Here is a 117,703-nt window from a genome sequence, read left to right on the forward strand (position 1 = left end):
GCCTATCTCTGTGCTCTGTTCTCCCTCAGATGCGCCTGCTCCCACTGAGAGGCACCTCTCAGCATCCAAACCCAAACCCACACAATTCGTGATGAAGTAACTACCTGGATTTTAATGGATCCCTTTGGGGTGTAACACTAGAATTTGCCAACGCAGCGCATTCCTTGAAAAAAACAGCTGAAGTCTCAGGTTTCAGGTAGAAGTTAGAAACCAGAAGGGGAAGTCGACGCGGCAGCTGAGCCTACCAGCCGTCCCTCGTCTCCATCAGTCCATGGCTGGGCCAGCGTGAGGCAGAGACGGTCTCTTCTGCGTCCTTAGCTGCTGCCAGCCTACCAGTTCTCTTAGTGAGTAGTGGGAGGGGAAGCACATTTCAATAATTTCACATGGTAGGGGGCTGCCGGGAGGTTTTACAGTCCTGCGGCCGTATGGTCCAGATCTACTGAGGGCAATAGGTTTTGCACCAGTTGAAAACAGTGTAAGGTCACAGGCAGCCCCAGGTAGTGCCTAAATGTGACAGATGTGGATTTTAAATGAGCTTTGGCACATGCAGCGGACGTGGCTTCAGAGGAACAGGAAAACCTGCCACTGTACCAACGGCGATGTATTGACCACGGAGTGGGTATGTCAGGATTTTCTGGCTTAGGCCAACCAGATGTTTGTGCTGTTAACAAATAAAACCTCCCCGAGGAATTCTGAAAACAAGGAATGTCACATACGCACCGTAGGCTGAGGACATCGACTTGCTGCTTCTTACATCCAGGTGACGGGGTGCTGCTCACGGGGCAACCGACACGTCCCCGCACGTGAGGCGCGGGGAGCTCCAGGCAGCGTCTCCAGGCAGCGTCAGCGCCCTGAAGAAAAACTGGCCGAGGCGATTTCATGACTAGGAGGCAGTATTCAGCCTTTATACCCTTCGTTAAAGGGATGAGGGTTTAGATGTACCAGGACAGAGCGTGACAAACACAGGCAGAAGCTGAAAATAGCTTGAAAAAACCCTACAGCTGTGAGAAAATACATTGCTTTATGCTGTAGACCTTGTGGAGCACTCAAACACGTGGTTGTTTTTATGATGTTGCATTTGCTTACACGTTCATTACCTGTTATTTCTGACGCTGGAAGAAACTCCGAGCCACATTTGCGGCATTAAAGGAGGGTGAAGCTGCAGGGGAGGCAGGCGAGGGTGACGGGGGGTGAAGCAGTCCTCTCCCCAGCCCGGTGTAGCTCAGGGGCATGTTCACAGCACCTTTATGGAGCTGCTCAGGGGTGTCAGCGGTCCAGCGGAGAGAGGCATTCGGCTCTGTTCAGCCTTCGTTACGTTTTAGAAACAAATTCCACCTGTGGTGAAGAAACGAGCAGCCCAGTTTCTGTGCCTTGGCCACCACGCTTGCCCATGGGTGTAACCTGTAGCAACAGCCGACCGCATTTTCCCACCAGACTGGCAACTCCTTTCTCAAGCAGCGCGGTGAAGTTGCCCAGGTATTCCTGCCTCGCAGCGATTCACGCCGGCTGAACTCGCGGTGGCATTTCCCTCCCTCCATCGGGCAGTCCGGCGATGCGTGGGCGCCTTGTCCCATGGACGTGCTTATCCTCAGGGTGACGCGGGGGAACACCGCGTTTGTTCGCTGTCGGTGGATGGAGTACTTGAAGCAGGAACCACACTGGAGGTGTGAAGCACCAGGAACAAATGAAGTGCTCGCTGCTCTGGCGTGCGGACTTGGGGACTGACGCCGGTACTTCTCATGTCAACCTTTCGCTCTTTCCATGCTGGTGTGGCCCTCCGTTCTGGAGTGCTGCATCCAGTGCTGGGGTCCCCAGTTCAAGAAAGATGAGGAGCTACTGGAGAGAGTCCAGCGGAGGGCTACAACGATGATGAGGGGACTGGAGCATCTCCTACGAGGAGAGGCTGAGGGAGCTGGGCTTGTTCAGCCTGGAGAAGAGAAGGCTGAGAGGGGACCTTAGAAATGCCTCTAAATATCTGCAGGGTGGGTGTCAGCAGGATGGGGCCAGACTCTGTTCAGTGGTGCCCAGCGACAGGACAAGGGGCAACGGGCACAGACTGAAGCAGAGGAAGCTTCAGCTGAACCCGAGGAAGAACTTCTTCCCTCTGAGGGTGATGGAGCCCTGGCCCAGGCTGCCCAGGGATGTTGCGGAGTCTCCTTCTCTGGAGATATTCCAGACCCGCCTGGGCAACGTCCTGTGCAGCCTGCTCTGGGTGACCCTGCTTCGGCAGCAGTTGGGCTGGGTGACCCACAGAGGGCCCTGCCACCCCTGCCATTCTGTGATGGTTCCCGTGTGATTCTGCCCCGCGACGCCCCCCCCCCCCGCAGCGGGCCCGTTCCCGCCCCGCAGGCACTGCCGCCGCCGCCCGGCAGGGGCCGCTCTCCTCCCCCTCCGCCGCCGGCGCCACCGCCCCTCGCGGTGCATGCCGGGAGCTGTAGTCCGGCGGGCGGCGCGCCCCGCGGGGCGGCGGCGGGCGCGAACTGCCGATCCCAGCGTGCCGCGGGGCGCCGGGCCGGCCGTGCCTTTTGAATGATTTCACTGCGCTCGGCGCTTGGGGCGAGCTGCGCGGCGGCGGCGCGGCGGGAGGGGATCGGCGGCGCGGCGGGGCCGTCGGTGGGCGCCCGGGCGGGCTCTGCCATGGCCGCCCGCGGGCCGCGGGGCTGCTAGGAGCGGCAGGCGGGCCGCGCGTTCGCCCCCTTCGCTGGCCGGCGGCTGCCCCGCCGACATGTCGCTGGCCATGGAGGAGGAGGAGTACGCCAGGCTGGTGATGGAGTCGGAGCCCGAGTGGCTGCGGAGCGAGATCAAGCGGCTCTTCCAGGAGCTGGGCGAGACCACCCGGGAGAAGATCCAGGCGGCGGAGTACGGGCTGGCCGTGCTGGAGGAGAAGCAGCAGCTGAAGCAGCAGTACGAGGAGCTGGAGCTGGAGTACGAGACCGTCCGCGCCGAGATGGAGCAGCTGAAGGAGGTGAGGGGCGGGCGGCAGGTGCCTGCCCGGCGGGGCGGCCCCGCGAAGGGGCTTTGGGGCAGGCGGGAGCGGGGCGGGCGGCGGGGTGGTCGCAGGGCCCCCCCCAGCCGAATGTGGGGGAGGGCGGCCGGGCCGCAGTCGCGGTGCGGTTAAACCCGTCCGTCCCCAGCGCGGCAGCTCTCGGAGACGGCTGCCTTTGGGGGGGGGGGGGGAAGAAAAAACGTTTTTCTGCCCCGGAGGGGTGTGGGGGGGAAGCGGGTGGGCGCTCTCCTTTGTCTCCCCGTCCCGTTGGCCTCGGGCCGCGGCAGCCGGGCGGGAGAGGGGCCGGGGGGGGGGGGCACGGCCGTGCTGCGGCTCCTGAAAGCAACCCTCGGCCCGCAGCTAATCTGTGCGGCGGGGCCGCGTCTGCCAGAGGAAACGCTGCGTCCTCAGGTCAGCGGGCACCCGGTCTCCGGGCCCGGCCGGCAGGAGAGGGCTGGGCAGGCTCGGCAGACGCCGGGGAGCGGAGCCGGGCCCCCGCTCCTCTGCCGCACACCGCGGGACCCCGTCTGCCTGCCTGGGCCCGTGGGTTTCCTGGGGCTGCCGTGCCGGCGAGCGCCGTGCTGCTCTTCAGCTGGGGCAGGCCCTGCCTGGAGTGCAGAAGATGGGATGCAGCCTGGGGGGTGAGCACACGCGGGTTGGTTTCACCGGTGCAAGCTGTGTCTGTCTGGTGGGTCTTTGGTTCACCTCGTTGAACTGGGAATGGAGTCGAAGTAACATCAAAATACGCTTTTCAAAGGGAAAGTAAATACTTGTCAGTGGCCTAGTACAAATTCGGCTGAATCTGTGAACGCCCTCACTTCCTGCATCCGGTGTCTTGTGGTCTGGTAAATAAAGCTTTATTCTGCTTTTATGATGTTAAACAACCGTAAGCAAAAGAGGTTAATTACTTTGAATTACATGGCTATAAACCTGTTAACTAAACATGCAAGCTGAACTGATGTGCTGCTGTAACTAAATCCACTTGAGCCCAGCGTAGCGGAGATGCTGCGTGGAAGTCAAGGGTAGAGGCAGCCTTGAAAAGAAGGTGAGGGTGATGGAATTGTGCTAAAGGGAAAGAAAAGTCAGTAAACCCGTTTGGTAGGTGGGGTGGGAAACACGGCATCGGGAGGTGAAGGGCCTGGCCCAGCCTCACTCAGCACGCCAGCGCCTGGCCCAGGAATGGAAGCCAGGCTCCTCAGTCACAGGCAGGGCTCCCTTCACTGGGCTGCGCGGTGTACGCTTGGGCAATACACCTTTTGGCTTTCAGATGGGAAAAGGCTTACGACAGCTGCTTCTCATTCTTTTAGGGCTGCAACATTTCAGAAGCTTGTAAAAGAGACTTAAAAAAAAAAAATGAAAGCGGCAAGATCAGCAATGACTCACTCCTGTTTTGCTTTTAACTTGCTGAAGGATTTGCTTTGTGTGTGCATGTCCCGTTGTAATTAAGTCGAAACCTGGGAGGCAAGCAATTCTGGGAACAGCTCGAGGACTCTGCTAGTTAGCCTACCCGGGGAAAAAGCACTGCTGCTCTGGCTTGCTTGTGATGCTGCGGAGGAATCTGCTCTGCGTTAGATCTTGTAAACCTCTAGCAGATGCGTGCAGCGTGCTCTTCATGTTTATCTTTGCTGTTTATGCAACTTCTGCTTTTCCCAGGCACAGCTAGAGCAGCCTTGCATACAAGAGTTGCCACACTGCAGCGTGAAGGGACTCCACCCTGGGTTACCTGGGGTTGTTCTTGGGGAAGGCAGGGGCTTGGCGGTGGCATGTCTGCCTAGAACAGGAGACCTTTCCATCTCTTACTGCTTAACTGTGACTTCATGCAGCCTTTTAAAATACAGCATTTCTGGTCTCTATAAGTCTCGGTCTGTTGTTCCCTGCTACATCTGGAGACCTCAGCAGCACAAGGCCATGTTATGCCGAGTGCTGTGCAGGCACGCAGCAAAGTTTCCTGTCCTGCTGGGTGTTGTAGGTTTGGATATGCTTTAATTTGTTTAATGTTATGAAGCACCCCATATCATGGCCCCGCTCATACTGTAGGTAAATGGGCTCCGACCGTGGGAATTTTGTGATATAGTTTGTTCAAAGTACAGGCCTTTCTGCTACACTCATCAGGTCTGCCATAGCTTTCTGCCCAGGTTCTCCTACCTGCCCCCCAGCCACGATTGTGGCAGAATTTCATAGCCTTAATCTCCACAGGTTTACCCCTTTGGTAAGTGCAGATGGCATCCTCAGAGCTGTACCCCATTTTGTAAAGATGTCTGTGTGCAGTCTGTGGCCAGTATTTGCAGTTCAGGTCCTCCTGGTCAAGCTGGGAAGCTGTCCTGTCCTTGTGCTGGGGCTCCCCACCAACCTCTCTTACGTTGGCGTCCTTGATGAGTTGTGGACTCTTCCCTGAGTCTGTGCTTTTACCTGCTCGCATGCTGACTTGACCTCGTATCTTTTATGGTAATTTGTGCTGCATTTCTTCTATAATTTTCCTTTGAGAGCGCTAAATTTAAATACAGACTGTCTGCCCCGGGTGAACTTATTGGTTGTCTTTGTTCCCACCTTTGCTTTTGTAAAAGGGAACTGATTTCAATTTCTCTTAAATATTATAGATAAATAACACAGTTTTCCCTAGTTCAGGAGAAAAAGGTGGCTTTCCTGTAGTGAAATATTGTATACATGTGATTTTTATTGTTGTTTTTTTCCCTGCTAGGAGATAAAGAGTTGTTTCTGTAGGCTGTGTTCCACTTGTAAGTCATCCTGTGAGCCTTTGTCTGCGCTGGCGCTAATTGAATGAATTACAGGGCTGCCTACCTGCCTGAGCTGGGATTTCTGTAGGTACGGGAAGATGTGTAGGGTCAGCTCTTTGTGCGCTCCATCTCACAAAAATGATTTGGGATTCAGTTATTGCAGTTCCTGATGATTTGTAGGGGAATGTGACATGGAAGGTGGGCTTGGAAAAGGCGTTATCTGCTTTGCTTAGTACTTTTGAGTTGCTTTTGAGATGTCAGTTAGATTTATAACTAACTATTAGTCCAGTTATGAAACTGGCTGCTGTCCAAAGCTCCTTTCCGATCAGGTGGTTAGGTTGTATTGGTGGGGGTAGACTTGTGTTTAAATCCCTCAGAAAACATGGGTATTATATTATGAATTATTGATTTCTGTAATAATGTAAAAGTATGCAAGTAGACTGTGGCTGTCCTTAAAGTCTAAAAGCATGTGTCGGTACGTCAGAGTTAATGTGATGTGTGTGGCTGTATATGGTTTATAAGGGGAGGGGGGCAGGTTACAAGGAAGAGGGCAATGATTTGTACTTGACTCTTCATTTCTTGGTATGGTGACAGTGGCTCTTGTTTCTGGTTTTTGCCTGAAGGATCGTGTATTGGCTTCATGCCGTGACATGAAGCCTCTGTAGAGGATTCCTGGGGAGACTTGGAAGCTGTCTTTGAAAGAAGCATTCAGATAACACCTTGAGGTGCTTGATTTCCCATGAAGCTGAAGTGGGGTGTACTGTGCAACTGAGGCGATGCGTCCCGGGCTGTGATATTTGTGCTGTTCACTTGAATGTCTTGCTCCGGTGGAGTGTGCAGTATCTGTGATCGCTGATGGAAGTTCTGCTTTGCTTAATTCACTTATGTGTATAACAGTTAATTAGATAGGTGATACTTCATCCAGACTGGCTTAGTATTTTAACTGTGCGCCTTCAAAAGCGAAGGAGAAATCGTTCCCTTTCTTGTAGACCTTATATAATGCTGTATACGTTATAGACAGACATATAAGCTACTTAGTGAAGTAGCAGTGATTTTCCTCACTGGATTTATCTACTTTCAAAGCATTTTACCAATTGTGCTGCTGTGTTACTGTGCTCATTTTGTGTGTAGGAACGTAGGAGGGAAGAAATGGCTGGGCTAAAGTCACCTGACAAGCCAGTGGCAGACTGGGATTAAATCCTCTGGGCTCGTAGTTCATTGCTGGATTGACCAGGTCTTTCCATTTAATCATGGCAAATAGTGATGTTCAGCAGTAATACCTCTAAGGCCTCAGGTACAGCTCTGCGGCCTCCTCCTAACAAATATTCAGCTGTAATAGTGATTCTTGCTGAAAGCACCTTAATGGCATTTCAGATTACCTCTAACTTCCAGCACTGTTAAAACCAAAGGGTTTTATGCATAAAATAAGGGAAATGTTTTTTTAAATAGACCAGCTTAGGTGAAAGTTAGTTCTGCTTATACGTATGTAAATCTAGAATAAGAAAAGTGCAACGACAAGTTGATGTTGGAGAACTGACAGTTTTGCACATACTAGTGGAAAATAGTTATAATTCTGTAAGCCTGTCTAATGGGTTTAATGGTGATTGTTACTTGGACTCCAACACCTCCCACACTTGACATGTAAGAAGAGAACAGAATTGCTGTTTCTAGTGTAAAATCAGACTGAAAACTGTGGTTGGGGTAAGCAAAATATTCCTGTGCAAACTAAGCTTCTTATTTTGATAAATCATAGTTGGTTTATGTTAAGAATAGAGCCACCTGTAACTTTAATCTCACATCTGCAGCAGTATAGACACTTAGTACTGTGTTTTGGAAAAGCTACTTTTCTTACATATCCTTATTTTGGAGAAAACAAAGCCTGAAAAGATAAACCTCCCAGTTTTTCCTGCTGTACTAGAAATAGTAACCTGTAAGGCCTTATGTTGCTAGCTTCATTTTCTTTGCCAGTGTTGCTTGAACTGCCTTTCTTAAAAATCAGAAATAAGAATATTGGTAAAATGATGATTTCGGATTATTTTCTTGTGAAATCGCTGGATTTTCTTCTTGGGCTTTTTATGATAAAATTCACTGCACCTTATGTAATAGAACATCTATAAATATTTGGGTGAGTAGTGAGGACCTTTGGATGTAACGGTATTATTAAAAAAACCCCATTTTCCAGAGTAGTGGTTTGCCTAAGATGCTGTAGTCTCAGCCGAGAGCTGGGTGTTGGTGAAATGTGATGTTTTATTTTTCTTTTCTGATGCTTGTCTGTGCTGTGGCCCAGAAGGAGGACTGTCCTTGACCCTCCAGCAAACATTGGATAATTTGTTTCTAATTTTAGACATTAGATTAAATCCCAGGTTTCTTGAAACAGAAGTCTGGCAGCAGTAGTGCCATTTGCTATGGATTTTTCCCCTGGAAGCATGGCAGTGCTGGGTATTTGCTGTCCTGGTGGAGGGGATGCAGTGAACTGCAGTGTGGAGCTGAGCCTGCTTCGAAGCGATATTGCCGAGGGCTGGAGTGAACCTGGAGGGCTTCTGACGGGTGCCGCGACGCAGGTGATGGCTGCCTGTTCCCGCATCCCTGGAGCGGGTGTTTGGGCAGCCCCTGGCGTGGCAGACGTCCTGCCTGTGAACTGGAAGCCTCAAACCTACCGGCAGCAATGTTTTGTCGCGTGGGGGTTTTCCTGCAGCTCCGCTGCGGAGATACCCGCAGTTTACTCATTTCAAATCACAATTCTCACTTGCCATTTCAACATCTGCTGGAACAAACGTGCTAGTTTCAGGGGTGCTAATACCCAGTTTATCCCTTTGAATTTAGGACCATTTTTCTGCTAATCTGAAAGAAAATTCTAATGATTTGGAAAATTGCCTGGTTTCCCTAGGAGGGGGCGAGCGGGTGGGAATAGCGGTTCTCAGGTCTGTGCGTTGCCCCGGAGTTAATGGATTCACCATTTCCTCTTTCGCTCTACTGTATGTGAGGTGGTGACTAATCTGTAGCAGCGTGGGGCCATAAGAGGACTTGCAGAGGGTGATGCATCCTCCAGGCATTCATTTGCTCTCTTTCTCTGCTTTTGGCAGACTGCTGAGATTTGTTTGTTCGGATCTGGTAACCCAGCAACAGAGGAATATAATGTGGGTTTGAAATATGATCCTCAAAACCTTAGCAGAGGGAAGTGACATAAATAAACTTTGCCATCCAAATTAATGCAGGAGCCTCCATTTCAGAGAACAGCCGAAGTTTTACATGCAATAGCTGCAGAACTGTGGCTTTTTCGTTGTTGTCCTCTTCCTCCAGCCCTTGCTTTCCTGCTTTCCACCTCCTGCTTTCCTTCCCCTCCTCTCTCCCCAGCTGGTTTCCCTCCTGTGGCTGAAATACACACCAGGCAGAGGAGTCTGCCTCCGCGTCCCACCACGTGTCAGGCTGGCCCCGCAGACAGGCGTCACGTCGGAGCGGGTAGATGGGACCTACCTGAAGAGTCTGCTGAAAGCTGTGGTCCGTCTTGCCCTTGAAGCAGATGGGTTTGCCAGCGGGGCTCTGGGGAAGCAGGGACCCATGTAGTGTCCAGAGGGACCTTTACACAGAAAACTGCTCGGCTCTGGGGTCCATGTGCCGGGACATGGGTCGACTTGGGAATGTTTGCCCCAAACAGAGTTGAAGAGCGGGTGGGAATGGAGATGGTTTCTCCACAGTCCCGGGGCCATGTTCGGTGCTTGGGTCGGGGAGCAGCCGTGCCGTATTAGGACCTGTACAGCTCTGGCTGAAATGAATGGCATGCCTGGTGGTGTGCTGCACTCGTGCTGTATGGCCTGGCCTCTGCTGTATGCCGCAGTCCTTTGTCTCCGTAAATCTTTTGTTTTCACTCCTTAATTGCTACCAACATGCAGTCTGGATCGTAGCAAGCTGAGAGCGTGGTGCCGAGCGCTGGGCGGTAGGCAGTGAGGCAGTAAATTCATTAGGAAGTCTCCGCGTGCCCCGTCTGTCAGTGCTGAGCGGATCCGGTGCTGTAGTTTCGCGCTGGCTCCAAGGCAGAGAAGTGTTATCGACCCAACAGATGAGTAAGCTTATTTCTTCCGTATTGCTACAAACTGGAAAGTCACTGGAACTGCCATCTAACCTGCCAAACCCAAACAGGTTTCATCGCTTCCTATGCCCAGGGAGTGTGTTACATCTGATTTTAGTCTCTTCCCAAGGTCAGAATCCTTTTCTTGTTTTCAGTGATGTTTGTTTGGAGCTTGTTCTGTTGCCTGAACAGATGCCTCGAAAGTAGAAGGGATTTTCTTGCACCCCCCGCACACAAGGCTGTGTGTGTTTTGAGGGAGAGATTTGGTTGTGACACCCAGCATCTCAGTGTCACGTAGCATTTGCCCTCAGCTTTGGGACATACTATCAAAAGAAGAAAGATTATTTTGCCAAAACATACTTCCCAAAATAAATTTTCATCTCTTGATTTAGCTGAAATCATTCAGCGGTGGTCCTGATTTAAGCTTTTCTCTGGCACAGTTTAGTCCAGTAGCTTTCTGAGACTCGTATCTATGTGAATAAAGGCTCCAGTCTGACTCATCTCTTAGTCACTGTGTGTTCAACAGCTGTGCAAGCAATTCCACTTGGCTCCCTTTTGGTGATGCTTTCAGAAAGTGTTTGGTTTTAACCAAGAAGTGGTTAAAATCAAATATTCTCGGCTGTTAAAATCAGGTAATCATTTTTCACATAAATAATTTCACTTGAAGTGAGGAACAGGGATTGATCTGTTCATTTCCAGCTCAAATTTTCTTTTGTCCCCTTCAAATGTACAGAAATGTATGTAATTTAATAGCTGCAAGGTCAGGAACAGTGAGGACTGACCTATAACAAGAGGTGTCGTTTTCCCCTTCGTCAGATACCTGTTCTTCCATGTGATTTCTTTTTTTCCCCTCAAACGTTTGTGGCTTCAATCCGTTACATTTCTCATTGCAGAAGTCCATTTTACGCATTTGGTAATGATTTTCATTCTGTCACTCGGCGGTGCTGGGATATTCTCCCACACCTTACAGCTGCGGTGGTAGGCAGAGGGTTTTAAAGAATTTGCATTTCGAATACAGCAACATATTTAGTGTGACGAAACGTATAAGAAAATGCAAACCTTTGTGCACCCTCTGAAGCGTTAGTAGCCTTAAGAAGGCTTTGTCCTGGCCTTGTTCTCTAGAGAAATATGGTGGTTTCTTTTTTCCCCCAGTTATAATGGAATGGTAAGCTTTGTGATCTTAAATAAATCCGACTGCTCTAGCTTTTGTCAGCCAGCTTTCTGTCTTTCATAACAATATGGATGGTTGTTTTTCAATTTGAATGGCTGGTTGGTTTTTGGGATGAATGAGATCCTGTCATGTAAAGATCTGTCTTATGTGTACATAACAAGTAAGCCTAATGTGAAAGTGAGATCTTTAGCATACTGCACAGCTACACGAATTCTGCATTTAAATCGTGTAAATGAGTTAATGTCAAGTCCATGAAAACCAGAACATTTTGTTAAGTCAGAAAATCCCCTTGCCTTGGCAGGTTTATGAAACATTGCTTCTGTTTGTGGAGGCCTTTCTTTCCGGATGAGAAGATAGGTGCAGTAGATTGCAATTTCAAGTATTACGTGGGGCTTATTTCTAGTCTTGTCTCACAATTTCTGTCCTTTTATATCTTTGATAAGAATTTTACTTTAAATCCAGACTTCTCTGGTTTTTGTGTCATTGATTTTGGCAAACACAACTGAATTTTTCAGTCTACTTGTGTTAGGATATAGTGGTCTTTTCATGCTGGCATTTTTGTGATCAAAACCATTTCAGGTGGGCAGGGAGGCACGCACTTACCTGTCCCCTCATGTCAACTGCAAAGGTTACACAGAACCAGCGTGGACAGAATTGTAATTTACTTTTCTTAGACAGTAAGATCCCTCTAACATCTGGTTATTCAGTTGTGATGAGATCCTCTGGAACTTCAGTGGGAACAGAGACCCGTCCAGTACGACTTGGTTTCATGGGTGAGTTATGACAGTCTTGCCAGAAAATCTAATTGACGCGAGGGGACTGAAGAAAACATTGAGGCCTCTTCTGCCACGTGCTGGGCTTGCGTGGGACGTGCCGAGATCTGTGCCCTTACTTGTGCAGCAAACCTGCTCAGGAGAGGCAAACGTGAGAAAGCTGTCCCTCTAGCCTCGAATACAGTTTGTCATAGACAAAATCTTGGTTTTGTGCACTGCCTATTTATGGGCAGCGTTGCCAGTCTTAAATGCCAAGACATCAGGAATTGTGCCTTTAAAAACAAAAAAATCATGCCTACCATGTTTTTGAAGGGAGGACAGAGGAAGGAGGAGTTGGGAGTTAGGTTGACTGCTTTCTTTTGTGCACCCACAGAGGCTAGAAAGTACCTGAACTGCCCCTGCGTCTTCCCCTTCTCCTCTCCCAAAGAGGATCATTTCCATTAGTCCAGTAGCTGCATTTTAAATGCCAAATAATTTAAGACCTCTGATACTCATGAGACGGTTTTGTATTTCCATGTCTGAAGTGCTAACTGAGCATCTAACCTTGCGCAGATGTGTGTGCTCCTAAGCCCCTAACGTAAGCAAACGCATGCACAAAATCATGCCCTTAACTCTGTGGCTGCTTGGAGTGTAACGTGAGTTAAGGCTTGTGTGTTCAAAGGGCCTTTCTTGCAGCTTTTCTAAAAACAGCAGAAACGTGTAGTCTATGTTGTGCTCTAATTACTTAGAAAATGGGGGATTTAATGGAAATGCAGACGGGCCCTGAAACCTAATGACCAGGACTGCAGTGACCTTTCTTCCCCAACGACAGGAAAATAGTGTGCTGGCAGTTCCTTGGAGCTGTGCCTCGGCGTTTGGTGGGAGAGCGGGCGCGCTGCAGCGTGGAAGCTCGGTGAGACACCCTCGCAAATACTTGGATTTTGTTCTGCAGTTGCGGCACCAGATTTTTGCCTTGTTTTTCTCCCTCCTTTATTTTAAATGGGTTGGGAATGTTTTATGGGCAGGAAATGGGGATGGCTGTTTTGTGAGCACAGCTGTTTTAAATAAACTTAAACCAGTGGAAGGGTGTTGATCTCTCTCGTTTTGGAAACAGCCAAAACCCTCATGGAACTGGAATAGCTCATTTGCTTATTGAAATAGCAAACTTAGTTTTTGAACTGTCCTCTTGCATCCTTAGTTTACAGCATCACAGGTTTCCTTACTGTGTCAATGAGGCTGTTAAGGGAGTTCCCCTCATTAAATTTGTGAGACAGTAAATTGAAGGAAAAGGGTTTTAGATTTTATGCTTTACTAATGGAGTTTAATCTTAAATTAATACTCATTCCTTCTTTAATTCTGCTTAGGATTGGAATTTGTAATTCTTATTACCCTTGTCGAGATAGGAAATACATCCTGAAATTCCAAAAATCTGTTTTCAAGTAAAACTTGATGTACTTAAGCAATTCTTGATAAAACTCCCTTAAATACAGTCCATGAGATTAGCACTTTCTCTCACATTTGCGCTACACTGCAGGCGATTAAATACTGAATGGATGGACTTGGCTAATTTAATGTGACCTTGGCGAACTGCACTGAGAAATCTCTTTGAACATATCAAACCCAATTCTAAACACAAATTTCCCCAAGACAAACAACTAACACAATGTAGATTTCTGTATTAGATTGGAAGTTAATAAAGCATAGATGTGTATTGAATATCTTGCATAGATGTGTATTGAACATCTTGCAACAGGAGGCAGCTACTTGTATTTTTATGCGTTACTTTGTGTGCACAAGTCTGGCAAATTGTAGCATTATGAGAAGACTGAAAAAGCTCAGGTCTTTCTTTTTTGCATACAATAGCTAAACACAAGAAGAAAAGACCTTCAATCTGCTGCTCTTTTTATGAATGTATTTTGAAAGATGTTTATGATGATTCACTTTATATATATATAAGAAAAGGATGTGTAAATCATTCTCTTATGTAGATCTTGGCAGCTGCCAGTTGAGTGGGGGGAAAGGGTAAGGAGAGCAGAAAGGAGCTAGGAGCTAGCAATGAGCCTGCAACTTTAAATCCTTGTTTGCGCTGAGCATTATGAAAGCATTTCCCATGACTGCCCACGCGCTGTGTTCAGCAGAAACCTCGCTCCTGGAGCTGTGGTGGTGGAGGATGTTGCAGCCTTGTCCGATACCTTTCACTTTCTCTCTCTCTTTTCTTTTTTTTTCTTTTTTTTTTTTTTTTTAACTTTCTCTCTCTTTCCACCCCCTGCCCCTCCCTTGCTTTTCTAAAGTTCTGAACTGGGTGTTGTGTCTGCTTTTCAAATAAACTTTCCTGGAGAGTTTCACTGGATCTGTGAAAGCAGTTTTGAAGGCATCTTTCCGAAAAGTGAGCTGGGTAGTTGCAGAGCTGCCTCTCTTGTTTTCTGGCTCCTAGTCATTCCATGCTTGCCATAGTGTGAAGGCTTGGTCCTCTTGTTTGGATCCCTTCTGATTACAGTTGCTGAACTCAGTCTCCTAATTTAATTTACATCTCTTTGGTAATTCAGTTTGGTCTTAAAATTTCTTTGTGTTCAGAAGATAAAAGGGAATACATGGAAAAGATAAGAAACATTTATTTTCCTCGAAGGATGCTGCTTCTCTCGCCCTCCTGCCCATCCCTGTACGTATGGGACACTCAGCAGCCACGGTCCTCCCGGGCTTGGAGGGGCTGTGGGGCTGGACCGCTGGCTGGGCGCAGGTAGGGCTGCCACGCTGCCCGCTCCCCGCCCGGACAAGGAGAGGCTGCCGTCGCTGCGCTCGACGGACGTCCGCCAGCTCCAGCCTCCTCCCGCCTTCGGGTCTGAGTTCCTCTGGAAACCCACAGGGCCCTCGTTTTGTTTGGTTACTGCTGCTGGTTGTGAAATCGCTGCAGCTGGAGAGCGGAGCGCTTTACGTAACCTGCAGAAGGTTTCTCCCTTTTCTGCTCATGAAGGCTTCTTACCGAAAGGTCTTCAAAAGTGAAGGCTTACAGTAAAATAAAAGATATTAGGAGTTTTATTTGAAATGTAACATTAGTAATCTGTTACAAGCCTGTCATATTTTTCTTAAAATGTTAGCAATTGCCATGTGTAACTGTTGCTTTCAGTTGTGCCTGTATGCCATGTTTTGTCTTGCATGGGTTTATTTCTATAACAAACATTACATAGTAATTTCTGTATTCACTGTACTAATATTACAGCGATGCCAGGTGTACAAGTACATGCACAACTGCCTTAAAAAGAAAATGATGAGCCTTGGCCCAGGCTGCTTTGTCTAAAGCATAGTTAGCAGGAAGGAACATCGTTCTGTCTGGGGACCAGTAAGGTGCAGACAGTAGCGCAGTCTCACGCTCCTGTGGCCATCTCTAAATACTAGCCAACTTCAAATGAAAGTTTATCTTTCCAAGACAGATCAGTTTGTCAGTGCTGGAGAGCTGATGGTTGGTCGCTTTACAGCGGGTTTGCCTGTTGATGGCTTGATGCTTGTGTGTCTGTTCTTGAGGGAGTGGTGGTTTGTCTGGGGTGAGCCAGCGGGGTGCTCCAACGGTGCGCAACAGGGGGATGTTCCGCTGGGAAACTGCTCCACGACAGCACGTAGCTGGCTTACAAACTGCAATGAGAGACTGTACTTTCTGTGTGAGAATAAGTGGGATTCACCTTGCAACAGTTTTGGGCTGGGATGGAGGGAAAGGGCTCAGGAGGACGTGCTGATCAGGAGCGTCTGCCGGTAGGAACGCACATGTGTGTGCACCAGGCTCTTCGGGCTCTCGGGTGCAGTCTGAGGGTTTGAATATCACATCTGCAAGCTCCCACCTGCGGCTTTGGCAGTGGCTTCATTTCGGCTGCATTTGACTCGGACACAATAGGCGAAATATAAGGCAGCTATTTTTGTAAGTTTCTGCTTTTAGGGGTACTTAGTACTTTTTTTTTGCATGAGTGCAGCCTATGTTGTCTACTGTGAGTCCAATTCAGGAAGCTATTTAAAGGTGGGCTGAAGCCAAGATATCCCAAGTAATCCCTGGGAAATGAGACTGCTTGCACTTAACTGCTAAATTAGAGCAGTGTTTGGGGAGTAGGGGTGTTTTAAAACATTTCCCCCCGCCCCACTGGTTACAATGAAGTCTTGTTCTAAGATCCTGCAGTAATCATAAAAATATGTTAAGAGCACATTTGAGTCACCTGGAACAAATCCAGCTGGGGAGTTGTTTAGCTCCAGCCTCTGGTGTATTTGTGTTGTCACAGAACAGTCCATAAAAACTAAAGACTAAATGTAAGTTAATATACAGAAGTAACCACAAACACAATGTGCCGTGTTTAACTTATTTTCTCATTTTCTATTCTTTGCCCATAGAATATGGAGCCTCCATCTTTGGAGGCATTCAGAACTCAACTGGACAATGTCCTGAGCAACTTGCTGTCGGTGGCCTGCTGGAAGTTGCACTAGGTGATCTCCAGAGGTCCCTTCCAGTGTCAACTATTCTGCAGTTCTGTTATCCTGCTGCTTATACCTATATACGTGTATATATGTATGTTTTGTACGTACCATGCTTTATAATATGCCTCATAGTTTGTGATAAAGTTCTAAAGTTTGAACTCATTTTTATGATCCCCGCACCTCCAGCTATTTTTAGGCAGTGAATACTTGCTGAAAGATGGAGTAGCTGAATCTGGATTTTAGCGAGCGGAGCATGTGAGATATGTTGGTTGTTTGACTGGATTTGGGGAGGGCTGAAGGAATGCTGACTGCTGTGACACTTGCAGCATTACCTCTTAGCAAAGGAATGCAGAGATGGGTCGTCTTCTGTCAGCGCCAGGCCTTTCACAGGCTTTGTAGTTTTATTCCTGCATGGAGTTTTTTGCAGTGATCCTACTAATCACTCTCATGTTCAGGAGTTTTGAAGCCCTGCTCTCACCCTGCATGTATTCTGTATCATTCTACCCTCTATCCTTGCAAACCTATATCCTTGGGGTTCTGGGATGGGAAAAATCCTGTATTCCAGGATTAATTTTGACTCAAGTGAGCCGTGGTTGATTATACTTTCCTGTCCTCCTGGGTCTCCAGTGGAGGTAAGCACAGTGGTGAATTGGAGGGATACTGTACCGAAGACTGTCCAGGACCAGCAGAATCAGGCTTGAAGTATGTGTCTTAGCTTGTGACCCCTCCTTTCTGAATTTTGGGAGTTTTTTTAGGAAGATGAGAGAGCTTCTGAGGGCTGGGATGTAGGCTCTGTATCAGGGCGGCTGGGACAGTGGACTTGAATGTCGGGCTGGCCTGGCAGTTTGGAAGAAAACTTTCCTGTCAAAATGTTCTGCATTTCAGAATGTGAATTCCATCTCTCATGGATATGTGCTAGGGTAGAGAGAGCATGGGTCTCCCAGCAGTTTCATGTTTGAGACAGCCCCCACCCAAGGACCTACTAATAAATCAGGATCAGGACAACTGATGTTATCTTCTCTGTGGAAGGAGACAGGGAAGAGAAACGTCTCTAAAGATTCCGTGTTGCCTACTCATTTGTCTTGGGGAAGCGGGCAGAAGCCAAACAACAGCAGTACAGTAAGAAAAGTGATGACAGAGAGCTGCTAATATCTGCACAGAACGAAAGTTGTGTGGGTTTACATTAGCTACTCTACTGGTTTGTAGCTGGTTGTTCTAATCTAGCCTGTGTGGCCAAGTGCCCTAAAATATAAATGAGTTATTGGGACTAAAGCAAATAGTCCCTTTTAACGTGACACAAAGCCTGTTAACATCAAAATTGGTCTGATGTTCCCTCTGACCTCCCCATTGTTGGGGTTTGCGGGGAGCATAGTAAGGCATTCATTCCTTTCGTGCTCCTGGGTGTGTGGGACTGCAGCTGGGGAATGTCTCTTGGAATTTGGCTCATCCGAGGAGGCTTTTGGGGCTGGCGAAGCCCCAAAAAGGTGTCTGTTCACTTTTAAGGTTCTTGGCTCGGAATTGTCAGAACTGGCCTCGACGAGCCGACACCATAGTGTACCGCGCCTCTTCTTGGTCGGTGTGGTTGTGTATGCCCTTATTTTCACAACAGGCCTGTCCTGTACTTGCTCACAATAGGCCTGAAATAGCCTGAAGGTTGACACTGTATTTCTGTGTGTGCTTCACAAGGAATGTATTTTCTCATCTTACTATCATTGTTCTCTGTGGCAAGGTCATCTCCATAGAAAGTGATTAATTTGATGGAAGTGTTTCTCTTGCCCTGAGCTCCTCTATTTGCTGCATAGTACCATGCTGTGTTAGTCACGTGTTAGCTTTGCCTTACTGCACATAATATTAGGCTTTGTATGAAGAATGTGGCCTTAATCTTCAGTGGGCACTGCTGTGCAAGGGAACAGAGCCTCCACGAGACACGGCGTTTATGCGGGTCGGAGCTTTGTTCCGTTGCCTCTTGGTTCAGTGAGGCTCTAAAGCTAGGCTTTACTCGTGAAAGATCGCCAGAGCTATCACGAACAGCCCAGCACTTGGTGTCACTGTGCACGTGAATGCTCTGCTGTGCGCAGGCTTGGGTTGTTTCACGCTTCCTCCGGTGTTTTTAGGATCGGTCTCACGCTGCCTTTGGAACTGGTGTTGCAGCAGAGGGTATAGTGTTTGCCCATTGGACTTACTGATCGTGTGTCTTGAAATTTCAGGACTGTACATAAGATGTATATTTCTATTTCTCTTTCTTCTTGGAATGCAGAAAACTGCTGTAATATCGGAAAAGTTATGTTTGAAGAATTTGAGTAACATCTGTGGCGACAACTAGAATTCCTCCTACTCCATGTCTTCAGTTTTTCTTTAACTTTGAGGCCTTCATGTGCCTAAAAGTGTTGTCAATTTATAATGCAACGCATCAGCTTGCTCAAATTCCAGCTCTAAGTGTGAAATGAGCTCTTGGAGAGACAGAGAATTCTCCCTTGTAGTCTTAAAAAATACAACTGATCTGCTTCAGTATGTCACCGAGCTCAAGACGGGGTGCTCTGCTTCTCTCAGTTCTGGCTGGGATCGTAGTTTGGGTTTCAATTAAGCACGCTTTAGACATTAGTCCTGTATAGACGTACCCACTGTTTCATTTGAGAACGAACAGCAAGGGCTGCAGTGGCAGTGAATGCAAAGAAGTGTGATAATGTCCAAGGAAATGGTGGGGTGGGTAGCGTGCTACTAAGTGTGCCCTTAAGAAGAGCCAGGTGTTTAATTCTGAAAGGCTGAAGAATGTAGCTTCAAAACTAACTTCAGTCCTGACTTTGCTATTTAGTACAGTCTCTTGCTTACTCTTCTAAACCTGGGAAAATATGCTTTTGATCATTTACCTCTTTGTGACCAGACCAGGGCAAACACGCAGGCAGATGTGTCACAGCAGCTCACGGAGCTGAACACCGAGGTGTAGCTCAGTGCACGCCATGGCCCTGTGAACATCTCGGTCTATCGGCTGCCTCCGGGCTGTGTGGCTGCACTACAGAGGTGTTGCATATTTGGGGTCTGGTTTCCGTCCCAGCCCACTCTCTGTCCACATGTAATGCGTGCCTCTTAGCACATCACTTCTTAAACGTAGTTTGCTGCTTTCAGGCGTCTGTTGGCAGTTACTGTAGCAGCCATGCAATTACACCAGAGCACGCGGAATTGCTTCACATTCGGTCCTGGGGAGACTGGCAGAGCAATGAACTTTCATCAGCGTGCCCAGAATGTGGTACTTTGCAGTGGTTTATTGAGTCAGATAATATTATACAAGCACTCGGAATATCTAACTGCAAAAATGTATCCCTCTAGTGAGAACCAAAAGTAAGCGAGTCAACATCCCACTACTGTTTGTTCCTCTAAAGTGTCTTCCAAGGCGTTTCTGAGTGCAGTGCCAGGCTACTTGGTGTTCAAGGGAACTTAAACGTTTAGGGAAGAATGCCCCGGGCAAGTGGCACAATTATTCGAGTCAGGTAGTGTTCTCAGGTAACCCACAGTATTTCACTCGTATGTGCTTACTCGCTGAAACTGAAGTTTGGTCATCCACTTTTTCTTCTGTGGCTTCTGCCGCAGCTGAAAGGAGGTCAGAAATGGTCTGCTTGCATGTGTGAAAACCAGACAAAAAGGTGGAGTTCTCCCATATTGATAAGTTTAGAACAGCACTGTTCCTTGTCCCGGCTAGGATAATTTCCCTGTCCTATTTAAAGACTTAGATGGAAATAATGTCTTGAATAGACTTGTGTCTCTGACAGTTGCTGGTTTGCTAGCTTTTGTTAACGTGTGGTATTTTTGAGGACTCTTACGCAGCTCTGTTGGAGGCCATGCGTTTTGATCTTTACCTTGGAGACCAGGATGGGAGACAAACTTCAGCCTTCGGCTCGGAAGCTGGAAGCAGTTACTGCATAAGGGGGATGAGGGCAGTTGGCTGCCCATTCATATCTGAAGGGCAGCCGGGTCGAGCAGCTGGAGGCTTGCCTCTCTTCTTCCCACTCCGACTTCCTCCTGCCCTCGGTTTTGTTCCTCTGCCGCTGTTTGCTCCTGAACTCCATCGCAGTCTCTGCCGTGCAGGTTCCCTTGATCTCTGCTGCCGCTGTTACTCTGTGCCACTGTCTTGACTGTCTTCCTTCATTTTTCCAGCGGACACATGCTCTTTGCCTCCTCGTAAGATTTGCTTTCTCCTTTGACAGTAGCAGTTCTTGTGGCTACTCATCAGTCCTTTCCTAACAGTTTTCTTCCCCGGCTCCCACCCCGGCTCCTTGCAGAAAGCCTCTTTCTCCCCTCCCTGGTTCCCAGTGTGTTCAGGTGGCTCAGCCAGCTGGGCAGTGGCATCATCTTGCAGGCCTGTGGCTGTCAGAGGTGCCAGGCACTGCCAAGCTCCAGTAAGGAGTGGAGGAGGAGGAGGTTTAACCTTGGCTTAAGGCCTTGTCTATGCATGGAAATTGCTACTTTTCATTGAACTAATAAAAATAAAGCTAGGTTGAGTTAAACTGTGCAGTAGGCTCTCGGATGTCCTATGCCAGCCTAAACTGGGGTTATTCCAGTTTGTTGTTCAAGCACAGATGTAAGACAGGCGTAAGTGCTGCAACAAAATCTGTTTGAACAAGATTTAAATTTTCCTGGACCTCGCTCTGGAAGAGCAAGAGGCTCGCTCCCAGTTCGGTGACATTTGTGATGGGCTCCTGAGTGGCTACGAGCTGCTGGATCTTGGCAGGGACGTGGCAACCCTACACCTGCGGCATGCCGTGCACCTGCTGCGGCACAGCTCTCGCTGCCCGAAAACACAGCCCGATGCCTCTCGGGCTGTCACCGGGCAGTGGCAGAGCAGTACGGTGAGCCAAGCTCTGCGGGGAGGTGCCGCTGCTGACCTGGCCAGACGGGTACCAACATGGAAAACACCGGCATCTCCCCCGATACGTGAGCCCTGCCTGAGGTGCCCTGCTGCCGGTCTGGGCCCTGTGTTCTGTTTACATCCGAGACCTTCAGAAGGCTGTGGCAGCTCCTCGGCACCGCGGGCTCTGCCTGATTCCCATGCCAATGAACGAGGGGTCTGTGTCTTCCCCGGGCACCACCAGCTGCCGAGGCCGTGGCAGCTCCAGCTTCTGGCCGTGGAGCTGCCGCGGGCCGGTCGGAAGCTTTGCAGGATAAAGGCTTTTCATTGCTGCCCGTGTCTGCCAGCTCCTATTGCAATTAAAGGGTAATCTTTTCTAAATGGTGCTAAATGAAGGCTAAATCCCTCCCTCATGCCACATAAGAGGATGAATCCCCAGTATTCTAAAAACAGCTTATTGTTTGGGCCGCTGTCCAGCCGACCCGTACAACAAAGGTCTGGATAATTTGTCTGCTGAGAGGGCTCCAGAGCGGTTGGTTGGTTGGTCTGTGTAGATCGTACTCAAAAATCCTCGATGGCGATATGGAGGAGAGGAGTTATTGACCGCTTCCCTGCGTTGCGTTTGGTTTGAAGCTTGGGAGCAGTTTTTGCTTGCAGAAGGCCTTGTCCCGGCTGCCGTGGCGGCGGGGAGGCGACTTTCCCTGTGACGGTGTGCGCCGGGGCCACGCTGGCGGCCGTCTGCTCCTCAGCCGCCGGCCGTGCGCAGGGCAGCGCGGTGTCGAAAAGAACAGCCCTGGCAGCGTGGGCTGGGCTGTTCTACCCAAGGCAACTGTGGGCATGCAACTGTAGCTTAAATTACTGTTGTTTGACACAAGGCTACTGCCACAACATAAATCAGTGAGGAGAGGGGTTAACTTTCGACCTCTTTTGGGATTGCTGATCTGGATTAATAAACATAGCATGCAACAAATTTCGCCCTCGGGGAAAGGAGGAGACTGCCTTTTGATCGCTTGTTAGCGCTAGGCTTTTGTGCCTCTCTTTAGGTGAACTACTGTGTCTGTAGGGCAAGCTGCAATCAAAAATGTATTTGCTTATAAATATGTGGGTTTGTTTTTAAAAATATTCTTCACTAAGGAAATGCAATTGAGTAGTAAGGAGGGCGGGAGCAAGAATGGGGGCTGAAATTGGTGCCCAGCTCATCAGTGAATGTGCTACTGTAAAAGGTATTCAGAAGCTTGATTTTACTCCATGTTTTAACACAAGTTCCTTGGGGAAAAAAAAATCATTTGGGGAATTTCAGTGGAATGATTCCAGTAATAGGATATGAAATCCTGCAGTATTATGAAGTACTATTATATAAAAACCTCTGTTGTTATCTAAGACTTTTTTTTTCCTTCCTGTTCACTTATGACCAGATATATCAATGTTTGTAATGTTCCTACAAAGACCAGACCTGGTTTTGGCTTTCTTAGTGTGTCTGCAGGCTCCAGGACTAGATGTCTCCTGAAATCGCCTGGTCTCACCGAAGTGTGAGAGTTGGTGGCTCTTGCTCGGATGCTAGCAGATGGGTTCAAACGCATCGCCTCCTCGGGCAGGTGACCTTAGGCAGCTGAACCTGCATAGAGGTGTTTGGATTATAACTAGTGGCAACGAGACCTGCGTTCTGTTCCTACTAAATGAGAGTTCAGAACTGGAGTAAAGGTGGGGTTTTGATTAGCAGCTACCATCTGTAGCAAGCGTTCAGAAAGGGGGCTGCGCCCATGTGAGGAGCCGCTGGCTGGAGGTATGGTAAAAATCTTGAACAGACATCCTCTGTCTTGGGAAACAAAAGCACGCGCAAAACTGAAGAGCTGCCTGAGCAGCTGTGCTGGTGAAAAGCAGCCTTTGAATTAGTCCTTGCAGCAGTGAAAAAAATGGAGTTTCCTCACATATCCAAAATCCTAAATGACGTTTCCTGTGTGCTTTTTTTTTTTTTCAAGTTGATAATGACATTTGTTTCTTTTTGGTGGGTATGGAAGTCAGTGGGAGCACTGCTGCGGAATGTAAACATTCCTCCCTGCTTCCTGCTGCTTTGCTTTGCTGGAGTCTTCTGCCCTGCCGAGATCAGGCGTGCGGCGAGCTTGTGAGCACAAGAAAATAAAACTAGATCCATTCAGAGGAAGAAAAATACTTCCTTCTTAAGCAATACTTTGCCATCACTTCATTAGTACGGCTTAAAAAGATACAGTCTCAGCGTAGCCCTTACCTCTCTTTATTGGGTTTCTGCATACGGAGTTCTGTCTTGCGTTGTTTAACAAGCGATTTGGGATCTGCTCTTTGTGGTCAGGGTTTGGTGTTTGTCATCATGGCTGTACTTGCTGTCTGCCGTGCACAGCACAGAGTTCTGCACACCTTCGCACAGTAGGTGCGCAGTCGTAGCGGATCTGCGTAAGTAGCGCTTCGACCTCAGTGTACGCCTGGAAACAATTACCTATGGAGAGAGGCAGCAAAAATTAGATTCTTATCTCCTGCAATGATGAAACACATATAATTATTTTTAAACTTGTCTGGAGGGGGGAGAAAATCAGTTCACTAGATGTATGTGTGAAGTTTGTCTTCTTAGTTGGAAATTAATTCTTTAATGAAATACAAGATATATTTATGTTTTGACTTAGCTATAAACAGATGTATTCCACCAGCTGTTTTAGGAGCTCCAACTGTGATCTGCTTTCCAAGACTCCAAAATTCATGAATTTCATTTCCTGCCTGTTATTTCTGAATGTCTGGAGCTTTGGAATAAAGTAACAATGTAGATTATTCAGGTTTCTTGTCTTTTGATAATCTTGAACAGATTACTAAAGCTTGATCCACTCCTTTCCTTTGTAATGTTTCTTGCAGTTTCTCACTGTGTGTAAGTCCGTCGTGCTGTTTCAATATCTTTATTGCTCTTCAGTGGATCCTCTGTAGCACTGGTGTTGGTTCAGGTTTCAGACCTGGGCTTTGGACTCCCAAGACAGAGGTTTTCAAGACACTCTTCTGGAACTCTTAATGATCTATACTTCTGCTGATTTCTAACTGTAGTTAAACCGCTCTTTGCATGTAGTGAATGTCTGCTGAGCAATTCTCTTCAGAGTTTGATGATTCCGTCTTTTCTGTGTTGAATTGTGCAAGTTTTGATGCACCTTTTAACTTCGATTTTTTTGGGTTTTTTAATGGTTTCCCTTTCTGTTGAGGTGCTTTACAGTTCAGCCAATAATTTAAATATCTGCATGAGTTTTCTTTTCATAGTCTTTAATTAACAATACCTCCTTTGGCATTACCAAAAAGAGTCAGGCTCTTTATTTTAAATAATTCTGGTGTCTTTTCTGTAGCCTGTGCCTTGTACAGCTAACTTGCAGTCTGGAGACAGCTTTTTCTTGCCCCTCTGGTTGCTTGCTGCTGCGTTGCTGGCAAGGACAAGCTACTGATGGTTGGGTGGTTTGTTTTATCCTGAAGACCCATTTTGTTTTTTGGTGTGGTTTGTGTTTCTTTAATGACAATGCCTCTGAAATTTTTTTCAAGTCAGGAACAGACCATGTTCACGGGCTGTCTTTGTGTTACTCAGATTACATCCAGTTTGGAGAATCCAGAGTTTATCTTGATTTCAGACGCTGGGCCTTGTGATAAGGTGGCTAAACAAGGAGTCTCCCGTGGCGCTTAGCAGCTCTGTCTGGCAAATGATGAGAGTCACGTCCTCCCCTCCCCTGGGCAAAGCTTAAATCTGTCCTGGTGGGGAAAAAAAGTCTGTGTCTGCAACTGCTCTTTTTGAAAATGTTGAAATACGTAGTAAGCTTTCAGTTTTGTTAGAGCTGTAGTGGCTCTCTGGTAGAAGCTTAGACCGCGCCTCGCATGTTACAAGCAGTATGCCGTCAGCCCTCTGCCCGTTCTTCCGCAGTCGGCTTGAACCTGGCAGCAATCCTGGGCATCCACAAATGTGGATGGGAACACGTAAGTCCTTGTCTGTGCTCCGTCCTTAAATCGCGTGCTCATAGCTAGCTCCTTGGCAGTGGCAGTGAAAGTGGCACTGTTTCGCCGGGAGTGGAAACGGCGACGTCCTCGCTGCCCGTGCCGGTGGGCATGTTGCTTGCCGCAGGAGCCCGTCAGGAGGAAGGCGTGCTCTGCCTGACCTGTACGATCCAGCGTTTACTTGTGCGAGGGCAGACCTGCAGTGTGTCTGGTGGGAGCAGCCGAGTCGCATCCGTGTAAACAAACTGTGCTGAGGAGACTCTGGGACCCAAGCTTCCAAGGCATGGACCATGTCGACTGGTCTGTCTTTTATTTTCAGAAATGAATAAATAAAAGGAATTTGGAAAGCCGTTGAGAAGATGGATACTGACGGCTTTTGGTGGAAGGGGAAGTATCGAAATGAACTACTTCTGTCCTGCGACTCCTGCAGACACATTCTAACTCGTGTGTGGCGGAGAAATTGGCCAGTTTTGAGGAACAGGGTCTGTTTTTTCTCAGCAGTTTTTAATTATGGTGTTTAGTGAAAATTGAACAAAGACCATTCTTTCTGGCTGAAGTGCCAGAAGTCATTTCTGTTATTTGCTGTTTGTACTTATGGGACTGAACTTCAGGGAGACGTGCCCCCCTTCATAAATATGGGGAAGAGCAGCTCTGAAAAGTGGCTGCGGGGAATAATCATAGCTCTGGTGATCTTTGTGCCGCCATGCACTGTTTAATTCCGCCCCAAATCAAGACTGCGTGGCCTCCGTCATGCAATTTCTGAGTCTGTTGATTTTAATTTGCTTTCTCCTTTTTCCCTTGTTTCCATGCTAATGTGTCTGTCACCTTTTTTCTGCTCACTTAACGGGGCCTTAAGACTGCAGGACTGGTGTTGCAGGGCTTTGTGCTTTTGATGATTGCCAGCTGATTGCTGTTGCATAAGATTATTCCTGGTGTAGCTGTATTTCATAAATAGAAATCCAATACCTGCTAATAAAGTCTTTAGTATTTTGTGACCCTGCACCTGTCTGCATGTTTTTTGTGTGTTTTGCATACTGGCTTGTAGCTTCCTTGGCTGTTCCCTTGTATTCCTCTTACTCAAACCTGTTTGTGTTTCCAGTAACCTTACTCCCTTGCAGTTCAGGCAGGATGCTTAAAACAACGTAAAGCTTTACTGTCTTAATGCAGCCCATTTGGCTCCATGCCCTTCTGCTGTATTGTCGGGGAGGAGGACGTACGACTGCCTCTGGGCTATATTTGGCCGCTGATCTCACTGCGGCCGGCGTGGGCTCCTGTCACGGGCATCCGGCGTGCGGAGCACAAGCTGGACATTGTCTGCAGCCGCTGACTTCACGCTGCTCTGGCTTCGCTCCTGAGGCAGCTCTGTGCTAGCAAAGATTCCCTTCTGTTAACGATGGCCATTTTCTTTCGTGCGCGCGTGTTAGACTAAAGCCTTGTGAGCAGAGCTCTACAATTCAGGAGTGACAGAGAAATTGAAAATTTGTGAAGACTCTGTGTTAAATTTAGATCTAATTGAAGAAAAATGAAATGGCCAAAGGGGCTGCAAGATTCTATGAAGCGACATGGTTTCGGTCATTTGGAGGGTCGTAATTTAAGGAATGCTCAATGTTTAAACAGAAAGGCCTTATGTAGCTGGAAGACTGGCAAGCACTAAAGGATCGATGCTTTAATGGGGATCTGTAATTCATAGCAGCAGGACCTCTGCATTCATAGCCTGCGAGTGGTAATTTTTTGTAATTCTAAACAACACATGATGCTTATTAAAATCATGAAGAGCTGAAGAATGAAGACTTTGTTTTGATGAATTCTTTTAGCACAGACCATGGAAAAAAAATTAGCATTTGTATTGAGTGAGGCTTCCTGGGTGTGTTTAAGTTGTCTTACTAAAACCAGCAACAGTAAAAAAAAAAAGTGGCAAGAAATCACTACCAGAATGGCATATTTGCAAATCTGGGAAAGATTTCAAGTGTACTGGCTGCTTGTTTCTTTCTGTGAAACAGACCAAATCCGACTGTGTAGCATGTATGAAGACTAGGTATCTCTTCTGATATCGTGTCTTTTCTGTACTTGTTTTTATCGATCTAAATCTTTACCATCTTCCACATTGCTGTAAATGAAAGCGGAACTTAAGCCCTCGGTGTAAAATTCAGGGCAGGTAGTTGCTACTGGAAGGACTTTGTTCTAAAGGTGCATTTTTGAGCCAGCAATTATGGCTAGAAATGGCAAGAATGGTGTGTGTCAATAGTTAACTACAAAGGGCTTTAAGTTGCTCCTGTGACGCTCTGGAGTTACTCAGTAGGCAGAAGAAAAATGCCTTTCTCTCATACCATGGCACAGCTAGTTAATGTGTGGCTCTGACATCCATTAGGAATTCACAAAGAGCCAAGGCAGACTATCCACGCTTGAAAAAAAGACCTGGGGTTTTGTTTGGGAATGTCAAGGTGGTTAATGTTGTGGATGCCTTTTGTTCTGGCTTCCCGTGGAATTTTGTGGCTCCTTTTGATGCCCTTACATGTCAAGGTGCTGAAGCCTTGATGTCAAGGAAATAAAAGAATGGGCTTGTGTTCGTGTTGATTTCATCCATGTGTGAAAGTGTCTTGGTGTTCCTAAACATGTCTTTAAAATTGTACAGAATTGCAGTTGTTTGTCATAATTGAAGAACCCAACATTAATGAGCAAAGCCCAGAGCTGGAAGGGTGGACTGTTTGTGGTTGCCTGCGATAACAGGAATTAAGCCACCTCTTGTTATTTTAGTGCCAAATGTGGACACCTTTGTTATTCAAGTAGAATCTGTGATAACGTCTGAGGTCTGTACACAAGGTAGGTGGGAACTTGATGATCATTCCTCAGGTAGTTGGAAAACAGGCACCTGGAAATGCAGTGATTGTGTATCTACAACACTGACGAAAATGGATGTGAAACTGATACAATGAAATTTTTTAAAAATTTATAATTTAGAAAAAGTATTTGCTTTCTGGCTATTCCAAGCCTATTCCAATCGCCTAGGGGAATCAAAAGCAAGCAGGAATCTTTCTGATGATAGTAACTGTAGATGTTCTCTAATTATTAAAACAATGTGGCACTTGAAAGGATCCTCATACGGGGTGCCAAAGCAGCCTGTACTGTCAAGTCTGGGCTTTGGAGACTGTGGGATTGCTCACAAGGTGGAAAACAAAAATGAACTTAAACTATGAGAAGTATGAGAAATATTTAAATGTTTGAGGAGAAAGAGGAGAAAGCGTTTGCTTTGCTGCTCATAGTGCCATGAGAATTTGGTGATTTAGGACCCCTCAGATGGCTACAGAGCAGTAACACATCCCAGGACAGCGGGGCCTGGGTGCAGCCTCTTGGGGTGCTGTGGGTGCTGCGTGCAGCGGGCTTGGACGAAGGGGTGGGGTCCCTAATCGCGTCAGCACGCATGTGATTGCATGCACCTCTGCCTGTCGTGCCATCCATGTCAGCAAAACCTCTTGCTTTTCCCATCTGCCAGCGAGAGCAGCCTATGTTATTTCTTCATTTCGACAGGCGTTCTGCTCCGAGATAGGCAGTGAGTGCCGTGCCTCTGGCGGGGCTACGTGAAAATAGCTACCAGCGCGTTTGGGACGTCGTGGGATGGGGCGGCTTCCTCCTCGCCTGCGCGGTTTGCGGGTGCGACCGTGCGGAGGGCCGGGGTGGTGGAGGAAGCCTCCGCTTCTGCTTGGCCAGTGCCGACTGACGCACCGCTGCTTCGTTTTCCCCTCTGTTTTGTAGTTCTCATTCCCTAAGACGTCCCTGTACTCCAGGCAGTGTCTCACGGAGTCGTGTAGATCAAAGTGCCTTTGTCCTTCCCCTTTTTTTTTAATGTGGCGAAAGCCTGCCCTTGAATCGTTTCTGACCGTGATCCCGCTGGCAGCCCGACAGCACTCCCGCTAGCTGTGTCGAGCGCTGATCCCGCTGCGCGTCTCGGGGTGAGTGGTGCACGCCAGTGACTTGTCCGCGTGTGCCGTCGCAGCTGGCAGTTGCTCTCTGCTGTCTGATTGCAGAAATTGGGTTACGAGGAGAAGGCTGGGGGGGAGTTCACCCTCCTTGCTTGCTTTTTAACTCGGACCTTAAAATAAAGGCCCAAATGTGTTTGTCTAATGTTTAAATTTTTTAAACAATACACAACCGTAGCAGACAATGGTAAATGGATATGCTGTGGTTCGGTGTGAAGCCCGGATGTGGGCTGCTAGCAGAAAATGTGAAAATGAATCGAGACTCCTCTGGAGTCTGTTGTAAATACTCTACTAGCTGGACACAAAAGATTATGCAACTGTGGTTGGGTTAAATTCTCCGGGCTTTTGTTCAGGTTCTAAGTGGAAAATAAATTTGCTATTCAGGTGTGAGGAGTTTTTAATGAAAGGGCTATTAAGATAACAAGAAAAAGTCTGCTTTTGTAGTGCAGAAATCTCTGCTAATGGTATATTTGACGATATGCCTTGTGCAGTCTTGTGTGAATGTGTCAGGAGGACTGGAAACTACAAAGACCAAAAAGCCTGACTGGTAGGTTTGGTTTTTATAAAGCTCTCTGTGTACCAGGTAAATGAGCAGCTGAGCTCACATGAGCACAGGTAACTTTAACATATGCAGTAAGTGATTCCACAGTTATTTTTCAGTCTCCTTTAGTACTTCAGTGATTAGAAGTGTGCTTAGGTATTTTAAATAATTAGTCCGAGATTCCTTTATTTTACTTTATTTTCCCCCAAAGTGCCTGATGTCTTGGTTCATTCTGGTGCTGACAACTCACGGGTATTTATGTGCTGGACTGTGTTTACGCAATCGTGTTTCTGACGCGTTGTGGACCAGGGTTTGCTCACCAAAGCATGTGTTATTGCCACACCAGAGAAAGCCACTATCCTGTCAACAAGCAGCAGGGTAATGAGCTTTACATTAAATATGTTTTGCAGGATGCGCCTTACTTCCTTTTGTTGTTTCTGGAGTGGGTGGTGCCCACTCAGCAGGCAAGCATTGTCCTGAGTCAGGAGGATTCCTCATGCAATGGGATGCGAACAGCCCATTCACTATTGTATTAAAAAACAAAAAAGAAAAAAAATGACGTGAGTGTTACTGCAATATTTCATGCTCCCTGTTAGTCATATAGATAAAAGTTCATTTGTTGGGGAGTAAAACCTTCCACAGTGCAAACAGTCTCCGTGCTGAAGAGAACGGAACAAGGCCTCTGACACTGAACCCTGTGCGTGCGGGTGGTCCTTTGGTTGCCAGTGATGAAAGAGTGAGCGGAAGCCGCGTCTTCTCATCCCTGAATGCTCAGACTTGCTCCCAGTTAAAACAGTAGTCTGCAGGGCTTCAGCACCTTGACACGTAAGGGCATCAAAAGGAGCCACAAACAGTAGTCTCTAATTGCAAATGCTGGGTTGGGGCAGAGGAGGTGAGAGAAAGGTTAAGTCTTGTTTCTTGGGACTGAGTGCTGAGCCAGGGAGCAGTTCCCTCAGCACCAACTTAAATTTTTGGTCGACCTTGTAGAAGTCTGCAATTAAACATTGGTTGCATAAGCAGGTATAATGTTAATAAGTAGTATTTATTAAGTAATATTTCTCATGTGAGAATCAGGTGTTACATCTTGTATTTTATTTTTATGTGAACTTTCTAGAAAGTAGTTCATAATATTGCAGCAACATCTCTCAATTTTAAAGTTAACCCATCATGTTGAAGGACATAGAGCAAGCTTTTATGGGAGTAGATGAGGAGCCTGATACCCTGAATTTCTACAGTGTCCCTTCGTTTCCTCACTATTACAGTCTGTTGCTCAACAGACGCCTACCGCCAAGTGAGCTCTGCTGCAGGGTTGTGCTGCTGTGATGCTCCAGAAGGACTAATCCTGCTCCATCTGCCCGACTCTGCCAACTCAAACCACAACTTTTTGTAGAAAGGCAATCTAGAATTATTTTGTGTATTAACTGGGCTTTCACCAAAGCAAGCATAAACCATCATTTTAACAAAATCTGAGCCAGATCAAGGGCTGGATTCTTTCCTGGAGTGTGCACAAATCTTCACCGTTGCATCACCTCTTGGAAGGTGAGCTTGGTGAGCGTGTGTGGGGTGGGCTGGCGTGATAGGAAGTGTTGTGTTGTTTTCAAAAGACTCATGCGGTACCCCCATAGGTACCGCATCAGTGGTGAGCTGGTGTTTGTGAATCTACTCCTGCTGCTTAGCTAAGGTTTGTGTTTGGTCCCTGGGGGTATTTGAGTGTGGGAGAAAGAGCCGGCTCCCAGACTTGTGGAAACCAGAGCTTTTGCCATGGTGCAGAAGAAGGGAGCAGCTGAGGTCTGTGTGGTTGTACTGACACCCACGCGATGGCTGGCCAGAAGCTCTGGAGGAAGCTGGTGGTGGTGCCGGGTTGGAGATGGGTGCCTGCATGGGGGCACTCGGCCACACCTGCTGCTCCCAAGGCCACACACGTTCTCACTGCATGTGCCCCATGCTGCGGTCAAACTGTTTGCAGATGTTCAAATACAAACAAAAAAGACTTTTCTTAGAGGGTGGTGTGTCAGGGAGGCCAATTACACTATTTCCATTTTGATCTAATGCGAGGGGCATGATGCGTCTACTTGCTTTATCAGCTAAGTATAACTCCCTCTAACTTTAAACACAGTCGCATGTCTGTTTAGAGAACCAAGATCTCATTCAATTTTTCTTTCATCTCCTTGCAGAAGTTCTTAGTTTTTACGAAAGTTCAGCTGACTCTGTGGGAATAGCATCATGGTACGACACACAAGGCTAAACGTACAAGAGCAAAAAGGCACATGCATGAAGGGTGGGGGGGAAATACTTGTGCTAATGCTGTTGAATATTAGTTAATACTTGTCTCACTGGCAAGTTGTGTTCTCAGGTTGACGGTAAATTCAAGAAGGAATGCAGTACTGTCAGCAGATGTATCTCCATGATGCATTTCCTCAGTTTCCAGTGATTTATTGATCAGGCGCTTGCTGAACAGCAATGGGTATCGTTGTGTTTAATAGCACTGGATGAAAATTTTCTGTTCCATGAATTTTTATAACAAAGGCTGTGTGAGGCATGTACGTAGGATAACGCTACCTTGTCCTTTATGAGGTGTGTAATCTCAGTATGATCTTGTGAAGTTGTAAGTTAAGACCTAACGTTTTAAGAGGTAATGGACTTTTTTTTCTAGTGTTTCTAGTGTCCCTTACGCCCTTTGAAGGTTCGTCACATACCTTCTCAGGACTATTAATGGACTTCAGTCACTTATCAGCTGCCAGAGATCTAGTGTAATATTTATAGACCACTGACCTTGGTTTTCAGTTTTTAAAAATTATTTCATTGCAGGCAATGCCTACATCAAATTTCTGCACTATCATTTTTTTATGCTAGCCCTGACAGTTGCTCAGCCTCGAGTGCCTGCAGAAGAGCGTCAGTCTAACAGGATGCTACTGCTCGTAATCTGTTTGCAGTCACTTCTTGATTCATACGCAGGGCAAGACTGAAGACCCGATGGCCTGCGTAACAGGACCTGACTGATGTTTTGTGAACTGGCCTGTACAAATAAAGCATTCCATCAAATGTAGCAGAAGGGTTTAAGAGTCAGCAATTGATGATCTGAATTTCCACAATGTGATTTTGGAAAGAGTGAGTTTTAGCTGTGCTTTGATACCCCAGTGAGCAGTGAAGGGCACCCTTTGTGCTTGTAAGTAGAAGTCTGTGGTCTCTTCTGCTCTCAGACTACGAAATAGTGCTGATGTGCAACAGCATTAACTCCTTATCCCCTCCTTATCCTGCACATCTCCATCTGCAGCAGCATCTTTCTCTTCTTTGAGGCCTGGTCTTGAGCTCTGCAGATGTCTTCTTGCAGCAGACAAGGCCATTAGTTCATGATCTGTTATACTGCAGAGAAGAGAAAGATGCCTTAGGATAGCTTCTAAAATTGTTTTTCCTTCACCCGTCAGGCCTGAAATTATCCTGAAAGGAGGACGTTTTTTGTGCTGACTTCTGTATTGCTCCTCTTCACCTTCCTCTTCACCCCCACGCTCTCCTTTATTTATGAGAACGCATAAATGTACACACACCAAAACTGCCATTCCCCCCTAATTTAAGCTCGGCAAAATGCATTTGGGGCCTTCTGATTTTCCTTCCCTGCTATGGCTACAGTAGTTTTTCTCAGAACAAAAGCTCAGCAAAGCCCCGGACCTCGGATGAATGGCCGTGGCGTGGCTGAGAACAGCTACAGCAGCTGCTGGTTCGCAGCTCGCTCGCGGACGGGCTTTGAAGCCGGCATGGCTTTCCCAGGAGGACGACTAATGGTGGATGCAGCAGCCGGTTCTGATGTGGTCATGGGGCACCATCCTGCTAATTATCCCCAGGGCAGGACACTGGGGGCTGAGGAAATGCTCCGCGCTGTCAGTAAATGTGTTTTTGATGTCAGTAGTCGTATGTGCTTGTGAGTGACAGAGCAGCTTTTGGGAAGATGCGAACGCTGATTTATAGCACCAGCTGTGGAACAGAGCTAGTGTTCGCCTCTTCACGGGCAGGGCCATGGCTGCCCTCCCTCTCGGCAGGAGGGTGCCGTGATGAATGAAATGCCTTGTGACTAAGGGCCTGTGGCTTTTAACTCCAAGCTCCCCACTCCCTCCGCTTGGAAGTCAGGGCGCACGGTAATGAGTGCTGGCAGGGCCAGCTTCGCATCTCGGCGCCTGTAGCTGGAGGAGGGTGGGCTGTGTGGTGTTCTCTCCTGATCGGTACAAAGCCTCCTGAGGGGAGAAAAGCTTGCATCTCTTTCAGATGTTGTAAAGAGCAACTGAAGGAAAACGCCTTGTTTGATGATTTTTTTTTTTTTTTTTTTTTTTTTTTGTCTTGTGACCCTTATTAAAACAAAAGGGACATCTTGATTAACTGCACCCTTGGGACATCTTCATTAACTGCACCCTTTTTTTTATTGAGGGTTTGGGGTCTGTTTAAGTTTTGATGGCTAAAACCCCCTTTTTCACTGGCAGAGCAGCTAATGGTACTCCTAAAAGGGGCAGTTCTGCAAATCCTGCTTGATTTTTCAGCAGGGAAGAAACCGAAAGGCATCTACGAGTGTGCTCCCAAACTGTGGACAAGCACCTCTGTTGTGTGTTTGCTCTAGGGATGGTACGTATGTGATAACGTATGTGATACTGTTCTCCTGCCAGCCGTGTCCTGGGCTGCATCCAGAGAGGTGTGGCCAGCAGGTCAAGGGAGGTGATTCTGCCCCTTTACTTCTCTCTCGTGAGACCCCACCTGGAGTCCTGCGTCCAGCTCTGGAGCCCCCAACATAAGAAGGACATGGATGTGTTGGAGCGGGTCCAGAGGAGGGCCATGGAGATGATCTGAGGGCTGGAGCACCTCTCCTATGAGGACAGGATGAGGGAGTTGGGGCTGTTCAGCCTGGAGAAGAGAAGGCTGAGAAGGGGACCTTAGAGCAGCTGCCAGTACCTGAAGGGGCTACAGGAAGGATGGAGAGGGGCTTTTCACAAGGGGGTGTAGTGACAGGACGAGGGGGAATGGCTGTAAACTAAAAGAGGGCAGATTTAGATTGGATATTAGGAAGAAATTCTTCCGCGTGAGGGTGTTGAAGGCCTGGCCCCTGCTGCCCAGAGAAGCTGTGGCTGCCCCCTCCCTGGCAGGGCTCAAGGCCAGGCTGGACGGGGCTCTGAGCACCCTGGGCTGGTGGGAGGGGTCCCTGCCCATGGCAGGGGGGTTGGAACCAGATGATCTTCAAGGTCCCTTCCAACCCAAACCATTCTATGATTCTATGGTGTGTGCACATACACGAACAGCACTGTGCTTTTCAGACTTCATTGAGAAAGGCAAGGGATTATTTTCAGTTCAGGAGCTCTTATATCACCTTTCTCCGGTATCTGTGCCTGCTTTGCTGTTTTCACTGGGTTTGAAACTAATTCCACCTCTTTTTAACACGCTTCTTGGAGGAACACATTGTGCACGTTCCTGTCTGCTTGTGGTGGTGCACTGTACGCGGTAATGTGACTGTGATAAGCTGCAGCCCGTAAACATCTCTGGGTGAGTGAAGGCAAGGGTTAATGCCTAATGTTGGTGCATCTATGGAGTACAATTCGCTTCATATAGCAGGGTTTCACTGCAGAGAAAAGGGCAGTGTGGCATTTATTAACGACTGCCTCTTGCCGCTTGACATTTCAGCGTCACGTGCGGCTGGATGTGCAGCCTGGGGAGCGGGGAGAGCTGCGCTGCTTGGCTGGGCTGACACTGCGATGTGGGTCTCACTTCGGCAGGCATGGCCACGAGGGACACTCGGGTCCTGCTGTCCCTGTGCCATTCCTTTATGAAAAGGTTAAAGGAGAAAAATATGCGCCGTTTGGGTGTGTGGGCCGTAGGCCCTCAGCGATGCCCCGTCTCCCGCTTCCCGCTGTCGGTGTGTAATGAGCGCCTGCAGTGACGAGGCCTCCTGGCTCCAGCGCCTGCGCAGCAGGGCAGGAGCTGCGTAGTTTGCTGCCAGCATACTTTATGGTGTTGGGTTGATCCCATTTTCATGATGTTTTTCAAACCCCTCTTATACTTCTGAAGATTACCTTTTCATCTCAGAAAATTGGTGATTGAAGTAGTCTGGTGAATAGCAGAAACGCATTGGTTTTCGTGAGCACTGCGGTGCTGTTTGCAGGGCAGAAGATCAGACTGGAATGGAAAACAGTACTCGCCTGTATAATCGCTTTCCGTTCTGTCGTCTGGTTCTGGATGTTATAATGTGAATGCACTCCTTCCGCAGATTGTGATTCTGAAGAGGTGGCCCTTGGTCAGTGGCGTGATCATATGGAAGTAGGTGGGAAATACGAGTCACGGCTCGGGTGCAAGTCAGGAGTGAGCACAGGCTTCTCCCGTTCATTCTGAAGTCCACGAGTAAGTGCTGTTCCTGGCACATGGAGTTTCTAACAAGATTAAAGAAAGAAAACTTGTTAATGCAAGGACTGCCTTTGAAAACTGCTGCAAAGCATGGCAGTGCTGGGGCGTTGGCACGGGTGAAGTTTGCCCTTCCTCCTGTGTTGGCTGTATAAATCCCTTCTTGAGATAAATACATTTTTAGAGTAGTGCTTGGATTGATTTTGCCGGCTTCTTCATATAGTGGAAGAGTGCAACAGGTGAAGTATAGAACCAAAGCTCGTTTATTGTGTTCCTGCCCTGCTTCTTTGTAGATTTACTACTGTCCTGTACTTGACAGGGCACTGGGACTGTTGTTTCCCTACTGTAGGTCAGGAGACCTGAAGCAGAAAGTGATGAAATGGCTGTCAGAACAGTCAGATGAGAAATTTACTGAAGAGCAGAGGATAAAACTAGTCTCCTGGAGATTTATAACTGTTAATACTTAACTTTCTTACGTAATGAAGACTGTATGAAGGGAAGCAATTGCAGAAATTAGATGCCATATTTAATATTAGCAAGCACTTTTATGAGCAAGGGATGGTTGTTTTATGTTAGTTGTTTGGTGTGTCCATCCCATCCCATCCCATGCCCCCTGAGGTGTGTTGGCTTTAATCTTTGGGAGGGATGAAACCGGGATGAGGACAGAACAATTCCCATCTTTTCAAGCAGGACAGATGGAGCTTGGGGTTTCCTCTGTGCCTGCAGCTGAGCAGGCTGGGAGCAGGCAGCACCGAAGCACGGCATGACCAGCGTAGGAGGGTTTTTCTCTCCATTCCTTTTGGCCCACTCTGTCCTTTTCTAGCGTAGATCTCTGTACCTGTGCCAGTTTTGGGTTAGATTTGCATTGGTGATATTGTTTTATGCAAGTTGGTGTTGTCACATTATTGGCCAGCCTTTTGACCTCTGAAGTGAAATCATCCTCCTGGCATCGTTCTCCAATTCATTCTCTGTTCTTCAGCGTAAGATTTGATGAACAGCGAAGACAAAAAGAGACCCCAAAAGAAAATAATAAGATGGGACTGAACTAGGTCACATGGAGGGAGTGTGTGTAGGAAGAATTTATTTTTTTTTTCCTCTGGAACTCTTTATCAAGTTATTTTGGAAAGGGCCTTTTTTGTTTGTGTCCAAATTTGGATTGCCATTTACATTTTATGTTACTAGTTTTAGTGTCGAATCAAATGACTCCTTCCCCCCTGCTTTTCTTCTGAGTTTGTTTTTTTTTTTTGAAGTGTATTGATTTAATTTTGAAGAAATCTGCTTGATACTTCCTCACAGACACGTTGATAGATCACCTTTTCTGCATGCTACATATTGTCTGTTCAGTGCTGTGGTGACCAGTCATGGGCGGAACAGCTAGACAGAGTGTGCCAGCAGGAATAAACTCTCGATGTGGGTCTTTGCTTGTAGGGAGGCAATGAAGCTGAAGGCTGCCTCGTTGGGAGACTCTGCAGGCTTTGGGTTTATTCCTGCTCTTGTGCTGATTGATGTTTAACCTTGGGTAAGGCCTCTAACCTCTGTGTGTCTCTGTTTCCCTCATGGTAAATGGCCTGTAACACTTCTCTTCTGTGAGAGTTGAATTTCCAGGATGAGAAAGAGCATAAAAATGTTACAGGTAACGTGCAAAGCCTCGGTAGGTTGCTTGTTGCTTCACTTGTCCCAGCATCTTCCGAGAGCAGCAGAAATCCAAGACAGGGTGTGTAAATCCTTACCTAGTGTTGTGTGTGTATGTTACAGTTAACGGGGACCCTTCTGTAGCGTGATGCGAGCACTCATCGTCCAGGTCTTCTCACAGAAAATAGGCCTGAGGTACTAAAGTCTGCAGCATGGATTTGTAACTTCAGCTGTCGCTTCTTTCTTCCCCATGCCATCTCTGAGACGTTCAGCGCTCCGGAAGGCTCTTGCCTTGCATGAAACCCAAAAGCCTTTTCTTAAAACGCACTTTATTGCTTAATGCTACACTGAGCAGAGCAGCCTAGTTAATGCAGTCCCGTGCGGTCTGTGTATGGGCGTATGTGTTGCCGGTGGAGTGGTGCAGCGTGATGAATCAGTGACCTGTTTTTTTATCTTATTCTTCACAATAGCGCAGAGCTACCAGCGAGCAGTGCCTGGCTTGATCAGGACGAGTCACAGGGAAGCATCTATGAATTACGCGTGGTAGGCCGGAATGTTGGCCATGTGGATTGCCTTTGCCGTCCCGGCTGATAGCCACTCCCGGTGGTCCCTCGGGGTTCGCTCCCAGTCCCATCGGGTTCCCCTGCCCGGCAGGCTTTGCGTGCCCCCTGCCAGGGACCTGTGGGGAAAGGTCCTCACGCGTGTCCGCATTGCATGGTCCCTCCTGGCCTGAAGGTACTGTTTCAGCAGGACATGTGGTGGATCTAGGGGTAGTTTGAAGTAGCCGATGCTTGGTTTTTTCCTTTGCGCTTGAGCAGAAGTGTTGCTCTGTCCCTGTGATGCTAGTGGGGCCATTTTGGGGGATGCCATGTTAAGCAGATGTCTTAAATGACAGAGGGCAACCCTTTCCCCTCCTTTAGTATGTTGTATCTGTGTATCGTGAAGAGGATAGGACCTGCCTCAAATTTAAACTTGGCAGTGGGGTAATGGGATGGGACAGCCCAAGAAATTTCACCTTGAGTCAAGAGCGTCAAGAAATAGCTGCTACTTCATACCTGTTGTGTGGCCTTTATGAAACAAAGGGATATGGTTTTGGCCTGGGCAGGTGTCCATATCGTGAAAAATTTGAAATTATGAAAGCAGTTTTGAATGTCTGAGACTGGTGGGGAATCGGTGCCAAAGGAGCACAGCTACAAGTGTCCAAAGAAATTTCTAGTTTCTTTCTTTATGAAAAAAAAAAAAAATCTCAAAATCGCACTTTTCTAGTCCTGAAGTCTCTAGCTATTACCCTTTTTGCATAAAAAAAAAACAAACGCAGAGAAGGCATGACTGGGTTGTTTTGCAGTGCAATCTTCTCACTATTTTTTTGCTGTAATTTTTGCATTGTGGGTTTGCGTTTGTGTTTTTTCTTTTTTCTCCGAGCCGTTGTCAGCTGGAACTTCTGTACTTGGTGATGAATGTTTATGAAAAGACTCTGCCTTCGCTGCTGCCGCCTGCACTTGCTTCGCTCATGCTGTGTGGTTTGCCTGTGCTCGTTAAGGTGGTCCTGAGTCTGGTGCTTTGCTTGCTGAGGAGTCCAAGCCTTATTGCTGAACGAGGGAGCAGAAGGGCAAGAACTGAAGTGCCTAAGAGTAGTTTTCTCTTGCTGAGGAGAGCGCGGGCAGAGGAGCAGCTCTCCGTGACGCCCGAGCTGAGCTGCGAGGGCAGGTACGGGCGGGTGAGGAGAGGGTGCTGGGAGAGACCAACGCTGTCCGTGCTCCTCATGCTGGGTCTTGCGTGCGTTTCTAAACCGCCTGACTCAAGAGCTGTCACGTTAACACCTTTTCACGTGAATTCATTTTGGAAACAAACTGATTCTTGTCTGCTTCAGCAATTTCCACACCTGAAGCCAAACTCTCAGCTTCGGTAATCACCTTGGAGCCTTTAGACCCCTTGGTTCACGCCTGTATGAGGAACCTGCATACCAAATCACGAAGGCAATGGAAATGGAGCACTCATGCCTGTGAACAAAAGAGGTCAAGTGCTGGGGATTTTTAAGTGGAGTGTCTCCTGCATTGCTCTGAGCCACTTCCACTGGCTCCATTTAGCCTGTGTTTTATCCCTCAGATTTTTTTTTTTGGTGAGTCATATCAAAGGAATATTTATTGAGGGAGGAGAGGAGGCTACAGCCCCTTCCCAGCTGCATCCAGTACAGCCAATGTTGGCCACTAGCTCTTGTGACACATTGTAGAGTTGCTGCTTGGCTATTGATTTAGGCATGCTTGCATTCAGCCCTCCGGACTGTGCAAGTTAATACAGTTTAAGTGTCTAGCTAACTAAGCTGACAGGCTAAATTAGGCTTTTATCATCAAATCTTTTCATCCTAGCGGCAGTGCACTGAAGCCATATATTCTAAATATAGGCTCCAGTGTGTTTTTACCATTAAAAAAAAAAATTCCCTTTAAATCATCTGTGGAATGTCCCTATAATCTGTGAGGGAGAACATTGTGATCTTATAAGGCATTTGTATTTCTTCCTGCTGAACCTGAAACCTTGTTAAGTCTGCTGTAAGTCTGATGATCACACTGGCTCAGCTCAAATGGAAGCAAAGGAGGGCCACAGCACTGCTGCCAGCCCGTCCCTCCCGGCTTGTTCTTCTCCAGCACTGCTAGAGCATCCCTGCTGTGGCTGGCAGCCTGGGCAGGGAAACTGCGGCTGCCTTCTCCTCGGCCGTGCTGCCCTTGTAGCTCTGAGGAGTAAGAGCCTGCATGGGAATAATCCATGTAATACAAGACCCAGCAGTCAGCTGAACTTTTATTGTGGTATCAAAACCTCATGTTTTGTTTTGGCAGGTCTTATTTTCTCTTTTCCTCTCGAATTTCAGGCTCCTAAAAGCATCAGCTCTTGTAGGGTGCTTTCTTCTAGTGACACAGTGGCACAAAATGCCTGTTTTGCTTAGGCGGCCGCTTCCTCGGTGCTGCTGAGGGTTTAACAGCAGCGAGGGCTGTGAGGTGAAGCAAGGCTCCAGTTAAAGGTGCTGGAGCAATTCAGGAGAAATGTGCAGGACCTGAAGAGCCTTGGTGGTGTTGAGGGCTTCGGTCCCAGCGGGGCAGCTGCGCTGGCTGTTGCTGGAAGGAGGGAGGAGTGTGTCCAGGCCCCGGTTCGTGCACCTCCATCCATCCCTCCCTCCCCTCTCCTCTGTCATGCCGATGCTGCCATCGGCCCTGGTCACCCAGCTGAAGGAGCTGGGAGCCGAGAGGGACGGAGTCAGTGGGAGCGCAGGGTTAGGTCGTGCTCAGAGGATTACGGTGTTCACGGGAGCACGTGGAGACGCTTGTGTGGCTGCAGGTGTAGGCTTCTGGTACCAGTCTAGTGCTGGCACTGAAGGACTTCACTGAGAAGCCGTTAGCCAGAGTGCTGGTCTGTTCACTGAAGAATGCCCGAATGGCCACTTAACAAGAAATTTAAAATAAAAACACATGAATGCAATGTACAAGAGGAATGTAATACTTCTTTTATGAAGTTCCTTGCTCCCTGTAAAGAGGCATCAGTCTCTTCAGAACAGTGTTTTTGCACTTTGCTATCATTATTATAGATCATTATGGTAATAATGAATTTGTTATTATGAAAAATGTGCAATTCTCAGTGAAGCCATGGAAGAAAATCTTTTATTTTGAGTCTGATAAGCAGAAGAAATTAGGAGCTGAACTGGTGCTAAAATTTTGTAATTAAATTCAGACTGACAGTGCAGAAACACGAACAAAAATTCGAGTGGCTTTTAGTGCTAATTAATCTGCTGCGTATTAACAGATCCTGATTAGTATAATGCTGATGAGACACATTGATAATTAAAATGAAGTTGCTAGGAGCGAAATAGGAAAATGTGGGGTTTTTGCATGGGGGGAGGAGAATGCCAGTATTGCGTGGTACCGTGTGAAAGCTGCTTGCGAAGGCAACTGTAGCTTGTCTGTTAGCTGAGCAGCTCTGCTGGGGAGGGGTGCTTGGCAGAAGAAGATCGAGAGGCGTGTTTAAACTCAAACTGCAAGTTGGGTTTACACACAACTCTTTGGAAAAGCTGCAGCCTGCCCTGCTGAGGGTAAAACTGCCCCGGACAGGTCGCAAAGTGTGGGGATGGGGCGGGGGGCTGGAGGCTGGGGAGAGGCGAGGGCTGAGCCGGAGGCTGCTGCCACAGACCATGTCCCTCGGCAGCCCACGTCCCCGTGGTCCGGTTTGCAGGGTGCGTGGCTCGATGGAAGCATCGCTGCTCTCGGGCTCTCTTGTGCCTGGTTTTGGAGGGGCTTTTTGCATGGCAGTTGGGTAAGAGATGTTAAGAGCAGCCAGTCGCTGGCAAAAAAAGCCAAGGTTGCTGTTGAGTGTGGGAGGGGGTAAAGGAGTACGAATAAATTGCTGTGTTGAATCACATCGGTCATCTCTCCAGCCCTGCGTGTTCCGCCACCGACCGGCATCTGAAGAAAGGCGTTATGCAGGATCGTGCTACGAGTACAAGGTAGCAGTCCCTAACGACTGGAGACAATCTTCAGCTCCAGTGCCTGAATTTGTAACAATTTTTCCAAAATGTCTTGACCTTTACTTCTGCTTTCAAATGTTACTGTGTTTTATGTGCAAAAACGACCAATCTCTTGCTGGTATTTTCATGCCAGTGATCTGATTGTATGTGCTGTAGCGATGTACCGTGGTTTATTTGTTATATTTCTATTTAAATACTTGTCTCTTCCTATTTTTATCTGTTAGGCATTTGATAAAAGCAAATTTGTAGTCGCTCCAGAAATGTACATAACTTTCATTCCAAGCTGGGCAGAAAATGTTAATTGCTTTACTGCAAATACATTACTAACATCTTGACCCTCCTTCAGTTGGAGGGTTTGTGGTTAAACATTCACTCGAAGCTAGCATTTCTTTTGCTTTTCCATTGCAGTGACAGTTCTGTTTTCCCTATTTCATTTCCAGTTACAGATAACTGGCAGGAATGAAGAATTGATCTTTGACTTTTTTTTTTTTCCTTTAAGTCTCTGCTTTTTTGTTATCATGCCAGGTTTGTGGAATAAGCAGAAACACATCCTAAAAAAGTCAGTATCAACAGCAAGAAATGTCTGCAAGAGGCTTGCGATGTTTATGTGCTGTTGATCTTATCCAGAGCTTGTATACCAGACATTAGTGCTGGCTGGGAATCCGTGATAAGCAGAGAGCAGGTAACTGTCTGCTTTCCTAGCTCCATGTTTACGTGAATGAAGCAATCTGACCCCTCAAGACAGCAAAAGAACCTACAGTATGGAGAAGTTTGGGGAACAAAGGAGGGGTGGGCACCTCTGGGTTTAGACTCTCTGTAGTGGGGAAAATGAAGTCTTGGGCTCTGAAGTTAGAATCTTGCAAACTGTAGTACTAGAGTTTTGTGACGTCTAAAGCAAGCTGGAGCTGGAAGGTGCTGGCTGGTTTGTGATCTGTATGCTGCTTGTCATGCATGTCCATGGAGGTTTTTAGAAGAACCAGGACTGCTGGAGGTCGCTCCCTGCCCATCCACGGGGGCTGCTGGGGCCAGGCATGGTTACTATCACGTGCTAGAAAAGAAGGGAAATGGGAACTATTAGTAGTAAAGGCATCCAGTTACCCAACGTGAATCCTAGGACTGTGGTGTTTTTTATGTCCCCAGCAGTTTCAGGTGATTTCATTTGTGTGGCTTCTTCTGCGTCCCCAGTCCTATCAGTATGTGAAGGCTTGGGGTTAGATTCTTTTTTTTTTCCTTGCGATAACTTGGGGGCAATGCTAGTGGTCTTTGGCACAGTCTTGTTCTCCTGTTGACTGCTCCTCTGTTGTTTCTGTCCAGCTTGGACTGTTGCAGCTGTAAGTATTGTGCTCAGAATCTTATTTTCCCATTTCTTCCGTATGTCTGCAGATACATGAGCAGCTGCAACCAGTGACACCTTGCACATCCCGTATTTGTAGTCGGTGCTGGCGAACCCTTTGGCCCGGGCAGCTGTGGTTCTGGACTGGCAGTGCCACAGGCTTACTGCTGTGGGCACCAAACTGTTAAGGAGACGCAAAGTGGCACATGGGTGCCTCTCTCCTTTGTCCCGTGTGGAAGGTGGGCTCTGCACCCGCGGTTCTAACCAGGTCTGTGGCTGATCAACACACAGGTCAAGGACTAGCTGCATGGCTGTCTTCTGGTACTGCTTCTTACTTGCTCTCTCCGTTGTGCTGCTGTGGCATGCCGTACCCCCTTTCCTTGGGAGGCTTTTTGTAGCTAAATCCCGCTGAGACATGCGTTTGTAAACTATGGAAGCTTTCTGAGGTGCAAGGTTTTGCATAGATTTCTGGTTTTTAGTGACATTACTGTATGACCCGCCTCTGTCACTGGGATGCAGGGTCACTTGCTTGCATATAGCCCTCTGTCTTGGGAATTTGTGTTTGTGGGGGTCTGCCTCCAGAGCCCCGGGCTCGGACCCTCAGCAGAGTTGAATTCTGTCTCTGCCCACCCGCTAACGACATTAACCTCAAATATTGCCACTTTGCTCTTTCAGATGTTGTTCTTGGTTCAAAAGGTAATTGAAATTTTCTGTGTCTTTCAAGCTTTCTTTTGGTATTTTTTCAAGCTTTCTTTATCCTTGATTAGAAACAGCAGCTTAATTTTTAGATCTGTGAAGCATCAGGACCAAAATCACACTGTATTTTAGTCTTTTCTTCCCCTTGCTGTCCCTTGGTGGATGTGTACAGCTTGGTTGCCGGGAGTGTCCTGCTTCTCGACAGTGAACGTGTGCTCTCTATAGTACTGCCTGTGTGTGATTGTGGAGCACCTAAGGATTTTGTAAATGCTGTAATGCAAGAAACCCTCTAAGACCAAAAAAAACCAGCCCCGTCGTTTCGACTCCTCTCAATGTCTGTTTTCACCAGTTCGGAAATCCATGTGCTCCAAGGACTGCAAGCAAGCAGGAGCTGTGCACAGGGGGGAAAAAATTGGTGATTTACTCGAGTTTTACTTTATCCCTCTGTTTCTTTGTCCATAGAACTGTTTGCATTTAAGGAGACAGAACTGGTGTACAATATGAAGATTTGGCAGCACAAATGTCGCTCACTGGAAGCTGTACTACTGTCCCTTGTCACCAAGGCCTCTGTCCTCCTCCCTACCTGCAGGTGGAGAGGAAAATTTTAGAAACACTCACAACTTGTGTTTATTGAAGGAAGCTTTGACATTTTTGATACGCTGAGGAAGAGGAGCGTGATAACCTACCTGAAGGTAGCGCAGAAGGAGGGGGTACGAAAACAGAGCTGTGTGGGTGTCCCCAGCTCCCTCCTAGGAGCTGTTTCTCAGCCAGGTGATGCAACTCGAGCACTGTGTTAAAGCCACTTAGAGGCTGAAAATATCCTTGGCTAGCCTTCATTTATGTATGTTAAAAGCAATTTACTGGTATGTGTGGGGTTTGTTAGGTGCTCTTGGTAGGAATTCTGTAGACTGAGAAGGATGTATTCAAATTTGCAGTGCTTTCACTTGCTGAGTACACATAAATACAAATTTTAAGTGATTGCACGGTAGATGTTAAAATCAGTAATAGCTTTAATGCTTTTTTCCACTGCTGCAGCTGAGATGGCTATTTAGTAATGTTGTGCTGGACTGGGGTGAGAGTTATATTTTTTTCAAGGAATAAGCTGTGTACTTACTTCAGCGTGGTGATGGAACAGCAGACAGCTTGTTTCAGAAATGCCCCTTTATTGTCTTGTGTATGAAGAGGTGTTGGCAGCTCAGTGGGGTTGTGTCCGAGTAATAAACAGTGCCCAGTGTTTGGCTCTAGGCTATGTGAAAACTGGTTGAGCAAGTACCTGCATCTCTTTGAAAATCTGACCTTGGTTTCTGATGTATGTTTTAGAGGATGTTGGGTTTTTCTTCTGCTAATTCTCAACTTTTTCTGTCATGGCAGCCAAAGAATGCGAGAGAAGTTGACCAAAGGGAAAAAAAAAAAGATAGATTTTTCTTTCAACAGATCATTTTGGCTTGTGTTCAGGCTGAACAATTACACCAGCAAAACATTTTGGGGGGGGGAAGTTAAAACATATGGTGAGAATTTTTTCAGGTTTGTTACAATCAAAGTACCTTTTTTTTAATCTGAAGGAATCAAATCTTGCAGTGTACTAGGATGGCACATACGGTCCAGAAGTTGATTTGTGTTGTGGAGCCCTGAGTCCCTTTGAGATTTTTCCTCCCGTTTTCTTGGTCTCTCTTAACGAGAACATTCTAGTTCAGTTTTAGATGACAAATGAATTTGTAAGCAACTTATTTTACGGAACTCTTTCACTGAAGTATTTGTTATTTTCTGTGTTCTTGGGTGTGTTCTTTCATGGCAGAGGAACCTCCCCATCATTTTGACCCAGTAAGAGGGAGGTCTTTTTTCTGCTGTTTGTTCCTCTGTACCATCTCAGGGTGGGGGGTGCGTGTGACTCTCTCCGTGTCGATCCATCTGCTTCACGCAGCTCTGAGGCTTCACCTCTGCCTTTCTGTTCTTGCTCTGGTTCAGTGTGTGCCTCGACGTGCACACCAGGTCAGGAGACACTACAGACTGACACCCCGGGCAGCCTCCGAAGCCTGTGGTGTGGCCTGGGGTCCGACCTCAGCAGACCTTGAGGGACACCAGCTCTTTGCAGAAGTTGGTCGAGGATTTGTTCTGGCCCACAGAGCTCTCCCGAGCGTCACTATTTTTTTCTTTTTGGATAGCAGCATCCTAGGATTTTATGCTGTGCTAAACTGACCAGGCTCCAGGCAGTCCATGAACCTCTTGTTTTCAGCAGTCTAGTTGAGGAAGTCCCAGAAAATATGGAAGCATAACCAGCATACTTTGGGGTGAATTCCATGATTTCTGGGACCTGCTTCTGGCTAAGCAGAGGTCTGGAGTGACATTAAAGAAAGATGCCAACAAAGCAGCACTGTTCAGAATTTCTACAACGCCTGACATCTTGCTTTTGAGCATGACTGAGATCAATTTTTACATCTCCTGTATCAGAGCTGCTATTCTGAGAGAAGCACGGCGTTTGAAACTCTCCAAGAAGTGTGTTTCAGAGATTCTTCACGTTCCTTGTGATCAGTGAACATCTGCACATGAAGGAACTTTTGGAAAAAAGTTTGGTTTAAAAACTTAACAGTCTTGTTAAGAGGTACTTGCTACCTTAACAAATACACTAATCTTCAAGGAATCAGGATTACTTTCTTCTCAAAGCTTGGAGTCTTCGATGGAAGTCTTTTTCAGTGTGATGAGTTTAATGCAAAAACTGTCTGCTCATCTGTAAGATGGTTGAGATGAAATTCCTCCTGCAAAATACAGAGACGAATCTGGGTAATCATCAAGCCTAGAGGAAACTTCATCTTTTACTGAGTCAGTCTTTTGGAAATTTGTACGTTAAACCTGGTTTAAATGCGGTTTGATCCAGGACTTCATTTGAAGTGAGCTGGTTTTGACCATTTTATATAACTTCTCAGTTATTGGATGAGTCAGCCTCATCTGTTTGCTGTCCAAATTCCTTTTTCTATTTGTAATTGTTGTGGAAAATTTTGAGTTCTTGAGATTTAAGACATCATCAGCTGAAGATTAAATTTGTAGAAGTCCCCTTGATTTTTAGCAATCAGATTTTCTGGGCTGTTTAAGAATATGATAGCATGTGTTTTCTAGTCGCTTGGAGTCTGCTGACGTAAGTGATGCTGCAAACATGAAAGTTGATTTAATAGCGTTTTGGTTGATGGTACTTATTTCAGTCAACCTTCGTCAGCTCATTATGGTACATTTCCCATTGACTTCAGGGGTGCCCTGGTTAGCTTTTGGGCAGCATTCCCTAGTGTACTTGGGGGAGGAGGGCTGAAGGACCACGTGTACAGAGATGGCAGCTTGACAAGGCAAAACTTGTCAGGGTTTCAGCTGATCTGCAGCTTCGGCAGCAGGTTATTAGCCATAACTGTTAATTAGCATCCAAATGATTTGGGGCATATCGCAGGGCTCAGCGTGTGCTCCTTGCAGCCTGGCGGGGTGCGCTGCCCTCGCACCAGGTACCTGCGAGCACCCTGGCTGGGGAGTGCGTTGTGTTCCCTTGGTCCGGAGATGGATGGCTGTACGGAATTTGAGGTTGTGTGTGTTTGGGGTGGAGGGTGGTTGCGGTTAGTTTCAGATAGTGTTAAAACCAAAGGAGGGCTTTCGATCTCTCTCTCATGCAGCTTTCTGAAGAGATAAATGTAAAAAATTATACAGTGTGAAGTGCCTTCCAATGTACCCATGAGCGCACCTAGTTAAGCAAATAGCAAAATAGCATTTTGGCTCATGAACTCTTTGATTTTGCTTTTGACCTGACCTTGGGAAATCTGGAAGCAGGGAACATTGGTAGTCCCTTAATATTAGCGTCTTGTGGTAATTCCTTGAGGCAGATACTCAGCAGAACATGATGCTTTGCAACCCTCACGTCCAGCAAGGTGTGTGCAAATGAGTTGTCAGAAACTCATTTATTTTATAAAGAGATTATACTCCAAAAAGTATCATCCTGATATAACTGTGAACAGTTTTCTTCCCTGTTTTGGTACCTTAGCAGACAAAAACAGAGGTTTTGGAAGAGGAGGAAGGACAGAGTAACTTTGACTTCTGTTTCTGTGTTTTATATAACATCAAACAAGAGTATATGAGTAAATGCTGAACTTCTGGGAATGTGAAGGTTTGTGGGTTTCATGCATATCAGTAAAAAGTCAGTTTCCCTTTTAATAGCTTGATTTAAAACGGGCCTTGGCTGTCGCCATGGAAGGTAATTGCATTGCCCTGTAATTTTGCTCAATTTTGTTAAATTTTCCTGTTCCACACAGGCTGTTGCAGTTATGAAAATGGCTTGTAGCATGAATGTATGAGGTCGTTTCTAAGTACGTACAAGAGAGATAATGAAGCTTGGTGAGAATGGTGATGCTACGTAAGTGTCCCCTTGCGAATCCACCCAGATGGAATTGTTCCAGGCTGGCTGTCCTGATGACAGTGTCTGTTAAGAAGGTTTCTTGTGTGCTGTGTAGTGTCAGAGTCCATTTGTTTGTGATTCTGTACCCGTCTTCCTGACCCCAGACAGTAACACCATCAAGGTAATGGAGGGTTTCTGCTGAAACTTCAGAAGCTTGGTGGTTGAGAGCAAAGCACAGCCTTGCTGTGCAGAAATAGCTGGGGCCCACAAAGAATAGCAGCATCCTTTGGTGGGGGAGATGCATGAGCTCGTTTCTGCAGTTGGTCCATGAGAGCTGACATCTGCAGTTCCCATTTGGTTGCATTAATCTTGCCATTTGGGAAAAGCCATAATAAAAGGCAGTTTCTGAAAAGGGCATGGAAGAAAAACTCTCAAACATAGAAGTGATGATAACTTACTGAACTTCACCTTGCCTTCACCAGGGAATAGAGGGGTTTGATGGAAGTCTGAAAACAATGAATGATGGGCAGGGGACCATGGAGTAATAACACACCTTTGAGTTTCTGAACAAAAATATGTTCTCTTTTCTGAGAACTTGGGAAATTTGTAAACTGACAACAACCTGTCATATAAAAGTATGATTTAACATACAGAATTTATTGCTGTAGGATTTGATTGAGGCCAGAAATGCATAAAACCATGAAATATAGGGGATATTTTAAATGGGTAACTAAATATTAATAACTCTTCCAAATTTACATTAAGCTTTCTGCTTCAAGGCTTGAGGCAATCTCCGACTCCAGGAGATTATGGGGTTTCTTGCACCTTTTGCTGAAGCATCTGGCATTAGCCTCTGTAGAAGACAGGATATTGGATTAAAAGAGAAGTCCAGTCTCGTCCACTATGCCAGTTTCTGTGTTCAAATACTCCCTGTCAATAGTGGTTTTTGCAAAATGATTGACACCTTCTTTTCTGTTGTTAAAGAAACCCAAGGCCAGCATCTGCATTGAAAGCTTTAAGAGCAAATTAGTCATTATTCTCAAGAATTTCTCCCTTAGCGATATGACTGAGTTCCTTGGCTGAATCATGCTTGCACTCTGCTGTCTGGCTGATCAGAGGTGGCTTTGAGTATCTCGAGCTTCAGCGTGCTCTGCGTTGGCATCCTGCTACCGAGAGAACGGTGCCGCTTCACTGGGCAAGTGGGTGCCCGGAGTCTCTGCGTCAGAGACTTAGAGTAAATGCAGCTCTATAAAAAGTGGATCTTGATTCTTTATGCAAAATAGATACTGTATTTGAGAAGTTTGCGTGTTTTTTGCTATCCCTTTAACATTTATGGAGGTCTTCGTTGTTAGGCTTCTAAGCTGCTTTGTTGAAACTCATTTGACAAGGACTTGCACAGATGGTGCTTAACTTTCTGTCTGAAATGTGACCCTTTTTAATTTCCCTTGGGTCATCTCAGTGAATCTGGCTGGAACTTCTTCAGTGGGTATTAGTCTGCTGTATCTCTGACTTGCTTATCTGAAACAAAATTTCATCTGATAGGAGCAATATGTGAGTGTCTGTAACTGTAGGCAGAGCTAGCATGTTCAATCATCTGTTTCAGCCGTGGTATATTCAATAATGACTGTACTATTAATGCATCTGGTCTAATATACAGAAGTAATAAAATACAGAAATCTGCTTCTCTTCAAAGCAGATTTTTTTTTTTTCCTGCGCTGACGGTACATTTCTGAAGAGCTAGCAAAAGATGATTAATTGAAAATGTAATGCATAACTAGACAAGGAAGGAGTTTTAGGAGGTGCTGGTCCGTCCTTGACCTGGCTTAATACCTGGTATTAACGTTGGCTGTGAAAACCTGCCGTATGAACACTGGCACCCCAAAAGATGGCACCTGAAAGCTCCAAATGCATCTTGGGTTGGGGTGTAGTGCACACACGTGCAGCAGCTGAGAGAGCATTCGTTAATCTCATTGACTTTGGTCCATCTGCTCAGCCACGTGTTACAAATATATACCTACTTGAAATGGTAAACTCTTTGCTTTACAGCATCTATGAGTGAAAGCCACGGATGGGTTTCTTAAACGTGGCGGTCCGGTGTCTGTCTGGGCTGCTTGCTCAAGTGTTGGAGAGCTCTGCTGCTAGGAGTATCGCCTGGTAGGGTTTCAAGCAAAGTGCAAACCCCCAGAAAAGAAGCAGGAGGAGATAAAAAGGGAGACTGTCAGGTCTAAACAGAGGCATGCAGTGCTGAGGCGGGTAGATCTCTGTGACCTGCCCTAAGCCCCTTTGCTGGCGCGCTGCTAGAGATGACGTCTCCGAGAGCAGGCAGCAGAGCTGGCTGGGTGAGCGTCCGCTGACCTGCTGCAGCCAGACTGACCCCCCTGAGCTTAACCTGGTTACGGAGCAGCCCTGCTAACCTCGCTCGCTTACGGCTGCAGTGGGTCAGCAGGTCTGAGGGACCCGTAACCGCCAGCCATGGGCAGCTGAGCGTGGGGGTGTGTTCCTTTGGCACAGCTGGATCAGGAGGAGTAAGCGTGCTCCCAGCCTAAGGAACGGAACAGGCTGCAAACACGAGATCTGTTTTCACTGGTTCCGTTTTCGCAGAATTGAGTCTGACCCAACTATAGAGAATACGCACACGCGAAAGTGTCTGGTCGTCTTGCAGTCGTCTTGTTGAAAACCAAAGGCTTGCTTTGACAGCAGACTCCAATCAGTACATCGTGGTTCGCTCCCACCAGGGTTTGTGCGAGGCCCTGAGGAAGCGCCCTGTGCATCACGAAACGCTGTCTGGGTGCTGCGTGTTGATTTCAGAGGTCCTGTGCGGCCACTTGATAGCGTTTAAAGGTCTGAGCCCAGAAGAGGAGGGTGTGGGAAAAGGTTGCGTTGTTTTGCGTCAAAGAAATATGAGGCTAAATAGTTTCAATTATTTAGAATTGAAGTTACACAAAATTCTGGGTTTACTAAGAAAAGATTTGTTTTCTGACTGTCCTAGGCTTTTGGGCAGGCCCATACCAACCACAAGAAGGTAGCAGCAGATGGAGAGAGCAGAGAGGAGACCTTGATCCAGGAATCGGCTACCAAGGAAGAGTACTACATGAAGAAGGTTATGGAGTTGCAGACGGAACTGAAGCAGCTCAGAAATGTCCTTGCCAACACCCAGTCTGAAAACGAACGCCTTAATTCTGTCTCACAGGAACTGAAAGAGGTGAGTGAAGGTGCACAGCGTGCACCACAGCTTGTGTTGTGGTTATGTTTTCTTGTGCTGTGTGAACGAAATAAGGAAGATGCTTGAGCTGATCGATACCTGAGTAATACTGGCAGCTGCTGGGACGGGTTGTCTCTCCGAGATGTCAGCAAGGTGTCACATCCAGCCGAAGCTGTAATTCAACAGTACGGTAAATCCAGCTTTCTGGTTCCATCCATTGAACCAACCTCTCGTGGCCAGAATGGTTCTGACCCAGTTCAAATTCACTCTGCCGCGTTCAGATACCTACTAGTCCTGCAGTAACCAGTGCATTGTGTCCCTGCTCGCTTGGCAGGCGCGTGGCTGCGTGTCCGGGCCACGCTGGTGCCGTGGGTGCTGCACGTCAGTGCTGTCAGTGGGAGAACTGCTGCCTTGAAACAGAGGAATCTGTCCAAGCAGGGAGGGGCTTTGCATGGACTTTTTTTGCCTCGCTCCCTATACAGATTTTTCTTGCTGCGAAATATTTGGGGCATAATTTTCCCTTTTATCACTTTTCCCACCCTAACTTCTTAGGATATGGGAGCATAACAAAACACTGAATTGCACAAAAGCAGTAATAATAAAGTTTATAGTCATGTGTTCTCTCTCCTGAAAGTGATAGCTTTTACTTTTTCATAGGTTGCTAAAGTTACTACCTCAAAGTACCTTTGACATCTTATTGGTTTAGTATTGAAACTGCCTACTTCTGACTACTTCTTGACTTTAAGTTTCCTTATGAAATCTGTAGCTCAGCAGGAGTCTGTGTGGCGCTGATGCAGAAAAGATTGTTTGGGAGCTCAAACCATTGCTTAAATTTAGACTGAGTAAAAGTTACAGAGACTGGAAACCACAGATAGATGTGGTAAACAACCAGCAATTATTACTCATGAGCTTTCTTGCACCTTCCTTTGAAGTGTTGGGTGCTAGTCCCGTCTAGCCCTGAGGTAATCGCCTGGCCTCCCCTGCCAGGAGGGGAGGGGAGCTGAAAGCCCCCATCTTAATCTCAGTGTACTCCATGTGACCACAGCTGAAAATCAGAAGTGTCTCATTTAATTTCCTTATGACATAGGAACAGATAGGGGATAACATTTGGTGACAAAATTCATGAGGAAACGTGGGTGACATCTGTGGAGATGTGGGGGATCGATAGTACCTCTTTGGGGAGTGACAGACAAGGATATTTGTGGGGCAAACCGTCACAGGTGATCAAAGAGACCAGTCAAGCTCTCCTTTCATCTCGTGGGTCCAGGCGGTGGGAGAACAGAGCTGGAATCGGTCCATGTGCTCTGCTCAGGCAAGGAACCAGTCCTTGCAAGCACACACACATCTTTTGTCTCTATTTCCTAACCTTGAAGAACACCTTAAAAGAAAAGCTCCCCACCCCGGAGGCAGCATCGTGTCCGTAAGGGGTTGCAAACGCCGCTCAAAAGCGTGCTGATGGGCAGATTTCCATCCAGCTCCGTGCGTCACTGCAGCGGAGGGTGATATTTTCCTGCTAGATACTGCTACATTTCAGCCACCTTTGCTTGGAGCTGCGTTTTGCTTTATACAACCCTGGGATGAGCTGTCAGCTTGCAGGGTTTTAGGGTGGGTTTTTTCTTGTGCTTTGTCCTTCCACCTCACCCACGCGCCCTGCTGCACAAACACCCTGCTGTGGGGTGGGCCTCGGCCAGAACTGAAGAGTGGGAAGAAGGGAAGGGGGTGATGTCAGCGTTCTTGTGAAGATTTGAATTTTTTTTTTAATATTTTTTTTTTTAAGCTCTCTTCTGCTCAGCGGGGGAAGATGCATTTTGTTACTTGACTAGAAATAAAGGCTGATGAGAATTAACTGGATGTGACCGATTTTAAACTTTGAATGGAAACTGAGCAGAGTTAAAGAAAAAAACAAAACCCAAAACCTAATGTGGTAAATAACTGGAACCTTCCAGCTAGGGGTTTCTCTGCCTGTTGCTTTGTGGCATCTCAGTGTGTGCGTTCTTCTTTCCTTGCATTTTTTTCAGTCTGGCTGCTGCTTCTGCTGCTGGTAAATTGTTGTGGGGTGAGGAGGAGAAAAGAAATGGCATGAAAGCCTTAGTGTTAAAGTGAAAACATCGGAGCCAATTGACCATGTGCGTTTTGGGATTCCTTTTTTCTGAGGATGCCTGTATGTGCATTGCAGTTTGGTTTGCATTGCCTTACCATTACTGGTAGGGAGCAGTGAGGCAGGGTATGTCAACAGAGACATCAGCCTGCTCCTGGCCCTCAACAAAGCCAGGTCCACATGGCCATCTGGAGGGACTCAGCTTTTCTCTCGTACAATGCATCAGAAAGTGGCAGAAATTCAAATAGTTCCTGTTTCACCGTTGTTGTCCAGGTAAGTGGAAACAGGAGTGCACAGGCCTCCTGCGATGGTTTGTGGATCTAACAGCAAATGTAATCTGAAAGCACTGGGTGAGAGAAACCAAGGGAAACGTGTTGTGGCCCTTGTAAGCTGGTGAGCAAGATGAGCAGTCTGGTTTTTCCCAGTCCCTGTTGCCGTGTTTAGCTTTTGCCTGCCTCATGGTAAAAGTTTTGCGTTGATATTAGCCCAAGGAGACTCTGTGCTGTGAAGAATGCTGCCGTAGTCTGAAAGTGTTGGGCGTGAGGGTGGAATATGATCTACTGTTTCATACCCCAAAGTCATAGTGGAAATTCCTCCCTTCATTTTTTTCTGACTGCTGATGAAAGAAAAACTACTGTGGCTCTTCTCCATCTTGTCGTAGAGAACGTTTGTAGGCAGATCTAGTCTTCACAGTGTGTATTTTGGAAGTCCTGTGTTGCTGCCTATCGAGAGAACTGACCTGCAAGATATCTGGGGGAGCAGGAAGCTTCACTTCCATTGCAGCCGTTCTGGACTTCATCCACGTAGAGGAAGGATGTGGAAAATACTTGACTGTGTTTCCTCTGGCCAGGCAGAGGCCTCCTTCTGTTGAAACTGAAAGGAAGTTTAAAAGCAAAAAAAAAAAAAACAACAACCCACCAAACCCTCAGGATATCAACTGAGGCTGAATCTCTGCTTTATTTTTAAGGGAGATTTCCTTGTCAGGGCTGGCTGCAAAAGTGTTTATCTGTTGTTTTGTAGCTGGCTGGTGGGATAGAGTTTTACTGTTGCTGGGGCTGCTTTGAAAAAATCTGTTCAGTCCTTGCTTGTGGCTGTTTTGGTTTCGGCTGCCGCCGGCAACAAAAGCGCCACGCGGCCGCCCCTCCCCCCGCCGGCGTGCGGAGGAGAATGGAAAGAAAGAGGCAGAAACTGGTGGGTCGGGATAAGGGCAGTTTAACAGAACAGCAAACAGAGGGAAAACAGGAACAACAACGATACAGATAAGGAGAAAACACAACCACGAACCGTACACAGCCGCTCTCCCGAAACCGGACCGGCGCTGCGCCCGCCCCAAGCCGCGAGAGCCTTCCCGCCGCACCGCTCCCCCCCCACCGGAACCCAGCGTGACGTCACATGGTATGGAATACCGGGCTCTGTTTGGCCAGGTGGGGTCAGCCCCCACCCCCCGGCTGTGCCCCTTCCTGGAGTCCGGTGAAAATTAACCCTGTCCTGGCCAAACCCAGGACATTATCCACCCCTTATTCCATACCATCTACGTCATGCCCAGGTCCCCCACTGTCCGGTTGATCACCACCACTTCTCCTGTCTCCAGATATCATTCCTTTAGTCTATGGATCATCACTCTAAAGTGTCCATTGAGTTCATTTAATCCATGACTTCAGGCTCCATCTGTCGTTATGGTCTTCCGTGGCAGGGGAGGTGATGTGTGGTGATGGGCGGTCACTTGCTGCATCCGGAGCTCACGGCTGATGTATCTGGTGCGGCCCGTGCCCACAGTCTGCAGGAGATGTTGATCTTGATGAAGTTGCTGGATGCCAGTTGTTGAAAACCAGGTCCAGTTCCATCATCGCTGTGCTCTGCTAGGTTTTCATCGAAAAAGTCCATCCTTCTTTAATCTGGACGATTCTTACTATGCTACTACTGGTACAAAATATAACAATTATAACAGTGATAACAGACAGTGACAGGGTTATTTAACAACTAACTTTATACAATTTATTTATGGACTATTCTCGCCCAAAATTAAATCCCCATGAGGTACACATCGGACTTCCCCATCCTTCCTCATTACCCACCAGGTACACCCAGGTCCTTGAGCAAAGGCAATCCCGCGGACGGGCTTGCCTTTGCCCGAGGCAGGACTAACCCAAACCGTCTTCCCTAACATGTTCCGCATGTGCACTACAGGGACTTTATCCCCTTCTACTGGGCGCTGAGGTTTTGACTGGGCAGGACCAGCCCGGTTGGTGGACCCTCTGGTGTTAACCAACCAGGTGGCCTTTGCTAAATGGGTATCCCAATTTTTGAAAGTCCCACCCCCCATTGCCCTCAAAGTGGTTTTTAGCAGCCCATTGTAACGTTCGATCTTTCCCGAGGCTGGTGCATGGTAGGGGATGTGATACACCCACTCAATACCGTGTTCTTTGGCCCAGGTGTCTATGAGGCTGTTGCGAAAGTGAGTCCCGTTGTCCGACTCGATTCTTTCGGGAGTGCCATGTCGCCACAGGACTTGTTTTTCCAGGCCCAGGATGGTATTCCGGGCGGTGGCATGGGGCACAGGGTAGGTTTCCAGCCATCCGGTGGTGGCCTCCACCATTGTGAGCACATAGCGCTTGCCTTGGCGGGTTTGTGGCAGTGTGATGTAGTCAATCTGCCAAGCCTCCCCATATTTATATTTTAGCCATCGTCCTCCATACCACTGAGGCTTTACCCGCTTGGCTTGCTTGATTGCAGCGCATGTTTCACATTCATGGATAACCTGTGCAATAGTGTCCATGGTCAAGTCCACCCCTCGGTCACGAGCCCATCTGTATGTCGCGTCTCTTCCTTGGTGGCCCGAGGTGTCATGGGCCCACCGAGCTATAAAGAGTTCACCCTTATGTTGCCAGTCCAGATCCACCTGAGCCACTTCAATCTTAGCAGCCTGATCTACCTGGTGGTTGTTTTGATGTTCTTCAGTGGCCCGACTCTTAGGGACGTGGGCGTCCACGTGACGGACTTTTACAGCCAACTGCTCCAGACGGGCAGCAATATCTTGCCACAATGGGGCAGCCCAGATAGGTTTGCCTCTGCGCTGCCAGTTGTTCTTCTTCCATTGCTGCAGCCACCCCCACAAGGCATTGGCCACCATCCAAGAGTCAGTGTAAAGATAGAGCACTGGCCACTTCTCTCGACTGGCAATGTCTAAAGCCAGCTGGATGGCTTTCACCTCTGCAAACTGGCTGGACTCACCTTCTCCCTCGGCAGTTTCCGCGACTTGTCGTGTAGGGCTCCATACAGCAGCCTTCCACCTCCGCTGCTTCCCCACAATGCGACAGGACCCATCCGTGAACAGGGCATACTGTTTCTTATCTTCTGGCAGCTGGTTATACAGTGGGGCCTCTTCAGCACGTGTCACCTCCTCCTCTGGCGATGCTCCAAAATCTTTGCCTTCTGGCCAGTCCATGATGACCTCCAGAATTCCTGGGCGACTGGGGTTTCCCATTCGGGCGCGCTGGGTGATCAGAGCGACCCACTTACTCCACGTAGCATCGGTGGCATGATGCGTAGAAGGGACCCTCTCTTTGAACATCCAGCCCAGGACCGGCAATCGTGGAGCTAGGAGGAGCTGTGCTTCAGTGCCGACCACTTCTGAAGCAGCTCGAACGCCTTCATATGCTGCCAGAATCTCTTTTTCAGTGGGAGTATAGCGGGCCTCAGATCCTTTGTATCCCCGGCTCCAGAACCCCAGGGGTCGACCTCGAGTCTCCCCTGGTGCTTTCTGCCAGAGACTCCAGGTTGGGCCATTCTCCCCGGCTGCGGTGTAGAGCACGTTTTTGACATCTTGCCCTGACCGGACTGGACCAAGGGCTACGGCATGAACTATCTCCCGTTTAATCTGTTCAAATGCCTGTCGTTGCTCAGGGCCCCATTCAAAATCATTCTTCTTCCGGGTCACGTGGTACAGAGGACTCACGATCTGGCTGTAATTTGGGATGTGCATCCTCCAAAAACCCACAACACCCAGGAAGGCCTGTGCTTCCTTTTTGCTGGTTGGTGGAGACATAGCTGCTATTTTGTTGATGACATCCATTGGGATTTGACGGCGCCCATCCTGCCATTTTATTCCCAAAAACTGGATCTCTTGCGCAGGTCCCTTGACTTTACTTCGCTTAATGGCGAAACCGGCTTTCAGAAGGATCTGAACTATTTTCTCCCCTTTCTCAAAAACCTCCTCTGCTGTGTCACCCCATATAATGATGTCATCGATGTACTGCAGATGTTCTGGGGCTTCACCCTTTTCCAGTGCAGTCTGGATTAGTCCATGGCAAATGGTGGGACTGTGTTTCCACCCCTGGGGCAGTCGATTCCAGGTGTACTGGATGCCCCTCCAGGTGAAAGCAAACTGTGGCCTGCACTCTGCTGCCAAAGGGATGGAGAAGAATGCATTAGCGATGTCAATTGTAGCGTACCACTTGGCTGCCTTTGACTCCAGCTGATATTGAAGTTCTAGCATGTCTGGCACAGCAGCACTCAGCGGTGGTGTGACTTCATTCAGGCCACGGTAGTCTATTGTCAGTCTCCACTCTCCAGTAGATTTTCTCACTGGCCATATGGGACTATTAAAGGGTGAGCGAGTTTTGCTGATCACTCCTTGACTCTCCAGCTGGTGGATCAGCTGATGAATGGGGAGAAGGGAGTCTCGGTTGGTACGATACTGTCGCCGGTGCACCGTTGTGGTCGCGATGGGTACCTGTTGTTCTTCAACCCTCAGCAACCCCACAACGGAAGGATCCTCCGAGAGACCAGGCAAAATGGACAGCTGTTTAATTTCTTCCGTCTCCACAGCAGCTATGCCAAAAGCCCACCGATACCCCTTTGGGTCCTTGAAATAGCCTCTCCTAAGATAGTCTATCCCAAGGATGCACGGAGCCTCGGGGCCAGTTACAATGGGGTGCTTCTGCCAGTCCTGCCCAGTGAGGCTCACTTCAGCCTCCAGTAGACTCAGCTCTTGGGACCCCCCTGTCACTCCCGAAATGCAAATGGGCTCTGACCCTTTGAACTCTGATGGCATTAAAGTACACTGTGCACCAGTGTCCACTAGAGCTTTATACTCTTGTGGATCTGACGTGCCAGGCCACCGAATCCACACCGTCCAATAGACACGGTTGTCCCTTTCCTCCACCTGGCTGGAGGCAGGGCCCCTCTAATCCTCGTCAGAGAAATTGCTGCTCACCTGCTGTAAAAATGACTTGGAGGTCCCCTCCAGAGGATCGGAATCAAGGTCAAACTGTCTACCTGGTCTGGAGAGCTGGCTTTTGGAAACTGGAGCGGCATTTTTCCTAACAGAGTCCCCTTTTGTGATTGTTTTACCTCGCAACTCACGTACTCGGGCCTCTAGACTTGAGGTGGGTTTTCCATCCCACTTCCTCATGTCCTCTCCGTGGTCACGCAGGTAAAACCACAGGGTGCCTCGGGGTGTATAGCCTCTGTATTCCCTCTCCTGAGCAGGGAAACGCTTGCCCCTAATAGCTGAGACACTGGCCCGTACAGGTGGGGAGTAGGACATGTTCTCTTTGATTTGCCGCACCTCCCGGGCCAGTTTCTCCACAGCTGAGACAAGGGAGGAAGAGAGACTTTCCTCATATTGGCGGAGTCTGACAGCCACCTCGTCCACTGTTGGTACGTCTTTACCTTTCCAGTTTACAACTGCCAGTGAGTTGGCATATGAGGAGGGTGCGCTCCGCACAAACTTCCTCCACATGGATTGTGAGCACTGGAGTTCATCTGGGTCTGTAGGTACCTGCTCATCGTCTGTGTCACAGTAAACCAGCTCCCGCACAGCCAATTCCCTCAAGTACTGAATACCCCTTTCCATATTGGTCCACTTGCCAGGATAGCATACAAAATCGTCACTGAAGGGGTATCTCTCCCTCACCCCTGAGAGAAGTCTCCTCCAGAGGCTGAGGACTTGTTCCTTTTTCCCAATGGCCTTGTCAATGCCCCCATCCCTGGCCAGGGATCCCAGCTGCTTGGCTTCCTTGCCCTCTAATTCCAAGCTGCTGGCCCCGTTATCCCAGCACCGCAGCAGCCAGGTGACAATGTGCTCGCCAGGGTGGCGGCTGAAATCTTTCCGCATGTCTCGCAGCTCGCCCAGGGACAGGGACCGGGTGATGATCTCTGTCTCTATCTCCCGTGATGACCCTGGCTCATCGTCATCCCTCCCGGAGCGATCTGCTCTCTTTGCGTCTTTCTTTAGTTTTACAGGGGCGACTGCTACCTGCACAGGTTGGTCATTGGGCTCAGTCACTGTGCCTGTGGCTGGAGCTGGGGCTGGAGCAGCTGCTGTGCCTGCCAGGGAAACCGAGGCAGACCCTGCAGCTGTGGCAGCAGCAGTGCCAGTCTGGGGGGCTGTGACTGCCTGCTGGGCTGGAGGGGCTGCAGGGCCGGCTGGGGGGGCAGCGCCAGTTGCAGCGCCTGCCGCTTGGCTTCCCCCCCTTTCCCCTTTAGGGCACTGAACAGTGTTGAACAGGGCTCGGTAGGCGTGGGCCAGACCCCAGCACATTGTGGTGATCTGTGTCTCTCTGGAGTTCCCAGGGTGGCAGCACACTTTTTTCAGATATTTTACCAGATTGTCCGGATTCTGTATTTGTTCAGGGGTGAGTTTAAAACACACCGCAGGTGCCCACTGCTCTAGACATCTGCCCATGCTGTCCCACACACCCAGCCACTCACAGCTATCCAGCCCCGGGGCAGGTCTCTGCACGATGTTCTTAACGACTTGCTTAACCCTAAACAAAACCTGCAACCCATTCAAGAGGCATAACAAAAGGAGAGTGCTGCCCTGAGCATCCCAGGGGTACTCGAAATTCTCAAAAGCAGTTAGGACCAGCCTGAGGGAGAGGGGGGGGGCGAAAGAGTGGGGGAAGGTATCCCCTTCGGCTTTCCCCACAGACTGGGTTTGATTATTAACAAAATCTAAGACATAGGATCCGAGGTACGGAAATGACCGCAGTGCCGCATGCAAATACAAGACTAATTTCATGCACAGTGATGTTATCATATCATAAGTCGATATCGTACAGTACAGCAAAATCATCATCCTGATCTTCTTTCCCGAGGTAACAAACAGCACGGCGGCAAACACATACAGCAAGTAAGGATTTACGTAGCAGAGATATTTGATCAAAGTCAGAAACATTTTTACCGGCGACTATTTTAACACAGAAAAAATGCGTATAACAAAATTTAACAAAATGTAAGAAAGCAGTTTTAACACCCGCTGCTCAGCCCTGCCGTTATCCCTGCTCCACGTCTGGGCGCCAATTAAATGTTTTGGTTTCGGCTGCCGCCGGCAACAAAAGCGCCACGCGGCCGCCCCTCCCCCCGCCGGCGTGCGGAGGAGAATGGAAAGAAAGAGGCAGAAACTGGTGGGTCGGGATAAGGGCAGTTTAACAGAACAGCAAACAGAGGGAAAACAGGAACAACAACGATACAAATAAGGAGAAAACACAACCACGAACCGTACACAGCCGCTCTCCCGAAACCAGACCGGCGCTGCGCCCGCCCCAAGCCGCGAGAGCCTTCCCGCCGCACCGCTCCCCCCCCACCGGAACCCAGCGTGACGTCACATGGTATGGAATACCGGGCTCTGTTTGGCCAGGTGGGGTCAGCCCCCACCCCCCGGCTGTGCCCCTTCCTGGAGTCCGGTGAAAATTAACCCTGTCCTGGCCAAACCCAGGACAGTGGCACAAGGAAGATGGTGGAGGGCATACGGCAGTGGCTTCTCTGGAGATGCTGCTGGCAGTGCTGGGTTGGAACCAGATGTTGACTCACAGGGGTTGGAAGCGCATTCAGGACTGCACGTTTAAGATGCCGTCATTCCTGCCGTGTCTTCTCGGGACACTTGCACGGAAGAGACGAGTTGTTTTTGGAAGGAGAAGCGTGGTGTTTGGTGCACCTGGAGCTGCTGTAGCAGGCACGCGCGGTTCTGACGCTTGCTGTTGAATTATCTAACTTTGGCCTGTTGAGACAGGCTGACGGGGTGGTTGCGGATTATGAGTTTTACTGCTGTCATTAGCTAGCTCAGCAGCTCCTGTGTCCTGAAGGAGTCACTGGAAGGGGTAATTGCTCCTGAGTAATTGCTAATTGCCATTCCTTTTTAATCTTCTTTCATCTCGCCGGTGTTTTAGTGGCACCAAAACAGATCTCGTAGGGTGATTTGGCTGTGAAGTCATGAGACAGCCGTGCCCAGTATAAAGAAGCTGAAAAATAAACAAGTGATTCTTTCCCAGGAAAATAAAAGGTGTTCTGATTATGTAAACTAAAGAAGGAAATCTATTTTACTATGTGTGCTTTTGTACAGTAGTTAAACAAAATAGCTGACGTGACACGGTGCAATATAAGACGTACTAAATAACTTGGGAGTTTTTTAGAACATGCTATCAGCAACATGACAGTAATTTCATTCCTCTAAGGCTGTGTAATGGAAGCTGGTTTTCTGAGGTTTGATCTGAAGGAAACTTTCTTGTTCTGCATTATCAACTGATAGGCTTTATCAGGGAAGTGTGTGTCAGTCTGGAGGATAACGAACACCATGCGGTTGCCAGGCCCTGCTATGCACTGGGGACTCTCTCCCTCTTGTTCCTGTTGGTAATGCTGGGATTTTCAGGTCTGTGTCAAAGACAGGCATACAGTTGTTTATCCTGGGTTTTTCTGTTGTTTGTTTTTAGCCCTAGAGAAAAGGAGTGGTACTCAGAGGTCGTCAGGTAGACCTCTGTAAAGATCTGTCAGTTTTATCCCTCCTTCCTATTCTCTTGCCTCCCATCGGAGGCATGATCATGAATTTGTTTTTCTAGAGTCTCAAGTGACTTTAACAACCCTCATGCTCTAGTCAAATCCTGTAGATCATTTCCTTAACTAAGTTTACGGCTTGTGAAGTTCCCCCGTACTCTCAGAGTAAACCTAGGAGACTAACCAACCAGCCCTGCCATCTTTATTCTTCCGTGGATCCCTTAGACCTTGGTCTCTGGCTGTGGGTAGCTGGAGGACACGCAGAAACTCTGATTAGAGCAGCTTCGAGTGGCAGCTGATCTGCAGTCCCTGGAAACAGAAGATGCCCTGCATTAGATCAGGCCACTTTGACCATGACTGCCTCACACTTGCAGTGACGTGATTGTGTGCGGTGGTCTCTCCATGTCCTTGGACACAGCGATATTACAGACGCTTGCATCTGCTTTCTGGGCCTTGCAGTTAAAATACGTGAACAGAGGCGGAAGAGACAGTGCTGGGAAGCCCAGGCCGCGGTCTGTTCACAATGTTAGACTGTTTCAATTGCTAACAAGTGTTTATTTTTCCGAGCCAGCGTTTTCACCATGGTAGGTCATTAAGTTGTTAGTTAGACTTGACCCTACCTGCTCAGAGCAATGATGGCTGGCATTCTTCTATAAATACTCGTAATCTGATTGCTGAAGTTCTTCAGGTTTCGTTAACATTGTCAGTGAAGGAAGAGTATTCCGAAAGTTATGATTACACTTCCTTTACCACTAGGATTTATAGCTAAGATGCTGAGTCGTCCTTTGTGTGGCTTTCTCTTTCTCCCTCCTGAATGCACTGGTAACCCCTGTGGAAAATGCCCAGCCGGTCTCCCCCGCAGCCAAGGAGGGGAAGCTGCCGCGTTCTGCCTGCGCTAGAACGGCACCCGGAGCCATGCCTAAAGAAGGTGCGGGGCTTATTATGGCAGAGAAGAAGTGGAAACAACAGTTTATTGTGCTCGAAATTACAGACTGTGCATTACTGGGAAGTGGCCAAAAGTGTGTTGAAGTAGTTTATTACAGTGTATTTTAGATTTGAAGTCCTGTGTTTCGTGTAGTCTGACCTGTATTTCGGTACCAAATCAAGAGGGCTCTTTCCTCCCTTTTTTAAATAAGTGGAGGGGGGGATGCTTTTTTAGTGCAATGAAATAATGTGAAATTGTCAGTGTTATTGCCTTCATATTTCTGGATATGTTGCAAAGGTCAAAGAAACTTGAAGTAACATTAATCATATAGCAAAAATAAGAACACTTATCTTCCATACACACTTGCATGCTGTAGAGTAAACCACCTTCTCCATTCTGAACAGTGTCTGATCTGTAATGCTGCATATATGGGTGAACAGCTTAAAGGAGGGAAAGTTCTGAAAGTTTTATTGCCTTTCGTGATAAGAATCTTGGAAAAGAAAGGAAGAAAATTACTTGATCTCTAGAGGAATTTGTTCCAAGCAGACAGGACAGTAGCAGAGGATTTGTAACTTTTGGAAGCAGAAGTGTGAAGAACGAAAAGAGAGGTCAGAGGTGCGAGCGGCATGATAATGGTGTCAAATATAGAAAGCAGGGAGAAGGCACTTGTTTTCATGGAGAACATGACTTGGAGCAAGGGGAGGGAAGATGGCTCTAGTGGAAATACTTGGATTAATTGGAGTGAAGGAGGCTGAAAAGCTCTGAAAGTTGGTGGTAGAATTAGTAGCTCTGGAGCAACAGAGCTTGGAGTCGTGGCAGTGTGAGAGTGTTGGTTGCACTGAAGGAAGGTGTAAATAAAGGCTTTTCTAGAAACCTTGCCTCTAGGAGGTACAGAGAGTGGGAGACCCCATGGAGGCAGAAGGAGTTGAGAGAAACTAGTCGTGGTCACCAAAGAAACAGGAGCAAGGTTGTTGATCTAGAGAAGGAGGCGAGAAGAAAACGGAGGGTTGGGGTGGGATGTTGACAGAGAGTAAGGAGCGACCTGCTTTTGTTTAAGGAGCTAAACCAAAAAAGGTTACCTCTTTGTTGCAGAGTACGGTGAGCTTTGCTAGAGAGCCTCTGTAACAGGACTTTGTGGGTGGCTTTATTCTTCAGCCTTGCGTGTACAAAATGGAGCTGCCCAACTGCTGGTGCAATCCAGAGGTGGCCGGAATGGGAGAGCTGGACATGGAGGCAAGTGGACCAGTTACACAGTCAAGATGCTGGGGGGAAGGTGGGAGGAGAAAAAAAGCACAAAAAAACAAGAAAGCAGAATTGTGTAAGAGAGCTGAGCGCTTTGCATAAACTTTTATAAAACCAGACTGCAGGCTGATGAGTCATGGGGGAAAAGGATATTTGGGTTTTAAAAAAAAACAAGAAAGTAAAATCCACCATGTCGGATAGGGGAGGCTGCAGGAGGTGGGTGCGTTTGTGTGTTGTCTTTCACCCTGAAAGCTCGTGGAAATCGATGTGTGTATCTGGGAGGCGGGCAGCAGCGTGACACGGCTCTCAGTGTAACTCTGGGGATGAAGATGGTTCTTCCCCATTTCTGCTTGTTCAGGGATCCCGTGGCAACCCTTAACTTCTGATGGAGAAGCCTCGGAGCACAAAGGCTTTTGCAGAGCTGATTACCTGTGGATTTTTAGCTCCCTTCTGGGCCCAGGTGTAATGCTCAGGTAATACCCCACAGCAGCGTAGAGAAGGTATTCCTTGATTCATTGCTGCTTTTCTGAACTGAGCATACGGAAGCACATTTAAATGATGCTCAAATACATGGAAGGAGTTGCCTCTGAAGTGAGCAGTGTGGCTGGAAGTCGGCTGCTAAACGTGCTTCACATGTAAAAGTGGCTGTTTGCGGATTGATAAAGTTCAATTTCTAAAAGCAAAGCAGTGATGAGCCTGTGTCTTGAAGGTACTGAACTCGTCAAATTTAGCATGCGGGACTGGATTTTTTTTGTCCTCTAATGTGTTGAAAGAATTAGAAGGGTTGCAGCGTGAATAGTATTGCTTTATTTTTAAAAAAACCTTGTCTGTTGTCCAGCACAGGAAGTTCGAAAGCAGTGAGAACGGTATGGTCGCGGTGCTCAGCACTCTACGGCTGGCAGCTGTTTGCTTCCCACCTTTGGATTTCATTGCAGTGGAGTTTTATACAGACAGCTTCCTTTTTTTTTTTTTTTTTTGAAGAATGATGGGAGCTGAGTATTTTTACAGAAAGGAAGTACTGCGTAGCATTTGTATCCCTTTGAAACATAATAAAAATCCATTCCGAAGAAGATGAATTGTCGTGGAAATTCAGTTGATGTGCTTTGCACGTACGCAAGGAGGCATCTGCTCGTGATTGCCCTATTGTTGTTGTGCACTGAGATATTCCGAGGAAAGATGTGAACAGCAGTGTTTCTCTTGCTGTAATGGCTGCTGCGAAGAGACTCGGTGCCCAAAAATGAGTTAATATGGAAAACGGGGGCGTTGCAAGTCACTGTTTGAGCTCTTGTCTCTACTCAGATTTCAGATTTGAGAGAAATACTAAAAAAAGTTCCTGTTCTTCTGATATGATAAAACTCTGAATACGGTTCTCACGGTTTCGGTTAGCCGTTCGGACTCCGGGATGGGCCGTTGTTTGGGAATTAAGGCGGTAGCAGGCGGCGGGGGGATCGTCTCGTTGTTCTGGCAGCGGGCCGTTGCTGGCCGCCTGCCCGCGCTGCAGCGATAGCAGGAGTCTCCGCTCGCTTCGGCGGCGGCTCCTCGCTCGGCACCCGCGTGAGGGGCTGCGGTCTGCCCAGGGCTTCCGACCAGCGGAGGGACAAAGTCTCCTCTACGCAGCTGTGATCTGTTAACAGATGAAAATCAGTACCCACAGTGGAGAGGGTGGCTGGAAACGCTCTAAGCAGTGAAACAGTATCTTCAAGTTACGTTGCAAACTCTGTATTAAGAGGGGGCTTTCTAGTTTTGTGGTTTCATTTGGTGTTCTGGGTGGGTTTTTTGTGGATTTTTTTTTTTCTAATGCTGAGGGAAATCTTCTGCTTTGCCTGTAGCACAATTTTAAGGTGCAGAAGCAGGGAGATTGCTTTGTTTTGCCTGTGCTTGGCATTGTAGTAGGTGGCCCTTGGCAATCCATCCAAGCAAGATTTGTTTGGGTCAGATTGGCTATTTTTGAGACCAGCAAAGAGCATGGACTGCAGTATGCCTCGAAGCAGTACTGTCATATGCTTGGGAAAAAAATTCCTTTGTTTCACCTAGGTGTTCTGCACTGATAAATTGACTCAGAACTGCACCCTGAGATTTGTTTTCAAGTCACGTACGGTATGTTTTAAGAATGTGGCTTGTGAAAAACATTGCCCAGGCAGAAGCACGAAGAGCCAGCTAGGGGATGTGCCTGTAGTATGTACCAGATATAACGTTGCTGTGCTCTTGCTGCTCATGCAACTGTATTAAAATACATTTTTTTTTTTAACCTGTGTTTTGGTTTTCAAGTTCAGTTTTTATGTACTTAAATGATATTGCTCTTTATCCTTTTTTTAGGGGAAAAAAGTTTGGGGTGGTAATGTGTCAAGTCTCCCTCCCCAGCTGCCCATAAATGCCCACTGGATCATCTGCAGATGGAGGGGGTCCAGATTTTTTGAAGTGACATTGATTAGTATTCTCTCCCTTTATTTCATTAGTGAGTGTAGCTAGCTCATTAACCCCTGCTACATTTTAGCGTTTGGTTGCCCAAGGGGAGGTGTCTGCTGCTCTAGAAGTTGAGCCGATGAATCACAGAATCACAGAATGGTTGGGGTGGGAAGGGCCCTCTGTGGGTCACCCAGCCCAACCCCCTGCCCAAGCAGGGTCACCCAGAGCAGGGGGTACAGCACCGTGTCCAGGCGGGGCTGGAATATCTCCAGAGAAGGAGACTCCCAGGGTTGCTGGCATTTCCCTGAACCCAAGCTACCTGTGCTGTGTGTGTCAAACTGGCAGCAGGATGCCACTGCTTCCACTGGCATGGTATTTTGCTGTAAAATGCAGAATCTAGAGTGGAGACTTGCGCTTTTTCTGCTTTAATGATGGCAGCGTGTGTTCCGGTGATTATTGTAACAGAGCTGTTTGACTTTCACAGTGTCTCAGCCATTCCAGCTCAGAGGAGCTTAGACAAAAGCTCTTGTGGGAGGCAAAACTAGCATGGGGTCAATGAACATAGCTTTTTTCGTGGCAAAGGGACTGTTCTGTTTTGCTGCTACCAGATTTGCCTACATGTAGATTTTCATACAGTATAATTTTAGTGTGATTTATCAAAACAGTTCTTAGGAAAATAGTCCTTTTTTATAGAAAGAGGGCAGTGTGTTACTCTTACACGGCGAAAGATTGATTTTTTTTTTTATATTTTTTTTTTCTCTCCCCCTTGCTTTATGGAAATATAGGTCAGTGGCCTTATAACAGGCACAGAGCGTGCACTTTGAGTGCAAGTGGTTGCGAACAAAACAGTATCTTGTTAATTACTGGTATACAACTTCAGCGTACCGTATTCCACGTGCAGAACTTGGCTGCTCCATCCAAAGCGTGTCCTGCAAGGAGAGGCTGATGTGGGGGAAGTACATTCGGAACAACTGACCCGGTGGTGTTTTTGGCTTTTCAAAGCCTCTTGTAGCTGTAAGACAACAGTCGAGAGACAAAGGAGATCTCTGGAAACAGCATTTAGTCATCGTTTGACAAAGATCCAATTGCTGTGTCCCCACATCTGTTTGTTTCTGTGGAGTACAAGCTAGATGTAACACGCTGTCTGAAGTGCAACTGTGAAAAGGGAAGATTTCATCATTTACTCACAATATATGTGAAGTAATTGTATGAAGTCATCAGAAAGTTATTGAAGTCCATCCTGCTAAGTGGTAAACAAGGCTGGTGAAAGAAAATCCAAGCTGCTTGGGTCCTGCTCCTCTTGCAACCTACAGTCTGTCCGTTGGAAAGCAGAAGTGCAGGCTGTGGTGCGGCAGCGGCTGGGGTGACGCCCGCACTGGTCTCCCTCTGCTCCGTTCTTGCTTTCCGTCTCTGTTCACTCGATCCTTTTCTCTCACCAGACGTTCTGCCTCTCGTTTAACGCAAGTTATACACAGCAACTCCATTAGAAAAATTTGCACTGGAGACACTTGCAATTCATGCAGTCTGTGTGTGAGTTGGTGTGCTGTGTGTGAAGTGTTATTAGACAATGTTGCTGGTGGGTTAGAAAACACCAGTTTTGAACTGGGAATGCAGAGTGGTCCTGGTGTGGCAGCACGGGCCATGCTAGAGCCTGACTACGCTGGCATTAGGAACTGTTCCTGCAGCTGAAGAGATGAACACCCTGGCTGAAGCTGGCTTTCTGTGTGAGTGGAGACTGGTAGGACTATGCCATCAGCAGATCCTGCTCAGGAACACAAGTGAAGATGCTTTTTATCCAGAATCACGGTACAGAGCTTACTGCATCCATCGGTTGCATGGTTTCCTACAGCTGATGTACCTGGCGGGTGTTCCTGGGGGTCAGACAGGGGATGGGCATCACTCCATGACTTGTACCGTGTCTCTGGTCCTTTGGAGCTGCCAGGCATCTGCTTGACCTCTGCTGTACTCCAGAAGGAGCACTGTGCTGGTAAAGGGAAAATCTCTAGTTTGTTTTTTTTTAACCAGCCTCCGTAAGGCTCCCATATGATGTTTCATATTACAGCATTTTCCTTTATTCCATGGAATTTTCTATAAAGAAGTACCACTTCCATAATCTAAATATAAGCAAAATCTTTCATATACCTCTGCTACTTATAAAGTGGGATCAGAGGTATCATTAATTTAGATAGATAACTCCTCTGGGATTTAGTTCATTAAAATTGCTTGAAGTACTGATGGAGCTCTAAGCCAGTGATTTTGAGGTGATTGTATCTTGGCAGAATTGGGTGGTGTAAACTAAGCACTTTCCACATCAAGGAGGTGTGGCACCTTGTGAAAATAGGCCACGAATGCTGGGAGTATGAATTTAGCCCAAGCTGTCATCTCATGCGTCCAGCTCTGGAGCCCTCAGCACAGGACAGACCTGGAGCTGTTGGAGCGGGGCCAGAGGAGGCCCCAGCAATGATCCGAGGGCTGGAACCCCTCTGCTGGGAGGAAAGGCTGGGAGAGCTGGGGCTGCTCAGCCTGGGGAAGAGAAGGCTGCAGGGAGACCTTAGAGCAGCTGCCAGTGCCTGGAGGGGCTGCAAGAGAGCTGGAGAGGGGCTTGTGACAAGGGCCTGGAGTGACAGGACAAGGGGTGATGGCTTCAAACTGACAGAGGGGAGACTGAGATTAGGTATAAGAAAGAAGTTCTCCACCATGAGGGTGGTGAGGCCCTGGCCCAGGCTGCCCAGAGAAGCTGTGGCTGCCCCCTCCCTGGTAGGGCTCAAGGCCAGGTTGGACGGGGCTCTGAGCACCCTGGGCTGGTGGAAGGGGTCCCGGCTGATGGCAGGGGGGTTGGAACTGGGTGGGCTATAAGGTCCCTGCCGACCTAAACCAGTCTGTGATTCTGTGCTTTACACATAAATTAGTTATGGCCAGATTAAGCCAGTAGGAGACCTCTAGTCTTTGATAGCTGTACTAACTTCGACATTTTGTCAGTATTATTTTAGTTGTAAATTCTTTCAAGTCTGACAGATTTGTGGTACCTGGTGCTGAAGTCCCATAAGCTTGCTCCTGGCCTGCTGCCACAGTATGCTGGTGTTCAGTCTGCCCGAGAGAGACCGTCACTGCTGGGAACAGTTAATGGAAACTTTAAAACAGGCCTTTATTACTAGCGTAAGAAATGAGTAAGAAAATAAGTGAGCCTCCAACAGACCTCATAACAGAGGCGGGCAGGCTTTAATTAACAAGAGAAACTTGTACTTCAAGATTATTGAAAATATGTGGTTTGTGGACATTTCTGATGAGGCAAACTGAACATGGGTTTGCAAAGGGACGTGACAGCAGAGTAAATCTGCAGTTTCGGATCTCGGGCACGAAGTGCTGAGCACAGCTAGAGTAGTTCTTCTCTAATGTCATTGAAGTGGGAGTGTTTTGGTCAACAGTTGTCACTGATTAACAGAAGGATGTTGAACAGAAGTAAGAACAGAAAAAAACTTAAGCAGGGAGTAAAGTATTTAGAAGTTATCAGTAGGCTAGAAGTGGTTTGTGGACATACTGAAACATTAGACTTGGTTTAGTTTGGTGAGGGACAAGTGAGACTGTTCAGGGCAGGGACTGCCGTGATGACAAGGAAAGGTCCGATGGCGTTGGACGGGGTTCCCGACCGCTTCCTCACCAGGACATCAGCTCGTCGCTGTTTCTGTCCCGAGGCTGTCCCGTACCTGGGAGCATCTCTGACAAACTGCTCTGCAAGGCTCTGCCAGCTTGGCAGGGGCTGGGGCGGGGGGGCAGAGGGTGGCCCACCGCCCGCTCAGGGCCAGAGCTGGGTCATGGCGACGTGCAGTGAATTGGCACCTTGTGGAAAAAGGTCCCCCCTCTGATGGGGGCTGTTGTGGGTATCGCAGAATGGCAGGGGTTGGAAAGGACCTCTGTGGATCATCTGGTCTCCTTCCCAGAGAAGCTGCAGCAGCATGGTTGCTCGTGAGAGGAGGAGAGTCCTCCCGAAACCGGAGACGTAGGCCAGTTTCTAGATAGGGAAACAGGTCTGGTTGGAGTTTGCTACCAAATTATCGCCGTGGATTGCATGTGTTTGACTTTCCTAGGACACCTGGTGCATTAGAGGGGTCGAAATGATATGCTGCAGTTGCGAGGTGAAACCCTGAGAGCTTTCAAGGATCTGGAATCAGTTTCAGCAAGTTATTGTTTCAAAGTTTCCCTTGTGATCTCCTTGTTCTGTAGCTCCCTAGAGCCACTGCAGCTTCCCCAGGCAAAGCAGTATCGCACTTGTAGGTGTCATGGCTCTTCTCTGTTACGGAGTGCAGACACAGGGCATGACTGATTTTGGTTATTAGCTTTTAATAAGCAGTCTTAATCTGAAATATTAAAAACTATGTTTGATTCATCATTTTAAATGATGAATTTAAAAAAAAAATTGAATATGACTTAGAGCTACTAATTGAAATACATCTTTAATACTACTTTATTCCCCTGAGTGTGGGCTGTAGACAGAACCGCAGAAGAGGCGGCAAAGGCTCGTTGTGCTGCTTGTGTAAATCTCGCTGGCTTGTAGTTCATTTTGTTTTCCTGGAAGTGTGCCTCATCTTGCCAGTCCCTTCCTAGTTTGCATCCATAGGGAGAATTACTGGAGTCAGAGCCCGAGTTCAGATATTCCTGAAGTATATCTGAGTTCAGCTGTCCCCCAGGGGACAGCATCGCCGTGCACTCCCAAGCCTGGGACGGGACGCTGCTGGATGCAGAGGGCTGTTCTCTCAGTTACTGAGCTCTTTTCTTCCTTCTCCTTTCAGCTTGAGGGAGACTTGTCGAAAAAAACTCTAGCTTGTTTCATTAGCATCTGAAAATGCAAGCGCAGCACACAGAACACCCTTCAGACCCGGCAGCTGAGGTGGCAGGCGTGCTGTGGAGCATCGGCCATCGCTGCGGGGGTTGCCTGGGGACACTTCGGGTGGCGGTGACCCTGCTTAGAGCCCGGCTTTGCTCCGCCAGCACAGCTGGAGCTGAAAGATGAGAGTTACCTACAAGCTTGTTGGCAGGCCTCGGAAGGGTTAAATGTTTTCTTTGTGGCAGTGAAGGACATGGAAAGCTGCCAAGCATTTCGATTTGAGATTTGAAAAGCAGCTGGCGTTTAACTGCTCTTAGCAAGCAATTCAGAGCAGGAAGGGGGGGACTGCAATAATAACGTTACACGGTGCCATTCGTAACGCTGTCCTTAGCATTTTCCATCCAGCCTGCCATGCTCGGCTGGAGCCGAGGCGCAGAGCCCCGGTGCTGCGGGAGGATGAGCCCGGGTCTCCGAAGAAGTGGTGCGGCTGGGAACGCGCAGAGGGATGGGTTCTCCTCTTCTGCTCCTGGAGCTCAAAAATGGCGCGGTTTTATAGGTGATGAGATCACCGCCTGGAAACGAGACCATTAGCAGGAACTGACTTCTTCCAGTTTTAAAATGGGTTATTTTGGATGGATTTAGAAAGTTGTCCTCTGATCTTAGAGACTTGTCAGTGCCCCCAGTTCTTGATCACAAGGCTCATTCCAGTCCTCCTGGATTCTTCTACACGGCTGATCTCTTTGTTTCTGTGAAGGCATCACGCCGCTGCTGCTGCCTGCGCGGGCTTGCACCAGTGCCAGGCACCTTCTGTTCAGTACCCAGTGGACTGCTGGGCAAAGGCCACCGGTTTGGGTGGGCAGCTAAAGCCTGTGGGCTGGAGGGAGGTGTGTCAGTCCTCACCTGGGTTGTAAGCTTGTGGTGGGAGAGCATTGCTAGAGCAGGGCTGGGCTCTTATACAAGGAACTTAACCACAAGTAAGTGGCGCATTGCTCATGCCAGCCGTGAATGCCCAGGTATTAACCCTCCCCGTGACAGAGAAAGGGTTGGAGGGTGTGCTTTGGGTTTGACTCTGGGCTGGATCAAATGTTTGAGCAGATAGCTAGCAAACACCACAGTAATAGGACGTACATATTGTAGCTAGAGTTCATGATGAATAAGGAGTGATGAGAGATTTAAACAGCTCCAGGATACACTGGAGTAACTTGACTCTCAGCTCTGGTCTCTCTAATGTTGTGCAGGAAAGAAATCCGTGACAGGGCATTTCTTTGTTCTGCAGTGTTGCAATAAACCCATCCTTAGTGTCACAGCTTCACAAAGCTGTTTGTTGCAAAAAAAAATCAATAAATCTTGGGCTGAGTACATTAGTAGGGTGGTGCCCCAGCATTAATCACAGCCGTATATACCCATAGTGAGATGCTTTGTCATGGGGTAGGTGTTTGGATAATGAGAGGACAGGTGAGAAAACCCAAAACAACCAGCCCAAAACCAGGCAGTTGTGTGCATTTGCTGCCACAGTTTCAGTGTAGCTGCATGTCTTCCACTGACGCTTCAGAGCTGTTGGGAGCATTATATATCTGACCATAAATAGCTAGTGGGCTCTTTCCCCCACTTTCTGGAGGAGGATAAACATGCTGTGAGTTGCACATATTCCACCTCTTCTTCCCTGCCATCTCTGATTTGTGTTCCTTGAAGATATTTGTTGTGGAGTTCAACCTGACTGTGCTTAGGAACACTGGACATGTCTCATGAGCGCCTCAGATCTTGTCTCCTAGTCCAAAAAATAAAAAGTAAGACTACACGTTCTGCTAGTAAAGAGGAATCAAGTCAGATTCACTCAGTGGCTTCAAATGTGTAAAATGGGCATATACCTGGCCCAGGTGTAGGAAAACCTCCAAAGGGCTGAAGTGAGGAACTTTTTTAGTAAGTTCTTTTAGCTTTAGTGGCAGAAGAACCCAAGGTGTTCCTGGTGCTGTATTTGGGAGGCTGGTGCCATGCTGCTGAGCGGTGCTAACAGGGCAGAGCTGCCGGCAGTGGCATCTGAGCGTGGTGCGGGTTCCTGCCAGAGCGCTGGGGACCGGTGCTGCGCTGGTGGGGCTCGGAGCTGCTTGCCTGCTTTTGACTGCAGTTTTCTTTGCCCCCTCACCCCCCATTCCCAGAGCAAAACAGTATTTCAGAGAGGCACCTGGGAAAGGGAAACTTTGACTGGGATATAAGTCATCTCTCTTGGGGTTTTTTTTTGGCTCAGTAATTTTTTTCTGTATGAAGTGCAATTAAAGCTTGACTTTGCTTTTGAAAACACACAAACGAAACACTATTTCTTCTGCTTCTAAGTGACCACAGCGCTCCGCCTTCCTCCTCCCTTCCCTGTTTGTACCTACCTCTGCCTGCAGCCCCCCCGAGGCTTACAAGGCCGAGCGGCTTTTCAGCAGATAGACCATGTCACAGCATGACTTGCACCAAAAGAGTGGAGGAGAGTCCAAACTACGGTTTGGCATAGTATCTACTGTAATTTTCTTCAGTGGGCTTGTGTGAACAAGGCACCCACAACACTTGCTATAAATTCTGGAAAATACAGTCCGACTGGTGGAGATAGTGCCTTTCCTTACTGGTTGGGTGCTCAGTCTTTTGCAGTATTTCTTTTGAACGTGTTTGTGTTGTAAAACACTGCTGAGACCAGGCGAATTTTTCTGTCACTTCTAAGAACCATTTTCTTAGTAATTTTGCGTGCAGTATTTGGAGAAGAGGACACAGGTGCTGGATACCATTAGAAAAAACAAAGATTTGTGTCCCAAGGATGGTCCATTTCCACTGCGTTGGGCCGGAGAGGGTTGCCTGTGGCTCAGAATCGAGGTGTGGAAGCTGCGATAGTGACAGGTGAGTAGCTCGGTGACCGCCGTAGGTCGGTGAGAATAGCTGAATGCTGAACAAATGTCATCACCACAAGTTTGGGTAATAGTTGTGACCTGTGTTTCTATATATACAGAACAGCTACAGGTGTAGCTGTGCCTGCCTGTCAGTCTCCACCAGACTTGTTTTTGTCTCCCAGCACTCCATGCATGGGGTGTGTGTGCGTATTGTGAGATAGCCTGGATTTCATACAGGGGTTGTGTGGGAAACAAGGCTGCTTCTCTTCCCACCTCGAGGTTGCCTTAGCCACGGTACCTACAGGTGTTTTACGTGTACATCTTTCCCCGTACAAAGGGGCATCCTATGCTGCACCGGTACGCGTGCACAGGCGGCAGCTTCTCCTGTGGATGTGCAAGCAGAGCCAGGCCACCATGGCATTTCTCTTTTGCATAAATAAATATATAAACATTTTTATACTATTTTATAGTTATTCTACTGTAAGAACAGAGTGGGCAAAATTTCAAAACTGAGCAGCTGGTGTGGCTCCAGCATGTGAGGAAGGTGAGAGGGAGACGGGCATCGTCGGGAGGTGCTGCCGGCCGCGCGTGCCTGCTGCTCTGCGCATCTGCCCGGTGCCGGGGACTACAGCCAGCCTCGTGCGCAGGCGAGCTGCCTTGCAGTGGCAAAAGTACAGGTTTCCAAACCTTTTGTTCATATATCGTTGGATTTAATGGAACTATTTTTCCCCCTGCCAAATATTAGTGTTTTGTTCTAATTTAAGAGCCCGTAACTTGAGAGCTAGGGGAAGATTATTTTGGTTTCTTATGCAGTCTTAATGTGGCTCTGTTCTAGGAGTATTTTATATCCCAGCCCTTAATTACACAGTTAATGTGATGCTTTTCCACAGGAGCCCAGTCCTCACATGTGCAAAGGACATGCAATTAAAATCAGATGGACAACTGTGAATTTCACACACAACTTGCAACTGCTGGCCCTTTGTAGCCTAAATAATGTAACTTGTTCGCTGTCTTAATGGCTAGTGGTTGACTTGAAATTTTCTTTCTGCACATAGCAGAACTTTATGCTCTGTGTTTTGAGCTCTTAATTTCATCAGTGGTTCCTGAGGCAGATGATGTAGCTCTGAGGTTGGCTCTTCTGGAGTGACAGCGGTGAGTATGAAGGCAGCGTCCAGAACAACACTGGCTGAAGTGCCTCCTTCAAAGAAGTGCTGAAGAAGGGGCGAAGTTACCTAAGCGTCTGAGGACTAGTCCTCCCAATTTCCGTGCTGATATTTAATAAAATATCTAAGAGAAGATATTTTATTGATTATTTTGGTGGACTTGGTAGTGTTAGGTTAACGGTTGGACTGGATGATCTTAAGGGCCTTTTCCAACCTAAATGTTTCTATAAAACAGAATATGTATGAGTTGCCGTCCTTTCCGACTGCACTGCATTTCTTCCAAAGAGTCTGCATCCTTTTTTATGAATCCTTCCCATGAAGAACACAAGAGGGAATGATCATATCTAGAAATACTTATTGGATGAAGCGTGAAATCGAACCCTAGAATTAGTAATAAATTTGGGCAAACTAAGTTTTGACTTTTGATGGTAATAATGACATGAAAATTAGGTGTAAGCATGTTTGCTGTAGCGGGGAACTGGAACTGACCCGTGACCTCATGAGCTGGTGGAGTTCAAGGTAACAGAATCCGTGCTGGTGACACAGCTGTCTGGGGACCTGGAGGCTGCACTCTGGTCGGGCTGTGCAGTGCCCAAAGCAAAGGGGGGAATCGGCTTCCTGAGGGTTTTTTTTTTCTCAATTATTTTAGTCTTAGGGTCAAATTATACTTACCTTTATATGCTGGGGTGTCCTAGAAAAGTAGGTGCTAAGGAGCGGGCTTTTGGCAGTGATGAAGGACAGTGGTTGTGTTTTTGATATGCAGGCAAGGGTGGAGTCAAACTGGTCCTGAGAAAATCCCTGCTATTTCTAGCACTGGTGCTGCTGGGAGGGACCCTGGCAGAGCTCTTTGAGGCAAAGCTGGGAGGATGAAAATGCTGAAGACAAGCTCTCTAGCAGCAGAAGCAGAGTGGTCTATGGCCTTTAACTCAGGCGAAATCACTTTCAGATCCCAGTCTTTTCCTGGGCAGGATGAGTGAGAGGCTTCTGCGTAGTGGGAATGTTCTCCAGGTTGAGAAGTTGAGGGGTTTTGTCAGATAGGTGAACACTCGACAGGATTTTATGGCCAGCAGTTCTCCACACGGTGGTAATGACATTTTATAAGTGCTGTATGATTCACTTTTGGGGGAGATGTGACTTTTCACACAGCTGAGAGCGTAGCCAGGCCTGCCCTCGTGTTCCAGCTCCCCCTTCTCCCTGCTCAGGGCAGAGGGAGGAAGAGGCCACCAAGCCACTGAAGCAGCAAGAGGCCCAGAGAGGTTCAAATTCCTCCCTAGATCAGCTCACTTCTGTGTGCTTGAGGAACTGTGAAACACCATATGCGAGAACATGTGCAATGTATGCGTGTCTGTCTTCAGATACGTGAATACCACGTTCTTTATGGGTAACAGAACAATCTGGTCAAGGCAGGACGCAGTAGCTTCTCTTTCCTGCAGACGAAAAACCCCACCATTTGGTCAGTTACACGAGATAGCATGGCACCCAGTGTAACCTTGCAGCTCGTAAGCATGCACGTTTATCTGACAAGAAAACACTAAGGGCAAACTGAATGCACAGCTTGCTGAACAGCCAGTAAATGCAGGTTGTATCTTCCTTCCCCGGTCAGGAAACAAGGGAGCTATTTTTAAATCTGGCCTTCCTGTACACATTGAAATAGAGTGATTTTTCTTATGCTAGACAGAGCACGATAATACATTCCCATTAAATAATGAGCTCTTGCTGTGGCTCTGAATTAAACAGGCAGGATTGGACAGAAACCATTCTTTCTTCAAAAAGGACCTGCTCCAATGATTTATCCAGGCATTGACCTCTGCGAAGATTAGATCATCCAGGGAGGAAGAGGAGCAAAGCAACCTGAACGGTGGGGAGAGAAGCTCACCAGTAGCTTTGTGGGAGGTCCTCCATTGCATTTCATTTACTTGGGAATGGGGAAAACTGCAGATAAAATCTCCTAATTTGTGTGAAACTCGGTTTGATGCAAAAGCCTTTTGCAATCCTAACTGTTAAATGATTTGCAGTATCTGGCTGGAGGCTTTTCCTGCCAAAGGCAAGAGGTGGTCACTGCAGTTGTTAGGGAGAAGAAGTTCAGATGTGAATTCCTGTCCGCCTGTAGCCTTCAGGTACCTGCCGTGCATCTTGCCCTGTGGCCCTGCCTTTGTGCAAAGATAGAGCCACCACTTGCTGAGGCATGGAATTATGGAACGCGGCAACTTCTCATTTGCTTTGTTGTACTGTAGCGTCTGGTTTCAGCAATTAATGTTTATTTTAGCTTCTCAGTGTGCTAGGAAGTAGTGCTCTTCTCGTCAGTGCTAAAAATAAGCAGACAAGTTTATATAGTCTAATCCCTACTTGACATGTGAGGGAGCTGTAATTTAAATTTATTGGTTTTAACAGTTGCAGGTGATTCTGTGTTTTTGTTCAGAATGTGCCAGGTTCAAGTCTTGGCATATGCTCCTGCTGCAAAGACTTCCTTTATCTCTTTGCTTTCTGGAGGTACCTGTTGATACCTGTGGTATTACTGCTGTGTGCTCCTGCTGCACACTCACGGGAGGACTGAGGCATGACTTTATTCATCGCTGACGTTCTGGTTTACGACCAGAAGTGGAGAACACTAGGGGAATCTGAGTTTGTGTGCCAGAGGATGAAGCCTTCTTTACTAGGCTACTGGATAGATGAAAACAGAAATCAGATACCGTAACCTACCTAGCTGACTTGATAGGATGCCTCTTTCATGGGCTCGCGTTAGTTTTGAGCTGATTTAGAGCTGTTTAGAAAACCATCCCATCACTTCACAGGTACAGCTGCTAAAATGTCTGGATACTGTTTTTATAGGCAGCTATATTGCCTATTTGCCCATCTGAATATATTTCTGCTAATGTTTTAGAACACATTTTTTGCTTTGTTTTGATTAAGTAGTTAAAGATGTTGCTTGAAGGAAAAATATGTTGGAAAAGTGTAGAGCGAAGTACAGTGAGCCATTCACATAGCTGGATGTGTGCTAGCTCAATTTATTGAAGTGTCTGTGTGTATTCACAGAAGATCTGAAGATCATAATACTCCAACATACTGATTTTTACTTCTTATCCATCCCAAAACAGTAATGGTGGTGCTTTTTGTTTTGGTTTGGTTTTTTTAAGCTTTTCTTTAAAGTTTTGGGGCTGAGAGGAGGGAACATTTTGTAAGTGAACCGCAGCTGCTATTTCTTTCTACCTGGGATCTTGGATTTCATTTGAACTTTAACTCAGTGTATCTCTCCAAAAGGAATCGTTAGAGCATATTTCCAAATATTGCCCTGGGCATAAAGAAAAGACCTGTTGAAAAGTAGCAGCAAATACATGTCCAAATAAGAATGTCTGGAGTCATCTGCATCTGTCTTTCTCTTGTGAAAAGGCCCTTCTTGTTTAAGTGTGAACAGATTCAGGCGTTGCCTTCTGATCTGGAGAACTTCTGTCTGTTGCTTACAGCCAGGGAGACAACAGAGGTGCGAATGCTGCTTTCCCTGTTTGCTCATTAAGTTTTCTTTGAGTCAAGAGTGAAAATTTGTGAGAGAAGTGAGAAAACAAAATCTAAATAGTTTTTAAATAAAAATCTAAATAGATTTTAAATAAATATTGTGTAAATGACTTGTTTTTTTCCAATTTCAGTTCGGGTAGGGAGGGGAAGAGTTTCAGTTTGAATGGGATCTAATTTATTGATACAATAAGGAAAGACAAAATTTTGAAATTTAATTGTAGCTGTTCAAATCACCATCGTTTTGGGGTTTGTTTTTCCAGGTCAATCAGAATGTGGAGATCCAAAGGGCCCGCCTGCGAGATGATATTAAAGAATATAAATTCCGAGAAGCACGTTTGCTCCAAGACTACACTGAGCTCGAAGAGGAAAACATCTGTCTACAGAAACAAGTGTCTGTCCTGAAGCAAAATCAGGCAAGTTTTTCAAAATAGCGAGCGTTGCTTGGCAGCACTGGTTAATTCCTGTGTTACGGCATGGTTCTGTCTTGTTTGAACATCCAGCCACTTCTTTTCTGTGTTTGTACTTCTTTTGAGACTATAAGCTCTATCTTTTAGTACCAAGCGTTGTCCCAAAATGTGTAAGTCCTTTCTGACTCTGTTTATACACAGTCATAAGACTTTATTGCTTCTACTTTGACCTCTAAGTCCTTCCATTGCCGTCTCTCTCTTTGAAGGAAGTGGAGTCTCTACCAGTCTGCTTTGTTACCTGGTTTAGTCTTTTTGCTACACTTCATCCATCCATCCATCCATCCATCCATCATTTCTATAGTATCTGTAACCGGGTGTATTTATGAACGTATGTTTTTATTGCTACTTAGTGCTTACTTCATCTCTCCAGTTCTGTCCCTTTCTAGAGCTACTTTCGTGAAACATGGACTTTTACAGTAGCTCTATACTGTCAGACTGTGTGACTGCTTAGCAGATAAGTCACATTTAATTGTATGGTTCAAGCTATTTTCAGAATTTTAGAAAACTACGTTCTTGGAACAACTCAGGAATTTCCACAAGTTATCATTTGCAGAGGTAGTTAGATTACATGTGGGCTTTGGCAAGGTTTACTTACCTTCATCTATCGGTTGGGGATTTACTATTTTTATTCCTCAGGTACCTGTTGGTCTTACTGTATAAATCAAACTCGAGATTCAATTGAGAAAATAGTAAAGTATACCTGAAGTAACAGCTTTTGAAGAAAACAGTAGTGTTAATACCATCTGTTGCAGTGAGCACATAGCAAAAGCTTATTTGTATTTTCTTCAGATCACCTTCAGTGTTCTGACTGAAAGCTGCCCTACCAAGCGAGATGTTTGGGATATTGAAGGTGTTTTACTTATCTCCAGGTGAAACTCCAAATCACAGAATAGTGGGGGTTGGAAGGAAACTCTGGGGAACACCTAGTCCAACTCCCCTACCAAAACAAGGTCACCTAGAGCAGGTTGCACAGGATCTCGTCCAGGCAGGGTTTGAATATCTCCAGAGAAGGAGAATCCCCAACCTCTCTGGGCAGCCTGTGCCAGGGCTCTGTCACCCTCAGAGGGAAGAAGTTCTTCCTCATGTTCAGCTGGAACTTCCTCTGCTTCAGTTTGTGCCCGTTGCCCCTTGTCCTATTGATGGGCACCACTGAACAGAGTCTGGCCCCATCCTCCTGACACCCCCCTATAAGATATTTACAGGCATTTGTAAGGTCCCCTCTCAGCCTTCTCTTCTCCAGTCTTAATAAGCCTGAACAACTCCCTCAGCCTTTCCTCATAGGAGAGATGCTCCAGTCCCCTCATGATCCTCGTAGCCCTTTGCTGGACTCTCTCCAGTAGCTCCTCATCTTTCTTGAACTGGGGAGCCCAGAACTGGACGCAGCACTCCAGGTGGGGCCTCACTAGGGCAGAGTAGAGGGGGAGGAGAACCTCGCTTGACCTGCTGGCCACACTTCTCTTGATGCACCCCAGGAGACCATTGGCCTTCTTGTCAACCAGGGCACACTGCTGGCTTATGGTCAACTTATTGGATATCCGTCAGGACACCCAGGTCCCTCTCCGCACAGCTGCTCTCCAGCAGGTCAACCCCAAGCCTGTACTGATGCATGGGGTTGTTCCTCCCCAGTTGCAGGACCCTGCACTTGCCCTTGTTGAACTTCATGAGGTTCCTCTCTGCCCAACTTTCCAGCCTGTCCAGGCTGAATGGCAGCACAGCCTTCTGGTGTATCCACCACTCCTCCCAGTTTGGTGTCATCAGCAAACTTGCTGAGGGTGCACTCTGTCCCTTCATCTAGGTCATTGATGAAGTAGTTGAACAAGACTGGGCAAAGTACTGACCCCTGAGGAACACCACTAGTTACAGGCCAATGTAACTCATGTCAGTGTTTATCGCTTTGGCTTCACTGATGTGCCCAAAAAGGGGTTCCAGGTTGGACCTTTTCTCACCTGAATATATTTGGTCTAATTACGCTGTGTTGGGTGCCCTGACATCGTGTGGTAGTGATGAAGGGGCTATCATGTTCTAGATGCAGACTGGAAGAGATAGTGATCTGAGAAAATCCAACCTATGTAGTTGGTTACTTTTGGTTTTTACCTTTTTTGTCTCATTCACTGTATTCAGAGGAGCAAGTGAAAGTTCCCAGCTCCATGTTCACATTCTAAAATAACAATATTCAAGAATGCTATCATTCTGGGCTCAGCCAAGTTTAACCTCAGATGCTGTCTTGTCAGTTGCTAGTAATTATTGACTGCTGTGTTTGTATTCTGGAACCTTTGAAAATAGTTTGCAATCTTAGATATTTGAGCTCAGTGGACCTATATAGAACCAAGAGCTAACTCTTTTCATGGCAATGGGTTATTTAATTTTCTACCTTGTCCTAATCCTACTTGATGAATTTTATTAAGCTTTAATTATCCCACTGACATAACTAGAAGAAGCCATCAAGCTTTCCCAGGCTTAACTTGCAAAACTGAATTAACATGATTGATTCCTGGTTTTTAAGTCAGGTGTGGTTCAATGCTACCAGATTGTATGTTGGCATTTCAGATGCCTTTAGCAGTTGGCAAAAATAAATATAGCTATGTATCATGTGGTATGTTTCGCTTTATTTCAAGGTAAGGAAAGGATATCTTTAGGCTCCCTCCCCTCAGTGAATTCAAAATTTTACACTAATGGTTGGTGTTCATCATTTCAGTGCAAGAGAGTTTTTAAAAAATGCAGTTTTGCAGGTAAAAACTTACTGCATGCCATCAAATTTCATGTAGCAGCACTATGAGTCTGAAGTGTAGAGTCTACCGTGTAGCGCTCTCAAGATGTGGTGAAATTATGATGACAGAAATGATAAAATATTTTATTTTGAAAGTATAAAAGCAGAGTGTGATTGCTAGGCGCATCCCAAGAGTTTGAAGCTGAGTGGCATATTCTAACAGCAGTGCAGCGGTGTTGGAAGAACAGCTTTGCGATGCTGGGTGTTGGAAACGCTGAGCTTGAATTTGTGGGAAGGTTGGCGAGGGAATTTGTTAATCAGACAGAGAAAGAGTTTGCATAATGTCCTTGGAAAGCCTGCTTTTTATGCCTCTCTATCACACACTGGATCTCCCACCTGTCTTAATTGAGCTGGAATAGATCAGCTCGTTCGACGGTTTGCTTAGAAATTTTGTTCTCTGGTCTCTGTGAAGGTAAATTACGTGAGCAGTGTTTACAGTCATAGTGCCAAAACCAGGCTCCAGAACTTAAAAAAAAATATTCTATTCTTACCATATTTAATAAAATCATTCAAAATTGAAATTACTTGTTGCCTTGCAGGCAGACATTTTCATTAGGGTTTCTTCTTTCCCCTCTCCAGGTGGAGTTTGAAGGCCTGAAGCATGAAATCAAAAGGCTCGAAGAGGAAACAGAATTTCTCAACAGCCAGCTAGAAGATGCCATACGGCTGAAGGAGATCTCCGAACGCCAGCTTGAGGAGGCCTTAGAGACATTGAAGACAGAGCGGGAGCAGAAGAACAATCTTCGTAAGGAGCTCTCTCACTACATGAACATCAACGACTCCATGTACAACAGCCACCTGAACATCTCTCTGGATGGACTGAAGTTCAGCGATGAAGCCACAGAGCCCAACAACGACGAAATCATGAATGGATTTGAACAAAACTGCCTCAGCAAACTCAGCAACGGCAAGAACAGTACATCAACGCCCAAGAAAAATGAAAGCTTCCCTCCAGCCCCGAGTCTGGTTTCAGATCTTCTCAGTGAATTAAACATTTCTGAAATCCAGAAGCTGAAACAACAGCTTGTACAGGTAAGTGGGTTTCCTAAACAGCTGCTAGAGTTCACTTGGGTTGTAATTTCGGTCTTTTCAATATCTCGTGTGGCCACCATACACTATGAACTATATTTGTGAAGGCTCTGATTGACTTAGAATTTGAGGATATTAAATGTTTGTGAGTGGAAAGCCATGGCTTTTTTGTTTTATGCACAGAAGCTAGCAGTCGTGTTGCAGTGCACCTTCTGTGCAGTGCATGCTGTGTCCACTTCATTACGTCACCAGTGAAGAAAGTTGGTATTTTGTTCAAAAATTGATAGTTACTCCAGTCATCTTCATGAAAAGTAATTTTGTACACCTTTTCTCTGTAATTAGTTTGAAGAACGTGAGGTTTTAATCAGTACCAAGCATTTCTGTGTTATATTTGTGCTACTGGGAGGCTGGAGAGTTCGAAACAAGATACATATTTGTGTTGCCTGGAAGTGTTTTACAGTTACTTTGTTAAGCTTGAAGTGTTCTATTAAAAAAGCCTTTGTGGAAAAAATTTCTGGAGAACTTTCAGAAGAGCAACTTTAAAAGTTTCAGTATTTCTGAGTCTTTCGTGAAACTCCAAGCATTCACCATAGACTAACTGCATGTGTTCTAATATTTACTTAATAATTTGCAAGATAAGAGTGAACTTTAGCCTATCTTCAGCTGAAAGGATGTTTTCACAATGAGACCATCAGCTGTGGAAGAAGTGTGTAAAAATGTACATTTTGGAGTGGAAATAAGGAGGAATTGGCAAGAAACACTGTGCTTGAGATAGTTTTAGCATAAATTAAATAGCCTTTTCCAGAATGTGTAAGTGATTGGATTTCTGTAACCGTATGGACCTTGGCTAAGTTGCTGTCTCTCGTAATAAAACCTTCCAGTGATAGTTTCCTTTATGTAGATGTCTGTGTTCATGCATTTCAGATGGAAAGAGAAAAGGTGAACTTGTTAACAACGCTACAGGAATCTCAGAAGCAGCTGGAAAATACACGGGGGGCCCTCTCGGAGCAGCACGAGAAAGTTGGCAGACTCACAGAAAACCTGAACGCGATGAAGAAGCTGCAGGTCAGCAAGGAACGCCAGTCTGCCCTTGACAATGAGAAGGACCGAGACAGCCATGAAGACGGAGATTATTATGAAGTTGACATCAATGGGCCAGAGATCCTGGAGTGCAAGTACAAAGTGGCTGTGGCTGAGATTACTGACCTAAAAGAAGAGCTTAAAAATGTTAAGGCCAAATACAAAGAATGTGAGACAAAATATGAGGAAGAGAAGAGCAGGTATGAGACTGAGAGCCAGGCTCTCGCTGAAAAGATCACCTCACTAGAAAAATCCAGTAGGCATGATAGAGAACAGGTGGCCAGGCTGGAGAAGGAGCTGAAGAAAGTCAGTGATGTTGCTGGAGAAACACAGGGCAGCCTCAGCGTGGCCCAAGATGAGCTAGTCACCTTCAGTGAAGAATTGGCCAATTTATACCACCACGTCTGCATGTGCAACAATGAAACTCCAAACAGAGTGATGCTGGATTACTACAAGGAAGGCAAAGGCGGACGCAGTAGTCCAGAGACCAAGGGAAGAAGGTCTCCCATTCTTCTTTCTAAAGGGCTGCTAACTATAGAGTTAGGAAAGGCAGAGAACGGGAGCGGTGACAGCAGCCCATCTCCAGTGTCATCTCTGCCGTCTCCTGTGTCAGATCCTCGGAAGGAACCGATGAACATTTACAACTTGATCGCTATAATCCGGGATCAGATCAAACACCTGCAAGCTGCCGTGGACAGAACCACCGAGTTGTCCAGGCAGCGTGTTGCCACTCAGGAACTTGGGCCAGTGGTGGACAAAGACAAGGAAGCTCTCATGGAAGAAATCCTGAAGCTGAAGTCTCTGCTGAGCACCAAGAGAGAGCAGATAGCAACGCTGAGAACTGTGCTGAAGGCCAACAAACAGGTAACCAGGTCTTACAGACGTGAAGGTTATAGTGTCAGGGAATTAGGTCATGAACACAAGAGAATTTATCTTTGAGGCCATACTGCCGTGCTCCCAACTCAGTGGGGCTTTAGTTGCTGCTGTTTGCTCGGTGCGAGGCTGAAGCAGGGCTGTTTCATTAGGGGCACACAGCTGTGCTGCTGGAAAGCCGAGCGCTGGGGCTGGAGCTGACTCTTGCTTGTCACATACGCATGAGACTTTTTGTTAAGCTTAAGGTAGCTTTGATCTGCTGTCTGTCTGAATTAGATTATATTTAATGTAAGACACCTAAAATGAGGATGTAAATCTTATTTTCTACTTGAAAAATTTCTAATAGTTACCCTTAGAAGAGTTCTGAGGCTTCTGTACTCTCCCCTCTCAAATTGCAAAATAAAGAAATCTGTCCAAGATGAGGGTGTGATATAAGAACATGGTCAAAATAGTGAGTGAAAGGTAAAATTAGTCCTTGGTAATTAAGCTGTGCCATTTGATACATGTTGGCAGTGCAGTAGCTGAAAATAACTGCTATTAAGACACCATGTGACATGCTTAATTGTCTCCTCTAGAGTAATGCAAATTGAAGTTGTCTTCAAATAAAAAAGGGTATAATGTTGTTTAATAAATATGCACATACTTTCAGTTTTCTTTTGCACATTTGAATAAAGGTGTCCCAAAACGTAAGATAGGCAAAATGCTGTAAGGGTTAGAGAACTGTGCAAGTGATTGATGGATGTGTTTAAATATAGAGATACTAAATAGACTTTTTTGTTCTTTGTGTTGAAGTATGTGAAGTTTAATTTGGTTTAGCAGTTGGAGATAGGTGTCACTAAATGTATATTCTGTAACTTCCTAGGTGCTGCTGCATGGTTAATGGCAGTAGGAGACCCATGTATCTGATCTATTTTCAGTGTTCAAAGATGAAATTTTATTTAATTTGTGCAAGAAAAGTTGACCAGAAGTTTTAACATGCCAGTGCAAAGTAGATGTTTAATTATGTGAACAGTGATTAGAAATCGCTTAGCCAGCCACTTTGTGAAGAGTTTCATTAACCAGTGTGTTTCTGTTCTTCTTGGTAAACAATAGACTGCAGAGGTAGCCCTTGCCAACTTAAAAAGCAAGTATGAAAATGAGAAAGCTATGGTTACAGAGACCATGATGAAGCTACGAAATGAGCTGAAGGCTTTGAAAGAAGATGCTGCTACCTTCTCTTCCCTGAGAGCAATGTTTGCTACAAGGTAATGAACATAGGAACTCTGCGAAATGTCATTCTGTGCTTGTGTGGGGGAAGAGCTGACCACCCTGCCCACCTACCCATGCAGAGGATGGCGGGTGGGGAGCCTTTCTCCAAGTTCATTGCTTACAGTGTTTGTCTGCCATATGTTCCGATTGGTGAGGAAAATGCCAGGGATGTAGTATGTTGCTACAAAACAAGGAGCTGTTGTGGCAGTATTTATTTAATTTGGGTGCGAGATTATCCCTGGTTCTTGAAGCCGTTAGCTCTGAGGAGGAGTGACATTCAACAGTGCAAAGTGAGCGTTTGTTACGCAGTGAAGGTGTGACTCTGCTTGACCTGTAATGATCCAGAAAAAAGTAAAAATGTTGCAAATGTCTTATGATTCTTAGGTTGTCCATCCTGCAGTTGGCATCTCTGTCATTTCATTTACCTGTGTTAGCCGATTTGGGTTGCATACGTCTTTGGAACGTGCTCCTGCTTCTTAGCTGTGCTTTGTGGTGTCAACAGACAAAAAATACCTGCTGATGTGTCATGTGCTGTAGAAGGGATAAATGCTATTTTGATCGGCCTGTTGCTTACTGCTACTGTCATTGATGACTTCTTTGAGTCTATGCATTTCTTTTGGGGAATGCTGAGGCAAAAAATCGTGTTACAAAATCATGTTACAAAATCCAGATCTGCTGCACAGCTAAGGAGCGCTCATTTGGCTCCTATGCAGAGATGATCCTGGAAAATAAGAAAAGAAGGAGCTTTATTTGAAATTTGAAAGTTGTCAGTCCTGGCTTGGTGGGATTCACGGGGACACCCCTGGCAATGTTCACTTGCCTGTGTATCCTAGGCATTGCTTAAAGAAGATGCAGAAGAGAGGCTGTAAAGGATGCTGTTTAATGTAGACACTGCTTCTGAGGTAACCCAAGGGGGTGGGAGAGTCGGTGTGTGCTATATGCCGCTTCGTTCTCTGCGCTCTCTGGGCACTTGAAGAAAAAAAACAAAACAGAAAAGGTTTTATTTCTGTCATCTGTTCAAAAGTACCGCAGTAAGGAATCACGGGAGTGCTTATTCCTGAGGCTTTTCTGTATGGTCTCTTGCGGGGGTGGTTCTACAGAATCGTAGGCTTCCTGGTGACTCAGCCTTTCCCAGAAATATCTAGGCGTGTGGGTGAGCATGGGAAGGAGAAGTGGATACCAAGGAATGCTAAAGGTTCCATTGTGGCAGCTCATTATGCTGGAGAAAGGAATGCCCTGTGCAGCCTGGATTTGTTCTACTTTCTTTCCTCTCTCTCTCCTTTTCTGGAGTATAATTAATATGCAGAAATTGTAATCTCTTTGTTAGGGGTAGATCAGCTTGCAGCTGACAGGAAAGAGAAAATGCGTACTGTTGACTTTCAGTTCTTTCTTCTAGATGCAGGTAGCTAGCTGTCTAAATTACATGTAACTGCAGCATGTTTTCACTACCTGTTGATTTTCCTGCCTTGGTGTGAAGGTGAGAGGGTGGCTGTGAACTGGTTTGGAGAGGAAGACTTGTCAGAGAAACACCAGAGGGGTAATTCTCTTTTGTGTGTTATTTTCTCTTGGTGTGTTATCTAGGGGTCAATCTTGTCCTGTTACTGGGAAGACAATAATGAGGATTCCTCGGCGTGGGGAAATTGCAGGCAGAATAAAAGTTTTTCTGACAGCAGCAGACAGAAGAGCTCTGCCCTGGAGCTCTCACAGGGAGCTGTGGTTGGGGAGAGGCAGGAGCGAGCTCTGTTTGGGGGCACACAGCAGACTGCCCTGCCTAAACGAACAATTGTAATTTCTGAACTTAGCCTTTACTTAGTAACTGTAGTGAATAAAAATAAGGGGCCAAGAGCAAAGGAGGACTCAAAAAGCTGAGGACGGAGTGAGTGGAGACGTGGTCTGCTGAGCCTTTTGCCTTGTGAGCGCTTGCGTTCCTGGTCGTTGCGTGGCAGGTAAGCAGCTGGGCCTTGTGTCTTGCACCTAGCCCGAGACACCAGCAGCTGCACAGAGCATGAGCAATCGCTTCTTTCTCCCAGTGTGCCCAGTGTTTCAGATGCCACCATAGCTATCGAGGCCCATTACTGCGGGTGGGGTACTGTCACCCCTTCCTTCCCTCTCTAGTCAGAGAGGATTAGTAGCTTGGTGGTTGGCCGAGTGCGTTCCTCTGTCAGTGGCTGTTTCATCTACATCTCCGTTTCAGGCAAGGCAGGTTTGGAAGGGGTGGTCCTAGGTGTTTTGGTGAAGATAACCTCAGAAACTGTTTTGGAGTCTGATTTTTTTAGGTGTTTCAAATATCAGACGTATGTAAGAGCCCAATTTGTCTTCGCTGTCACAAACAACCTGCTAACGGAGCACCTCTTAACGGTCTACAGTAAGTCATGTTTCTTCGCTGGCCAAGAGGTTTGTATCAGCAGAGACTAATGGCAAGTGACGGGGCCTTCGCCCCACCCTGTTTGTGTCAGGGTTGTGTTCGAGTGTGGGATTGAGCAGGCTGCTGCACACAGATCTCTCTTCCCCAGGAAGCCACCCATTTTGTAGGATGCAAGAGGGCTGTAACAATGCATGAGAGCTGGAGGCTGGGCATGAATATAGTAACTGACCTAATTTCCTTTGTAAAGTAGGTTAATCCCACTAACTTGACAATACTACCAGCTATTTTTAATAAGCAAGGAAAATACAATAAGACCTCAGCCTGGAGACAAAGGAAGGCTTGCACAACACAGATTAACAGCTTCCAGCACTAAGGGACTGCAGCAGTGCTCTAGACAACACTGTACGCCTAAAATTCAGCTGTTGTACAAAGGAATAATTCAAGATATGCATAATGTACTGTAGACCGTGCATGCAGTAGCTGTCCTGTGCAAACAGACTGAAAGCACTGAAAGCTAGATTAAAATCTGCCCTGTAGAGCTGAAAATGGAATTTATCTTCTTAATTAAACTGTAATAGGTATTTATGTATCCCTATAATTATAATCAAACATTCTGATGTTTCTGTAGTAAACTCTCTCTTCACCAGAAAAAAAAGATGCAATCACTTCTCCATTCAAAATATGAAAAGAATCCCAGCATGGCAGGGGTTGGTAGGGACCTCTGGGCATCACCCAGTGCAACCCCCTGCTGAAGCAGGGGCACCTACAGCAGGCTGCACAGCCCCGCGGCCAGGCGGGGTTTGAGTAGCTCCAGAGAAGGAGACACTGAACACCTTTTTTGTTTTACTTTGTCAGGCAGGTTTGCACTTGCTAACAGGCAGCTTGGGTGCTGCGGCCGGCGATGCAGCAAATGTTCCTTAGGGTGCAGCCTCAGGTTTATTACAAGATGTGAAGTGGTACTTGTTTCTCTTCATGGATACCATCTGGCTCCTGTGCTTTACCTGCTATCTGGTGCAGCTGTTTGGAAGAATATTTCCCAAAATAAGCTTTCTCAAAATCTGTCGTACAAAATGCAGGACTGTGGTTCCTGTTTTGGCAGGATCATGTATGTATTTACGTGGGAATTTGAAACAGAGTGGCCTGTATTCACAGGTGAGTTTGAACATTGTGAAGCAAGCAGTCACTATTACATTACACTTGCGACATTAAACTGCAATAGTATCTGGGGTGGGTACGTTCTGTGTTTTAAAGAATAAATCCTTGCAAATTGGCAAAATAAAATACAGCTTCACACAAACCACTTGTTAGGATTTTTACATTAGACAGTATAAACTAATAACTAGTTTGCTTTCAAATAAAAATCTTCAATGGAAGTTTCCAAAAGGCAGAATAAGTCTTTAAAATACAGTGTTTACTCTCAGAGTTTGAGCTGTCTCTGAGTTTTAACTGCATCTCTGTAACAAAGAATATAAAGACCACATATTTGCAGTTAACTCATTTCACTCAGGCCTTTGGTCAAGTATATATGAATCAAGGGGCTACTTTCAAGGTAGTTGTTGAGTATTTACTGAGTTTAATGTGACCAACGCCCTATGTTAACAGCACCGAGTAAGGAAAAAGCAGCGAGGGAGTGAGGAGTTCCCAGACTGGATGCAGGTACCGCTGGGGGTATTCAGGTCGCTTCAAAGTGGTGCGTAGGGAGCACAGAGCCAGGAGCTGCTGCTGGTTTTTCCTGGCAAAAATTAACCTCCAAAAATATTTTATGGTAGGCTTATTTTTTTTAAACTCTCATTTAGTAGGTTAAGAAAATTGATTTATTTTTTTATACAGAACTATATAAATCCCTATGTAAGTGTGAGGAGGGGGAGTTAGTAGCAAATTTGACATAAATGAATTCATTTTCCTCTAAAATATTCTCAGAAGAAAGACCAGTTCCTTTCTTTGCTAGACAAAGAGCTTCTCCCAAGTGCTTTGAGGGAACTTGAAGTGAACATGTCCTGTTTTCTAATGGTTTGGGGTGGAAGTGAAGCACAGTTTCCTTGTCTGGTGGGTCAAGGTATGTTTCTACATTGCTGGTAAGCAATTTGTCATTCAAACTTGCAAGCACATTAGAGCTCAGGTTTCTTAAAATTGATTATGAGGGGAAAAAATACTGTATCAAAACAGATGAGAAAAATCCAGCATGGAATTTCAGCTGAGGCTTGTTCAGCTTAACTTTTAAGTAAGGAAGGTGGGAGTAAGAAGGCTGTAGGTTTCTGCTGGTCGTTTGGAGAACATCTCTGAATCTGCAGTTTCCAGAGCACCCTGCAAGTGATAATGAAGTACAGGTACACGGATTCATCAGCTAGCACTGACGGCCTCAAGCTGTGCCGGGGGAGGTTTAGATTGGATATTGGGAACCATTTCTTCACATAAAGAGTTGTGAAGCGTTGGAACAGGCTGCCCAGGGCAGTGCTTGAGGCACCATCCCTGGATGTGTTTAAAAGACATGCAGATGTGGAGCTTAGGGACATGGTTTAGTGGTGGAATTGACAGTGTTGGGTCAGTGGTTGGACTGGATGATCTTGAAGATCTCCTCCATCCTAAACAATTCTGTTCTATTCTAAGTCAGGTTAAAGTCCTTAAAGGATGGTTAGATATGGAGCAGGAGGCCAGTATGGCCATCACTTCACAGCCAAGAATGCGATGAGCAAAGCTTCTTGTGGATTGGACAGGAAGAGAAGTTAAATGCAATTTTACATTTTTTAAAAAGCAAAGGTTATTGTATTTAGTTATGCTAGTCTTTCCCTTAAGTCTGAGTTGCTAGAGTTTGAGTAAGCATCCTTCCATGTATTCCACTAAATACAGAAAAGGGCAGAAACCATACACAATGAAAGTACAACATGGTTTTTTACCTTTCTCTTCCCTGTGGGTTTTTTTTTTTTTGCTGTTTTTTTGTCTTTTAATATAGCCTGCAAGTTTCTTGTCTCCTTAACTTGTGTGTTAAGTACTACACGTACTCGTGGCAGGGCATCATAATGTCTTCTCGCTAGCAGTACCTCCTGTGTGACAGGTTGCAGCCGGACTCTTGCTGTGGCCGGAGTAAAGCAGGCTAAAACCAGCCAAGCTGGCTCCTCGCTGGCTTGTTTGCTCAGGGTCAGACAACAGAACCAAACAATTATATGAAGATGCATTTGTCCTAATAAACCCTGACAGACTTAAACTGGCTCTGAGAAGTTACTTAGGATACATCTTCACTCCTCTGGTGAATGACACAGGTTTCTCAACTTTGCTGCTCACGTATTTTTGGTTTCTTTTCCAGAGCCTGAGAACAAGCAAGGATAGTAAGAGAACAGACATTTCTCATCCCTCTAAAAAGAGATGGAACACTAATGAAGAAATCTAGCAGAAGCAGAAGGCTTTGAAGAGCAGAGAAAAAATATGCCTAGACGTAAATAATGGCTATCCCCATGTTCCAGTGTTTCATTAACTGTAATTAAAGGGAGAGACAAACTGTGACGGGTCAGTAATGGGACAAGTAGCAAGTGCTAGAACATGCTGGTAAGACTGACGACGTGTAACATGACAATAAAATTAGGAGATAGTGCTTGTGATAAAGAAACAAAACGATGATTGCACACAAGAAACTAGCAGCTAGCTGTTGTTCGTTAGTAGAGAAAAGGTGTTTCAAATTAATACAGAGGTCAGTTCTCTGTCAGTTTTCCAAGTATCCAAACCATTTGGGAGAATATTCATGGACATCAAAGGCCTGCAGAAAACAGAGTTTAAATTCATGCAGAGGACAGTCCAGTCCTTACAGGATGGAGAACTGTAGCTAGAGGGTCTTCGTACTGGACTCCACGCAGTAGAAGTATTTAACTTCTCTAAAAATATCCCATAGGATAAATGCTCAGAGGAGCCAGGCACAGAAAATGTGCCATGAAAATTTCCAGAATGGGATTCTCAGACGGTAGTAACAGCGTTTGCCTCCTATTCCTGGTGCTATCTAGAGGTAGTGAATGATGTCTGGAGAGAAAAATGTCTGGGCCGCCAGCACCCACGTGAAAGTAGGGAGACAGCCAGGCAGGCCAAAGGCATTTAAGTGTCTTACAGACGTGCTACAAAAAGACGTGAGTGATCTCTTGTGCATAGTCATGTTTATAGCACTGATGTGCCTGGTCTGGACTCTGAGTGTGCCTGGCAATTCAGATGTCTGCTACAAGGAATGCTGGACATATTGAGACTCAACCTAGGTGAAGGTGCCTCTTGTAGACAGACACTGGACTGGGTTGCAATGGTGAGTTCACACTCTTCTCCCAGGTATTTTTCAAAGTAGCTGTGTCCACGCCACCGATTCCTGTGTGCCCTGGGGCTTTGTTTGAATGCCTGCTGTTAGGGAGAGCACAACACAGGAGGTGTTCCTGTGATAGAACAGTGGTGCCGTAGAAATAGGTCAGCGGAAGGACAACACCAGCTCCTGTTATGTGGCTTGTCTGCCCTCTTGTTTTTAATCAAGACGGAAAGCGAGCTGCTTTAAAACACCTTATATGGGAGACTAGTGCAGCAGCAGTTATTTGTATCCATACTCTTCTAGATAGGCGAGTCTTGGTTTGCTTTGGCAATTGAGAGGAAGTGTTAGTGCTCATAGTCTGTAAAAAACCAAAGCACGTGCGCAGCTTCAGTGGTACAGGGTGGAGAGGGACGGACAGTTCGGGATTAGATCCTCCACCCCTTGCTGCCCCATTCGGTGAAGAACTGGGAAAAACGTCCTGCCTGTGCGATAGCTGGAAGATTGCTTCGAATCTGGTGGCATAGGATTGTTAACTTCAACCTTTAAATATGAAAAGGGAGTTTCCGTTTGAATTCTAGGTGGAGAGAATTTGCCGTAAAAGTTTATGATCTCTCCTTGAGAGTTTTTCTCGGTGGAAACTTAGAAGAGCTGTAGTGTCCAGCAGTGTGGGGCTGATTGTTCCCTCTCAGCGCAGGAAAGAATTGCTCCCGTATGTTGCAAACTACAGGAGAGATTTGTGGTCTGATTACTTGCTTTAATAGCTCTTACTAATGGACATTGATTGCACATGGCCGGCCATAAACTATTCTCCGTTCTTACTGAAAATCACAGTGATTTATATAAATGAAGGCCACAGCATTTATTCCTTTCAAATCTACAACTCAGATGAATTTTCAGTGCGAGTTATTGAGGAAGTAATTACGAATTAGCAGTTGGCTAAGGTTTCCCTATATATTCCCTTGAATTTGCTTATCTGTAATCCTAGACTGCCATAATCTGGGGTGTTCTTTCTTCTGCCTTCTTCAGGGTTTGTGGTTTATTTTGTTCTTCAGGCATTCTTGAAGAACACATTACTGGAGTTTGGATCTCCACAGTTTCCAACTGTGTGAACCAAGGCAAGAAATGGGCTTAGTACACTACTTAAAAATGTCTAAAAGGCGCTGACTGAGCAGAGGGCCTTGGTCCCGCGGTCAGGTCTGTGTGGGTTCTGGTGCACATGGCAAACACCTCCCTGGAGCGCTCTTATGTGGGGTTAAGCTTTTTAATACTTCTTCTTTGACAACATTTTTAAAAACAAATATGTTTGGTTTTATGGATATGCAAAACTATCTGGTGTGAGTTCCTTCAGAGACGACCGGCTCAGACAGACTGGGTGAGATAATAGTTGTGATCTCGTTTCTGAAGGCGTGCCTGTTTTCTGCTGTCCGTCCCTAGGAACAGCCTTCTGTGTTCTTCCACTTGAAAATCCAGATCGTGTATAGACTGGCTCCAAGTTTTCCCCTTGGTACCGAGGAGCACAGCTCTGCGGCACATCGTGGGGCTCATCTGCCACACAGCGCCGAGCAGAAGGCCACCTTGTGAAGGGACTTTCAGTAGCTTTGTTACTGCCGTAATCATCTTCCCTGTGTGCCTCCTTTGGTCGTACAAAACTGTCGCTGTCTCTGCAGAGGAGCTGGTCTTCACCAGGGGTTAGGGTAAGGGGTAGGTAGGGGGAAGGTGTTAAAATTCAGTCTTTAATATTAATTTCTAATATAAAGATTCAGTTTGAAATAGCAGGGGTTTAATGTCTCTTACAGCTGAATGCAGTCAACGCTGATTTACATGTCGTTTTAACTGCTTCTCTGATAATATGTTTCCTAGTTTTTAATAAAGCTGAAAAATTGTGATTTTAATCCCCCGTTTTGATTTCTTATGTAGGTTGACAATTTAGTCTTTCGAGGTAGAAGTTAAAGTAGTTGATTCTTCTCTCAAAGGGCCTCCTTTGGTCACATCTATCTCGCCGTCTTGGAAGGTGTCATATGGTCCTCACATTGATTGCAGAGGAAGGGGGGGAAGTGTAATTATACCCAGGTGCGTATGGTTACATCACTTTGCTGGAGCAGATCTTGATTCAGTAGTGAATTTAGCTATAAGTGTTGTTAAATATAGTACACGCTAAAGCTTAGATAAAATGGGGTGTAGACAGAAGCCACCATGGCATCTGTGGGAAGCAGTGGTACGCGGCTTTGGAGAACGGGACAGCCCATTGTTACGGTTTTCAATAATTTGGCTTCAGGTGATGTTTGAGAGGATTTAGTTTTTGTTTCTCATCATTATATTTAACATTCAGCATACTTATTTCCTCTGTGTAGATGTTTGTTTTAGCTGGTGGTGGTGTTAAAAATCTAGCCGATGTTTCCTTAAGCTCCTTTGTTGTTGTTGTTAATTACCAGTCAGAAGAAAATAGGCAACATCAAAGCCTTCTGTTCGCTATCCAGTTCAAACTGTGGATGTGTAAATGTACGACAGGCTTATGCTAATTTCATATTCTTCTTTTAAAGCATGAAAGCTCAATTATTTTCTTTCAAAGGTGCTTTTAAAACAAAGATTTTTTTTTTTTGTTCTGACCTTCTAATGATTTTTTTCATTGAATATACAGCTGGGAAGTAGCTCAGCATACGGCAAATGAAATGGTAAAAGGGGAGGATCTTTTACTGTTATATCCACGAAGCAGTGGAAACAGAGATACACATACCACAAAAATATGCTGCCATAGTTACTAGGAGTAGCGTTGCATTAAGCTAAAGCAGTGCTAGGGGCTGTGACTTCTTATATGCTTAGGGAGGCCAATTTTATTTGGGTTTTTTTTTTGAGAAAATTAAATGGGGAGTCAGTGAACAGCAGGAAGGAAGAAAGTAAGCAGGGGAGGTCTCAGTCCAGCTGCGCACACAACGGCTGCACCCACTGCTGGGACCCTTTGGAACCCGCGCCTGTTCTGTTCGGGTGGGCAATTAATCGCTGTGTTTTGCGTGGTGTGGTGTCCCTCTGACCCTGGGCAGCCATGCTTGCACCAGGAGAGGGTTTGGGTTTGGGCCTCTACCATTTCATTTGCCTTACAGATCAGGATGCATGACTGTGTGTAGTCGTAGAAGTTAACACTCCTGCCTCTCCCTGGTCCTCTCCTCTGTAAGAGAGGACAGTGATTCAGGTACAGTAAAAACTGCAACTGCACGTATGCTACTGATAACGCTTCCCTTTGGTTGGAAGGGAAGGAAAAACTCCCCCCATAGTGTTATGGGGAAAAAAAGCTAATTTAGGTACTTGAAACAGTGAATGCCTTGTAATTTTTAAGGACAGTCATTGGATGTTTTAAACCTTTGTGCTAACAGAAAGCTTGATGACATAATGTCTTGCTACAGTAACCTTTTGGAGTCAAAATCATGGCTTTAATTATAGTTTGGCTCACGTGCAAATGACATTCCTGCCTTCTAGACTCTGACAAGCACTTGTCTGTGTCAGCTATCAGGTTTGGCACCACTGACGATGTTTGATCAAGAGGCATTTGACTAACACCAGAAATGTTTAGAGAAGAGGATTAAGGGACATTAGCAAAACCGTGCGGGAAGTCCCCACTCTGCTTTACTGCGATGGTTTTGTCTTCTTTTCATCATCTCTTTTTTTTTTTCCTAAATGGAGGGGAGAGAAGCCCGCCACTCCTGCCTTGGCTGGCTTTGATGAGCACCTCTCTGGTGGAAGTCGAACTGGAGCAATCTTGAAACTAAGCTGAAAATTTGGGGGCTCAATTAACTTCCTCTTCTGTACAAAAAAAGTGGATACATTTTGATCCACAAGAAGGGAGCTGGGAAAGCGGGGAAAAACCTCCCTGTAATGTCACCTTGTGCACATCTCTTGGCAGGGTCATGCTGAGAACGAAGCGAGGGTAGTGGGCACAGGGCGCTCCGGTGCCAGAGCACGTTTTGCTGAAGCAATGGCATTACGTTTGTCAAGGAATCGGTAACGCCTTCCGGACATTCCCCCGGTCTGCAGTAGTGGAGCTTCGAAGGAATCGGGTTTGAGGCGTGGGTGGAAAAGAAAGCAGAAAGATAACTTGTGATATAACCAGACTTGCGCTTTTTACCCCCAATGTCATGAGTGTTTGAAAACTGGAGGGAAACCCTGTAGCCCCCAGCCCTCCCGGTGATCTTGAGTCGGTTCCTTGCTCCCCCCCCCACAGCGCGTCTCTGACACCGTGGAGCGGCGGGGCGCAGGGTTAGCCGGGGTGCTGTGAGCCCTTCCTCCTGTAGCCATGCCCTCTGCCCGGAGCTGGTGCCACCTTCTGTAAGAGCGGAGGGCTGTCCGGCCCGCAAGAATGATTTTTGTCTTTGCAGACTTCAGAGAGCCATTTCAGTCTGCGTGCCGCGCTAGTGCTAACGGCAAATTGGATGGGATCCGGCCCGTAGTCTGCTTCCGCTCGCTGAGGTGCAGGGACTGGTTTTGCCTCGCAAGGTCCACCTAGCTACGAAGAGGACAGGGCAGGTGCTAGACTTCTAGCAAGTGTAAGGTTCCTGGGTTGGTTTTGTTAAAAGAGAAACCCCTCGCACGCTGGTTTTCCACTGTGCTCCACAGTACGAGAGGCCATGATGAACTCAGGAGCACGGAGGTTTGAGAGGAGAGATCCCCGCTCGCATAGTGGCCCTAAACTCAGACCTTCTGGTGTGCTAAGCTACGTTGCAGTTGTAGTTCATGCTGGTTTCATATGAATAATTCTGGGTTATTTTTTCATCTCTGTATGTATCCAAAAATAAAATTCTATTTTTTTCCTTTCTCTTTTTTTCTTCCCAAGCAAATGTCATTGGGAATATAGGTCTAATCCTGCTGTTTGAAGTCAGGGAGAGCAGAATTCAGCACTTGACAGTATAAGCCCAGCTGATGAATCTGCATGTGAATGCAGTTTTGCTTTGTGGTGGGGTTTTTTCCCAGTCTGCTTTATATTACTTAATGATGATAAATGTCCCTTGAAGTCAGGGGCTGTTGCATTTTGATGTTAAAAGGAATTTCTCTGCTGATATTATGGCTTTTATGCAGAAGTTGTATTTTACAGATGTGGCCATTGTAAGCTCCAACTGGTATCTATGAATATTTATTTTTCTACCCATATGCATAATTGGTCTTCTGTGCGCAGCAAATAGGCATCACATGTAAAGCCATGAATTGTTTAAAATTGATCATGATGCGCTGTGCAAGGTAAGCACTGTGCAGCTCAGCGAATGGCGGTGGATTCCCTGACAGCGTTCCCAGTAGCACTCAGTTCCTTTGTTTAATTGCTTTAAAGTTAATTTGGATGGTGAAAACAGTTATATAAAGGCCACTTGCTGTAGAGAAAACTGTGATAAAACACTACTTGTGTTTTCACATCAGAAATTGGAGTAGGTTGAAGTGGAGCTGTGAAATATGCTTGTCTTTAACAATGCTGTTCAGTCACCACTGGAAATTTCTTTGGACTATGTGTAAGGTAACAAACTACGAAGTTCAGGTGCTCATCAAATGGTATTAGCAGCTGTTTTAGTAGCGGTCATTTTACAGCTGTTCCCCTGGGATGCCCTTCCCAGCCTAAAGCTCGGAACCGTTGTGAGCTCTGTGTAAGCAGAGACGAAGTAATTTGCATTGTGTCTGCTCACTGTGGAAGGGCATCTTACCAATCTTTCGACATGAGTGCTTGTATGTCAGGTTCCATGCTTTCATTGTTTAAGGATGCTGTTAATTATACTACATCTTGAAAGCGTGAATGTAGGTGCCGAGTGTGGGATTGTAAGAACCCCAGTGATAAGTAATTGCGATTTTCTACAGGTTTGGTTGAAGTTCTTGTAAATAAGAGTGTGTATGCAAGCAACTGCCAAGCTATCAGTGCTACTATCAGCCGGACACAAGCGATTCATGCTTTATAGATGGAAACAGGATTGCTAAAGATTGATATATTTCATTGCAGATGTGACGAATATGTCACACAGCTGGATGAAATGCAGCGGCAGCTCGCAGCGGCTGAGGATGAGAAGAAGACTCTGAACTCCTTGCTTCGGATGGCTATCCAGCAGAAACTGGCACTGACCCAGCGCCTGGAACATTTGGAGCTGGACCACGAGCAGTCCAAAAGGGTGCGCACAAAATCTGCTTCCAAAGCCAAGAGCAGTAACCCTAGTGTAAGTCACATTCGGTCCTGTGGAGACAGGTCTGAAGGGTCTGTCCTGAACAACCAGGTTTTCTGTAGTGAGAAATATAAAATCTGTTGTGACTAGGACAGGTGTGTAGAAAAATCATATTATGCATCTTATTTTATGCTGTAACTGTCAGCGTAAATCCCCACTATCTAATGTCGCAGTGAGTTGACTTGTACTAGTATGTTGTTGAACCAGGTAATACAAATTGTATTATGGTGGTCTTAACTGTAACTAATTCGTAAGTATGGGGATGCTATTAACAAGTTAATAGTGGAAAGGAATTGGCTTTTTCCACAATTAACATGTATGGGTTTTGCTGTTTATGGTAAGTGTTAAAAAGTACACCTGATATAGTATGTCTGGTGCTACTAATTGTAGTTTGTATAGCACAAATGTGATCCTTTCTCTAGGGTTGCAGCATGCTTCAATAAATGCTTTCGCAGGCAGAAACAAACAGAAACCCTTCCTTGTTATTGTGGCTTACGAAGTGGTGAAAAGCAAATGTTAAAATTAGAGGTATGTCTTGAAAATGCAGAGCATTTTGAAACTGCAACCAAACGTGATTTGCCTGTTGGGGCAGATATGAAGAACTTGCTGTCATATCACCACTGACCAAAGTCCTAGAGCTTTTATAGGCTATAAAAGCTAGAAAAGAAGCTTGGTAGGGTACGTTATTTACACTCTGCTTCCCCCTCTTCAGAGGGTTAACCAGAAGAAATTGCACATTTATATTAAAAATATGCAATATTTACCCCATCTGATACAAAACTTAAAATTTTAAGAATTGGGATCCTACCTGGTAGACAGTTCCACTCCAAGAAGTTATGCTGTGGAAAAGTGTCGTGTCCCGAAAGGATCTTTGTGGTCTCATGTCGCTCCTTGCACGCATGACACCTTGCAAAGAATCTGTTTTATATATTACTGTAGCCACGCAACATATATGTGTAGAGTTAATGTGACTATGGTCTAGTATTGTCAGTCACAAAACAGTTCCTCTCAGCTTTCAGTATTAATCTAAATAGGATAGCATTTCCGAGCTCTGAACATTTTCTTTAAACACACAGAAGATACTGCATTCCTGATGCAAGCACATGTTCCACAGGGCTCTACATTATAGGCACAGGAAACTGAACCAGATCGTCCTGCTAATGATTATTTATGAAGTAGCTTAGTATACATATTAATCTTTAAAAACAAATGAACCTTTGTCTGCTATTGAACTTTTAAGGGGCCTTTTTAGCCACTTAACTACAAGATGTTTGGTAATATAAAAGTGTACTTCATAATTGGTGCCTACATAAGAGAAAAAGATTGAAAACGTTGCTTCTGAAATTGTGGAAAATTTGTGGAGCACAAGGCACACTTTTTTCTTTAAAGCAGAGTTTCAAAGTGCCTAGCCTCAAACTTTATTTTAATGTAAAGCCCTGTTCATTTTGTACTCTTTCAAATAATTTTGTATGCCTATAGTATTACTAAAAGCAATGCGCGACTGCACAGTTGTCTGCTTGATAGTGCTGTTTTGACAAAGCCATTCTAATATTCCTGGTGTGGTACTGCCTCGTCTCGCTCCCATTCTCGTCGATGGTCGGCAGCTTGCTTCCTGTGCATCGCCGCGCTGCCTATAAGTAGTCAGGAGATAGCCCAGTGCTAGGAGAAGGTAATAAGGAGCACAGCGTGTTCCCCCGGTCAGGGGAAACCACAGGGGAGTTTGGCTTCCCAGGTATTGGGGGGGGGGGCGGGGAAAAAAAGGGCCTTCTAAATTCATACAGTGAGACTTCAAACAAATGGAATTGTAGAAACCTTGCTCCAAAGCTGGGAAATGTCAGAGTGCCCCAGTCCAATGCCAGAATTGCGTTTGCCAGCATTGAGAGGAAGGGGAAAACCCCAAGCGACTGAAGTCTAATAAGTCACTCAAACATCACTGCTGGAGAAGTTTCAACAAATAGCAATTCTGGCTTCAGAAACTAGGGTCTGTGCGTCTATTATTACTTTTTTTAGAAAACACTGAATTCTCCTGAATTTGAGCTTTAATATTGCTAAACAGCAGGTTTGATATTTTATAAGCGAGACATCTTTTAACAGTGTTCAATCCTGCTTTTCTCTTCTTTGCTGCACAATCTTCCGAAAGGCCTTTATTCTTCTCATTCCTGCATTAAGCATACTTTAAAAATACATTGTAAAAGCAGGCACCTGGGTGCTAACTTCCTCTGCTCCAACAGAAACAGTTACAGTTTTGCTTCCACTATGGGAGGGAGCTTTGATACCGTTTTTGCTGCTTCCACGTCTCTAATGGCAGTATTTTTGCAAAATACTAATGACAAAAAGGTAAATTGGAGGAACTAATTGAATGCATTGTTAGGTTTTTTCAAATTCGCTGGAACTTTCTGTAAAGGTTTCAGTGTTACCAGACAGTGACTATTACTGTCAGTCTGGGCTCACGCTCTCAGTTCCAAGTATGAACGATTTTGCTGTTAGCCCAGTAGTCTTAGGAGACATTTCCATCTTCGTTCATTTCTGTGAATCTCTAAAAAACAAAAAAGCCAACCTGCCTGCTGTTTGAGCTCGTCAAGGTTATGGTTTCACTTCTTGTAGCGCCTGTTAGAAAAAGAATTGAGGAATGGTGGTAAGGTGACTTGATCTTGCTGTTTCTATTTTTAGAGAATATTTAAGATTGAGTCTTGTAATTCTTGATTAACAATTTCTTGAAATGTGCATTCGCTGTAAGTCTTTCGTATCACTTTCAATGGGTTGGGATAAAGCATGGAAAACTTCCTAAGCCGTCGCCTACCTCTGCAAGCAGGCTCTTCTTCTGAATGATATTCTCTGCGTTGGCCTGCATGATGTCCTGACCTGCATGTTTCTCGAGAACCTACAGCTTCACTGGAAACGTTCCTTGCACATTGATTGCTGTTAACTGTGCTTGAACAGCAAAGCTTTATTCAGTACTTGTAAGAAGCCTTCTTTCTGCAAAGCTGTTGCTTCCAGGCTAAGCCCGTGAAGCGTTGTTTCACTGGCTTGGAGAGCACCTGTGGGCTAAAGCGGCTGCTGCCACCCCAGTAAGCTAACAGACACCCTCAACCCACTAACCTGCTTTCGCAGCACGTTGTTTCCAGTTTTCGGTTCTTTAATTGAGAAATAAACACTGATTTTCTTTTTTTTTTTTTTTCTAATGCTATTTTATTTTTCCATTTTTCAGCTGTAGAGTAGTCCCTGGAGAAGGCGTTTCCAACAGTGCAACAGCATTTCTTAGCTTCTTTCGTTATGGTTACAAGTGGTAGCCCATTGCGCAGAGAATGGAAACCACTGACCTGATCCTAACTTTTGAAAACACCTTTTCCTGTATACTACCTGAAACCTCCCTTTCGTGTCTGAAGCTGTAAAACAAACCAGCTTTACCTATAAGTGCTGCTGCTGCAGTAAGAAAACTTACAAGTGCTGAAGAAACCTCCTTCAGATGTAACCATCACCATATTAGTTTATGACCTACTAGAGATGTTCGGATGGGGGAATTTCTTATTTCATTGCAGACGCTCATTTTTTTATCTGATTGTTAAACCTGTGCACTTTGGATATTTTGGTATTTTTCTTTAGCTTCTTTAATTCCTTATGTAGAAGAGTTTATATAAATGCAGTGGTTTGTGCCGATAGTCTCTCTCCAATTTGGGCTTGTGATTTTTTTGAATTCTACATCAGCATGTGGCAGAGATTGGGGGGGGGTCGAGATTGTTACTAGAAAAGAGTTTCAACAAAAACCAGGAGCTCTGCTAAACTGTGTGCTGTGCTTCAGCAGCTTTTTTTATTATTATAAAACGTTAAGCTTTATATGTTTAAATTACTGATTTTTTTTTTTTAACTGCCATGTTCATTAAGAAATCCAGGGTATTCAAATTCTGGGGTTTTTTCATATTGTATTATTATTCTTAGGAATAGTTCAATGTAACAAGAAGAAAACTTGACTTTGCTCTGGTTAAAACGGTAATAGGCACTTGAAAAATATTAAGTAAGTAGTATTACCTATAAATTCCAGAATTCCTGGGTTTTAGGAAGTTGCAGTATTATTGATTAACAGAATTTTATACAACTATACCAGTTAAATTCCAAATTGGAATTGTTTTGTTACTTTTTCATTTTATTGTGCCAAATTGTGGTACATTTAGAAAGAAAAATTCTAAAGTTGTCAATGATAGGGTGTTATATATCAGCGCCTTTCTGTCATTAATTATTGCCAGTAGTGCCTTTAATCATTTTAAGGGAGACTCTTAGGATAGCTTCGTCTAAGTCCCGTAACTTAGAAGAAACGGAATGGCTGTTTCGGCATTTGTTAAAGACATGGAGCAATAAGTGCAAAGTGAACTCCCCTTTCGCACATTTTTAATGGGTAGTCTTACGCAGAGATTCTATAGTCAAGGACTTGTAAAAAATTCTGTTAGTCAATGATATTTCACCATGCAAATCCTTGCAAATTCAGGGGTATTGGGGGGGGAATAAAAAGCAAACGTGGACAAACCCGAATACGCTTTGGGAACCAAATGGACTCACGTCGAACAGATGAGCAAGATGTATTAACGCATTTGTGGTAACAGCACACAGGGAACGTGTCGGGAATATCGCTGTTGTGTTCGCTTTGTGCGGTGGTGGATGCAGTTAACCAGAGCGTTGTGTGCAAACGTGGACAACAGAACGCTGATACCTGCCCTTGCATGTTGTATCTCGTCACGGTGATTTCAGGAAACAGAAACGCAGAAGCGCGCCAGCAAGCTGCCGCCTGTCGCTGCCGTTTGTTGGGGCGCACGTGAAGGATTAAATTGGAACCTGCTGGGGGGGAGCCTTCCGCCTCCTCAGAAAAAAGTAGAAATTGAAATAATATTGACAGCGGGGAAAGGATTTCTGTTTGCTGGAAACAAGCATTATTATGCCTAGATGTGGGGACTTGTATTTCCATCTTCTGTTACAGTATTGATTGATTCATAAGAGATATTGTTGCATTTAAAATTACTACATTTGTATGTGGGTATTTATTTGAAATTATGTCGAAGTACTGTATGATGTTTTATGTGCATTACCTTTTAGTGGTGGATTGGTCTCCATTTAACGTCATATGCATGTATTCTTGCCAAGTAACCTTTACACAGATCTGGGGAAAAAGAAAAAAATGTTAAAGAGAAAATGTGGAAACTTCTTAAAAGTATAACTGTGTGTTAATTGGATAACCTTAGAAGGCATAGAGGGCAAAAAGTTACTTCCAAATTAATAAAAAAAAGTGTTTAATGTAGGAAAGCAATCTGCCTGCGTAAAGGTACTCACATTGGCAGTATCAATAAAAGAGAAAAGGAATCGCGTTTTCTGCTCGTTGTTTTTGTGTTTTAAGAAGGCGACGTTTTAATTAGGGTTCCTAAGCTATTTTCAGTGTGGGGCTAAAGAAGTATCATCTGTTATATTCTGTGATTATTTATTCTATGATTCTATGATTTATCTGAGAGAAACTGAGAACTTAAAATGAAGTTTGCTGCAGAACTAGCAAATTAATTATTTGTGCTCGTATCTGGGGAGCGCCATCCTCTGTGCTGTTCCGTGAGATTTGCCCGGGTTAGTTGTGGCCCTGATCACACCGGTTGCATCTGTTTCACTGAGCAGCCCTGCAAACCCTTGTACTGGCAGAGGAAAGGGGAGGGTAGGACTAGTGGTTTGGGTGGCAGAGGCAACAAGTCTTGCTGAAATTAGATCTGAATTTCTCGTATACTCTCCAGAATGCATTAAGATTATGTGTATCCAGTAGAATTAACAAACTCACCAAAACACGCCGAAGGAGTCTGCTTAAAGTCTGAGGCAGAGGCTGAGGTTTGCCCCGTCAGTACAAGGATATTCCTGGATCGATGAATTGAGATTGGCCCCTAGAAATGTTAAATATGGTTTTATACTATAGTTAACAACTCTTTTGTCCCCAGGTTGGATTCCTAGAACTATTCTGCTTATGATTTATATACCTGGTGGCAGTCAGTTGCGACGCCCCAGCTAAGCAACATAATTCACATTATAACTGGAGAGCAATAGGACAGTTTTTCCTTAGACACTGAAAATACTTGTTGAAGTGTGTGCAGTAAACGAGCAGAGCATGTTTACTAGGACACTTGCCCGGACTGTATAGTTTTGCATTTGCTATAATGGGAGCTTTATCTGCAGGGTGATCTAAGGGAGAAACATTTTATGAATCTATATGCATGCAAATGGCAGGTGAACAAGAACAGACCTGCTGAAACAGTAAACCAGTGTGATTCAAAAATGCTGTAGTAAGAAAATAAGAGAACGAGAGAAGGAGAATATTTAGCTTAAAAGCTTGTCTAGGGAGTGGCTATTAACTAAAACATCCATTTCTTTGACTCTCTTCTATGGAGAAAAAAAATCCAGTGCCTGGAGGGCGTGTCGCCCGTGGAGTTGGGAGGGTGGGTCACCAGCCACGTTCCGAGCTGCAGATGTGGCTGCATTTAGTCCCCAGGAGAGGAAGCTGCCAGCTCACACACCGCTCCCGCGTGCCACGGATTCAGTAGTGATCACTGGTGTCTTGCAAGTAGGGCTTGAAAACAAGCTACAACCCAGAGGAGGAACCGGGCAAGTTCTCAGATGTACTTAGGTGCCTAAAGGTAGAGCAGCAGACCTGAAAGTCCTCATTTACCTAGTTTTGTGGGATGAAGGCGTAGAAAATTAAGACATAGTGGCTTTTTTGGAGATCCCACCAGGTAGGACGGTAAATTCAGCTATACAAATATTTACCAAAGTTACACTTTCAAAAATATATTGGTATTCTTGTGTTTTTTAAAGGCTGGTGAGGCAGATTGAGCTACAGGACCATGAAAAGGTATTTTTCCACCCAAGGATGTAGCAAAAACAAAGAAAAACTATAAAGGTCACCTCTGTGAGCTCAAAACCAAGCAAAGCAGCTAATTCATACAATTATGTTGAGTATATTATTATTTTGAGTATTATATTGAATGTTTACATATAAAAGCTTCAAGCAAACATTCATTAGAGGTTGCTGGGAAACACACTCATGTACAAACTACTCAACTGATGGCTTCATCCTATTCCTTTCTTTCCTTCCAAGAGAGCTGCTGTCCTTGCCCAGTAAAGGAGGTGGGTTGCTGTTGCGCGGCGCAAAGGCAAATTTCCATGAGAAGCCGCTATCACAGCTGCAGAATGAACTTTTTTTTCCCTTGTATACTGAGCACGGCATCGCCAAGGTAATCTGAGACCTGATCTCGTACGTTGAATCTGCTTCAGCCCTGTCCAACCCTGTGACTTCGGGACACGCTGCGCTTAACGAAGTCGTCAGATTTGATAATCATGGAGTGAAATGGTTGTAAAATGTCTTAGATCCAGTAACTCTGTTTTACAAAAAAAAAAAATGCGCCAGCAAGCAAACACAAGCTGGATCTGGTTCTAGCTATTAAAGCAGCCTGTTTCTGAAGTAAAGGTAATGTACCAAGTGGGAGCAGTGCAATGAAAGCAGATTTTTTTGATTATGCCGGAGAAAACCTGAGAGGAAGTTTAAAATTTACTTAAAACCTAATATATTCTGTTACTTAACTAGGATTATACATGTCATGTACTACTTGCTGATTAAGGCTACGTACATAAGCGAAGCACGTGCTAATACAAATGGATGAAGTGAATTTAAGCAAGGCTGAAGTGAGTTATAAGGATGCACACCCAGGTTTCCACCAGCTTAGCAAGTAAGAGTCCAAGTTGGCTAAGCTGAAAATGACTTTATGGGCAGAACCCACCAATACTGTGGCTTTTTACTAAATAACATGTTGGGTTAGAAGGACGCTCTGCGAAGGCTGAAGATGTACCTGCCCAATTCTCTTCACGTTGCAAGAATTTTGAACAACTTTGTATTGTTAAAATACGAACATAATGATTTTACTTTTTAAAATGTCAGTAGGTGGACATTTGAGTTGAGTCTCCTATGCTAAAGTACCGTAACACACTTAACAGACGGGAGAAACGTTAACACTGACGATTTTGTACACAGTTTTAAAGAGATCATACGTATTGAAAGAGCAGAATTTTTAAAAATTAATTCTTGCTAGTGCTTGCATAATCCATTATTGTCAGTGACAGTATTTTTTATCTTTTTTGAAACTGATTGATTATTTTTGCTTTTCAAACAGCGATGTATTTGAGGAATTACAAATCTCCGTATTGAAGTTTAAGGAGAGAAGGAAAAGCAACAGTTGGTTTTGATATACGCTGCTTCATATTGCTTGACATTAAAAAGGTAGTTGCTGCTTTATCTTCTCCTTGAAACGTTGCTCTGTATTTTTTACACAGAAATTTTAGGTTAAAACCATCTCCCACTCTTCAGGCACGTGCGAACTCAAGGCTAAGGAAAGCACTCAGTTTGGCAATGTCATAATCATAACCATTTTTCCCTTAATTTGTGGTGATGAGACTGTTCCTGATGAGGACAGTTGGTATCCTTAGTCCAAATGATGTTGAGTAAGCATTCAGGCGGCTTCTACCACTCTCGAATGTTGTTTAGCTTATTTTCCTGTATGGCTTGTACCCTGGCATTGAAATTAATGCAGCTGAAGGCTTTATTGAGGGGTAAAGAGTGAAGTATTTGATCCAGCGGTAGAACATTAGCTTCCTGCTATTGCCAGATGAACAACGAGCCTTTATTCAGCCAACTGTCAAAGTCTTAGCGACCAAGCATTAATATCTCTCTGTTCAGAAGACCGCCATCTCTGTCAGGGAGAAGGCTGCTGAGCCTACGCTGTTGACAGCTTTGGGGAGGAGGTTTGTAACGTGTGATCTTACCTGGACCTAAAGAACAGCCTGAACTTTGCCTTCTTAGGAGGAGGAAAGCATTAATTCTTTTCAGCTGGTAGCCTTGTGGTCATTTGGTAACAGCTCTCAAAAATAAGATTCAGTTTGTAAAAGCAAGTTCCTTGTGGTTTTGCCTTTCTCCATGGGGACAGAATTCCTAGCTATTGGCTATCGCCAGTGAACGCATGCTTGTCATGCTCAGGGTGGCAAGGTTTTTTTGGGTAGTGCAAATACTCGAGTCGAGCAGCAGACAGCTGAAGCATGACCAGAGCAGCCAATACCCGGGAACCCACTGGCAGCGAGTCACCTGCATGGTTTCTGCAGGTCCTGCGAGTGAGTTCAGCACTGGTAGTTACTCACCACCACAGCCTGACGTGTCGCAGGGTTGCTGTGCTTCACATCTGTTGGCAAGACGTTGGTGGGTACTCTTTCCCGACTCTAGGTGCTTTCATCTGAACAACAGATAGGGTAACGGGGCAGACTCAGAGTAGCGCGCAATTCTGTCGGCGTGTCTGAAGATGCTGTCGTGGTGGAGAGCGAAGCAGTACCCAGCCGAGCTGGAGATGAAGTGCCACATCGGACCGCGCTCAGAGAGCTGGGTCAAAAGAAAAGCAAACACTGTGCCACCGCTGTGAAGGGTCAGACCCAGCTCCTTGTCTCTCATCTGTTCTCCCTGCAAGGTAGTCTTTGGCCTTCAGATCTGACGCCTTTGGGTCGCGCTGCGAACGTGAGCTCTGCTTTTCTCCCGCTGTTCTTGTCCTGCTGTTGGGTTTGTGCAAGCTGCAGAGCAACCATTAGCTATCAGTTGTGGTCTTTGCTGACGTTACTTTAGGACCAGCTGGAACAAGGATAAATCCAGTTTTCAGGCACCATGTAATGGGGTTTTCAGTAGCTGAGACAAAGCTGTCTCACTCTGTAAGACCTGCTGGCTGTTGTACGGGGCAGTTCACTGTGGCTGGCACCTTCTGTTATGCTACTGGGAATCTGTCAGGTGGTGGCACCTTCCAGACGTCTCTGAACTGCACCTTCCCGCAGGCTGCTGGTGAAACTACATGCCTGACTTTGCATCACTGATAGTGTGTTTTAGGGTTCGGTTTTCTTGAGTTACTCCTTTTAGGTACGATACTAGAATGGTAGGGGAAGAGAAAAAGTTTGCATCTTGGACTTTCACTTTTTTTCCTTTGTGCTATACGGATGAAAGTCTGGGTATTTTTTTTTTTCTTTGAATAACATAGGAATATATATATATATCTCTTCTGATTGAATGTTTACCTTCTGTAAAAAAAAAAATTGCTAAAAGCTTGTTCAGCCTCTAATTGGAACAATGAGGTGTGGAATAGCTGAGCACGCTTCTAAGAGCTGCTGTGCAGAGCCTAAAGTATCTTTCATCGATTCAGTAAAATGTGCAGTGAGGCTCTTGGTGACGTTCACAACCCTCCTGAGTTATCAGCAGTCCACAGCAGAACTGGAGTTACAGCCCAGAGAAGGGCTGAGAGCTAAAGATGACGTTCTTGTTCTGCCTTTGTGATCTAGCTGCAGAAGCTGGCTGGGCAGTGGAAAGTACGGTAAGAATACCTGCCTTTTTCTCCTCCCCTTTTGTTTCTTATTACCCTTGGAGTCAGTCATCATGAGCTTTCCTGATTCTTCCTGGCTTGGGTTAGACTCTTCATTCTCACCTGGATGGCTTTTCCCAGTGGCGTGAAGTGAGACGGTCACCTTTGCTGCTTCATCGTATCTATGGAGCTCTTTTGAGAAACCTTGAAGAACATCTGCTAGCAAAGGGGCAATGAATAGAGAATTATAGAACGGGTTGGGTTGGAAGGGACCTTCTAGATCGTCTAGTTCCGACCCATATGTCTTATTTTCCAAGCAATATGTCTTCTGCCATCTCTGTGTCCTTTGTAGGAGGCCAAATTCTCATTGCTGCTTTTCCCATTCCTCTGAAGGTCAGTTTTCGCCAGTGTCCTGTTTCAGAGGGGATGTTACGGAAAAAAGCCAGCGAAAGCAGCCACCGGTCCAATCCCAAATACCTATTTGTAGAAAAACTGGTGTGTCTCTGGGGGGGGAGAAGGGGAAGTGGCAGGAGAAGAAATGAGAACGTGAGGGGGCAGGGTGTAAGCATGAGGCAGATTTAAAAGAAAACAAAGAGAAAAGAGAGGGAGGTGTATAAGAATGTGGAAGAGGCAGCAAGGAAAAAATGGCAGCAATGGATTAGGATGGGCCGTTGAGCAGCTTGGAGCAGCTGGATTCGCCGTGGGCAGGGATTGTTTGGCGTCAAGCCTAGGAACGACTCAATTCCAAAAAAGCAGCTGGCAATTCAGTGTAGTCTGGTAGTACAGCCTGCTTAGTGTGCATTTCTCCATCTTAAAGGGATCAGCTAGCACGCTGATGAGCCGTCAGGGGCTAGGAAGAGGCACGCGAGACTATGGAAAGAAGCAACAGTGCAAGGAAATGAGGAGAAGGTGTGGGAGAGGAATATGTTCCCTGGCATCTGTGGATGCTGTTGTGTGTGGTTCCAGACTGTCTCGTGCAAGTCTCCTGGGTCGCAGCAATCCTCTTTCTTTCAGCTTCGCTTCATAGAATGATGTGCTGTCAAAGTATATGAATTTCTTCTAATTAATATCTGAGTCGGTCTAAATATAGCTATACTTACCTGAATGTCCACATCACGCGCAAGCAGACACATTTGACTAGCCTCAGGTCAGGTTGCTTTTAAACATGGTTTTAACTAGATGAGTTTCTACGTAGTTTTATGACGAGATGGATTTTTGCTGCCCCGGCTGCCTGTGGGAAGCTGCCAGCCAAGTCAGCGTCTGTGTCCGTACCAGCTCCCAAAGCTAAACCAGCCCAGACACTGTGGTACGATCGTGAGAGGGCTGAGAGATCAGCGACCTTCAGCACCCTCTGGAAATTCTGCAGAAAGCCGTGGACAGAGAGAAACAGAAGGGCGGTGAGGCAGAGAGGCACGAAACCAAGCGCTGCAGGGCAGGTCCCCAGAGGGGCCACCAGATTGGTACCGGTAACTCAGTGGTCGGTCCCAGAGTGGTTTACAACTGAATATTCACAGCTGTGACACCACCACTAACTAACTAACCACTAACTAACTAACCACGCGGCGCCCAGCTCTGCCTCGTCCCTTTAGAGCCTGCATCTCCTCGCCAGGAGCCCCTCCCGCCGCCCGCATCTGCTGCGCGCAGCCCAGACGTGGCCGCGCAGACGCTGGCGCGAGGCCGCGCTGGTGGCCGGCCTGCGAGAACAGGTCGCGGGGTCTGCGCGGCTGCGGGCTGCTGGGGCTCCGGACACGAAATGCAACTGTGCTCATGTGCAGCTATTTATACTGGGCAGCCTAAAAGTGGCTTAAGGAGTGTGAAGAAAATGTTTCCAGGTGAGCTCCAAGAGACTAGAGGGGAGGCAAGAGTGCAAGTCCTTGGCAGGCAGGACACCTGCCCACCGAGGACGTGACACAAATCCTTGTTCTTTGCCCTTGCTGGCTGTGGTTTTTATTCTTAGTGCCCGGCAAATCAAGGCGTAAATTCAGACAGAAGAGTTAAAATTTGTGCTAGCAGATCAGTTTATGCAGCATGGCTGGAGGATCCACCCAATATGAAGGTGCCTATGAAATCATACCCTTTGCAAGCCTGGCCACCACTGAAGATCTGAACTGTTTTTTCTTCTGTGTGGCAATTTCTGATTCAGACCCCTCATGCTCTGTTAATTACAGACCTGCTAAGTGTCTGGAACAGCGCTCTTTGTAATCTCTGCTCCCTGAAATAAGATCGACATCTAAGTGAAGGGAGGAGAATCCAGAATGGGAGATAAATCTTAGAATCAGAGAATGGTTTGGGTTGGAAGGGACCTTAGAGATCATCTGGTTCCAACCCCCCTGCCATGAACAGGGACCCCTTCCCCCAGCCCAGGGTGCTCAGAGCCCCGTCCAGCCTGGCCTTGAGCCCTGCCAGGGAGGGGGCAGCCACAGCTTCTCTGGGCAGCCGGGGCCAGGGCCTCACCACCCTCATGGGGAAGAATTTCTTCCTAATATCCAATCTAAATCTGCCCTCTTTTAGTTTACAGCCATTCCCCCTTGTCCTATCACTGCACCCCCTTGTGAAAAGCCCCTCTCCATCCTTCCTGTAGCCCCTTCAGGCACTGGCAGCTGCTCTAAGGTCCCCTCTCAGCCTTCTCCAGGCTGAACAGCCCCAGCTCCCTCAGCCTGTCCTCAGAGGAATGAGGCTTGTTCCCATTTTTCCAAGATCTCTTCCAGATATCTGGATACAGAAGAAAAAGCCAAAAAGCTATAGAAGCCCAAATGCCAATGCTTAAATCTAGCACCAGGAGCTGAGTTTGAGGCCTTGCCTATAGAACATGAAAATATTTTAAAAGGCAAAAACCATGAATAAGTTCACTGAAGCTCGCTGGGAAAAGACTGGATGTCCTGGTAATTCCTTCCTTCTCTCTGGCTTTCGGCAGCCTCGTAAAGGGTTGTTCCATCCTTGTGAACTCTTTAATTCCAGGTTACGTTTCTGCAAGGAGCATTTTAGACGTTTTGTATCCAGTTCGCAGCCCTGTGTGACACGCTTCTGTTCACAACGAAATGGTAAAAAATGTGGAAAGGAGATGCTGGTTACGGTTGAAGATGCCGTGCCGCTGCTTGCGACGCCCCGACTGCTTGACCTGGGAGCAGTTCTGGCAGGCAGACACGCGATGGCAACACGGAGCGGCTCCGCACCGCGGGCTGCACGCCGGCTCCTTGGCTGGCGCCGGAGAAACGGGGGCTGGCAGCAAAGCGAGAAGGGTTACGTTTCTTCCACGCTGAAAGATTTTACTTCTGTCCTAGGAATTCTTCTTCCTCCCCCCGCCCCCCCCCCGCCCCGCTTCTTCCTCTGTTGAGCTTTGCCAGTGCTCCCAAGGCTTTTCACAGCCCATCTTGAATGTGTTTCTTGCTCTTCTGACACGCTGCTGGCTTGGCAGGTTTGGGACACAAAGCTTCATGAATGGTTGCCACTGCTGCAAGCGATTACCCCAAGAATCACGTGGCAGACAATAAATGGAACCACAAGCGCCAAGAAATTTTGCTGCTTTTTTATTTTTTTCTTGATCCCTGGGCTTGGCTCCTGAGCGTGTGCCATGCATCCGTACGCCACGTCGTCAACCGCGTGGGCTTGCGCCGGACCTGCCGTGACCGGGAACCGGCCCTGCCCGCGGCTTTTCGTGCCTAGTGGGAGTGGTTGTGGGCCAGCGACAGCGATGTTTCCAGCTGCACGTCAGGTCACCGGGCTCGACAGAGCGATTGTCAGCCGGCAGGAGCTCAGCCTGCACCTTCCGCTTTGCCCGTCCGTAAGCCGGAGCTGGAGAGCACTGTTTCAAAACGGCACGGCCAGGATTTCGTCGTGGGTGAGTAGAGCAGGCCGTGGCCAGTTCTGGGGGAGGCAAGCAAGTGGAGGGCAAATAAGTGAGTACTTCCACATATCTTCAGCTCAGCACTTACAGGTGCGACCAGCTTGCGCAGGGTCCTTGTGAGAGGTGAGAAGCCAGGCGAGCGCCGCGGAGGGTCTTGCAGCACACATCGAGTCCCATTGTACAGAGGGGAACAAAACTAAAACTATTGAAATAAGTCATAAGTCTCATTACCTAATAGATGGCACGGCTACACGTGCAGGGCAGAGAGAAGAAGCTTAAACATGGAATTTTAGAGAAGCTGTCGTGCCTTCGCTCTCTTCCCTGTCATGCCATCACTGTTTGGGATCTCACGCTATTTTTAGGAGTCAGAGAACCAGGAATCTGCTCTTGCTTTGCAGCTGATGAGGGAAAGATTTAGAGCTGATGGGAGGAGCACCTTGGGCTTCCTGCCACCCCTGAGCTACTTTCCGCTAAGGAGAGATGGTGAATTCCTGCATCTCTGGTCTCCTCATTGCTCACTTCTTGCTGTTTCTGTTCCAGCTTGCTTCAACATACGTTTGGGGAAAGGTGTCCCTGTCAGCCCGGGGCTCTGCCATGCACTGAATCCGTCAGAGACAGGATAGCTTTGCTTATGGAATGGTACGTGCTTTGGTTTTGGTTGTATGTCCTACTCCTGTGCCTGCGATAGCAATTTCTTTACTTATGGATCCTTTTTTCCCCTTTTTCAGCGACTGCAGGAAAATCCAGTATCTGGTCACAACGTGATCAACTAGTCTGACAAGCTGGGAAGAAAGCTGTGTCTAGCTGATGGCTCTCTTCTGCACTGGCCCTGAACTCATGGTGTACCTTTGTGGTCACTACCCCTCTTCACCAAAGAGAAGCAGTGCCACAGGTGCTTTTACTGTCCGGTAGAACACAGCTCCCAGTGCCAAACAGCCCGTCTCTGCGATAAGACTGAATGAAAACCTAGACTTCAGTGGGGAGCATTAAGGCATGAAGGCAAGAAAAAGAGGATGGAACTTTGCTCCTGAATCATGGTAAGATGTGGATGTCTGTAGAAATGTGGGCAAAAATTAGCCCAAGAATGTTTTAAGGGAATTTGGTAAATACACAGTAAGGACCTAAATTTAATGGCTTGCACTCACGCTGCCGCTTCTTCCTTTTTTAATGGGTCGTTCTTCACAGAGGTGGTCTTCCTCTCTTGTGCAGAAAGGATTTACACACAGACATGTTTTATTCCTTTCTGGACACTGGTGGAGAAAAGGCTGAGAGAGGTTACTCAGTTATTAATAACAATGGGAAGAAAGACAAAGTTGAGCGAACTGAAGTCTAGGTGCCCAAATTCTAAGTGCCAAAATGAAAAGCCTAGTTTCCTGAGTTTATGAAGTTTTGCTGCCTAGTGGTACCGTAGAAACGACAGTAATTAATTCCAGTGGCATGCCTACTAAAATTGGTGTAATTTCTCAACACAAGATAGACCTGCTACATCAAAAGTAGTAAATAATTCTGTTAGGTAATCAACAATCAAAGGCTAATAGCGCTCCAGGAAAGACTTGATTTCTCTGAGATTTAAAGAAACTCCACTTCGGGGTCTCCAGTTCATCTTCAACTGTATTTTTTCCCTCACGAGTAAAGTCATGTGGTAGAATAGTTCGTGTGTTTAAGCCTCACAAACTGATCCCTAGTTAAGACCGTGCTACTTAAAGCCTGCCTTTTCTCCTTACAGTGACATATAAGAAAATATAGGTATAAAGAAAAACAGATAGTCCAACATCTCTTGTCTATTAAGTATATCCAAGATGTATGCACAAGGTAAAAATTACACCTACTATATAACTCAGTAGATAAAGATCTAGGAATGAAAGTCCTTTGGCTAAAAAGCCACTTGCAGATTCTGAGTTTCAGAGAAGTTCAGGCTTTATACAAGTATATAAATGAGATTAGACTTTAAAACCTGTTTCTGAAGAGGTCACGTTAAATGCTTATGCTGATTCAGCCTAGCGAACAAATTCAGTGAGAGGGCTGGCCTTGAAGACAAGCAAGTTTGCCGACGACACCAAGCTGTGTGGTGGGGTTGACACGCTGGAGGGAAGGGATGCCATCCAGAGGGACCTGGACAGGCTGGAGAGGTGGGCCTGCGTGAACCGCATGAAGTTCAGCAAGGCCAAGTGCAAGGTCCTGCACGTGGGTCAGGGTAATTCCAAACACAAGCACAGGCTGGGCAGAGAGTGGCTCAAGAGCAGCCCTGAGGAGAAGGACTTGGGGTGCTGGTGGACAAGAACCTCAACTTGAGCCAGCAACATGTGCTTGCAGTCCAGAAAGCCAACCGTATCCTGGGCTGCATCAAGAGCAGCGTGGCCAGCAGGGTGAGGGAGGGGATTCTGCCCCTTTACTCCGCTCTCGTCAGACCCCACCTGGAGTCCTGCGTCCAGCTCTGGAGCCCCCAACATAAGAAGGACATGGATGTGTTGGAGCGGGTCCAGAGGAGGGCCATGAAGATGATCTGAGGGCTGGAGCACCTCTCCTCTGAGGACAGGCTGAGGGAGTTGGGGCTGTTCAGCCTGGAGAAGAGAAGGCTGAGAGGGGACCTTAGAGCAGCTGCCAGTACCTGAAGGGGCTACAGGAAGGATGGAGAGGGGCTTTTCACAAGGGGGTGTAGTGACAGGACGAGGGGGAATGGCTGTAAACTAAAAGAGGGCAGATTTAGATTGGATATTAGGAAGAAATTCTTCCCCATGAGGGTGTTGAAGACCTGGCCCAGGTTGCCCAGAGAAGCTGTGGCTGCTCCCTCCCTGGCAGGGCTCAAGGCCAGGTTGGATGGGGCTCTGAGCACCCTGGGCTGGTGGAAGGGGTCCCTGCCCATGGCAGGGGGGTTGGAACCAGACGATCTTTAAGGTCCCTTCCAACCCAAACCATTCTGTGATTCTAAGACGGGAGATGCATATTGACTGCGCTTTAATAAATTGGGTGTATTATAAATCAGGTTTACTTCCCCGCTTCCCTGGGGACAGATGCGGCACAAGACCTTCCGTGTGCCAGCAAACAGGCACGGCATGGCAGGGCAGGAGCTATGCGTAGACCTTTCTCTCCCCCTCTGCTCTGTGACGGAGCTAAGCCCGGTCATGGGCTGGGCAGATCTGTAATTATCACCGTATTAATATGTGGTTTTGAGGGCTGCAGGACTAAGTTGTGGGTAATTCTTGATTGTGTTGCATTCATCAGGATACTGCTAATGCATCGACGAGGTCTGTGAGAAGAGCAAGTGATGATGACGATTTGAATCTTTTATTAATGGTCATTGAAGAATGTTATTGTATGAGAACCTTTTAGTAGTTCCATGAAGGGTGAGAGAGAATCTATTTTTAAAGGAGATGTGTTTGTATTCTGGATAATTTAGTAATAGATTACATAAATAATGTATTAACCATTTTGGTGACTTTTTTTTTCCAGAGTAAAGCTGTTCTACTATATATTTTGGCCTCAAGTGATTTGTGGGGTCACCCATAAGTCACAGAATAATTGTGTAATTCATGTGATGTATTTAAAGTAACATAAAAAAGAGATGAGAAGGCCTTTATCAAAATTCAGAATAAGTCAGCGTTTGTTTCTGATCCCAGGTTAACAGTGACCAGGATGACAAAAATCAAGGGCTGGAATTCTCCCTTCCTGTTTGAAAGCCGAACCTTATTCTCTGCCAGGCCTTTGTGGCACGTCTTAAAAGCCAACATTTCCAGCCTCTTTCAGGCCAAAGCTGGAGTAAATTTCTAGTCTCATGGTGCCTA

General features: G+C 46.4%; 1 protein-coding gene across 3 annotated transcripts; it reads left to right on the forward strand.

Moving 5' to 3' along the window:
* The first annotated feature begins 2,613 nt into the window (after nt 1-2,613).
* BICD2 (BICD cargo adaptor 2) lies at nt 2,614-105,040 on the forward strand. 3 transcript variants are annotated; one of them, XM_075432659.1, is made up of 8 exons: nt 2,614-2,965; nt 51,391-51,603; nt 79,666-79,818; nt 83,219-83,671; nt 84,593-85,612; nt 86,714-86,865; nt 99,470-99,680; nt 102,895-105,040. In XM_075432659.1, exons 1-8 carry the CDS (start codon nt 2,726-2,728, stop codon nt 102,898-102,900), a joined length of 2,448 nt encoding a protein of 815 aa, XP_075288774.1. In that variant the 5' UTR covers nt 2,614-2,725; the 3' UTR covers nt 102,901-105,040. The 3 variants fall into 3 exon arrangements, with proteins under 3 accessions (XP_075288774.1, XP_075288775.1, XP_075288773.1); XM_075432660.1 differs by having other exon boundaries at nt 99,470-99,635; XM_075432658.1 differs by lacking the exon at nt 102,895-105,040 and having other exon boundaries at nt 99,470-101,422.
* Nucleotides 105,041-117,703: the final 12,663 nt, after the last annotated feature.

This window comes from Opisthocomus hoazin, chromosome 11 (assembly GCF_030867145.1).
Source record: "Opisthocomus hoazin isolate bOpiHoa1 chromosome 11, bOpiHoa1.hap1, whole genome shotgun sequence".
In the NCBI taxonomy this organism is placed as follows: domain Eukaryota; kingdom Metazoa; phylum Chordata; class Aves; order Opisthocomiformes; family Opisthocomidae; genus Opisthocomus; species Opisthocomus hoazin.

Bases quoted from the DNA above. Each gene is read 5' to 3' on its own strand.
- BICD2 (XM_075432658.1), top strand. From the start codon at position 2,726: ATGTCGCTGGCCATGGAGGAGGAGGAGTACGCCAGGCTGGTGATGGAG. The intron at 51,604-79,665 runs GTGAGTGAAGGT...TTGTTTTTCCAG, and splicing joins TCTCACAGGAACTGAAAGAG to GTCAATCAGAATGTGGAGAT. The intron at 86,866-99,469 runs GTAATGAACATA...ATTTCATTGCAG, and splicing joins AGAGCAATGTTTGCTACAAG to ATGTGACGAATATGTCACAC.